Here is a 144,179-nt window from a genome sequence, read left to right on the forward strand (position 1 = left end):
TGTGAAGGTTTCTCAACTAATTACGGAGGTCCTGATAAAATTTTTTGAGAAAAAATTTTATGGTGCTCCGGGCGCTAGATCATGGGCTAATACACATGAAAAATTGAGGAATTAGGGCGATTCTGAAAAAAAGGCTTGTAAATGCGGAAATGACATTAAAAATGGTGTAAGTATACGTGAAAATTCCGCAACTCATTACAGAGGTCCTCATAAATTTTTTTTGAGAAAAATTTTTGAGTGCCCCTAGCGCTAGAACCATGGGCTTATACAGACGAAAGATCGAGGAATTTGGGTGATTCTTAATAAAGGACTTGTAAATGCAAAAATGGACATTAAAAATGGTGTGAGTATATGTGAAGGTTCTCCAGCTCATTATGGAAGTCTTTATAAAGTTTTTGAGTAAATTTTTTTGGGTGCTTCGAGCGTTAGATCTATGGGCATACACACGAAAATTGGGAAATTTGGGTGATTCTTAAAAAAAAGCTTCTAAATGCGGAAATTAGCGTTAAAAATGGTGTGTGTATACATGAAGGTTTACCAACTTATTATAGATGTCCTCATAAAGCTTTTTGAGAATTTTTTTTTGGGTGTTCCGGATGCCAAATCAATGGGCTAATACACATGAAAAATTGGGAATTTTGGGTGATTCTTAAAAAAGGGCTTGTAAATGCGGAAATGGACGTTGAAAAAATGGTATGAGTATACGTGAAGGTTCTCCAACTCATAACGGAGGTCCTCATAAAGTTTTTTGAGAAGTTTTTTTTGGGTGCTTCGGCCGCTTGATCCATGAGGTAAATATCACTTGGCATTACTATAGTATTAGTAATACACTCCTCAATACACAATAAAGTGTATAACATTAAAAAGGCTACCGAATAAGGGTGAACTAATATACATAGTTAATGCATACATTATTTTTGTTAATACACTCTACCAAACGACCCCTAAGTGAGTTCAAAATATGAAAAGTAAAGCACACATGAAGCCAAAGGAATACATAAAAAATATTTTTAGTGTAATTTTCTATGAAAGTGATTTCAAACGAACTCCGTTGATTCAACCTAACTTCGCTCTTGTTATTTAATTGTCAGTTAATGTCAAACTAAAATTTATATTTCTGTGTCGTATGCCTAAAAATATTTCCCACTTAGTAGACCTATTTGTCGCAAAGTAGAAAAGAAGATCTAACAATACGAACAATGCTTCTTATTGGAAAAAGTATTTTCTTTTTTTGTATTGATTTTTTATGTTTTCTTCTTATTGGCTCTAAACTTGCCTATAATTAATTTCATCAACAAAAAAGTATTACTTTAAAATTTTAATAGTTCCTCTTATCCTTTATCCTTTATTTAAAGGGTAATGCTAAATAGCCAGAAAATTTGGCCAGAATTCAGCAGAAATTTAAGAAGTGTATAATATCTTTTTTTATTTTAAAATAAATTGATCTTTTTACCTTTTCTTAGTTAAAAGATACTAAAGTTAAAAGGATTAAAATGTTCAAAAATGTAAAATAACATAGATAAAATACTATTCTGATCAAATTTTGGCTAAATTTTCTGGTCAAAAGGTTTTTTTCTTTTATTTATTTATTAGCCATATATAGAAGCGCATTGGGTCTAAAGAAGGACGGAAAGTTGGCACTAAATTAGCATAATTTTAATTAGGTTACATCATCACCTTTTAAACCTTTTCATGTTAATGAATTATAGTGTGCTTCTAATCATTAAATAGAAATATTTTTAATTGCATAATGGAAGTATGACATTCTAGTATTTTGTCATCTCATGGTTGGTACTATATATGAAAATTTATAATGTTTATTGGGCGCAATATGAGAAAATTAGAAATCAAAAAGGAGAAAGAACAAAAGATTTTGCATTAATTATGTTAATTTTGTTTTGTGTTCTACCTTTAGTTTTCAAGATAATGGATGTCTTTCACCAAACAAATTCACAATGTTGAACTTCAAAGCACACGTTTCGTCTCATTTTTTATTTTATTTTTTCATGTAGTGTTCAAATCAGTTTGTGCAATTTTAATATATCTTTTATTGAAGTTCATATAAAAAATTACAATATTTTCAATTTTGCTCGAATTTAACCTTAAAACCTCGAGATCTTATTCCATTTTTTTAACCACTATAAAAAACATTGTTTTTTTTTTTTCATCTATTGAATTATTTGAACGTTGGCCTATCGACCTTAATTAATTTCTGACAAGTTATCATACTTTAAGGTGATACAATTTTCAAAACTTCTAGTAGTGGTTAGACATGAATTTACCTTCATCATTTGAAAATAATGAATTTTAACATTTGTAAATGTTAGTTTGACCCTGAGTATATGTAAATATTATGCTTTATTTTTGAACTTCAAGAGATAATTAATAATAATTGAAATAATGGCTGTTTTATCGTATTTTAATTTAAAGTACAATATTGATTTTTTCCCTCTTAATCTTTGACTTAACATACAACCTCAATTACTCTATTTTTCATTCTATTTCAGCGCAAGTATGTCCAAACACCCACTATGTAGGGCCGTGGTCTTTGTTGCTCACAAAGGTACGAGGTTTACTTTTTGTAGTTTTATTTGAATAAAAGTTTTTAAATAAAATTATTGAAGCTTGTAGATCTTTTTTTTTTTGGTGAACAAAAATTACAATGTGTTATTCTTATGCGGTAATACAAGTTTTTGCAGAGATTGCCTCTCAAATTCGTGTTGTTTTTTTTTTCTCTCGTTGCTCATTAAATAAAAAAATACAAGACAAAGTACCCTTAGCTATGACCTAATTTTGTTGGCAACACTAATCTTGCAGAAATCTTTTTAGAATGTTTTGCCTTAAAGCATAACTTTTGATTCGTAGGGCGAGACATCAGAGATTTTTTACCTTGGGCATAATTTTTGTCACTGAACTTATACCCTATGCCATAAGTTGTGCCACTGAACCTATGCTCTTTGACTTAACTTGTGTCATTGAACTTGTGTCTTGGGGCATAACTTTTTATGCGTTAGACTTAATTTCTTTGTGTTCAAATATAACTTGTGTCACTACACTTGTCTTCGGACATCACTTGTGTTATGACTTAATTTCTTTTGTGTAAGGATATAATTTGAACCACACAAAAGCAATCATATTATTATTGACATAAGCACAAAAACTATTACATCAAGTACTGATCAATAGAAAAACCTAAAAGACTAAACTCTAAAGTAAATCTCAAGGGAAACTTATGATAGCAAACAATAAGCTCCCTTTCTAAATCTAAAATTACATTATACCGATCGATGTTTCGGATTATTATTCCCATCTCAAATCCATCAATCTATTACTTATATTATAAATCTCATATGTACAAAAACACACAAAACAACCAGGCAATATTAAAATTCACGACGAAGAACAATACCCTAAGTCATTATTTTCAAACACTGATGGAGGATTTCCCTCTAACAAGCAAAAAATAGGCGGTATTGTCAACGTCTCTTGTCCTCCATACGCGTTCCAACAGAAGGGATCCAACACTAATTCGCCTTTAGCAGGCAAAAGTTCTATGTCTGAAAGTGTTATATTCGTGCAGGGGATAGTGTCACTACAAGCAAAATGCATTGGCGGGCTTCTAATATCATACGTTCCTTTAATACTTGAGTATTCAATATCTGAAACAGACACTGCTGAAGTCCGGTTACTGCAGTCTTTCGAAAGACAGTAGAATTGATCGATTATAATAGGGTTACGAACATTGTCCATATGAATGTTGAGAAACGAAACTCCTGATACTGCTCCAAATCCGCCTTGCCATGTCTTGATCCTCACACCGTTGTCTGATTGTTTTTATTACTGAGTCACGAACTGTGATGTTTGATACACATGCTCGCGAATTGTGGTTGCCTAAACTCCCAATGCTGTAAAATTAGAGTTTAAATTTTATGCACTGACAGTATTCAAAAGTTAAACAAATCATTTGTACAACTACCTGATTCCATGTCCTCCGGGCCCACATGTAAGATTCCTAATATCCACATCGTAACATCCTGCTCCTATTGATACACAATCGTCACCTAATATTTTAAATTTTGAGTCATTCCTCGAGAATCATGTCATTTGCATGTTAGATATATTGCAACCAGAGTCATAAATACTCGAAGTTAATTATCGTACCGTTAGAGACGAGGGAGTCATAAATTTCAACATTGCTGGTTTGCTCAATGTGAATGCCATCAGTGTTGGGACTCCATATGGGAGCTGTAATGTGTAGGGATTCAATATGCACATTCTTGCAGTTATCAAATCTGAAATTAAATTGGGGGCTATTCTTCATTTTAATTCCTTGCACCGTTAGGTTTGAGCTCATGAAGAATCTAATGGCCTGCAATTTACGTACCAAATTAGAATTAATGAAATAATATAACCTTAATTCAAAAAATCTACAATTAATTGCTAGAGATGCCTAGTGGTAGAAGTTTATTTTTTCACTTACAATTGGGCTGTCACATGGTCCAGGTAGTGTACTTCCATTAGGTCCCTGTCGTAGTTAAAGTGTACTGAGGATTAGATAATTTATTCATATATATGTGTGCGCAAAGATTATTGAAAATAAATAACGCATGGATTGTGGTAGGATAGCTTGATTTCTCCACCATTAATAAAAAAATTTGGGTTCGAGCTAGGGAAATAGAAAAAATCCTGTTGCAAGAGCTACCTTCAGAAATAAGCACTACAATACACGAATTCAAATTAATCGAATTTCAATACAGATACTGAACACTGAATAAAAAATAGAAAAAAAGATTATTGATATTAACCACTATCCCATAAATAGTAGAGTAAAAAGAAAGAAAAGTATCAACAAGGGTTGTGCTGGACTGATAAGTACTCATTCATCTTTAATAAAAAATCTCAATTCAAATTTCCTTAAATAAAAAATCACATTTATTAGAGAGTGTTTTACTCCAATATAGAACTTTTCAATATACCAAACACTGATCCAGAAGAAAAAAAAACTAAGTGGACACATAGATACTAGTCTAGTCCCCCCAATCCTCATATATACATACCTTATGGGGTTTACAAGGAAGATTCCACCACTCTTCTCCTCTTCCATCTATGACCCCTCCACCTTGTAATGACAACTCATTTACTCTATAGAATACCAGCCACTGCCTCTTACTCTTGTTGCTCCCCCACGACTCTGGTCCATCTGGCGGCATTATTGTTCCTTCCAACTTCCATATTGGCACACAAATTCGGTTATTTACATAATGCAAAATCATTCTATTTGTTTTAATTTAGGTGATATAGTTTAACTAAATATAAAATTTAAGAAAAGACATATCATGCCAAGTTATTTTTTGCGCTAAAAACATGCTATTAAGAGTACATCTAAATTGTTTCCTCCATTTTAATTTATTATGTGGTATAGTTTAACTGAATACAAAATTTAAGAATTTTTTTTTTTCGTAAAAGCATGTTAATTAATAGTAAAATGAGAAATTCACAAGTAAATTATTTTTAAAGATATCATTTTCTTTTAGAATTAGAATATACTATAAATAATCAAACAGCTAACTCCACATAAAAAGGAACAGAAGGAGTAATAGAATAAGACACAATCCATCTATTTCATACAATAATGTGACACTTTTCTCTCATTTTTAATATATTAAAAAAGAATGTCATCTGAAAAGTCTTTAATTTTAAAACTTTATATCCTTAATGACATGCTTATAAAGTTTTAAAGGTCTTTTCGGTATTCATAAAAGAATCTTACTATTTCTTTCTTAATTTTGTGTTTAATTTTGATGTCAAATCAAACACAAAATTTGATGAAGGGAATGGAAAGAATAGTAACAATTTTTCTCTAAAATATCTATATTATACTTAGATGAAATAATTTATAGTGAGACAAATTAATATATGTAACTCATTTGTCAAACTATATCACATACATTGAAAACGAGAAAATATATAGTTATATCTTAACGGGGTACCTGAAACACCAAGCCACTTTGACAAGGACCAGTAAATATAGTAGACTGAATCATAAAAGAGTAACCAACAGGAACATGAATAACAGCTGACTCAACTTGGCAAGCAGCATCCCACGCTGCCTTAAAACCTTCAGTATCATCCGTAACACCATCCCCCACGGCACCAAAAGACCTCACATCATAAACCCCTTCGTCCCCCGCGGAGGGTGAAGGCTCGGGTGAAATTGAAGGGGGATACGATATCTGTGAATTATGCTTATGTTGTTTCTTGTTATTATGGTGACCGCGGTGTCCGTGGTGATGGTACCTAGCAGTAACAACATGACTACATAATAATAATAATAATAATGTAAATGTCAAGTAAAATGTAACAAGTAGGGTACTTGATAGTGATGCCATTTCAATTTGTGTAAGTGAACAAATTGATGAAAATGACTTGTGTTAAAACGTTACTTTCAAATTAGATACTGAGGAATGAGGGAATTTCAAGAATTAAGGAAAAGACTGTGAGTTGTTCAGAAAGTGGAAAGGAACTTAGCATTGGAAGAGTTTTTATTGAGGGAATTTTGTGTCAACTTGCACATAAATATATTACTATATTATATAGTACTAAAAGGAAAAAAGTTAGTGTGAATGTTTGTGTGTTTGAGCACTATAGTGCATGCAGTAGCCAAAAGGCTGAGTACATTTATCTATTTTTTTGCTTTGTACTCATGGTTGACGTGCCCGTATATATAGTCGACTTCTTACATCCCTATAGTGTGGTATGCAAGATTTTGTTTAGTGTCACGACTAATAGTCTGTTAAGTCAAACTTCTAAAATCAACTAATTATTGAAAATGCTTTTTTGAAAAAGTAATTTTGGATCGTATTTGATCAATGAATTTTAAAAATACTTTTGAGCAGTTATTAGTGTTTGATCAAAGATGTGTTTAATATATTAAAATGTCACTTGACAAACTTTAAGAAAATAAAGACAAGTTTTGAATCTTATAATCTTAAACTAAAGATGTGTTTAATATATTAAAATGTCATTTGAATAGTGTAATATTAAGTGTATTAGGTAGGAAGTTGGTGCAAAGAGTTATTCAATGAACTAAAAAAGAAAGTAAGACAAATAAATTAAAACAAAGGGACGATACAGCCTTCGGCCGACGGGTATATTTGTACTCAATGTAATTTCCACGTGGATTATAAACTTATATATAAAAATTCATTGAAATTGCAACAAAATATAGTAAATGTGTATCGATACTTATAAAGATATAAATTTTAAAATCCATCCCAATTAGTAGCATGTACATACATACAACATTTAATTGAAGTTTTCGACAAAGCGGTGTTGGGCAACACCACTTGAAAGGATGTATGTCTTCGGTGTCCGTATCCACATTGGATCTCGATTAAATGTGAATTCGCAACAGGAGGTTTCATATTAGGAGTAAAACACTCCCTAATAAAGGCGAATCTATACCCTAAAGCCTCCAATCTAACAAAGGCGAATCTATACCCTGAAGACTCCAATCTAAAATCTTTGATTAAAGATAAAAGAATACTTATCACCAGAGACAAACTCAGGATTTGAAGATTTTGGATGCACCAAATATGATTTGGTCTTGTGGGTGGTTCCTCTACCTTGTACCAACAACACAAGAATACTCCTATGCTCATAGGTGTACTGTTAATTATATCATAGTTTCTACCGATTTTTCAAAATAGATATATATACACATGATTTTATCGAAGTTACCGATACACGTGCACCCCAACTAATCAAGGTGTGTCTGCCTCTACTTATCACTCCACTACGGCCCTCACGGGTAATGCAAACCTATATACTATATATAACTTTATCACCAAGAGAAGTAACATTTACATTACATTAGTTAGACTGGTTATTCTAGGCCTTATATATAGTTAAACCAAATAGTATACTGTTACAGGAAATAGGGTATTTAGACAGCAGACATTGACCTTTTTTGAGAATGTGGAAGGCCGCGCATGCAGTGACTCTGCCCCCTTAGGAAAAAAAGGTAAAAACGGAATAACCAGAAGCCTTTGAGTGCGTGTGGTGGTGGGTGAATGGCCATTAACTTCAAAAAAGTCATATATATATATATTGTGGCAGAGTCGGGATATTCACCAAGATCGAATTCATATAATATGAAATAAAAAATTAGAAAAAGGTTCAATATTAAATATATATACATTATTAACAATGTATCTATAAGCGGTATAATTCTCCGACTGAAAGAAATTCGAATAAACCCCTCCACGCTACCTGACTCCGCGCTCTTGTCTATATAACCCTCACCTAGATCCTTCGGCTAGCTACCCCATGTTATTCCCCATAACTTTTCACTTTTTTTCTCTGGTCCCAATTTTTTTATTTTTTTATTTTCATTCCACTTTGGTCACAAATTAATACCCCTTCTGCCACACAGTAATTACTTTTTGTAATACCTGTAAAGATAATACTAGTTGCATATACTTTATTATAAACATTCCACAATTAATTGATACGTCTGATAAACGTTGGTACTGCCAGAGAATTTCAGAAAATTAAAGTAAACATAATTTAATTAGTACACTAATAGTGTGGTGACTAAGAAAGTAAGATTCTCCTCAGAGATGATGAGATTCGTCTTATGTTGAATCGCTCGATTCACTAAACCATTTCAATTTCACAAATTCAAAAAAAGGGTGCCAACACGGGCATGGTTGAGTGGTTGGGAGGTGGATTATTTTCCACGTGAGAGATTTGATATTGAATCCGTCTAGTATTCGGTCATGAACTTGTCGCATGAGACTTGTCTTTTGCGATTTAAATTTTTTGTGTGATTTATAAGCTAATGTACAATGACAAGGTTACCAATATTTATATATGCTATCACACTAATCACTACTAATTGACTGATGTAAGATACCAAATTAGTAAAGTAATCATTGAAGACAGAAAACATGAATTTTTGTGGTCCTGAAAATACTTTACTTCCATATCGATCGATATTGCCTTTAACACAACTTCAAGACAAAGTTTGTGTTCAAAGGTGGAGGTAGGCTTTCAACTAGATAGGTGTCAAATGGACGGATTTGATTAGTTGATAAATGAACAGATAATTGATTCACTTAAAAGTTATTTGGATTGAACTAGGCTAAAATGAAAGACAACCTCAAATTACCCTTTTTAAATTAAATTTTAATTATTTTTTAATAATTTATTTTACCTAATAAAATTATATACTATTTTTCTTTTTTTATGATTATACATAACACATCAAATCAGATGGCCAAAATAATCCTTAAAGTATCATTCTTAGCAGAAAACATTCTATGAAAATTGTTAAATTTCAAATATTTAGAGGATGTTTTTTGCCAAAAAAGATATTTTAAGGATGTAATTTAAGTTTGGGGTGTAGTTTAAGAATGTTTTTAAAAAACTCCATCAAATTATGTATTAAATATGAATAAAGTTTAAATTTAAAGCTCATAACTTAAAGTTATAGTCGATAAAATTCAAATCTCGAATCTACCTTTGTACGACCAAACAAAAACCTAAAGCACATTACAAAAACAAAAAGAGAGCATTTTATGAGAAACTTTTTGGTCTGTTTCAACCTTTCGGTTGCACTTGCTAGTGCTGAATTATAAATTTATACATTCTAATCCAAGAGTCGCTATAACATCCATTGGTCCTATGGCGTGCAATTATCATCTCGCTGCAATCTATGGCTAGTCAGCTAGGAGATAGCGGTAAAACTCACTTCACTAGCATCATAAATAAGGAGTAGACTTGTTGCAATCTAGTTATTATACGGAGCAAAAACTACAAGTGTTCATTATGTACAACTAATAGAATGAGTTACATAAACAAAGCCATACGCTAACAACAGCCATAATAAACTAAAAGTCAGTGTAGCTCCCAACTCACCAACGAATGGTATGTAACATACATCCACCCAAATACCAAAGCAAGAAAAAAAGATCTTACTACCAAAACTATAGCTGCTCTTCATTCTGCCCAAATGAGGCATCTGCAAACAGCTTGCACCGCCATCAATGGCTCACTTTGTTGTCTAACCAGCTCTGCAAGCTATACAAGGCTTCTGCAGAGAAGCTGCAGCTCCTTAATCTCCTTTGACGCATTGGTGATAACTTTTGATGATCAGGGGAAGTAAAGCATACAAGTGAGATTGTCAAATGTATTGAGCCGCAGACAAGGTCCTTGGCACACAGTTCAGGATCATCATGCCGTCTTTATCCCTCGACGCACTAAACTAACTGCTTGTTGACTAGACAAGACATCCCAGATTCAAGCTAATAAGGAATTCATCATCCTCTGTCAGAACTATCTGTCGAAATTCTGGCTCTGCAATCAGAGGAGAGGCAGAGCCACGAGGCAGCTTCATGTCCCAGTCCCCCAAGGTGGGCTGATAGTATACATTAAGATAGCCATCATCAATAAATCCACCTTCAACACGCCTCCTCTCTGATGGATAATTTAGTCTGGTCTTGAGACATGTCAATTGACGTTACGGCAAAGTACTGCTCGGCAGTCTCCTGCATTTGCCACCATTAATAGCCTAAAACACAACAGAGTATCAGTTAGATAACAAGAATACAAATATATGCACCTAAGCAATTGTTCCATTGAACAACCAGGTTCGCCCCCATCAGCAACTTCGTTGTAAAATCAATATTTACGGTACAAAAACTTGCTGAAACAAAGTTTAGCAAATTCATAGACACGGACCATTTTCTCTCTCTCATATATCAAGTAGCATCCTTAGGTAAGGCTAAAGTAACTTATCACATGCACTTGGGTAGTTGGATAATTCAATACCATTAGTTGTGCGTCCTCACGTACACCATATTTCTACAGGACAGAAAAGTCGTTACTTGTTTATAGGTATGAATCACGATCTTACCTTCCCTACACAAGAGTTGTCAGAGCAGTGGTTCCAAAAGAACTGCTAACATTCCAGTCACCGTTCCCAGAGGCCCACCCCCCACCTCCCGAACCTCGAGGCGCCGTTCCCAGAGTCCCACCCCCTCATCCCCGGACCTCGAGGCCCTCATCACCGGACCTCGAGGCCCTCATCACCGGACCTCGAGGCCCCTCGCCCCCGAACCTCGAGGCGCCGTGCCCCGAGGCCCCTCGCCCCCGGACCTCGAGGCGCCGTGCCCCGAGGCCCCTCTCCCCCGAACCTCGAGGTGCCGTGCCCCGAGGCCCCTCCCCCCCGGACATCGAGGCATCGCGCCCCGAGGCCCAATTACCCCCGAACCTCGAGGCACCTCGCCTCGAGGCCCAATCACCCCGGACCTAGAGGCACTGCTAACATTCCAGTCACCGTTCCCAGAGGCCCACCCCCCACCTCCTGAACCTCGAGGCGCCGTTCCCAGAGTCCCACCCCCTCATCCCCGGACCTCGAGGCCCTCATCACCGGACCTCGAGGCCCTCATCACCGGACCTCGAGGCCCCTCGCCCCCGAACCTCGAGGCGCCGTGCCCCGAGGCCCCTCGCCCCCGGACCTCGAGGCGCCGTGCCCCGAGGCCCCTCTCCCCCGAACCTCGAGGTGCCGTGCCCCGAGGCCCCTCCCCCCCGGACATCGAGGCATCGCGCCCCGAGGCCCAATTACCCCCGAACCTCGAGGCACCTCGCCTCGAGGCCCAATCACCCCGGACCTAGAGGCACTGCTCCCCGAGGCCCCCCTAGCCTACCCACCAGACCTAGAGGCACTGCGCCCCGAGGCCCCCCTACCCTACCCCCGAACCTCGATGCACCGCACCCCGAGGCCCCCCTACCCTCTTCCCCGGACCTCGAGGCACCGTGCACTGAGGCGAGGCCCCCCTACCCTAACCCCCAGACCTCGAGGCACCGCGCCCCGAGGCCTCCCTACCCTACCCCCGGGACCTCGAGGTACCGCGCCCCGAGGCCTCCCTACCCTATCCCTGAACCTCGAGGCACCGCGCCCTGAGGCCCCCTACCCTACCCACCGTACCTCGAGGCACCGCGCTCCGAGGCACCCCTACCCTACCTACTTGACCTCGAGGCACCGCGCCTTACCCTACCCACCGGACCTCGAGGCATCGCGCCCCAAGGCCCCTCTACTCTACCCCCCGAACCTCGAGGAATTGCACCCCGAGGCCCCTCCACCCTACCCCTCGGACTTCGAGGCACAACGCCCCGAGGCCCCCCTACCCTACCCCTTGAACCTCGAGGCACCGCGCCCCGAGGCCCTCCTATCCTACATCTGGACCTCGAGGCACCGCCTCCCTAGGCCTCTCTACCCTACCCCCCGAACCTCGAGGCACCGCCCCCCTAGATCCTACCCTACCCCCAGACCTCGAGGCACTGAGCCCCAAGGCTTCCCTACCCAACCCCTCAGACCTCGAGGCACCGCGCCCCAAGGCCTTCCTACCCTACCCACCGTACCTCGAGGCACCGCTCCCCGAGGCCCCCTACCCTACCCATCGGACCTCGAGGCACCGCTCCCTGAGGTCCCCTTACCCTACCCACCGGACCTCGAGGCACAGGGCCCCGAGGCCTCTCCACCCTACCCCCTAGACCTCAAGGCACAGCGCCCCGAGGCTCCCTTATCCTAGCCCCCGGACCTCGAGACTCCGCACCCCGAGGTCGCTTACCCTAACCCCTACCCCTTACCTTGTTCCCCCCTACCCTACCCCTTCCCCCCACCCTACCCTCCCAGACCTTGAGGTGCCGCACCCTTCGGCCCCCTTACCCTACCCCCGGACCTCGAGGCGCCGCGCCTCGAGGTCCCCTACCCTCTTCCCCCCCACTCGGACCTCTGTAACCCGAGGCCCCCTCCCCAATGACGTTAAGGATCCTTCATAATAGAGCAATGGAAAGGTAACGCAACTTTTAGAAATTATTTCATACTTTACAATTCTACCAAGTAAAAGAAACACAAAGATGAACAAAAAATTGTCATGTGGTGTTGGACCATCTTATTGCTATAAGGAACCTAACTGATTTATTTTTATTTTATTTATTTGAAAGAGATAGAAGTAACACGGGAATAAGTAATTTGTCCTACAATTCCTACTTATCCTTTTAATGAAAGCTGAAATTCTGACTGCTTTTTCTTTAGCTTGTTTCATTTTGAAAGCTAAAGTTCCCTTCAAGGTAAGAAATCGACATGAATAATCTTTTGTGCCTCAATCACAAATTAGTTAAGGTCGGCTACATGAAGCCTTTGAGTACATTGTGCCTATTCAGTTGAAATGATTCATCAAACCTTAGACTATGTCACACTAGCCATTAACCTACTGCAGCCTTCTACTTGATTTGAATTTGATATCGTTCTGCTTTGTGAAGCTACCACATGCAGAGTCTTCCACCAACATGAAAACTTTTAAAAATTTCTGTGTTTGCTAGTACTTAGAAATCTAAAAGGACTATAGTTGTGACTCATCTTCTTAGGAAAGGTGAAAGACCACTTTTTGTGTTCCACTTCTATTACTGATAGCACTGTTATGGTGCTACTTTTTAATATATATATATTAAAAAAAAGACCAAGTGTAATTAACGTCTATAAAAGGGAATTTAATCGAACATTGAATTCACAAACACACATGTTACCAGCCTAAAAAAAAAAGCTTCTGCATACAGCTTGTCGAGGAGGTTATTCGGCATATCAGGAAGGCTTTTTTTATTCCTTCCATTGTAAATAGGCTACTTACAACCCAGCGATGGGGTTTCAGGAAGAGAAAGTAAGGAAAACTATTACAGCATGTTGCTTAGACATGGTTAGCAAGATATTCAACAACATTCAACGACTAAGTGTAATTAACATCTATAAAAGGGAATTTAATCGAACATTGAGAAAAACCAAGGTTTTTTTATACTTCAGTGGATTTATCAGAAAGGATACCAAGACTAAAGACAATGAACAACACTCAAATAAGAAAACACCAGAAATTTGGATAAGGCCAAAAAGAGAAAAATGCACAATTTGTAACTTGTACGTACACGCACTACATAATTAAGGATTAAGCCAGACCAGACAGCACTACATGCATTTCCCTTTCCCTCCTTTGTTTTGTTGGAGTGAAGGGAGGTGGTTGAGGATAAGTAACAGCGGAACATGCATCTACTATGCAGATAATCAGAAAATATTAAAGGAGAAGCCTATCAAACCTGCTCATAGCAAACATCAATTAGTTCCAGAGCCTGGGTCATCTCTACCATTCCAAGTTCCCCAACTGGAGACGGTGCATTTTTCCCACCTATAATTTTGGGAGCATGTACCTGCAAGTAAGGTTTGGCATATATAACTGCAATACAAAAACAAAAATTTCCCTCCATATGCAAACTATCAGAAATTTCCTTTAGTAGAGCAGACAAAAATTTGTTTAATTACTCAATTTACTAGAAGAGCTGCCAACTAACAGGACTGCTGAATTGTCAATAAGATGAAGAAAACACCATAAAGAGTGATACTGTAAACAAAGGAAGGAAGAAACATGAACTCCTGCGTGTTTGATCTACTATTCTCTGAGCATTGATGAAAATTTTGACAGTACCAGAAGTAATAGAGTGAATCAAAACGAGTATGTGCACTAGACAAGTCAGACTGATGCCCTTATTTAGTTTTAAAACAGAAGAATTAGACAGCTACTGTCATTCAGTGGTGTAATTTGTAAAGAACAAAAATATCTTAATAGGTTTAAATAGAAAATCAAAGTTGGCCTTTCAGTTGTATACTTCCCATTTTAGAAATTTAAGAGAATAAAACATATCTTCCTGACAAGTTAATAACAGGTCAGCAGGAGATTCAAAATAAATAGCAACAAAATATAAAGAGAGAATATTTATATTTGAATATTATAGTGGCTTTAATGACTATTTCATGTGCTGGATATGTTAGTACGTATGTTAAAAATCATATGACTAATTTCTATCTAATTAGAGTAGGGGATATTAGTTGTTATGAGTATCATACTGAAAAACATATTGCTATACTAGAGCCAGCATGCATGCTTGCTTTCACGATGATATCACTGAAGATAGAGATGCTTTTGTGTCCAAGGAAAGATGTGAGACTAGCACCGTTGCATAACAGTTTGACAATGAAATCCTGAACCATGTCCGCCAAACTTTGACTTCTTCCAAGTTTGTTTTAGTGGATTTTCTATTTACCAGGATGTGTAAAAAATAGTAATATGATAAGTAAATCGGAACATAGAGCATAGAGTTAAGCATCATTGAAGAAATGAAAGTTCAGATTTCAAAAGATAAAAGTGTTACTTATCTAATACATATGTGACACATTAAAATTTTGTGGACTCTACAAGATATGTTCAATTTGAATCGGGAAGGCACCGTGCCTCGAGGCCCCACTCCCTGCCTCAAGCCCCCTTCCCTGCCCCGAGGAAACGTGCAACGAGCCCCCCCCTCCCCCTCCCCCGAAGAGGTTGACTCAATAAAATTTATAATTGGGCCTCCGCGGCGACCTTTTTCGAGATGCAAAGAGGGAGGGAGTCCACAAGGGACTCGATGCAGTTTACATGTATCAAAAATATCACAATTAGCTAAATAATGGGACAGAAATTAATACATTTTAAAAGTATGAACAACCATTAAATCACTCAACACATTCAAGTTTGGTCGAACAGAAAACAAGACTTGATCATTTAAAAGTAGTCATTAATTGAGACAAACTGGATGTTCCAATCAACAACTATTTAGGGTATCAAAATAAGACTTAAATCCATTTGGCAAGTAGGGACAATAAAATAAACATGCTTTATACCAAATTAATCATATAAGAAAATTTTACATTCTAAACAATAGCATTTAAACATGAAGGATTCAAATAAGGCCAAATCAGTTTGTCAAGAGTGAACCAACCATTTCGCCATAGAAATTACAGACTATTCAAATGTCATCCAATAAACTCTTTATAAGTTGAACACTATATTATTATTAAGCCAAAGAATGCAAATAAGAAATGATCTTGCACCAGCTGTGACTCATGAATTTATTGTGAAGATTTGCTAATCAATTAAACTAATGACTAATCAAGAAACCTACAACATAAGGATACATGATTGAGAACATCTAAGCAGCTAATCCTAAAGATGCATCAAGTACGAAGTTAAAGAGCTTAAGCAGGAACCAAAAAAAACATTATTCAAGCAAAAATATTAATGGAGGTATCTTAAAACCAGTTAAGAAAACAAGCTAGCTTCTAGATTGAACTTTAAGACAAAGACAATGTTCATTAAGGAAAAAATAATTATTTAATGATCCAACAAGAAAAACCCCAAAAAAGAAATCACAAAACCCACCTACATTTCCATAGCATACACAAATTTATACAAGAAACCCTATACCCAACATACAAAAAAGTGAATCATCGAACCAGTAATAAAAAAAAAATACACAAAAAAAGAAGATAAAACCCAGTAATCAAATTATTTTCCTACAGTAATAAACAGAGACCAAAACAGAGAAACACTCACAAGTTTGGAGGAATGGGAAATCGCGTTATGAGCAGATACAGTTGTACGAATCCGAGATATTATAAATTGCTGGTCGTTTCATGGCCGCTCCAGCATTCAATTTTCCGGCCTGATTATTCTCCAACCCCGATGAATTCGCCACCATTGCTTGTCTCTTCGCCACCGCACTCGAAACTGACGAACGCCTATTCTGGGTCGTCGTCATATCCTCCTTCTAATGTAAAAAATCGAAAAATTAAACCCTTATCAACAATTTTTCATCACCCTCTTCTCAAGAAAACAAGAAGAAGAAGAAGAAAGCCGTTATTGTGAAAAATGTGAATGTGAAGTAATATATACCCGATTCGATTTAGAGGAGCGGTCAAGGTTGGGCCTGTTTGAATTGGACTTCAGAGGACTAATCATATGAAGACACATAAGCTAATTTATTTTCTTGGACAATTTATTTATTTATATTAATAGAAATGAATTTTGGTAATAAGGAATGATATATGTGAGCTTATACTATTTTTAGTACATATGAATCAAGTTGAATTTGAAATCAATGTTTGAATTTAGAGTTAGATAGAGAATTTATTGAAGTTAAAAAAAAAATGTATGCTAGTTTTTTTGGACATGGAGTGTTTGTAAAAGTTGAAAAATTATGAGTACACATTGAAACAACAACACTAACAACATATTTGGTAAAAATCTCACGAGTTAGATTCAAAGAACATGATGTGTGGCCTGTGGGCGTTGTATAAAAAGTTTTTTAAAGTTTCGTGGAAAATTTGGTAATGTTTTATTGTGAAATTTTTAAGAAATAGTTTTTGTTTTTAAAGTGAAAACTTATATTTGGCTATGAAATTTTTTTAATTTAACTTGAAGTTGTATTTCAAATTTGAAAATAGGTTATGACATGTTTTTCAACTCACATTTCAATGTTTGGATTGTATTTAAGTACATTCAATGAATATTATTCCAAACATTTTTTATAAAAAATATAATCAAGTACAAGTATTTTTAACTCCTCCATAAATTCTAATTAAAATAAAAAAAAATATTTGAAATCTAGTCATACGCCTACTAAGACTATTAATTTGAAATGAAGTTCGTTTATTTTATCCATAGGGTTTGTTTCAAATTTTTGAAATTATATTTGGAGAATATTTTGAACTAATTTTTGTTTATTAAACTAGGCAGGTTTGAAAAAAAATCTTCTGCAATCCATTCACAAAAGTTTGAACTGTATTTATGTTCAGTCAAATTACATAGATTATATAAATTGAAATATAAAAAAATCTTCTGCAATTCATTCACAAATTACTTTAATGTCATATTTTATAATGATTAAAAATAAGGTTAACCTCAATGAAATGATTCATAGTCTTTATCTTTGTCTCCCCGTCCTACCGGGATCCTCCTCTTATTTCACATTTCTATACTAATCTAATTTGAATTAAGATTTCAAAATCTCTCAATATATCATGATTACCATCTATCGTCCAGTCCATGGCCCGGTTTTTATTTTGAAAAAGTCTTGGAAGAGACTTTTAAACAGTTCTTTTCGATCTTTCAAAAAAATATCTAAGATTTGTTTTAGACCATAAATTTAAAAACTATTTTTTTAAAAAATAAAATAGTTTTAAATTGATATTTCAAGAAATGGTCAGCAAAGTTTTGTCATTTTTGTTGGTCCTTGCTCTTTTGGTAGTCCAAAAGTAATAATTCAAATATTTATCCATTATAAGATGCTAAAGAAGCTATGAACATTGTTTTGCCAATAAAAAAAATGAAAATCCGTAGATTCTCTCTACTTTGAAAAAGTAAAAATTCAAACAATGTTAATCCAATAGATTGCTAGTAGTAATTTGTTAAGTATAGTAGATATATGTTTCAATGAATAATAATTGTTTTGGAAAGTCATTCAACTTTTTTTTTAGTTCCATTAATTAAGAAAGTGTTTTCTTATAAAAGATGTCACTCTACGAGCAGGGGCGGACCTAGGTGGAAATTATATCGTATATACAAGGTTAAAATTATTATTTATGAGTATAAATATTAAAATGAACTACTCAATACAACTGTGATGCGTAGCCCACTGGTCAAGGAGGTTCAGAATGACTCCAAGGTTCCAAGTTTGATTCTTGCCAGTTGCGCTTATATTTAATTTTAGCTTAAATTTTGTCTTTCCCCACATCCCAAGCTTTTAGCTATAAGTTTTAGTTTTGTCTTGTCCCAAAGCCCAACTCACAAATTAACTTTCAAGAGGTTGTTTTGGACTTTACAAAGGTATCCATACTAAAATCACTAAAGCTTATACGAAATTGTGTTGAAGTTTGATGACATTTTTTGAATTTCAAAATTTAAACAAGTCTATTTTTTACCGTGAATTTTTCGTATATCTTTTAAATATTTTGATTTTTTGAATTATTTTGACTTATAGTACTTTTTACATAGCTTATAAATATATAAATTTCATTTTTAAAAATTTGAAAATTCTATGCGCAAATATTCGGTTAAACTTAAACTATTTGACTCTCAAATAAATGAAAAGTGTTACATAAATTGGGACAGAGGGAGTATTAATTAATATAACATTTGATTTTTTTCATAAATAATATTTATATAAATTTTGTAAAAAATTCTATATCATTTTACGAAGGATATAGAATAAGAATAGGCTCCTAGTAATAAATATATTTAAAACGTTAAGACAACAAAATTAAGTGTAAATTTCATATATAACATATATTATAGTACTATTTTCAAGCTATAGCAGTAGATTTAGACTTTCAAGCTATAGCATTAAAAATTTCAGGTTATAACAAATTCACAAAAAAAAAATGTTTTTATTAATTGGAAAAAACTTTAAAAAATAAATAAAAAGATAAACGAAAATTAAAAAAAATGGAATTAGAAATAATAAAGTAAAAAACTGAAATTGTGGCCTGTAATTTAATTTGAACTTATTGTAGATAATTAATGATTAGCATGAAATAAGGGATCCAAACAAATTAACAATATTTTTTATCCTTAATTCACTCAAAATCAGTTAAAATAAAATAAAAAATCAGATCATATCCTTTTTTTCTTCAACGTTTCTCTTTCTTAATTCTTCGGCCTAAAAAAATAGCAGAATCGAGTAATTGAAGGTTTTTTTCATTGAAAAATATTGATTTTATTGAGATGGACAATTACGTATCAATTCTAATTAAACATGGTGGAAGATGGGATCCTTCAGGTTAGTATTTATTATTGTTTAGTGTTTGTTTTTAAATTATATTGAAATGAAAAAAATATTATTAAACTATAAATCGTCTCTATGTTTAAGATGATATCATTACTTGTTAACTGTTGTGAAATGTATAATATTAGTGATTTTATGTTTTTGTGATTGTTTTGTGTATTTTTTCTTTAAGTATAAAGTAATTGTATATTTATGAATGAATTTAATAGAATTATTGGAAAAAAATTTGTAAGAAAATGTGTTTCGTAAGATGTAAAAAGAGTTATTTGAATTTTTGACGAATTGTATAACAAGTGTTTTAAGTTGGTATTAAATTATAAATTTTAGTGTGCTATATTAGATGTTGTCATTTCTGAAGTAATTAGTGAGTTAGAAATGAATTATTTGGTACAATAAGATATAGATATTTGTAATGTAAGATTATTTGTTGTATGAAATGTGTATTAAGTGAGTTTGAAAGTTGTTATGAAATAAGTTGTCTTAATGATATATGTATGAAATGTATATTAAGAAAGTATGAAATTTGTATGAAAGCGTGTCCAGTAATCTGGAAAAAAAAAAGTTATTTGAAATTTTGACGAATTGTATGATAAGTGTTTTAAGGTTGTATTAATTTTGAAATTTTATTGTTGACATTTTTGTATAAATTTGTGTGACATTAATGAAGTATTTTCGTAAAAAAAAATGTACATATTTGATGTATGAAAGTTATATTAAAATAGTATGAAAGTGTTTGGAATGTACTATTTGAATGATATTTGTATGAAATGTTTTTTGATTGAATATAAAAATTGTTTTGTAATGTTTTGGTTGTCTGAATGATATTTGTATTTCGAATTGTTTGTTTATAATGTGAGACTAATTTGTATTTTTTTTTTAATGAAACAGGGAATTATGCCGATTTTCAAATGGAGGGAGTTATATACGATTCTTCTAGTCTTTATCATTCAGTTATCATACAAAATGCATACTGTTATAAATTTAGTGCTTGGAACAATTTTTAGTAACAACTGTATGAATTTTGTGTACTTAATGAATGAATCGTGTATAAATTAAGATAAATGTGACACAGCTTGCATATCGTTAATGATAAAAAAAATTCCATATTAAAGATATTGTATATATTAGTGACTAATTTAAGTTGTTATCGGACATATATAAATCATATTTAATTCAAACGTAAATAGGACAAAATACAACTATAAATATTATACCATGACTAAATACAAATATCCAACATTTAATATTGAAGTCATAGACATATGCATATAAAATGTATTTCATACACATTTCATCCATTCGTTATACAAATTAAAAATCAGTGCTACTTTAAAAAATAGTGCATCAGAACTGTATGAAGTCTGTATAATGTTTTTGTCCTGAACTTATAATAACCAAACATTATAGGTTAGTGCATGTCAGTCTCCATGTGTATAATTAAAAACACAGTATTACAATTTTTAGAACATTCAAAAGAGAATCAAAAGGTGCAATCAACTATTTTGATAACATATTGTAGTATATATCATCAAATACTTAAACAAAAAAGAATCATCCAAAAGTTAAACAGAAAAAAATTATCCAAAAATTAAAAAAAATAATATGTAATTCTTAAAAAGTAGAAGGTGCAATCAACTATTTCAACTTTCTAGTCGGTGGTATTGGTGTAGGATAATTGGTGGTATCTGGAACATGTTCTTTTACTATCCGAGGTCCACCAAATTTGCTAGCAACCGTACCAGTAACTTCATTTTCGCTGATCGTGCCATCTTTATTCTTTGTTTTTTCATAATGCCACAGGATTGTTGAAATCTCTCTTGCCCAAGAAAAGTCAAAAGATCAGCAAACACATTCATGTTGGTACATGAAAACCAGTGTGTCTCTCTCTTCCTTTCCTATAAAATAAAATTGTGTATACTACATTAAAAGATACTTCATACACATGTTATTCAGTTTCATACAGAAATATCAACACATATTATTCAGTTACAATACACAAAATCATACATAACTTAATAGTTTCACACTTCACACACATAGAATTCAATTTTCATTCCAGCAGTAACCATAGTTCACATTTCACACACACTTCATATACAGTATATATAAAGAAATGACATAAATTATATTCACATTTCACACACACATCATACACTTATTATTCACACACACTGTATACACAATTTTCTTTCTAGCAATAACCATAGTTCACATTTCATACACAATATTTATAAAAAAAATGACATACATTATATTCACATTTCACACACACTTCATACACATATTATTCACACACACTTCATACACTTATTATTCAAAAAATTTCAGGAGTACCTATACAATACAGAGTAGTTAAGTAAGATCATTAAATTTGAAAACAAAATTAATAATTCATATGCATATCAATGTTGTATCATAATTCATACAAAATACATCATTTAAAATTTATAATCAAATGCATAAACATTTTATTCAGATTTGGAACAAATTTCAGAAAAACAAAAATTTGAAAACAACAATAATAATAATGTGATATAAAAAAATAACTATTTTGAGTAATGTGAAAAATAAATTACTTACCTAAACCACTTTTTTGGACTTTTTGGATTTTGGTAATTCCGGTTCATCCTTTTTTGTTTTCTTCTTGTATAAGGTTTTGATGTTTCAGCGACTTCAACCTTTGTTGCTTTTTTTGTTTCACCAATAAAATTCGAATATGAGTCGGAATCAAACTCTGGAGGGGTTTCAACAAGTTTTTTCCCCTTCCTTTTCTTCCCCCTTTGATTTGCCGTAGTCGCACTTTGGTTTGCTTCATTATTTTTATCTTTTTGATTCTTTGAACGAGATGGACAACCGATGGCCGAAATTTGAACAGTTTTAGACGGGATGTTTGAGATAATATATTAAACGATGGAGCATGAGCATCATCAGTTGAAATTCCGTCAAATATGGGTCTCTTTCGTGGAGTTTCAATTTGTTTCTTAGACATGATGATGAATAATCGTGGGTAAGATGGGTAATCGGTTTTGATGTTGGACTAGATGAGAAAGAATGGAGAAAGTTTGATAGTGGGTTGTGGGTTGAGTCGTGTGGGAGTGAAGAAACGTGTGGGATGGTGGTGTGATCGGTGATTGGGGATGGTAACGGTAAACAAGGAAAGGAAATCCCTAAAATTGGGTAACTGAAAATTTTAGTTTTTTTTAAAATGGAAGTAAAATCAAATTAATTATCTATTATTAATTAATAATAAAAAACTATAAATAGATTAATAATTTATTAAATAAATAAAATTTAAGTTTAAAATAAAATAAAATTTAACTGATATGTCATAGCCCGTAAATAATCTGTTATAAGCAAGAAATTTTTAAAAGTATGTTTAAAACCCATAATATTTACTCTTAAATGTGTATATGGGGTGATTTTTCCCAAAATTAATAGGGGATTGGCCAAATTTATATAATTTGTTATTATGAGGAGTACCTTTTATTCAAAACAATTATTTTGTAGATTAACATTTCATGTTTGACTAATAAATTCAAATTTTTTTCTCGTCAATATTAGAGATCAAATTTGTGTTTGGCCAAAATTTTCAAAAGTGCTTTTGGAGAAAGTTATGTTTTCAGCTTTTGAAAAAAAAGTTTTGCCACAACTCAAAAATAACTACTGTATTTGTTTTCCTAAAAGCACAATAGATTTTAAAAAGGCTCGATGAAGCAAGACATAAGTAGGAAGAAATGTTAAATGAAACATGACCAAATGAGTTAAAATTTGGTGAGTTAAAATGATCTTGTCTTTCACCGCTACGCTCCCTTTAATCAACCTTTTCGCAAATTTACTTCTTATATTCGAACCCCCTGAATAAAAATCTTGCGTCTGCCACTGTCTACGAGGGAAGATGTAGTTAAAAGGCCAATAGACTGGACAACATAAGCTTTAGATCTATCAACACGTACACTTTGCACAACAAATCCAGTTTGAAGTTGACTTATTTGCTCAGCCAGTCGTCGAAATGTATATGAGATACCATAAGGGTCCAATATCTCAATAGCATCTTTGTCTAAAGGTTCGAATGAGACTTCATATCCGAAACACATGAACGAACTTTTCAGAGTAAGCTCCTTGATGACAGTAAATTTGACAGACCTTCATCTGCTACCTTAGCCTTGATTTACTCCATTTAATTGTCTATGCATTGAACCGCTAAAATTTGTCCCTGTTTAATGCATTTACCCCGAGGAACCCTGGAATTTTTTAATGCATACAAGTATTTTTATTAGAATGTTGATATACAACTAATGCAATGCTTAGAATATCTCCATCACATGCTAAACAAATGTTGTTAGTATTGGCATAAACGACCCCTCCCTAACGTTACTAGAAATTTGCTATGCAAGTTCCAAGTAGCACCTTTCATTTGTATGGAAAACTGTATCATATGGCGATGAAGATTCCAATATGGTCATGGTGGTTGAATTTTGCATCTTGAAAATTTGTTATGAGTAAGGATCCCACATTTCTCTGTGCAAGCCTTGCCTAAAACCAAAGATCAGCTTATGCTATTTATTGAGAAATGATAGTGCAGTGAGCTAGAAGAGGTAGTTAAAGTTTGTTGTCACTGAATTCCGCTGTCACTAAGTTTGTTAGAAATAATTTTACTTGGAAGTCGTTATGGTAGTTTAACCAGAGTTGGGTGATTCAATCAACATTCATACGGCACCAGTTGAAGTTGGGTAGAAATTTTCTATCCCAAAAACACAATATATAATAAAGGAAGTTGCTGTATTGAGTACTTGTAACATATATAATCAACATTATTACTCAATGGATCTAAAATCATTTCAACATTGTTTAAACATATTCTTATTATTACTTTATGGATCTAAAACGTTCAATATAATTTACATCTGCAGACTGCAGCTTACGAGGTCTACATCGGCAGCTTTCAGGTACTTTATAAACGAACCAAACATTTTTTATTAAGGGTCAAATCCGAAAGTCAAGAACAAAACGGATATACTCTCATTTCAGTAGTGTTTAGGTTATAAGAACCTACCTACACGAAGCCGCAAAAAGGGAAGAGAACACATTGATTGCAATTTCAAACCAATCAAGACAAGAGAAGGATATACAAGTAACTAAAACACTTTCCATGACTAATTAATATCAAAAGAAAGTTTTATTCCACTCATGTGGTCTTGATCATAACTTGAATTGACTTCATCATCAGAGACATGTAAACGTTGTCGTTCTGAATTTACCCTGGAGTCTAATAATTCCACTATAGGTGTAAAATTAACACACCTAGAAGCCCTATCATACTGATTTATAGATGCACCTCTAGAAGTTACATAGTCTATTACGTTTTCCACTACTCCAATTTAAAGTGGTCCAACTGAGTTATCTGCAACTAGGCACTGTCGATAAACCCAGTTCAAACAACATTGGTTCAAAACCTCATGGCTCGACAAATTGGTTGGGTTCTTAATAAGTAATTCGCAGTAAATAGCATAATTTCCTGGAATTAACTAGTGTACTCGACCAAATAGTATAGGCGCAAAATTGCAGCAGCTCTATCAACCGCGTTTTGCAACTCGGCCTCATCAGTTTTGTCTGCATCGATGCTTAATAACACATTTTCTCTTCTTATGAATTTAAACTGAGGGGAGAGTTGTGAAACCCCGTGACCTGGAGTATGTCACTGACACTGTAACGACATATACCAGCATAGGTTGTGATCACGAGCTCGTATTTTTTCCCACTTCCACATTTGCTAGGTCTACGAGACAGGGTGGTGAGTCATGAGGGATAAATTCAAAGTAGCACATAGTGTAAAATACCGATGGCTTGCACATTGGGTTCAAATTGAGTCCAAAGTAACACTCGTTATCGCGTAGGAATCACATCCACAATAAGTAGTATTAGAAATCTGAAGAAATTATAACATGTTATCCCCGTATATAAAGTAATTAAATATTGCTAAGCAAATTTATTTACATACCTATCACAATCACATCCAAGTACTTTGTATTTGGCCAAATTCTAGTAATAATCCCTTCCCAATTCTAGTTTCCACATTCCTTGATAATGAAACTCCGCGAGTTTATGATTTGGTTTGAGTATTTTGGAGATGAAGTCCCTAATTGAAGGATCAGAAACTCTGCGATATCTTTAGCAAGTTGTTGCCAATTGAGTTGAAGAAAATGAATAGCTCGAAGTAGACCACAAAGCATTTGTGTGTACATGCTCTGGAAAGAGTCGACACAGAGAACAACCTCGTTGGGGCTAGTATACACATAGTATACTTGTTCACTATTCCAAAATCGATTAACTAATTTGAAAGATTATATACATGAGATTTTCTTTTCTTAGAAAGGTAATTATTAAATCTAACCTAGTGAGGAACTCAAAGATGGGATGAGATGAAAAAATTAGAGAACTCAAAAGTAGGGCCTCGGGTAAGGCTCGAAATTCCCACCACCCCGCCTGCCCTCGAGGCATCGTGCCCTAAGCCCCCCTCGAGGTGCCGTGCCTTGAGCCCGCCCTCCCCCGCCCTCAAGGCGTCGTGCCCTCAGCCCCCCCCCCCAACTCCCTCTCCCGGCCTCGAGGTGTCATCCTCTCAGGCCCCCCACCCCCGGCCTCGAGGCGTTGTGCCCCAAGGACCCCCCACCCCCTCCCCTTGCCTCAAGGCGCCGTTCCCCGAGGCCCCCCCACCCCTTCCCCGCCTCGTCCCACCCCTCCCCTAGGCACCGTGCCTCGAGGCCCCCCTCCCCCGCCATGCCCCGAGGCACCATGCCTCGAGGACCCCCTCCCCCGCCCCACCCTGAGGCATTGTGCCTCGAGGGCCCGCTTCGCCCCGAGGCACCGTGCCTCGAGCCCCCGCCCCCCGCCCCACCCTTCCACGAGGCATTATGCCTCGAGGCCCTCACCCTCCCCCCCACCTTTCCCTGAAGCACCGTGCCTCGAGGGCCCCAACCCCGCCCCGAGGCACCATGCCTCGAGTCCCCCCACCCCGCCCCGAGGCACCGTGCCTCAAGGCCCCCACTTGCTCTGACCAAGACTCCGCCATTTGCTCCATCCGCGGAGCGTATGAATTTCCTGGAATGTAGGGAGGGTTGTTATGTAGGCGTACAACTCTTCCTAGGTTGTATTCAATCACGAATTATAGTAATATGCATGTGCCAGAAGACCTTCTCAGATGATTTCTAGTCAGGCCCCACAATAGCCAGTCAAATCCTACTCTAATTATTAAAGGTTTCAAAATCTGATTATATATAATATATGTTATATAATTAACTTTTATAATTTGAATATTTTTAAAGTATGGTAGAGGTCATATTGCTTCTCTTTATGCCTTTTTTCATATTTTTGACTATATTACTTTCTAATTTAATTAAATTTATCTGAATTAGCTACTCATTTTATATAATTAATGCTTTGTTAAAAAAAGGTATCACAATTTAACCAAGATTTCCTAAAAAATATCATATTACAGTAGTCCACAGGTACTCATATCACAAAAACTGCTTTAACGATATAGCAATTTCTGGAGCTCTTTTGATCTTCCTCTCCTCCACCTCCTCCATTATTTGTTTTAATTATTATTATTTTAATTCAACATATATATATTTTTTTAAATTTTAGATGCAAAAGTAGTCAAATCAAATGCAAATTTTTCCTCTAGGTAACCCTGTTCTCTATAAGCTAATTTAGTGTAAAGAATCCTATTGCAGGTCATAGTTCAGCTAGATAGAACCTGAAGAAGTACACTGACAAGCATCTCAATCTTACTTGATCACTATATTTTTCGATTTTATTCATTGTCATTTGCTGCCAATGTGTTTCAGGTTTAAAAGAATCTTTATTACAATGATGTGTTCAACTTTAAGGAAAGAAACTCACTCAAACTGATTAGAAAATGAGAAAAATGGACTAGTAGAAGTGCCTCAAGAAAATTAGACGTAGAATGAATGCACAATAAATCTCAGTGTTTCCTAATATCCACAACAATTTGAAAACAGATTTAGAATTGAACATGTAGTAACATCTCTTGGAAAATCTAATGCATCAATGACTAAAATTACACCTGAATCATATAAATATCATACCATTTTCCTATATATCTTATGCAATTAAACATTCAAAAGATTCACCTTTACTATTATAGACAATACGGTCTATAGCAGATCAAAACATAAAAACACCCACTATGTAGTTTGTTCTCATGATAATTTTGTTCTCCTTAATAGATTTTGCATCTCCTCTGTAGTTCAATTAATGATCAAATCTTGTTATTATGTTCTCTCTAATTTAGCGTCATTCAAAGTTTGCTTTATTAACCTCTGCGTGATACTCTGTTATTTCGATCCTAATTTAATGAACTCGGAATCTCAGGCATAAACAAGGTTGAGATATAAAGAGGTCTTGTAGACATAAAGACTTCTACAAATGTTATCGACAATATCAAAGTACAGAGTAGAACTTAATAGACAATTTTTTCCTACAAGGAGGCTTGAATAGAGTTTGAAGGATAAATGATGAGATGTTATAATTATCATTTTCCTTTACATTATTAATGTAATCTCATATGTAAGATAATATAGTGTTTTAGTTTTAATGACTAATAGATTTTAAGTATTATTTTATAAATTTTGTGATATTAAATTCCCGCGTGAGGCGTAAATAATTTTACTAGTATGTAATATAAAACTCGATATACACGTATCGAGAGGCTTGGTTTATTGGTAGATTACAACATTAGCCTAACATTGTTAGGACATAAATGAGAAACATCACTACTAATTATTTTCTGATGTTTGAGGAAGCAAAGATTTTTGACTTGTTGAAGAGTCATCAAAGAGCTCAGATCTCAACTTCATTAGCAATCGTCCAAGATAGTTAAGGCCTTCCCCGTCTCGACCTCCTCCCCAGAATAGATCATGTGGTGAACCCTCTCCACAAGAACAGAGCCCGCCATTGAAAGCAACAAAGAGTTTAAATAAGGGTACGTCGTGAACTTGCATTTTAAGGCCTTGTACATGACGTCAATCTTGACAGATTCCCAGTCCGGTCTTAACTGGAAAACACAGAGGTAAGAGGGAAATGAACATAAGTTAGACGTTTATTGCATTATACATTATGGACCATTAATACAGGGATAAAAAGGTCGAATTACGAGCAGGCAAAAAGGAGTGTAGTGCAGAACCAATATAGCCTAAATTGTAAAGACCAAGTATTCTTGCATGCATCAGAGGGTTAGATTAAGACGGATCATCCATGTCCCAATTTCGTAAAATTGCTGGAATTAACAATGGATTTAGAAACAGAACTCATTAAGAACTAACGAGTGTAGCATCCGAAGGTAGTGTTTGCTACTGAAACTACAACTCTTTGTTGCACACAGGCAATACTTCCAAAGTCTCCTCCGCTTAATACTGCTTCCAACATTTCAACTTAACTACTTCTTTGAAGCATACTTTTTGGAATCTAACTTGCCACGCCCTAAACCCTGGGATTGTGCATAGACTCTCAATTCTCTACAACGTCCAGACCATACAGTATTTTCAGGAACAAACAAATTAAAATACAAACTTCTGCCTGTATTTATTCTGAGTTTGAGGTTGCAAATTGAATTCATAAAAAAAAAACAATTTCTTTTTTTATAACTGTGGTGGCCATGTCTGCGAGCACCTTGACTAATTCATTACATGGTATACTTGTCACCTCCCACCAACAACAAGAATTAGGTAATTCTGTCCACTAAGGCTCATCAAATTCTTTTTATCAACATATCTTTGTTCTCAATATCTTTGATTAGTTTAGTGTTCACTTTAATGAACCAATGAAATCCTAAAGTTTGTGATACATAATAAATTGTCAATTATTATTTAGAAAACCGAATATGTTCGGTAATCAACACCCCTTCAGTATTACTGGGGATCTGCTGGCTACCAGCAATCATTTCAAAACTTCTTTTTCAATTTGTTAAAATTGTGTTGTTTAAATAAACTAGTTTACTTCATAATTACCAAAAAAATAAAAAAAATTGCCTGTTGGGTTTTAATTTATTTATTTTGGCCAACTAAACCTACACGAGGCGGATCTAGAGTGTCGTCTACATGCTCACGTGAACCCATTAGCTTTTGTCCAGACCTATATGTATTAAGAAATCTACTGAAAATATCTATAACATTTGACTGCGAATCAGTTACTAGTCTACTGTATATTAATGTGACATTGTTATAAGGGACTTTGGAGATACCATTTAGTACCGAGTACATAGCTTCTGAATTCACCCATTTATGATCAAGCATTTACAATACAATTGATCATATTCTGCTATCTAGTTAAGTGGCACACTTATGCTTTCTGAAGGACATGAATAAAGCAGCCTTGCAAAGAAGGAACCGCTTGAAAAATCATAGTACATGGAAAAGCAATGGGATAATGTTGTAAGAAGAATGTAAAGAACTACCAGATTAGGTTGCTGCCTCCTCGGGGCTCTTTGCACATTTTAATTCTTCAATACAACTTTTAGCTACAGGATCAGATTCCCCAACAAACTTTTGTGCCTTCAATCAAAGAATTATTGGTCAAATGTCTGAAAGATGCTGCAAATAATGAAGTTTTATCTTTTAAGTTTTTCAAGGAAATAACCTGGTAATAATGCTCTGCACTGGACTAGGTGACAAGTTCTTCATTTGAATTGGATGAAGGGAAAAGTTTGAGAAGGTAAAAGAATATGATGCTTGATTCATAAGGAGGAATGGTAGGATCAATGGCTGAAGTTTCTTGTACTGATGGAATAGTAGGTGTCAGGTCAGGAACTGGTTGCAGAAACCCACTAACAAGCATGTCGGGTCCAATCTGCATATTCATACGACTTCTGAGTTTAAAAATTAAACTCACAGAAAAACTAGCCATGATTAAAAAAGGTAAGTCAGAAGAGGGGGAACAGTCCATAGGGACAACAAGGTTTCAGTTTATCTTGTTTCATTTCTTGAAGGTGGTTAGTAGCTAACCCCTACCTGCCGTTTCACCAAAGAAATGATATCAGAGAATGACGTTGACGAACACTCGTCGCTTTTTTCTGCTTCTCGCTTCCCAAAATCTTCACACTTGAGTCCATATACTTGAAAATCACATATTTTATTGAGATAAAAGAAGAACAAGCTGCTTCTAAATGAAATGATGACTAGGACAAGTCAATAGACACAAAAGAGCAATTTGTAGGAGAAAAGATTAAACCAGCTAACTTCATCATCTTGCAAGAACATCTGTCGGCACAGTTGGGAGTAAATTATGGAAAGGCGGTCATTTAAGTAATGAAAGAAACAATGTGGGTTCTAACACATAACTCTTGGGAGAGAATTCCAAGAGTCGCTATAACATCCATTGGTCCTATGGCGTGCAACTATCATCTCGCTGCAATCTATGGCTAGTCAGCTAGGAGATAGCGGTTAAACTCACTTCACTAGCATCATAAATAAGGAGTAGACTTGTTGCAATCTAGTTGTTATATGGAGCAAAACTACAAGTGTTCATTATGTACAACTAATAGAACAAGTTACACAAACACGGCCATACGCTAACAGCCATAATAAACTAAAAGCCAGTGTAGCTCCCAACTCACCAACGAATGGTATGTACATACGGATACCCAAATACAAAAGCAAGAAAAAAAAGATTTTACTACCAAAACTATAGCTGCTCTTCATTCTGCCCAAAGGAGGCAGCTGCAAACAGCTTGCACTGCCATCAATGGCTCCCTTTGTTGTCTAACCAGCTCTGCAAGCTATACAAGGCTTCTGCAGAGAAGCTGCAGCTCCTTCCTTAATCTCCTTTGATGCATTGATGATAGCTCTTGATGATCAGGGGAAGTAAAGCATACAACAATTACTGTGAGATTGTCAAATGTATTGAGCCGCAAGGCCTCCATGACTTGTCCTTGGCACACTGTTCAGGATCTCATGCCGTCTTAGCCCTCGACGCACTAGACTAACTGCTTGTTGACTAGACAAGACATCCCAGAAGCAATAATAAGGAATTCATCATCCTCTGTCAGAATTATCATGTCGAAATTCTGGCTCTGCAATCAGAGGAGAGGCAGAGCCACGAGGCTTCATCAATAAATCCACCTTACTCTCCAACACGAGGCTCTCTGATGGATAATTTAGTCTAGTCTTGAGACATGTCAATCAATTTGCCTCTCCGTTACAGCAAAGTACTGCTCGGCAATCTCCTGCATTTGCCACCATTAATAAATAGCCTACAACACAGAGTATCATTTAGATAACAAGAATACAAATATATATGCACAAAGCTAAGCAATTGTTCCATTGAACAACCACGTCAACTCTAATGCTCACCCCCCTCGGCAACTTCGTTGTAAAATCAATATTTATGGTAAAGGCTTAAGTAACTTATGACATGTACTTGGGTAGTAGGACAATTCAATACAATTTAGGAGTGTACACACACCATAACAATTTTTCTAAAGGACAGAGAAGTCGTTACTTGTTTATAGGTGCATCACAATGAATCACGATCTTACCTTCTCAACACAAGAGCAATCAGTACAGTGGTTCCGAAAGAACTGCTAACATTGCAGTCACCGTGCCCTGAGGCTCCCCCGGACCTCAAGGCCCGTGGGGGGACCTCGAGGCGCCCTGCCATGAGCCCCCACAGACCTCAAGGCATCGTGCCTCGAGGCCAGTGGCCGCGGAGCCAGAAATTCCATCAAGGTTGTTCAAGAATTTTTTTTTGGAGAAATGCATAAGCACCCCCAATCTATGCTCGAAATGACACACTTATACTATACTAAGGGCATTATCTTCTGAGCCAACGCGTGTTTGACAATTTTGTACTTATGCATTTGTCAATATCAAATATAAACAATCGAGTTTTTTTTTTCTTTTTGATGCATTGATTTTTTATGATAAAAATATATGATTATTATTTTTAAAGTGAAATATTGATAGAACAAATGCAGCTTTAGGAAACATAAACACCAGTGTATGATAAAACACAAATTTTTGAAGTAAAATATATTGGCTTTTTTGTTTTCACCATTCAAAAGTGCTAATTATATCCTAGATAAAAATTAGAAATACATGATATCTAAATATTCAAAATTAAAATAATGTGAATTATATGTTACTCCATATTAATAATTAAGAAACTGAGGAACGTAATAATGGTGTGTGAGGTTGTGTTCTTCTCTCAAAATAAAACCAAAAATATTGTGCGCTTTGTGGGATTCAAACTCGCACAACTGGGGTGGAATTGAACATGCTTAACCACTACACTACTGAAGAGTTTATGATGTAATTTCCAACAAAGGGTGTTTAAGCAAACCACCCTTGGATGGTTGTAGCTTCGCCCCTCCCCGTAAGAGAGACCTCGAGGCGTCGTGCCCCGAGGCCCACTCCACCCCACCCCCCGAACCTCGAGGCGTCGTGCTTCGAGGCCCACCCCACCCCACCCTCAGACCTTGAGGCGTCGTGCCCTGAGGCCCACCCCACTCCCCGAACCTCGAGGCGACGTTCCCCGAGGCCCACCCAACCCCCGGACCTTGAGGCGCCGTGCCCCGAGGCCCCCCCAACCCCACCCCCGAACCTCGAGGCCCCATGCCCCGAGGCCCTCCCACCCCACCCCCGAACCTTGAGACCCCGTGCCTCGAGGCCCTCCCACCCTACCCCCGAACCTTGAGGCATCGTGCCCCGAGGCCCTCCCATCCCACCCCCCGAACCTCGAGGCGTCGTGCCCCGAGGCCCCACCCTACCTCCCGAACCTCGAGGCACCGTTACCCGAGTCCCTCCACCCCACCCCCTGGACCTCGAGGCACCGTACCCCGAGCCCCCCTACCCCAACCCCCGAACCTCGAGGCGTCGTACCCCGAGGCCCCCCTACCCCACCCCCGAACCTCGAGGCCACCCCACTCCACCCCCGAGACCTCGAGGCACCGTGCCCCGAGGCCCCCCCAACCCCACCCCCCGAACCTCGAGGCCCCGTGCCCCGAGGCCCTCCCACCCCACCCCCCGAACCTCGAGGTACCATTCCCCGAGGCCCCACCTACCCCCCGAGCCTCGAGGCACCGTTCCCCGAGGCCCCACCCTACCCCCCGAACCTCGAGGTACCGTGCCCGGCCTCACCCACGGACCTCGAGGCGCCGTGCCCCGAGGGCCCCCACCCCACCCCAGACCTCGAGGCACCATTACCCGAGTCCCCCCACCCCACCCCCTGGACCTCGAGGCCCGTACCCCGAGCCCCCCCTACTCCAATCCCCGAACCTCGAGGCGCCGTGCCCCGAGGCCCCCTCACTCCACCCCTCGGACCTCGAGGCACCGTACCCCAAGCCCCCCCACCCCACCCCCTGAACCTCGAGGCGCCGTCCCCCGAGTCCCCCACACCCATTCCAAACTTGTATTAAAAATTCCTTTAAAGGGTAATCAGCAGGAAATGAAAGAGAGAGCTTGTATTCTGTTCCTTCAAAAACTGTATCTTTCCTACCAGTTATTGTCCCTTTCCAGCAGAAAATGTTGTCTTCTTCAGGAAATGCAGATATTCCAGAGTCACCACTCATCTAAAACATAATAAAAACAACTTTAAAGTTGAAGAAAATTTCTCACAGAAGTAGAAATGAAAAGTATAGAGATTTCTATGATTCCTTAATACAACCAAACAAAAATATATCCAGATGACTATATGACGCTTAAAAACTTACACATAGCAAACAAATGTGTAGATAGATATAATTTGAAACTCTTTTAGAAATGATCTTGCATAGTGCATACCCATATGAGAAAACACCTAAAATTTCATCATTTTGAGAAATCATCAGAACAATCTTGAAAATCAAATCGAATATATACAACCCTAACAAAACCATCTCAAGAAACCCAAAACCCAAGGTTTCAATAAAAGACTTGAATGATCCAATCCACAAACAGATCAAAACCCATATCAAGAAAATGAAATTCAAAACCCCCCAAATCAAATTACAAACACACCCAAGAACCATAAACATCAAAATTCAAAGATTTGAGTAAAAAAGAAGACACCTTTTAAGAACAGACTGAGTATCAACAGTCTTTGCAGTAGTCTGTGTCTGCTTTGGTGGAGCAGCAGTTGCAGGAGTATTGCTGTTGTTTCCACTGTTCATTGTTGCCATCAAGATTTGATTTTTGAAGATCAAAAAAACAAGAAAAGAAAGGAATTTGAAGTAGACCCTTTATTCTTCTTGGGTTTTTACAGAAGAGAAAAGGGTTGAGAGAGATTTTGATAACGAAGATGAAGAGATTGTGACAACACTATATAGAAAATTTTCCCATTTTTTGAACGTTATAAAGGTGTTGCGGCACAAATAGGGTGAAACACATTCTAACGGCTAGTTTGGGAATAAATTATTTTTAGAAAAAAGAAAAAAAAAATTGGCCAGAATGATAGCAGTGGTATTAGCAAGATTTCTGGCTCAATCTGCAGGAAAGGGCTAATCTTAGAAATGAAGCTCAAAGATCGGATGTAAAGCTTGATAACAAGAAGAAGACATGATGTAAATCGAATCTTACATGAGTTGTTCATGTTGGGGAGAAGTGTATTCAATGGGCTAGGTTTCCATGGCATTCGTGAGAATTTGGAGTGTCTCATGTGGAAACAACCCGACCTCAGCTTGTTGCACCCACCGGCAGACCCGTTTTCAGCCCTCACCATTGCAGAGAAGAGCTAAGTCCTGCATTCTGGAATTGGGGATTTAGGAATCTTTATTTCTTTTGTTCTTTTTGTCTTTTAGTTTGTTGTCTTAATAGATGGATTTATTAGCTGGGCTGGGTAATTTTGAGGCCTGCTCCCTTTTTCTCATTTTAATAAAGGGCCCTGGCAGCCCAATTTCGTATTAAAAAAAAAATCTATGTTATTTTACCTTTTTAAATATTTTTATCCTTTTAATTTTAATACATTTTAATTAAAAAATGGAAAATAGATCAGTTTGTTTTTTTTAAAAAAATATTATAGTTTTTTAATTTTCTAGCCAAATTTTCTGGTCATTTAGCACTTCTCTTGAAAAAATAGATTGTTTAGATTTTCAAATTATATAGTGATATACTGATATTGCGAATTGTAATGTTTATTTGGGAAGGGGCATGAATGAATACCCCTATAGTGTACTTTTCCTAACTAAAATGCATAAACATAAAGAGTTATTTATTTTCTCATTTAATCAAAATGGACTAGTCGTTGGACTTTAAGCGACTTGTCCTAATTTATAACGGATGGTCAAATGACAGTTTATTCATTTAAATTATTTTATAAAATAGTTAGTCTTTGAGCGGCGTATTTTAAAATTTATTTATTTATTAAGTTTGTTGCTGGAGCTTGAGCGACTTGCCTTTATTATTTTATTTTCTGTTTAAACAAGTCACTTTGAGGTAGGATTGTTCATGGTTATGGTTAAAAAACCAAACCAAACCGCAATTCGATCCAAACCGATTAAAAAAACCGATATTTGATTGGGTTTGGTTAGGTTTGGTTTTAAATTTTGAAAACCGATATTATTTGGTTTGGTTTTGGTTTTGGTTTTACTAAAAAAACCGCAAAAATAACCAAACCAAACCGATAAATTAGATATATAAATTTTATAATTATTTATATATTATTCATAAATAAAATATAAATATTTTGTTAAATTTTAATTAACTTAAGTCTTTAACTTTACAATTTTCTCATGCCCAACACTTTAGCCTAACTATAACAATCATAAGTCCAAGTCCATCAAAATTCATTTTAGTTTTTACCTACCCTACTTCACATAAAATAGTCACACTTTCTCTTAATTGAAACACTGTGTTCGTGTAATGATTACTCTAGTATTGCTTAATTGCTTAATTGAACCGATAATAATTTTTATGTGGATTGTTCATGTGCTAGGTGTTTGTGTCTATCGACGTAAGTCCTCAAAAAAATTACTATTACTTTCAAACCGAATAAACCATAAAAATTGAACCAAATCGAACCAAACCAACAATAACCTAATTGACGGTTATTTTTTTCGTTTGGTTTGGTTTGGTTTGGTTTTAGAATTTTAAAAAAAACCGACAAGATTGGTTTGATTTTGGTTTTAATCAATAACCGATCCAAACCGAACCACGAATACCCTACTTTGAGGTAAATGACTAGGTAATAAAAAAAAATTATCAAATGTTCTTTACTTTTAGGGTATGGTTGGTAATTGGTATGGAGGAAAACATTTTTTTTCCAATTTTCTCATGTTTGGAAATGTTTTCCAAATTTAAGGAAAATGACTTCCATTCCAAAATTAAGGAAAACATTTTCCAAAACTCTACTTCATTCTTTAATTTTTTTTCTTACCCTACACATACCCCGTAGTCGATCCACCCCATTCAAAAAAAAATTAAAATTTTTAAATTTCAAAATATTTTTTGAAAAATGTTTCAAATTTTTAGATATTTTTTACCTCACCCAACCCCTACTCCCCCCCCCCCCCAAAAAAAAAAAAACAACATTACTTTTGCAAAATATTTCAAATTTATTTTTTTTAATTTTATTTTTTACACCGCTCCCCCCGCCACCCATCACCCTTCAAAAGAAGGCCACCCCACCCATACTTTATGCAATATATCAGTCGAATACATCACTTTACGCGATATATCAGGACGTACACGATGTATCAAGATGTACGCAATGTATCAAAAAGTTGCTTTACGCGATGTATCAATTTGATATGTCACTTTACGCAATGTATCGGTTGGATACATCACTTTATGCGATGTATCGGGATGTTAAGTGATGTATTCGAAATCGAACAATGTATTATGACGTTGAGGATATATCCGAAACTGCGATGTATCAAAATGTTTTGAAATGTATCCAAATTTCACCAAATTTTAAAAAGATTTTTGTAAGTTGAAAAAGACTAAGAATAAGATGTAATTAGCTCTTAACACTATGAAATTTGTATAAATCTACTTTTAAATACTCCCTCCGTCCACAATTGTTTGTCAGGATAAGGTCATGCACATCTCTCAAGGAAAATTTAATACAAGGTGTAATTTGACTAATATAATCTTACAATACCAAAAGTCCACATAACTTTTCAATTGAACTACACTATCATTAAGGGCAAAATTGGAAAAAAATGACTAATTATTTCTTGATTGTTTAAATTGACAATTAATCTTGGACATCTATTTTTAGTATACCTGCCAAACAATTATGGACGGAGGGAGTATCTACTAGTTAATTTTAAAAAGCGTAATTCCCTATGTTATAAAACTTACTCAATTTAATTTTCAAAAAGCAAAATATGAAACTATTTTTATACAGAAAGAGTAAAGAGTTAGAATAACTAGTGATCTCTTGGACTTTGAACCATTTTAATTGTCACTAATAAATACACCAAAGTGACAAATTGCTTTGACCAAGTATGAATAAGTTGAAAAGTCAAACAAAGCCGGTAAACAAATATTCAAACATCCAGCATGCGAAGCTTCCTTTTTTCCGGTGCAGTGAATGAGCATGGTTGGGAATTGAAATTATTCGGTTTCTTCATCTATTTTATTTCTCTATTATATATACATTTTTTAAAGAAAATGGTTAGGGAGTATAAATATTTTATCATAATAGTATCTATGTCAATTGATATATGATTTGAAAAAGTAAGTAATTAGTATAAAGAATAAAATATGAAATAGAAAATTCTCTTAATATGCTAAAGTGACAAATAAAAGTAAAAATTTATTTAATATATAGTTTTAAAGTTTGGAAAATGATTTGAAAAAATACGTAATTAATATAAAGAATAAAACATGAAAAAATATTTTCTTGATATGCTTAAGTGACCAGTAAAAGTGAAAAAACATATATATTTTTAGTATAATGAACATATATTTTTATTATAATAGATAAGTAAAAGTGAAAAATATATATTTTTAGTATAATGAACAAGTAAAAATCAATGAAGTATATTTTTAGAATTTTGGTCTGAATTTTTGGATTTCAAATTTAATCTTTTTTTTATTGGATCTTTTTTTTGAAGTTTTAGATTTTTGGATAATAGGAATTCAAAGAATTTATATACTTTCCGCCCAATTGAAATGATGCATTGACCAGCAATTGAGTTCAAAAAAATCGTACATAGTTCGAATGGTGGATTTTTATGAGTCGATATTATAGAGGCCGGCCCGTTGACAATCCATCAGTGAACATAAACTAGACATTTTTTGGGAGCAAACAGGCAGCGATTTTGTAATGCTTAAAAAGTATTTTATAAATCTCCTGTAAAAATCTGCATGTCCCAAAAATATTCGTATGTTTACACAAATGTTGATGGTGGAAGTGTGGAGATGATGTCTACCTTTGCTTTTTCTATCTCGATCCCTCCGGCTAACATTTTGTGCCCCTACACTTTATAAAGAATATTTAAAATGCGAATATACTTGCTTAAACAATGATTTATACCTCAAATTTTTAAAAACTAGTTAAATTATTCAGCTTAACTAATTTACATGAACTATCAACTAAATATACTCTAAATGGGTAATACATCAAAATAGATAATTACATAATGTCATAGATTAGTTCTCATACACAAGCTATTACATATTACTACAAATATTTTCTCTTTATAATAATTTTTTTATGTTAGAGCTGAAGATGAAATCGTGCATTGATTATAATTTTTGTAAATAATATTAGACTTTTTGTATGTATTTAAAAAAAAGAAAGATTTAAGTATGAAATATAATTTAAATGGACAATTTATTAAAAAAATAAAACGATTAGGATAAAACTTGAAGAAGAAAAATATAGTGAAAGTAATATTAAAAAATTTAGAATAATTTCAGAGATTTCTTCTCGGATTTGATCTCGTAACAATGACTTTCCTTGTGGTTTGTTATACTACATTTACCTCATTTATTTTTATTTTTTTTGCAAAAAGACTTTTAAATTATTTAATATTAATATAAATGATTGTAATTGGACTAATTTTCCCTTCTAATGTATTTTTCATTTAATTCAATTTTATAAATAAAAGATATCAAAATCCAAAGAAAGTTCTCAATTGATAGGCAACCTTTTTAAAAAAGAGAAAAAAATTCTCAATTGATAAATAACGTTTATGAAAATATGTGTATATATTATGAGTATCGCACAAATATTTTTAGGTCTAAACTTTTGCTCCATATCACATCTATCTTGAAGTTCATGTATAACATCATTAAGATATTTTAATCAATTTCAATCATGTCGACTTATTTTTGTTCAATCAAATAACAAAAATGAAAAAAAAAAAAAAAAAAGGAATAAAGAAGAAAAGGAAAGGTTTCAAATCAATTACTAAATTTAAATTATTATTTATTTATTTTTAAAAAAGAAGAGAAATATCTCAAAAAAGATGAAACCTACCCCTTAATTCTAATCGAAGCTTCATTAGGATTTGAAGAAAACCATTTTGGCTTAGACAGTACACGCGTCCACCGTCCCCACGACTTTTTTACAGCTGTTTCTCACACGCAGAATTTTTCTATAAACAGCAGTTGAAATCCAGCTTATCAAGATTTTTGTTTTGTTTCTTTCTGTATTGAATTTCTCAAGAAAGTCCTAGAATCTTGTTCTTTAGACAAAAAGATCGAATCTTTACACACACCCATCAAAGAATAACAAAGTATTTTTCAGTTTTCATCGCTTAATTTCCAGTTTTTTGTTTTGATTTTGCTAAAAATGGGAGCTGAAGCTGAGGTTATGGTTCAACTTCAACATACCATCCCTGTGTTGGATGTCCCCTGTTGTTCTGATTTGGTAAGTCTTTTTTCCCCTGTAGCTTGTAATTTTTATTTTTTTCGTTTATTAGTTGCCTTTCTTTGAAGAAAGGCTTGGGATTGAGATGTAGTTGATTGTTTGATTGAATTGTTTTCTGGGGTTGTGTTTGTTTTTATGGATCTTCATGTTTTGTGTTTTAGTATCTTCAGGTCCCTTCTTGTCTTGGAAGATTAAGGAATTGATGTATTTGTTCAATGGTGTGTTGGATCTTGATTTCATTTCTGAGCTTAAAAGGAGAAAAGGGTGATACCCTTTAAAAACTTTAGTATATTAGCTTACGTTGTATGATGTTATATCTTTTTGCCATAATCTAATCAATCAAACATATGAATTTTAGGGTTTCAACAACTTATATAAGCTTATTTTGCTGCATCACAATGGATGTTATAATGGACTGATGTTCTAAGCATGACCCCTTGAATGTATTTGCTTATGACATGTGTTTGTTTGAAGCTATTGGTGTTATCGAATTTTGAGTCTTGACGATTATGATAAACCGTATGAGTTCATAAGTATTGGACAAGTATCATTACATGCGCGGAAAAGGTTTTAGGTGTCTGAAGAGAGAACTAGTATGAAAAAGGAATTTTTTTGTGAGTGCTTTTTGTTGAGCTTGAGAGTTTTATGGTTATCAGAGTAGGTGCCATGATGAGCATCCATTTAAAGGAAGCGGTTTAAGGTCCTTTTATTTTCCTCGTATTTTTCTTGACATAAACGGGTTCAAGAAAATGAGATAAGCTCGAGGGTTTTATAGTTAACGGCTATTGCTAAGTATAGATTGGTGGTCAGAGAAGATGCATCCACTTTCACATTTACAATGACTCTAGTTGCATATGGTTAGCCAGCCACATCGGAAGTATCTAGTGTGTGTTGGAAAAAGATACCGACCAATGTAAAGTTGGAAATACAGAGCGTAATCGACTTTTAGAAAGTACGGATAAGGGATAATAGCTTTTAGTTGCTGAGGCGAATTGAGAACTAGTTGAACCCTCCCAACTAAATAAACTAACGGTGTTTCTTGTCTGATGCGGGTTGTGCTCAAGTTGTAGCTTGATTTAGCCGGCATGTGTCTTATCTCCTTCCACTACAAATTCCTTTAAACTGTTAAGTTTCTAAGTTAAGGTTGATGGTTTTATAGTTAACGGCTATTGCTAAGTTTAGTCAATAATGTAATCATGATGCGCAGGCAAAAATATTCATGAAAATTCTGGAGGATCCCATTTACACCAACAGTGTAAAGTATCTCTTGGTGGTCAATGAAGATGCATCCAGTTTTATATTTAGAATGAATCTGTAGGTGCATGCGTGTAATTAGCCATGTTGAAATTGTTCACTGATGGAAAATGACCATTGACCAATGTAGACTGGAAATGCAGAGCTTAATTGGCTTTTTCAATATACTATTTATAGCATTTGCTAAGGTAGTCTGAATAGTTGAGAATTAGTCGAGTCCTCCCAACTAAATAAACCAACTCTTCTTCTTGTCTAATGCGAGTTGTGGTAACTTGGTAGCTTGATTTATCTGGCATGTGGCTATGTTTGAATAAAGAGGATGACAGAGGGGATTGGAAGGCGGGACAAGGAGGACGACAGATTCTTCTTTCTCTTTTGGTCAGGGGTGAAGGATTGAGGGAATAGTGAGTTACATTACTTCACTGTTCTCATTCGAAGAACAAATCTAAATAAGCTGTTAATAGTAAGTCTTTAACCAAGTTACTAAGGGGTCGTTTGGTTTGAAAATGAGTTATGATGGGATAAGTTATGTTGGGATAAGTTATGTTGGGATTAGTTATGATGGGATAAGTTGTGTTGGGATTATTTTTTATTGAGTGTTTGGTTTGTTGTATTCAAAATAATAAATTTTAAGAACAATTTATTTGTTTACAAAAATGCCCTTCATTAATGTAAAAAGTGATATAACAAAAGGGTTGAAAGAGACATTTTTGTCATTTACCTATTTTATCCCGGGATAAGTTATCCCGGGATTACTATACCACCCAAGGAGAGGGATAACTTATCCCGGTACTAATTATTAATCCCGGGATAAGTTATCCCGAACTTGCCAACCAAACAACAAAATAAGCGGTACTATAATTTAATCCCGGGACTATTTGTTATTATACCTCACACCAAACGAGCCCTAAGAGAAAATGAGATTCCAATTATGTTTTCTTAGTAATTATACTACTTTAATCCATTAAAATTATCTATATCTTAAGAGAAAACTATTAATGTAATCAAAGATACTTTAAGTATATAGATGAATGAGCTTAATAAGCCTACCTTAGCAAGTGACATAGCATACCAAGCTAAGCAGGGACATCCAAATTTGTTCCGTTTCCACGAACCGAAAAGTTATCCATGATTAAGTCACACCACCTGGATAGTGGCAATTAGAGATGATGGTTGTAAACAAATTAGAAAGCTTAATGAAAAATGAGGTGTTTAAGTAACCAAGTTAACTAAAGAGAAAATGAGGTTCCAATTATGTTTTCTTAGTAATTATACTACTTTAATCCATAAAAAGTATCTATAACTTAAGAAAAACTATTAATTTAATCAAAGGTACTTTAAGTATATAGATGAATGATCTTAATAAGCCTACCTTAGCATACCAAGTTAAGCAGGGACATCCAAATTTGTTCCATTTCCACGAACCGACAAGTTATCCATGATTAAGTCACACCACCTGGATAGTGGCAATTAGAGCTGATGGTTGTAAACAAATCAGAAAACTTCATGAAAAATGAGGTGTTTTCTTAAATTTGTAACCTTTTAAGTTCCTTTTTTGTTAATGCTCATGCTAAGACATTTTAAGCTTCTGTCTAGATTGACAAACTGGTGAACAATTAAGAGTTTGAGAATTCAGTTGTTTGGGATGAAACGTTTTATTGAAATGTTATCATTAGAAGTAGTTAACCTGATAAATCATGCTAGATAATTAATTGCTCAGTCTGCTCTCAGTTTTGAAAAAAGACGTTGACCAGTTGAATGTCTTTTATCTAATTTACTATCTTGAGGCCGCGAAAAAAATTCATCTGCAAACCCCTTCCTTCATTTGGGAGTTTTGTTTTTTCAAAATTGAATATATTCAGCGGATGTGCCTTTTTCTCAATATAACTCTCCCCTGCCAAAATGATTAATTCTAGTTAGTGTCAGTTTTTCTTTTTCTTGGTTGTGTGCAAGATTAGTCTGACAGACTTTTTTTTCAGGATGTCAAATCCCCAGAGTCAACAGTATTGCAATTCATTCCTAACATTCGCTCAGGTAGCTTTGCTGATACTGGCCCGCGTAGGTTCATGGAAGATGAACATATAAGGATAGATGATCTATCTGCGCATCTTGGCTCACTCGTGAAGTTTCCGAAGCCCAGTGCTTTCTACGGGGTAACTGCTAGTTATTTGCATATGCCTTATTTGTCCCTGTGCATTTTCAAAGGCAAAGTTTGTCTAACATTTAGTTTTATAGGTATTTGATGGCCATGGAGGACCAGAAGCTGCAGCTCATGTGAGAGAAAATGTACTCAGATTATTATTTTCAGACACCGATTTTCCCGAGACTTCAGAAGTTGATGATGCATTTCTAGAAGGGGTGGAGAGTTCTCTTAGGAAGGGGTTTCTTCTGGCTGACCTCGCTTTAGCCGATGACTGCAATGTTAGCAGTTCTTCCGGAACCACTGCACTGACAGCTCTTGTGTTGGGAAGGTAAGATCGTGATTCATTGTGATGCACCTACAAGTAACGACTTCTCCGTCCTGTAGAAAAATGGTTATGGTGTACTCACACGCATAGCTATGTTGCTTTTTGTCTCTTCTTCCGAGCCTTTTATGTCCTGGACTTCATCTTTTGACACTCCTTTCACAGCTAATGGTATTGACTTGTCCAACTACCCAAGTACATGTCATAAGTTATTTACGCCTTACCTAAGGATGCTGCTTGATATATGAGAGAGAGAAAATGGTCTGTGTATAGGAATTTGCTGAACTTTGTTTTACCAAGTTTTGTACCATAAATATTGATTTTACAACGAAGTTGCTGAGGGGGGTGAGCATTAGAGTTGACCTGGTTGTTCAATGGAACAATTGCTTAGCTTTGTGCATATATTTGTATTCTTGTTATCTAAATGATACTCTCTTGTGTTTTAGGTTATTAATGGTGGCAAATGCAGGAGACTGCCGAGCAGTCCTTTGCCGTAACGGAGAGGCAATTGACATGTCTCAAGACCATAGACCAAATTATCCATCAGAGAGGAGGCGTGTTGAAGAGTTAGGTGGATTTATTGATGATGGTTATCTGAATGGTATACTATCAGTGACCAGGGCCTTGGGGGACTGGGACATGAAGCTGCCTCGTGGCTCTGCCTCTCCTCTGATTGCAGAGCCAGAATTTCGACAGATAGTTCTGACAGAGGAGGATGAATTCCTTATTATTGCTTGTGATGGAATCTGGGATGTCTTGTCTAGTCAACAAGCAGTTAGTCTAGTGCGTCGTGGGCTAAGACGGCATGATGATCCTGAACAGTGTGCCAAGGACCTTGTCATGGAGGCCTTGCGGCTCAATACATTTGACAATCTCACAGTAATTGTTGTATGCTTTACTTCCCCTGATCATCAAGAGCTATCACCAATGCGTCACAGGAGTTTAAGGAGCTGCAGCTTCTCTGCAGAAGCCTTGTATAGCTTGCAGAGCTGGTTAGACAACAAAGGGAACCATTGATGGCGGTGCAAGCTGTTTGCAGCTGCCTCATTTGGGCAGAATAAAGAGCAGCTATAGTTTTGGTAGTAAGATCTTCTTTTCTTGCTTTTGTATTTGGGTGGATGTTTGTACATACCATTCGTTGGTGAGTTGAGAGCTACACTGACTTTTAGTTTATTATGGCTGTTAGCATATGGCCGTGTTTATGTAACTCATTCTATTAGTTGTACATAATGAACACTTGGTACTTTTTGCTCCGTATAATAACTAGTTTGCAACAAGTCTACCTATTTATGGTGCTAGTGAAGTGAGTTTATCCGCTATCTCCTAGCCATAGATTGCAGCGAGATGATCATTGCACGTCATAGGACCAATGGATGTTATAGCGACTCTTGGAGTTCTCTCTCAACATGAGTGAGCTTCAAATAGCCTTACTACTGCTTTGGCTCTTCAAATACAGTTAATTTCTTAATGGTTTTATATTCTGTACAATATCTAAGAAGTTACAGTTGGTCTTTTGCACCTTTAAAAGTCCGTCCCCCATAACTGTACAATTTTTTTCGCTTCTTCCCCTAACATAAAAAGTGAGGAAGAGTGAGCCATTACTGATTTACTGGCATGGGTTTAGTTTATACATCATTTACGTGTGTCAGCTGAGTAGCTCTTAGCAAATGTTGCAGAGCGTTCAAATCCTTCTGCCAACAGGTTTTCAAGAAATGGTTTCAATGCCTGGACAATAGCTGAAAAAGTGGAGATGTATTATAAAGTGAAAATTGAAAATCATACTCTCTGCTATCATAATAAATCTGCAATCTCATTATTTGAGATGATATTATACCCAAGCAAGGTTGAGATGATTTGCATACTTCTAAAAATTAATGTGAATTACAGTTTCTAATATCGGAGTTAAGAGTGCTTACTGATGCCACTGGAACCAACTAATGTTAGCTGAAAAAAAGGACTTCGCACTAGTCAACTTTGAGTAGTCAAAGACCAAAACGATATAGCAATTTCCGTCAACACATTCTCAATTATGTGGTTGCCTATAAGAAACTAGGAGAAGAAAAGGAGCAAAACAGTTTTTACCCCTTCCTGCATATGGATCTTCCAAGATTATCCCAAAGTATTTGTTGTAAACATTAATGTTTAATAAAGATAAGTTGAAGTCAAAAGGAAAAGGACAAAGTTATGTTTCAAGTAAAATTCTTACTTCAATGATGCAGGATGATGGGCCTTTGGGGAAAAATCGCACAGCTCCCCTGCAATTTGAATAAGGAATTCATCATAAAACTGATGACTTGTTTCAATATACTGAGAATAAATGATCTTTTGTTCATGGAATTCATCAGAAAACATTATATTTCAAGCTATTTTGTTGTTGCCAACTGCCTCACTGAGATACTAGACCAGAAATATTCTGCCAATAGCACCAAAGCAACATGATTTTATCATCTATGGCCTATTGGTCTGATGGAAGAAAAAACTCTTTTATGACTTCCCACAATTATATGTTCTGTTTAGAGTCAACCAAAACGAAACTAGGATGCACACTATCTTCTGGTTTGGCGTAGGCTGTAAAACAGAATAAAAAACTGAGTTTAGGATCAAAGAAACATAATGAGCGAAGTGCTTAACTAAAGGGGTATTTTACCTGCATATTTCGAGCTAGCCCTGAATATTCAATGTTCTGCCCGAAAGCTTTATACTTCAATGACCATCTTGCTAAGTTAGGCTTATCCTCCAAAATCTGGCAAGAGAGTCTAACATCAAGTTCCCTTAGAATAAGATTCAGAAGGTAAGATGACCTGTGTAATGGATGTCTGAAATAATCAAGAACTAGAATGTAGACCCCTAATTGTTAATACATCTGCATTCAACTTCAATTGTTTTTGGTGAGTGGTTTCTTTATATCCAAAGTGCAAATCAAAAATCTGACAATGATACTCATTAAGTGAAGCACGCATTGAGACAGATGAAGAGATAGTCAAGATGACAAAGAGAAGTAATTCAGGATGCAGGACACCAGCATGGCAGCACGACAAAGAGAAGTAATTCAGGATGCAGGACACCAGCATACTTACTACCCAGCAATATGGGAAAAATACTTCATAACATCCTGGGAAGAAATTGTAAAGAGAGAAGGTAATATTTCCTCCGTTCAATTTATATGACACTCTTCCCATTTTAGAAGTTCCTAAAATGTGTAACATCATTCCCCTAATAATATTCAAGAATTTTGATTTGTTTCACTTAATTTAGACTTGTTCTAGCAGGATAATGTCTAACTATATTACTTTTAACACTTCCATTCATTACTGTTAATATTTTCTTTCTCGACTACTAGTTCACTACTGGTACTTAAAATTTGCATCCAATCAAACAAGGTCATATAAAATGAGCAATGGAGTAATACTTGAAATGCATCATTCCGGATAAAACAGCCAATAACACCATACTTAAACCAACAGTCGTGCAGTCTTAATAGTTTAATTGCAAAGAGAAGGTAATATAATTGAGTACATTTGAAATGACTCTTCGGCTAAGCTCAAATGCAGAGATAACATGGCATTGCGTACCTTTACAGTTGAAATAATAGGCATCCATTCAGGAATGGCCTTACTATCAGAATAACACTTATAAGCAACTGAAATGGGCACATCTACTTCCATTTTGATCCTGAGTTCATCATAAATCGAAATTTCTCACAGTTAGATTGCAAATAGTAGACCAGAATAGCACTCAACCACCACATATTTGGCAAGTAAATCACAAAATCGAACAAAAATCTCAGCTCTAAATAAGTATTTGAATACAAAAGAAGATGTCAACTTACGTGCAATCTTGCCATTCCATGACAGGAGAGAGCGGTCTAATCCTGATGGGAGAAGGATAAGAGATCCTCCGGAAGGATCTAGAGATGCTGCAGTTGAATCGGTATGCGCTGATGAAGGAGGAAGAGGATGCGCTAATTGACTTTCTTCTTCTTCCATTAAGTGAAACAATGAGCTGATGATTGTGATTGAGATTTGAGTATGTGGGAGGCGGAAGCAGAAGTTGCAGCGGCGGATATGGTAGTTGAAACAGGTACGACGGCGGTTGCAGACATTTGGCGGAGAGTGGAGGACGAAAAGATAGGCATGCATGCCACATGTCAATTAGGCCACTGGATTTCTGATTTGGACCACCACGGATTCCATGTTTTTTTATTTATTACCAGTAGTATAACGGCCATACGGGAATAATTTTAAAAATAATATTATGGTCGAATATGTATTGTACTTTTGTTTATATGGAGAAAATCATTTAATTTATTGTACTCCTTCGAACCCTATTTACTTGTCTATCTTTTATTTGACAAAAATAATAATTGACATAACGAGTTTATCATTTTATTCTAATTGGTCCCTCCGTTTACTTTTACTTGTCATTTATTCCTAAAATATATTTTAATTTTTACTTGTCACTTTTGACCTATCGAAAAAAGACTATTTTTTCGTGTTTTACCATCAATATTAAATACTTATTTTCCAAATCATTTTTCAAAATATTATTTAATAAATGTTAGTTTGGTAAAATACATATATCATTAATTATTTTTTTAATGGGGTCCCAAATCAAACTATGACAACTGACAAGTAAAAGTGAAGGGAGGGAGTAATTGATAGAATTCCAAATTTAATTTACTCATTAAAGAAGTTTTATCTTTTTCAAAAACATTAACTTTCTAAATAAATTGAGTTTATAATAAGTAAAATTTTTTATCTTTTCTTGATTTGTCAAAAATGACAAGTTAAAGTCAAAATTGGACAATTAAAAAAAGAGATAGTATTAATGAATGAGATGAGTGAGATGTTTCAATTCATGAGTTTTTGTTGCATATTTTTTATGGTGATTAGTAAAACAAGTTTTTCAACACTTTTTAACACATATTGAATACTCGAATAGTACATTTGTAATTTTCATGTTCATATAATAACGAAAGCAAAACTTCCATTGATGAGCATAATGCTATGTAAAGGCAGAAGCACAGTCGAAGTTGCCCAATCAAAGAAAATACTGGCGTCTCTTTATCGATGTGAGGAAAGGCATTTTGAACTACCTATTGAGTTCAGTGCACTGCAATACGATATGAATGGGGAGCAATCAAGACTAGAAGTCTGCAATTATACTAGAGCAATAAACAGTGAATGGCCATGCAGCTATATGATCTGTAAGACCATGATAAGAATTAAAACTGCTTGCTCCTAGCTGACAAGTCATACATTGCAGCTAGATGATTATTGCATGATATAGGACCAATGGATGTTACTGGCATGAATTTAGTTTATACATCATTTAGGTGTGTCAGCTGAGTAACTCTTAGCAAATGTTGCAAACCGTTCCAACCCTTGTGTCAGCAGGTTTTCAGTAAATGGTTTCAATGCCTGGACAATATTTGAAAAGGTGAAAAAATATGTTATAAAGTGAAGCTTGAAAATCACAGTCTCTGCTATTATAATAAATCTGCAATCTCATTGTTTGAAAAAGATTTTATGCCCAAGCAAGGTTGAGATGATTGCATACTTCTTTAAAACAAATGTGAATTCCAGTTTCTAATATAGGAGTTAAGAGTGCTTACTGATGCCACTGGAACCAACAGTTGAGGCACTTCATATGAAAATGTTAGCTGAAAAAAGGAGAAGCACTGGTCAATTTTGAGCAGTCAAAAACCAAAACAATATAGCAATTTCTGTCAACACATTCTCAATTGTATGATTGCCTATAAGAAACTAGGAGAAGAAAGGTGCAAACAATTTTTACCCCTACATGCATAGGATCTTCCAAGATTATCCCAAATGTAACAATTAATGTTGAATAGAGATAAGTTGAAGTCAAAAGGAAAAGGACAAAGTTATGTTTCAAGTAAAATTCTCACTTCTATGATGCAGGATGATGGGCCTTTGGGGAAAAATCGCACAGCTCCCCTGCAATTTGAATAAGGAATTCATCATAAAACTGATGACTTGTTCCAATATACTGAGAATAAATGTATCTTTTGTTCATAGGATTGATCAGAAAACATTACATTTCAAGCTATTTTGTTGTTGCCAACAGTCTCACTGAGATATTAGACCCTCTTTATGACTTACAGTACAATGATACAGTGCACAGTTATATGTTCTGTTTAGTATTAACCAAAAAGAAACTAGGATGTACACTACCTGTTAGGCAGTCCCTCCAGAGATCTCCAGTGGATCTTCTGATTTGGCGTAGGCTGTAAAACAGATTAAAACATTGAGTAGCTGAGGTTTAGGATCAAAGAAACATAATGAGGGAAGTGCTTAACTAAAGGGACATTTTACCTGCATATTTCGAGCAAGCCATGAATATTCAATGTTCTGCCCGAAAGCTTGATACTTCAGCGACCACCTTGATAAGTCAGGCTTATCCTCCAAAATCTGGCAAGAGAATCTAACATCAAGTTCCCTTAGAATAAAATTCAGATGGTGAGATGAGCTGTGTAATGGATGTCTGAAATAATCAAGAACAAGAACGTAGACCCCTAATTGTCAATACATATGCATTCGACTTCAACTGTTTTCTGTGAGTGGTTTCTTTATATCCAAACTGCAAATCAAAAATCTGACAGTGATACTCGTAAAGTGAAGCACGCAATGAGACAGATGGATAGTAGTCGAGATAACAAAGAGAAGTAATCCAGGATGCAAGGCACCAGCATACTACCCAGCAATATAGGCAAAATAGTTAATAACATCCTGGGAAGAAATTGTAAAGAGAGAAGGTAATATTTCCTCCGTTCAATTTATATGACACTCTTCCCATTTTAGAACTTACCAAAATTTGTAACATCATCCCCCCTAATAATAATCAAGAATTTTGATTCATTTCAGACTTCAACCTCTAGAGTCTAACACTTCCATTCCTTACTATTAACATTTTCTTTCCAGACTACTAGTTCACTAGTGGTACTTAAATTTTGCATCCATCAAACAAGGTCATATAAAATGAGCAATGGAGTAATACTGAAATGCATCATTCCAGAAAAACAGCCAATAACACCATACTTAAACCAACAGTCTTGCAGTCTTAATAGACTAAGGGGTCGTTTGGTACAAAGATCGATAATGCAGGGATTGATAATGTATGGATTAGTAATGCATGGATTATTTTTACCAAGTGTTTGGTTCATTGTTTCTTACCTTTTTGTGTGTGGTTTAAAACTCTACGAAAAAAATTCTTTCCAATTATACCCTTGAGTTATTATGGGATTTTCTATTTCATGTAATTGGGTCAAGGTAGATAATTGACGGACAATATTATTTTTTTATAGCATTTTAACTAGCTAGGAGAATAAAAATTTTATTGTCATGTTCACTATTTTCTCACTAAAATTATTTGAGAGTAAATAATTGTCATCTTAATAAATTGGAGTTAATATCTCAAAAGGTCACACAACTATAATAATTTATAGAGAAAATTTATTGAACTTTGTTTTGTATCAATAAATTTTTTAAAAAACTCTTTATCATAAAATAAAATTTAAAAATAAAATAAAATATATATATAGCAAAATAAATTAAACTATTTTTATACTCGAGATGTTTTATATATATATATATATATATATGCGCACTCTTGTTTTAGACTACTTGTGTAATGTTTAATGGACTTCCGTTAAGAGGCAATATTTGACTTATGAATTGTTCTTAAATTCATACATCAACATTAGCATATTAGTCGGATTATAATATTTTATATTAATAATAAATAGATTAAATAACTCATATTTTAGAAACAAAAAATTATATCTAAATAATAAAATTTGTAAGCTAATTTATTTTAATAAATTTATTAGTATAAATATAAAACATAAAATCAAGAAAATAAATAAAATGATTAAAAGGATTTGAGGGGGTATTTTTGTCTTTACCTAGATTAGTCCCATGGTATTAGAACTAATGCCACCAAATGGAAGGTATTAGTTATACACCCTATAATACCATGTAGGGTGTATAACTAATCCATGGATTGATTATACATAGACCGAAAATTCCTACCAAACATAATATTAAATAATACCACACATAATACTTGGACTATTTCTCCTAATACTCCCTACCAAACGACCCCTAATAGTTTAATTGCGAAGAGAAGGTAATAAAATTGAGTACATTTGAAATGACTCTTCGGCTAAGCTCAAATGCAGAGACAACATGGCATTGCATACCTTTACAGTTGAAATGAAAGGCATCCATTCAGGAAAGGCCTCACGATCAGAATAGCAGTTATAAGCAACTGAAATGGGCACATCTACTTCCATTTTGATCCTGAATTCATCATAAATCGAAAACTCTCACAATTAGATTGCAAATAGACCAAAATAGCACCCAACCACCACATATTTGGCAAGTAAATCACAAGTGAAACCAACATCTCAGCTCTAAACAAGTAATTAGATATAAAAGAAGATGTTAACTTACGTGCAATCTTGCCATTCCATGACAGGAGAGAGCGGTCTGATTCTGATGGGAGAAGGATAAGAGATCCTCCGGGAGGATCTAGAGATGCTGCAGTTGAGTCGGTATGAGCCGATGAAAGAGGAGGAGGATGCATTAATTGACTTTCTTCTGCCATTTAGCGAAACAATGAGCTGATGATTGTGATTGAGTATGTGGGAGGCAGAAGCAGAAGTTGCAGCGGCGGACATGGTTACTGAAGAAGGTACGACGGCGGTTGCAGACATTTGGAGGAGAGTGGAGGACGAAAGGATAGGCATGCCATATGGCAATTAGGCCACTGGATTTCTGATTTGGACCACCATGGACTCAACGTTTTTTATATTCTATTCTAGTCCTGTTATATTTTTTTTATCAAAGAACTGAATAAAAAGACAGCTTGTCTTTAATAATTATTGTAGATGCACTTTAAAAATAAATAATATATATTTGAAAAACAATATTATTAATTCCCTTGCTTCCGAAGGGAATCTAACAATAAATAATATGCTATCATGTGGCTTCAAAGTTTGAGTAGCATATGCCCGTGCTTATGTTACTCATTTTATTAAATGTACAAAATGAACATTTGGTACTTTTTGCTCCTTGTAATAACTAGATTGCAATAGGCCTATTCCTTGTTGATGGTGCTAGCAAAATGGATTTTTAACTAGGACGACGCACTGCAGAATACGCTGTCCTTTGCCATTCTCATTAAACAACAAACTGGTATTCCTACTCCATACTTTCCCTTCGCAGTTGTTGAAGAGCTAATTCGGTTCTTTCTCCTAATATGTAATAACAATTTACATTGACAATGTAACCTGCGTCTTTGAGCTCATAAGTTATTATGCCCTACATCTTCGCACATCTCTTGACTATAAGCATGCTAGTAGTTGAATCAGCTGAAATAGGTACACCTACAACGTTTATGTAAAGGCAGAAGCACACAAAGTTACCCAGTCAAAGAAAATATTGGTGTCTCTTTATCCATGAGGAAGGATTTCTTGGACTACCTATTGAGTTCAGTGCACTGCAATATGATATGAATGAGGAGAAGTCTGCAATTTTACTCGAGCAATAAACTGAATAACCATGCAGCTATATGATCTGTAAGACCATGATAAGAATTAAAACCGCTTGCTCCTAGCTGACAAGCCATAATTGCAGCCAGAAGATTATTGCACGCTATACAACCAATGGATGTTAATGGCATGTATTTAGTTTATACATCATTTAGGTGTGTCAGCTGAGTAGCTCCTAGCAAATGTTGCAAAGCGTTCCAACCCTTGTGACAGCAGGTTTTCAAGAAATGGTTTCAATGCCTGGACAATAGATGAAAAAAGTGAAAATGTATTATAAAGTGAAACTTGAAAATTATACTCTTCTATCATAATAAAACTGCAATCTCATTATTTGAGATGATTTTATACCCAAGCAAGGTTGAGAGGATTGCATACTTCTAAAAGTTGATGTGAATTGCAGTTTCTCATATAGGAGTAAGAGTGCTTACTGATGCCACTGGAACCAAAAGTTGAGGCACTTCATATGAAACTGTTAGCTGAAAAAAGGAGAAGCACTAGTCAATTTTGAGCAGTCAAAAATAAAAAAAATATAGCAATTTTTGTCAAAAGGTGCAAAAACATTTTTCTTCCCCTTCCTGTATTTGTTGTAGAAATTAATGCTTAATAAAGATCAGTTGAAGTCTAAAGGAAAAGGACCAAGTTATGCTTTAAGTAAAATTCTCACTTCTATGATACAGGATGATGGGCCTTTGGGAAAAAATCGCACAGCTCCCCTGCAATTTGAATAAGGAATTCATCATAAAACTGATGACTAGTTTCAATATACTGAGAATTAATGATCTTTCGTTCAAAGAAATATAGAATTTATCAGAAAACATTATAATTCAAACAACTCTTTAAGACTTTCAGTATAATGATACAGTTCACAGTTATATGTTCTGTTTAGAATCAACCAAAAAGAAACTAATATGCACACTACCTGTTAGGAAGTCCCTCCAGAGATCTCCAGTGGATCTTCTGGTTTGGCGTAGGCTGTAAAACATTAATAAAAACTGAGTAGCTGATGTTTAGGAACAAAGGAATATAATCAGGGAAGAGCTTACTGAAGGGAGATTTTACCTGCATATTTCGAGCAAGCCATGAATATTCAATATTCTGCCCGAAAGCTTCATACTTCAGCGACCATCTTGATAAGTCAGGCTTATCCTCCAAAATCTGGCAAGAGAGTCTAACATCAAGTTCCCTTAGAATGAGATTCAGAAGGTGAGCTGAGCTGTGTAATGGACGTCTGAAATAATCAAGAACTAGAATGTAGACCCCTAATTGTCAATACATCTGCATTCGACTTCAATTGTTTTTGGTGAGTGGTTTCTTGATATCCAATGTGCAAATCAAAAAACCACCAATGGTACTCATTAAGTTAAGCACACAATGAGACAGATGAAGAGATAGCCAAGAAGTAATTCAGGATGCAGGGCAACTGTACACTACCCAGCAATATGGCAAAATACTTGATAACATCCTGGGAAGAAATTGCAAAGAGAAACGGTAGTACTTCCCCCGTTCAATCTATATGGCACTCTTCCCATTTTAGAAGTCCCCAAAATGTGTAACATCATTCCCCTAATAATAATCAAGAATGTCAATTCATTTGTTTTAGACTTAAAAGAGTATTCTCTAGCAGACTCATTTCTAACTGTATACTTCAAGACTTCCGATCATTAGTTAAACTTTTTCTTCCCCGACAACCAGCTTACTAGTGGTACTTAAATTTTGCATCCAGTCAAACAAGGTCATATAAAATGAGCAATGGAGTAATACTGAGATGCATCATTCCGAAAAGGCAGCCCATCAGACCATTCAAACAGTTGTGCAATCTTAACAGTTTATTTGCAAAGAGAAGGTAATACTTATAATTGAGAACGTTTGAAACCTTATAAGCTCAAACGCGCAGATAACATGCCATTGCGTACCTTTACAGTTGAAATAAAAGGCATCCATTCAGGAATGGCCTCACGATCAGAATAGCACTTATAAGCAACTGAAATGGGCACATCTACTTCCATTTTGACTCTGAATTCATCAAAAATCGAAAATTCTCACAATTAGATTACAAAGAGTACTCAATAACCACATATTTGGCAAGTAAATCACAAAATCGAACAAAAATCTAAGCTGTAAACAAGTAATTGGATATAAAAGAAGATGCTAACGTACGTGACATCTTGCCATTCCATGACAGGAGAGAGTGGTCTAATCCTGATGGAAGAAGGATAGGAGATTCTCCGGGAGGATCTAGAAATGCTGGAGTTGAATCGGTATGTGCTGAAGAAGGAGGAGGATGATGCACTAATTGACTTTCTTCTGCCATGAAGCGAAACAATGAGCTGGTTGTGATTGAGTCTGAGTATGTGAGCGGAGGAGGAGGCGGAAGCAGAAGTTGCAGCGGCGGACATGGTAGTTGAAGCAGGTATGGCGGTGGTTGCAGACATTTGGCGGAGAGCGAAGGACGAATAGATAGGCAACCACGCCACTGGATGTGTGATTTGGACCACCACGGATTCAATTTTTTTATTTAATTAATTATTTTTAGTCAATCAGATATTTGCTTCTGTCGTTTCAAAAATGTGACGCTTCTTTTCATTTGGAAGCATTATGCATCTCTTTTAAGAGTAGATTGCTCAAATTTATGTATATACTACTCCCTCCGTTTCACAAAGAATAACCTGGTTTAACTTGGCACGGAGTTTAAGTAAATAAAGAAGACTTTTGAATCTTGTGGTCCTAAATTAAATTATGTCAAATGTACAAAATTGCCCTTAATCTTGTGGTCTTAAACATGTCACGTGGAAAGCAAAAAGTAAAATGTTACCAAAAAAGGAAAGAGGCAATTCTTTTTGAAACTGACTAAAAAGGAAATGGGATCATTCTTTGTGAAACGGAGGGAGTAATGTTTATCTTCACCACCCAATTTTCTATAGTTAAGTTACATTTGAGCAATCAATTCTACCTTTTAACTTGGGTCACATACCTTTCTATCGATACTTTCAATCAAAAAAAATAATGTTAGAAGAGGAAAAGATGGATTGAACAACTTTCGAAGAGATGATTTGATAAGACATGATTTACTTGCAAATTATCAAAGAGATAACCTTAGGCAATGAGATATAAAGGTTGAAAATTACAATAGAAGGTTTAGTAGATTAAACGTTGTCTAGTTTCATTTTTAGTATTAATGTTATTACTTCTTCCATTTCCAAAAGATGGATCTCATTTTCTTTTTAATCTGTTTAAAAAAGAATGACCTCTTTTTTTTTCTGGTAACATTTTAATTTCAGTTTTTCACGTGGCATGTTTAAGGCTACAAGATTAAAAGGTAACTTTGTACATTTGACATAATTTTAATTTAGGATCACAAGATTCAAAAGTCTTCTTTACTTTTTTAAACTCCGTGTCAAGTCAAACTATGTCACTCTTTTAAAAACGGAGGGAATATTACTTTCTTATTATTTTAATCTTCAATTTTAGAATTATTTGATGTTTCATTTGCATCAATTAACGTACTTTTTTCTTGACATTATCATTTGTTCTCTTTTTCATTATTTGTTGCTACTGTATTTGCTTTGCATATTTATTTTTACATTTTGAGCGGAAATAACCTATCTACTACCTATATGGTAGCGTAAGTGAACTTCCTTTATTTTGGAGCTTCAAATGATATACCTATATAGTAGTAATTTCGTTCAACTCTTCTTTCTCTTTTTTTAAAAAAAATCAATAACTAGTTAAATTAGATATTGTCATTTAAGAAAAAAATAGTATCTGACAATATTATTTTGAAAGGCACCTTTAAAAAGATACACTTAATTATATTAGAATCACTAATTTTTAAAAGATGGACCAAATACTAATTAGTGTTCATCACAAATATCTAAAAAGAAATATATGCATTGGGTTTTTATTTCTTAGAAAAACTAAATCTCAACAAATCAAATTTTCTATGTGTATTAACTTCACATTTTAAAGCAAAATAAAAAATTTGTTTAAGTTGCTAAATTTCCGTGCACTAATTATAGATTTTTTACGCAGTTGAAATTAAGTTGACATGATCTAAGTTCCAACTTCCAACCATGAATAACTTTTCAACTTTCATAAACAACTTTGAAATATAGAGGGATATAACATTCTCTATAGCATATTACAAGTGACGTAACTTTTCATATTAACTAACTTGAAATATAAAGTGACAAAACTGCTACGTCTAGTTAACTTGCATTAATATCGTAAAACTTTCTTACACTATCAATATATACATAAAAAAAATTACTACTAAATTAAATTTGAGAGTATCGCCCAAGTAATCAAATTTTGAGAACGTCCCGAAATTGCCCCTCTGAAACAGCTATAAGTAGCCAGAGTTGATAGCTGTTTATGCTCACTCGATCAGTCACACTCTTCTCCACTACTCCCTCTGTACATTTTTTCTTGCAGAGCAAGCTTTTCTCAAAAATGGTTCTGCAAATCTCTCTCGTCGACCTGAAGAAGGAAAACAGGAGAAGAGGAAAGGAACTCAAGTACAACGAATCAAGGTGGATCTACGATCCATACAATGTCTACGTCGATGAACATCGTATCCTCACTGTTGTCACCGGCAACTACAAGACCGTCACCAAATGGATCAAGGAGGTTCAGAATACGGCTCCCAATAGCAAACATGGTTGTATTTTCGTCACAATCTGTGTCGAGCGCGATCCCGAGATGAGTGGGCACCACTGGGAGATTAAAGATGGCGAGGACTATCCCTACGACCTCCTTCAGGTTTGCACAGGCTCTCACTGCTTACTCTACCGCCTTCCTTTCCCTAAGTACGACGATGATCCTATTCCTAAGGCTATGAAAGACTTCTTCGCTGATCCTAGGGTTATGGTTATTGGAATGAAAATGCGTCGTATTATGAACAGGCTTGATGCTGACTTTGATATTAAGTTTGCTAACCCTGTGGACATCAATATTTTAGCTGAGCTAGGTTTGCAGAGGCATGATTTGGATCTACGCCATTATGACCTTAATCGTCTATCCATGACTGTTCTGGGAAAATACTGGGACGTGATCAGGCCTGAAAAGCCGATAGCGTGGTTCCCCCAGGAGGCGCGTTGGTGGAGAGATCCTATGAATCCCGAGAAGATAAAATATGCTACTGTGGATCCCTATCTGTGTTTTATGGTTAGTTCTAAAATTCTGGATGGGATGGATGATACGTGGTACCCTGAAGATTTTGAGGATTTCCTGGATAAGAAAAAGAAGAAGAAAAGCAAGAGCAAGAATAAGCGGAAGAAGAAATTCTGATTGCATTGCAGAGAAGAATATGGCCGTAAATCCAGGAGGTTATAATTACTCAGAACTTGCAACCTACCTAATTCTCCTAGTTACTACTTGTTTCATTCCCTGTCTAGTTTCTGTTGTTCATCTTAAAAATCTGATTAGTAGTTCGTCTCTAGTGCTAAGGCATTCTCATTAATGTAGATGTAGTGTTACTGTTTCTGCAATTCAACTTGTTTTCTGTTTTCTGTTAATGATGAAGATTTAAGTGGAAATACAAAAGTAGCTTTGATTCATGTGCTGGTTTTTCATCAGTATTTTGCTTTGCTTATCATTATTATTATGCTCCTTTAATCGCAATACCTCATTTTGTGCTCCGAATTTGGATGCAATAAAAGTTGAAGCTAAGTCACTGCAGCATTGTTAATGGAGGATGGAAGTGGGAAGAAGAGAGGTTGACGTCCGCCATTAACATTAGCGCGTGGGAGAGTAGGAATGTGTTGCTATAGGAGAGTATGTTTAACGTGAACGTAGTAGCGCGTGGGCGGGAGAAGTTTTTTGGTAGTGGCGCGTACATATACGGTTCAGTTTGTTACGATTCTTGGCTTGCAGGCTATGAGTGATACGGCACGTGTCAGTCGTTATCGTTTACCCTTATTCGCTATTATAGCTTTTGGCCAAAAATGACTTGCGCCTTTTACCACGTACTAATTCAGGTAATTACATTAGCTGGTAAAATAGGGACAGCGTCTTCATTCTAGTCCTCTTTTTTGTCTGGGGGTAGCAAATAATAATCCATTTTCTAGGTCACTGTTTAAATCAATTGGCTGAACTTGTAACCTAAGAGAATTTCTATCCAACCTCCTTTCAGTGTGAAATTTAACTCACTAGATTAACGGAGACAGATTTTAACGAGTTCTTAAGAAAAGTCATATCATGCACACAGGACCTGTTTTCTTGTATAGGCCTTGGGCACTGTGTCTGCGTGACAACACAATAATAGCACGATTGGCCCTTAAATACGACTTTGTATTTCTACATTGGCTTTACCTTTGTATTTCTAAAATGTCTTTGCCATGAAATGAGTTTTGAGATGTGAGCCACACTATATACATATTTGCATTACATTGTTCATCTCTATTTGTCTTTAGCAATTTTATGTTTAATTTGCAAAATCGGTAAACGGTAAAGAGATAAGAAAATTATGTAATTGCTTCTCCTGGTGTCAACATACTTCATAAGAGAAGCCACAGAAACATAAATCACCTATATCTTCTTCGCCACTTCAATTCTACCTGAATCACAAGATTCTAATTGTGTATAAAATATTGCGGTAGTAAAGCAGGAAATTTCATAAATTCTTAATAGAGGCCAGGGGACCTTTTCTCCAATTTGTATGGTGTGACATTATTATTATTCATAAAAATTAGTTTAGGAGAGATCTGGTCAAAAGCGCATGTTTGACGTAAAATTCACTTGACCCTAAATTATTTGAATGGTTGATTAGCCACAATAAATGAGGGGAATCTAAGTAAGCATAAATTCACAAGAAAATTAAAAAGCATTTCGAGTTGCTTAGCCTGCATATTTCTTTTTTAAAACCAACACAATCATTTTGATAATTGATAAAAAGTTCTACCATACACATGCAAATGTGGAAATTGATCCACAAAAAGCATGCCATTGGGGTTTGGAGTCTAGCGTTAATAACGCCATAAAATAATTTTCCATGTCCACCACCACTTATTAATCTACCAACAGGCCTAATAGTCTCCTGATAAAATCTATGCAGGTACTAGTAGATTACGGTAAATATGTGGAAACATATGAAAACGCACAAGGATAGAACAATATTACCATCTACTAGTTTTATGCGGCTTGCTTATTTTTTTTAGTTGGTTCAAACCCATTTCGCTTTGCTAGCACTCCCCAACTAATTCAAGTTGAGACATGATTAACACACAGCCTTTATGATTTTGTCTCTTCGCAACTTTTGTTGGTTGTGTGAGATACAATAAAGTTATTCCTCTAATTCATGCGACACGTTTATTCTGCTTTTGAACCAGTTCTGATCTAGTTTAATTGGTTGGTTGCTAGGTGATTCTCAGATATTGCAAGAAATTGACACAGAACGCTAACCCTGAAACAATGCATATAGTGAGGCGACACAACTTAAACTTTGCAGGCACCAGGGTCAGCTTGGTCGAATCTTCATACAAGTCAAACATAACAAAATGTTGCAAAACCTAACAGGCATCACTCTTCATGTCAAATGAACATAGAATCGTGACAGCAACTGTTTGCAAGCATACAAAAAGTGGTGAGATCAAGACATGATACACCCACAGCAAGACATTAGTCTATAATGTTATGAAATCTGCTCTAGACATCAAAATAAGACAGAATCCACAGCAAATGAGACCAACTCCATTGGAAGTTTAAAAAGAACAAACAGTCTGTGACAATATAGCACTGGAAATTAAAGAGAACTAACAGTTGGCGAAAATCAGCTAATCCCAAACAGTCCAACACAATGGTTCAGATCTTTCTATTTTAAGTGGTTAGAATCAGCTAACACAATGGAATATGAAGAAACTGGTGAACATTGTATCCAGAAATATATGTACTCATCTAACATACATTGGTTACTAAACAAAAATAACAAGAGAATCCTGATGCAGATGGTAAAATAACTTAAATCTTATAGGCAACTGCTGTATTTGCATGGCAATAAGCATATATGCACAAATTGAGAGGTAAGCCTATGCAGATGGCTAAATAAGCACCTGCTGATCTGCTGTATTAGCCTGGCAATAAAAGCATTTATGCAATCTACAATTCTACATTACAGAATTACTAAATGTAGCACAACCTAACAGGCATTTACTTCCCAGTTCCCTCAATTAATGTTTCCCAAATTAATGAAATGCACAGCGGAGTGTTCAAAGTAGGGATCAAACGAGAGCATCCAAGAAGTGCCAAAAGTTTCAGCATGAGGAAGTAAAGAGACTAAAATAAATAACAGTGTAGAAACATGGCACCTAACATTATTGCTTAAATTTACTATTTTTTTACTATATTATACTCAACCCCATGAGCATCAAGACTGTAAAATCTCAAATTCCTGAGAAGCATATTTATCGATCCCACGGACTTGATAGTTCCATAATCCATACGCTGCAGCCAAATTGCTAGTGTGTTGAACATTTAACACGTAGAGAACTAGAAATGATATAAAACTAAGATTGATATCCAAAATAGACGAGAACAATAAGCAAAAACTCTTAGTTTTGAAATAAATCAACAATCCCGAGGGTTGTCACATACATCAAAAACGAAAATCCATATAGCAAAAAAAAATCTAAATTACCGTTCGACAAAAAGAGAAAAACTGATAAGACATTTGCTAAACATAAAAATCAATCGCCTCCAGCCTTGTTGTAAACGTAGGTGAGCCCACACTTACCACAGTAGTGACGGTCGAAATGGTTAGCCATAAAAGTTCCAGCACCGCACTCAGCATTAGGGCACTCCTTACGAAGCCTCTGAACCTTTCCAGTATCATCCACCTTGTAGAACTGCAACACAGCGAGCTTAACCTTCTTCTTCTTGTGCTTGATCTTCTTTGGCTTGGTGTAGGTCTTCTTCTTCCTCTTCTTAGCACCACCACGGAGACGGAGCACGAGATGGAGAGTTGACTCCTTCTGGATGTTGTAGTCGGCAAGAGTACGACCATCCTCAAGCTGCTTTCCGGCGAAAATCAAACGCTGCTGGTCTGGGGGAATCCCTTCCTTGTCCTGGATCTTGGCTTTGACATTGTCGATGGTGTCGGAAGACTCAACCTCTAGGGTGATCGTCTTCCCCGTTAGGGTTTTCACGAAGATCTGCATCTTCGCCTGGAGGAGAGAAATCAGTGGCGCTGCGGCTTTTAGGGTTTCTTTGTTGATGGAATGAGAGTGTAAGCTCTGCCAGTGCCACTTTATTAGGGTTTTACAAGCCCTTTTCTTCGTAATTGGGCCTGACATTTTGTGCCACTTGGGCCTTTAGAGATGAAAATGTATATTGGGCTTAAGTTGACTTGAAGGATAAATTAGTTTAGAATATTACGTTTTTTATGAGAATTGGTGTGTCGGATACATGTATATGATGCATTCAAATATGTGTATTCTAGATACATTTAAGTTTAGATACAATCTAAAATGTGTCTTTAATTACAGAACTGTAATTTAAATACTTAATGTAAGGAGAAAATTACTCCTTTAATAGCTTTTGAGTATATCTAGTCTAACATCTTCTAAAAAAGTCTAATTTCTTTCATTTATTTTTCGAGCAATAGCAAAGTGCATAATTATTTTTTTCTTCTAGAAATTCAGATTTGTTTCTCTAAATTTTGAGATTCTTTTCTCAATTTTGTATGTTTAGAGAACAATGTGTATTTTTCACTCTAGTTGGTTGTTACTTTGTTGAATGTTCTGATAAAAGTATATTGTTATTTTTGAAGTAGATACAAACGTTCATTTGGAAATTATACATAAATCAAAATCGTTAATTATCTTGATCAAGATATATGCCCTTTTTCTAATGTTTTTGATATATGCACCTAATTTCACTAGATGTATCTTTTCTGTTTTTTAAATTATGAATAGTTATTTTTTTCCATATGTGTATTTGATACATACTTCATGACTTTAAAAAGTTAATTATATACCAGATATATGTATTTAAAGTATGTATATAATTATTCGATATTAATCTCTTCAATGAAATTTAAATCGATAAGTATGTGCTTTGGCTTTAGTGGGTCTTCATCATCACTAATTGTGCCAGTGATGAATTTGTCATTGTCGTAATTTCTTAAAAGTGTGATCTACAACGATCTCGTTGAAGTTTGACCAGATACATGACATAACTATCTTAGTTGTACTAAAAGAAATATACTATATGATGACAAAAAGATATCATATATATAAAATAACTTGAATATATAACAGAAAATAACTCATATATATTTAATAGAAAATACTTATGTATATGACACAATTACCATTGTGAACCATCATCACCTTTATCATCACAACCACCAACATTCTTAACCACTTCTATGAGTTGCTACCACACTTATTTTCTCCATCATTATAACTATATCAATTGTCGTCGCCGCCCCTATATTTGTAGACGGCATCACCTTTACCACAAATATCAACTACTACCACCCCTACAATTTATTTCTACAACAAAGTCTGTCATCATAACTAGTGTCGTTGTCAACTATCACCATACATTCTTCGGTCACCATCACTACCTCCACCATTACTATCTGTCATTACCATAATTGTAATCAATCTCTACGATCAACCACATCCATCATCATAACGAGCACCATCGTCAATTACCACCAAACACATCATCAACCACTACACATTCTTCAGTCATCACCACCAACTACTAACATCAACCAACTTCATAATTACAATCACTAACACCACTATCAGTCGCTACTATTCTGACACTCACCGCAACACCATCAGCCTCCACCGTCATAAACTATCACCATCATCATTACTAGTCATTAACAACAACTATTATTATCGGGTGATAACTATTATTATATTTTTTTAAAAGTGCAATATACACACTATTATATACTCCCTCTGTCCTATTTTATATGGCACTTTTCAGATTTCGAGATTCAAACCAATCTATCTTTGACCGTAAATTTTTCATAGATCTTTTAAACATTTTGAATTATCAATTATTGTGACTTATAGTACTTTTTATGTAGTTTACAAATATATAATTTTCATTTCAAAAAGAATTGAAGATTTCATGCGCAAATTCCCGGTCAAATTTAAACTGTTTAACTTTCAAAATATGAAATGTGTCACATAAATTGGGACAGATAAAATACTATTATTTAATGTATGTTTTTTAAACTTATGTGTGTTTTTTACCCTCTTAATTATATTAGACTCAAATTGTTTTAAAAATAAAATAAATAATTTTAATGTGTTTTTGACGATTCACTCCTAATTTTCATTTTATCAAACTAAGAGAGTTAAATTGGGAACTAGAGTTAAAAAAGTTTGCTAATATTCTCCATTGATATAAGTACTTATTTCGGTAAATCTACAATAAATCTAGTGTGGCAACAGGGTTTAAGCCGAGCAGGACGGAAATGGCGGCACGCTGCAACTTCTGGCTTCCCAAGAAGAAGAGATTTTGCTCAAACGTCCTTCTCCGAGATTCACAGTCAGTCCCTTTTTGTTAACTCTCCATAACGCCCTACAGTTTCTACTGCCATCATTTCAATGGAAACTTTTTCTTTTGATTTCAATTCTTCAGGTTCTGTGGAAACCATACTCAAAGATCTGATGGACAATGGGTTCCTTGCCCTATCCACCCTTCTCAGTAATTCCCCTTTCTCCTCATCCTTGTATACATATCATATTTACTATGTTCTTTAATTTAATTTTTATTATTTTCCTATTTATAATAGCTCTGTGCTGGAAGAGAATCTGCAGAGTCATCTTAAGCGATGCCCATTTTTCAAACAAGCTCAATCTTTGTCGATTCAGCCTTTTTACCAGGAGGGTATTAATGCCGGCAAAGAAGAAGAAGAAGAAGGGGGACAGAATTTTAGTTCAGAGATGAAGAGGAATGCAGTTCACGGGATGACCCTTTTTGAATTCTCCAAATTGATTAACAAAATCAAGTCTATTCATGCTTCCATCTGTAGTGACATTGGTGATTCTTTCAAGATTCCTCAAGCTTGTGATATTTGGACTAATCGACAAGTGGACCGGTGTTCTACTATCGTACTCTTTCGTATGTGTTGTTTGCATTTTATGTTCCCCTTAATATTCTTATCTCATTTTCAAACCCCATTGTGTTGTTCTTTTTGCAGGGGTTTGCCATTTCAAGAGAAACATGTAATGCAGCAGGCCTCAATTCTAGGGAATCTAGAAGAATTTGGGGTTCTGAAAAGTTGTGGGGATGATGCTGTATCAGGGCCAGTTAAGTTAGAAGTATCTGGGGATGATGATGATGTTCCTGCAGTTGTTGAATTTGGAGCAGGAAGAGGGTACTTGACGCAAGTGCTGGCCGATTGTTACAGAATTAAGAAGATTTTACTGGTTGAACGTAAATCATACAAGCTCAAGGTCAGGCTACAATTCAAAACGCTAGAGAAGTATCAAGATCCTGCCTTTTCCAGCTTTTATTTATCTCTTTTGTTTTTCCCCACTTTGCTTTGTTATTAGAACATTATAGACACCCCGGTGTTTGTGATTCATGTATTATGTACAGGCTGATCGAAGTTTGCGACAGAAAGAGAGTGTTACGCTGGAGCGATTGAGAATTGACAGTAAGGGCTTTATAAACACTTTAACTAATAAAAAGGTTAACTTTTTCTTTGTTCATGTATTTAATCCCCTCCAATTTTAGTTGTTTTGTTTAAGGTTGGGATGGTTTCCTAGCATACATATGTGAAGAGAATTATCTTTCTTTTAGAAAACGACTTTTATTACGGTTTCATATGATAGCCAACTGAATAACTCTTGCACTACTTGAATGAATTAAATATTTTCCTGCTAATTTATTGACTGTTGAGACTTGATATGCCAGAGGGTGTGTAAAGTTCAACAGATAGATAAATGAGTGATAAAATGGGTAGTCTATGAACCACTTATCACCCCTTGGATTTAGTATACTTGTTTGTTATCCATTTACTCATCTTGCAACCTTCACTTGATCGTTCCTATATGTCTATGCAATAACAGTATATTGGATCCACAATAGTGATAGATTTTGGAGTCCCAAAATGAAAACCATGGAACTGAGAAGATATTGAAATTCTTTTCCATAAATGAAGCATGTTTCCAGCATCATTTAGCCACATGAAAACAAGAATTAGGTCAAAGATGCATTCCCTGGATGCCTACTGGAATAATATCTTAACTTTACCTGATCAAGAAAAAATAAATGAAAACAAGAATTAGGTATTTTAAGAATAAGAAAAACTGCCAACATCATTGTTAAGCACTAGCAAACTGCAAATAGCAATCAGCATACAAGAATGTAAAGAGGCTTAAACGAATCATGCTGCTCGACTCATTTGATGATGGTATGGAGAAGATTAGACCAAGTTACCTGATGTATTGAGCATTATTGTAAGTGGCTATTAATAAATTCAAAGACAATAACTAGTATTCCATCAGACTTGGGTAAAAAATCACTTCTATACAGAACCTTGGAAATAGTTGAATGGCCACACATCAAAAGGAAATAATATACTGGTGACGTTGTTGATGGGGATGAGAAAAATGTAATGATAGAGGTGTGTTGACCATAAAATCACTGAAACATTTCAGGTGATTGTGGCAGTTTTAGCTGTTCTGTAGCTTTGGGTATATACTTTGATGGTCTTCAAGTCTAGGGTTGATTCATTAAGTTAGCCATGTTTGCAGCTGGATCCAGAATTAGAAGAAGTTTTATATTGGATACATTTCTTTTGGACAGGATACAGTTCCAATTTCTTAATATTTGTGTCCAGTCTGATTTTTGACATTGGATGCATTTCTTTTGGATAGGATACAGTTCCAATTTCTTAATATTTGAGTCCAGTCAAATCAGATACCTAGTTTGAGATGGCAATAGTCTTGATCTTTTTCTTTGGAGGGAGGGGGGGACACGATGGAGGAAGTACTAAAAGGTAGGAAGGATGTTAGAAGGCCTTGATGCGAAGCCTTCTTAGTTTCCAGCTTGGTGAATTGTTCATTCTAGCGGTTACTAAACTTATAGTCCAAAGCAAATCTATATTATTCTTTAAACATGTGAGTACATTAATTATCCTTCAGACCAAATATAAAAATATCAAGGAGTATATAAGTTATAAAACACGGGCACAAATAACATACAAAACAACATTTCACCCAAATCATGGGTAGAAAGCCCTTTTCCCAAGTTCTTCATGTCACTATTATGTACTCCGAGTGTGTTTAGACAGAACGACAGTATCACAAGTGTTTCCTGTGAAATAGACTGAAAACTCTTGGAATGTTGCTAGTAATGTGAATTCAAATATTGAGAGACTGACAAAATGATGGAGGAAAAAACTAGAAGGCATTTCATGTTTTTGTTGTGTGTAATGTAGTTCTGTGGAAAATGCTTGACTATTGTTTGATCAAAAGGTGTCTTCTTCCTCTTTCTGCACAACATTTCATGGCTTCTCTACTTCATCACTTTGAATAAGCTGTTTTAACCATTTGCAGTTGAGGACCTAAAGTTGAATGCTGTTGAGAGTTTACAGGGCGTTCCATATCTAGCAATTGGCAAACATCTTTGTGGGCCTGCTACAGGTACTTCTTTACCTTCTGCTTTCAGAAGAACATGGACAGTGTGTTTACCAGTGCATTCAATTCTTCTTCAGGCCACTGTTACTTGACAAGCTAATACAGTAGCAATTTGATGCAGATATGACTCTAAGATGTTGCATCAGCAAACAATGCAATCAACATAATGATGCTCCTTCTGATTCGACGTGCCGCCTGATTGGCCTAGCTATAGCTACTTGCTGCCATCATCTTTGTCAGTGGAAGCATTACATAAGTAATCCACCTTCTTCTCTCATGCTCCTTGCTATTGCACATATCAGTTTTGACCCTGTTTTAGTTTCTGTTCAAAAATGCTCCATCATTAACATTACTATGGACTTGCTGAAATTCATGAATGATGCCTTCCTCAGATAAGCCATATATGTTGGATTTGGGAATCACTAAGGATGATTTCAATGCCATGACATGGCTTACCAGCTGGGCCGTTGATGCAGATCATGGTTCAGATCTTTGTGGCACTGGGTCTTTTGATCTACAAATCAGGTATGATCTTTCTATCTAAATTTTTAAGAGGTATAGTCTTTCTATCTCGGGGTCCGCACCAATGGAGCACATCAAACTAATGAAGACCTCCCCCCCCCCCCCCCCAATTAAAAGAAGAGGTTCTTCACTAGTTCAGTGTGCTCATCGATGCCTAACCTTGATATGTGGATCATCCAAGGGACATTAGCATGGCGTACTCTTGTTCGAATTGCCACATTTTCTTTTCTTGCTCCTAAAATGACCGTCTCTTATGGTTCACAGGGAACACGAGCACGTAGAATCAGATCCAAATACATATGACGTCAAAAACATGGTGAAGAATATGAAGGCTGTGGATAGAGCTGTTGTAGGATTGATGTGCAAGGATATAATAGATGTTGGAAGGTTTATGTGGCTCAAGGAACATGAACTTGAATGTGAGCTTGTCAAGTATGTCCCGTCAAATATCTCTCCAGAAAACCGATTGTTGGTTGCTAGGCAGAAAAGTTGAGTGTTAACGTGCTGCTGAACACCATATTTGTATTCTCATATATTTAGCTTTCTCAGACCTGTACCTTTAATTCACAATTTGACAATGTATACTGGATATTAGCTCTTAGAGGCTCATATTGTTTTGATGTTTTGTCCCAGTTTACGCGAAATATTTTATATTTTTAATGTAACGTTATTCCTTTATTGATCCCGTAGTACTTCAATTGTTTTATTACTATCTGCATATCAAACTGCATACTTCGTAATCTTCAACTTCGAATGTCCTGTTGCTTTTGCCATACCATCTGGTCTACGCTCATGACCCAAATTTGGTTCCAACGCTCATTCAATCTCTCTTGTTTTGTTTTTCACTGGCAAAAGTTATTTTGCTTTTCAATTCAATGGATGTTTACCTCCAATAACGAGCTCGTTTTTTCGTTTCTTTGTTTGCAAAAGAATGTAACTTGAGAGCTAGGGAAATTCAATTGTTTCCTTCAACTTATACAACCTTTGTATTCTTTATTCTTCTCAATGGAGGTTTACAAGATTGCCATTTTACTATAACCTTGTCACTCAACAATCACAACATCAAGTCTGAAATCCAATGGATTTAAAATTAGAATTTCCTTCATGAATTCAGTTGACAAATATACATATCTCTGTGCAAGAATTTACAGGATAAACAACCATGCAAATACAGATACCATATACATATTTCAGTTTACAATGTACACTTTCTAAGAGTGACCACCAAAGGTTTTCTCACTGCTGTAGCACATGTAGAGGAACCCATCTTTATCCTTGGAAGATTCATACACGGTCTCAATCAAGCTTGCTGCAACAACAAAAAATCCATATGAGATCAGTGATCGAGAAAATTATTCTTGTAATGTCATTATAACAGGCGCATCTTATGAACAAATTAGGGATTTACTTGTTTGAGGCAAGGTGTTATTCACAAACACGAAGAGAGCTTTTCCAGGAGACAGATGCAGCCTGCCACTCAGAATGTGGATAAATTGTCCAACAGACATATCACGAGGTACCAGGTATCTGTAGCCAAGAAAGGATAGAAGAATTAAAAAAGAAAATAAAAGAGTAACATTATGGACTACGTGAACCACAAGAGTTCTTTTTTTAGGGGGTTGGAGTTGGGAGTGGGGGGACCAGTGGGTTTTCCAATCTCTGTTTGCTCATACATACAACATTGAATCAAACTATAACCTCTCCAAGAAACCAAAATCAAATTCCAAAACAGGACCTACGGAGAAGAAGTGAATACAAGGCAAAAGCTTTCATTGCAATCTGATGCCCTAAAATACTATTTAAAGTAGGGGATGGTAGAAGAATCATTTTTATGCAGGATGCCTGGATAATACATTCTCCACTAGAAGAGAAGTTCCTAGACTTTTCCGGTGTGTTACACATAGTTGTTACCAGAGGCCATAGCTCAAGGTAGATGGCAGAGTGTGCGTGAAGCAAGCTTCCTCATTTCAAGTTGTAAAGTTCCCTCATTTCAAGATATAAACCAACTCTTGACCAAAAAATAAAGATAAGATTTCGCTATATCTTCAAATTTTCCAAAAATAAAAAGTTGACTACATTTTAGTGATGGAATAACAAGGTACTAAAAGAATATCTTCGAACTAAAAGCGAGAAGTTGTAAAGGAAAAACAAAATACTGAAAGGAAATGAACCTAACCAGAACTTGAACTAAATACTCATCAAGAGACAAATCAGAGTTCCGTTAAAGTAAAGCAGCATATTTAGTTTAAACAAGACAGAAAGAAAAGCCTCAACGAGAATGTGACTGATATAAAATAAAGAGAAGAGATTATTTTTTTGGATCAAGAAAACCGGTATCCCATCAGAAGAAATATTTTAAAATCCAACTTTAGTTAAACGACCAAAGAGAGAACTACTGCATTTTTTATTCTGTGTCCATTAACCAGTCCAATTTTCATAACAAAAAGAAAAAGAATTCAATCCAGATATGATTTGACTAACCACAAAAAGCTAGGACAATTAGAGGAACATAGTTATATTAACTAATGTGAGACATTCAGGATCTTTGCCTAAAGAATCTATGTGAAAACACAACTGTGCACGTGTCAAACTAGCAGTTCAACCAGATCGAAACTTAAGCTCAGTTAGGAGAATTATTCCTCAAGAAGAAAGTAGAGAATAAATGTGAGAATTAAGATCTACTCCTTGAGAGAGATTTATCATTCTGAAACAGAAACCAAAAAAAGCAAAAGAGAAATGTGAGAATTAAGTAAATGTGAGAATTAAGATCTACTCCTTAAGAGAGATTTATCATTCTGAAACAGAAACCAAAAAAAGCAAAAGAGAAAACAAAGAAGAGAGAGTCTAAGCATCATATTATATTATAAGTGGGAAGTCACAGACTCGAATGTTGACAGACTTAAGTGCCCTTAAAATGTTGATGGACGTTAATACCCCTTTATTACTCCTTCAACCGCAACATACAAAACATATATTGCATGCACATCATAACGAATTATTAATGTTTGATAATGTTGGTATGTCTTTTCTACTATTAATTTAATTTGAGTAATGTATTTGGATTCATGGAAAGGTAATACTCTTTGTATTCCCACACAATCCATTGAATGTTTGCTTTGGTAACATTACAGATGGCAAGTTGACTGGTTATGTTAGAATATAAACATATTGTTTTATAAATAGATGGAGATTGAATTCAATTATCCACCAACCCTCCCCTTGTTTGTTGAAGAAGACAAAAATCGTCAGTACCTAAAGATTACTTGCCAATTCAGAACATATCTAGCAAGCTCTCGGAGATGTGGTGCCTTTGGACACTCAGTCGTCATGTATCAAATTAAAAGAACCTGTGCCAGTGAGGGGTTAATAGTCTGATACAACTATCGATCAGAGGAGCCTATACATCTATTTTTGGTTTGTGTTCAGACAAATAATTTTCTGGTACGAAGAGTTCATTTATTTCCAGTCTTCCACGACAATGCATCAATTGATTATTTATAGATGTGCAACTAATGCAAATATTGTCTTCCATACTTCCGATCATTGTTTGTAAAATCGAATTAGTTGGATTTACTTCCATCTATCCTATTCAGATTCCCAAGGTAATCGCATAATAAGTTTCCATGGAAAATATTTATGTACTAAAATTCGTATATCATATGGAGTGAGCTGGAAAAAAATGGGTGTGGGGAGGATTTAAGTTTCCAGTTTACTAAAAGTGGTATGGAGGCAAGTAAGGTGTAAGCACAACTCAACCTATCCTGCCAGTTGTGTTTTTGATCTTGATAGAATAGTGGCATGATTGTAATGTTTCTATCTTAATTGTTTATCTAATATTCTCCTTCTTTTCTTATGTCTTGCAATATAGTTTTAAGTTTTTCCAGTGCTATAAATAATGTCGCCATCTAGCAAGTAGCTCGTGACTCATTCATCAGCACTAAGCCTTTTGATTCATTCCTACAATTATTAGGCTGAAGAGTTGTAGTAATTAAAGCAATCAGAACTTATTCAACGAAAGATTTTATCCGTGAATAGAATACAATTTGAGTTGAAGACAAAATTTGTGTATGTAGTCCAAGGTGTATTTTAGGTTTTATCTACTTAATACTATTGTATATTCAACAAGGTAACTTAAATGTCATTCTATACTGGAATTAATTTAGCTGTTCTTTAAACAAACTTGAATTAACAACCTACAAGACTGAAAAGCTCATGTCTCACTTTATGTATTTTGTCTCAAGTAGCTGATTTACTTGGTCGTATGTCTCTATATATTGTGTCTCAAGTTGCTGATTTCCTTGATCTTCTCTCTCTTAATTAGGCACTTTAAAAGTATTACAACTAAGAAATATTACAGCCGTCTATCAGAAGAAGGTATGACTATTACACTTTTAAAGTAAAATTTCTTTCTAAGATATTTATGTACAAATATGTAAATTATAAATTGTCTTGAAATTTTTTTAAAAAATTAAAAAAATCCATTCAAAAAAAAGCATGGGGCATGCATCTAAAATCTTCACATTTTTTAACATCAATCTTTTAAGATTGCCATAAACATGTATTTCACTACAAAGATAGTGGTTCATAACAACTATAATTAAGTTTCCATTTTTTATCTCTCTTCAAAAACAAATCACCAACTCTTCACAACCATCTCACATAATGCATTTTGTAAGTTGTGAAACAGTAAAAGAGAAAATATTGTTCCACTTTCTTAGAACTATACAGGCTTGCAACATAAGGGCAGTTGCGAATGACGTGAATACAAGTCAATATGTTACACTATTCTATCTAAAGCAAAGACGTAACCCGTATATCCAAATCATGATAGGCATTCGAGAATTTTTCTAGGACAGTTTCTTTCTTCACTGAGTTAGCTAAATAGTATATACAAGAACCCTTAGTTCTTTACTTCAATTTTTATTTTACAACTCAAACACAATTTTTAACAATAGTATTTATGTAATTTTTAAAATTTGTACTCATACGGGGTACACACGCCGTGAGGCGCATGCCTAAGGACTAGTTCTTTTAAGATCCTCTCCTTGTAAAAAAGATATTTCCCTCTTCTAAATTTACAGTTCAATTAAAGTTTGATATGAAATAATAAGCGCATCCAGAACTAAGGAGCTGAGAGAGATTCACATTTGCAGAATCTGCCATCTGTAAGCATTAGATATTTCTTTGGGTACGAATTCAAGAGGACTTTCATTAACATCACATTTATGAGTAACACAAGAAAGCACATCACTTTAGATTTTTTGGCAGGAAACGTGACACCAAGATGATAGTTGCTTACTTCTTCTTTTCCATCTCAGGGAGGTCAGTTTTTGAATATCTTTCAGCTACCACCTGCAAAAACATAAATAACTGCATGAGATGATGACAAATATGCACTATGCATGGAGGACCATCCAATAACAACCAACGGGTGAAACATGATGGTAAGTCGGAACTATTTGTTGTTAGTATGTTTCTTTCTGAAAAACAAACATCCAAATACTGAAGGATAGGAAAAGAAATAGCAAAGTGTATATAACATTCTCAAAAGGTTAATTTTTAAGCAAACGATTGCAACCGAACTCCAGAGTGTTCATTACTCAACACAAGTTGTGACCAACAGGTAGTTATGTTTGATAAGATAGGATTTTGACCTTTGGTTCGGGATGTTAACATGGACTACATATAAAAAGATTTAAATTTTGGGACAAGTCAAACTTTTAAAGAAAGCATCCGAGGGGGATGTTACTTACAAAGGAGTAACTATACCAGGATCCAAAACCTATATGCTAAGTCCACAATCCATCATAATCACACACACCCCCATCTTACATAGGATTACTGATAAACGAAGTATTGTGCACTTCCATATATGGTAATATTTCATTTCCATGTCAATATCTTAATCATCTTCTCCTATAGTTCTCTCACAGGTCTTCCTTTAAGTTCCAATTGATGTGATCAAGTCCGTCCTTCATCATCCGAACTTTCACTCGTAGAAATTCTAGAAAAGCCTTAAATTTCTGACATTATGTATCCAGCATCCAACCTCTCTGTGTTCTATCTTCAATCACTCTACAATTTTATTTGGCATTAAATCTCTTTAACCTTCCTCATTCCTTTGAACTTAATGGAATTATCTATCCAATATTTGTCCAATTTTGTGAAAGAGAAAGAAGAAGTAAGAACCACAAGATCAAGCATCAATGTTGTCCTCAAAATTCAAGTAGACATAATCTCCTCTTAATGGTTGGAATAAATCAGTCACAGTTTGCTTTGGAAAAACCGTAGAAGCTGATCAACAAAATCATAGTCTACTTGTTAAGGACGAATACTAGGTAAGAGCCCCCTAACAAGCGTCAACCACTAATCAGAACTGTTCCAAATAATACGATGAGTAAGCTTTCTGACTAAGAATTTGCCACAATGATAGCAAAATTATAAAAGTTATGAAACCACAGAGATACTAAAGCAAAGCATTGTTTCAGACTGAGAAATGCACTGGAATACCGATGTCTATCATGCACCCGAATTCAGTCGGAACTATCAAGGTGACTCAACAATAATGCATTTGATATCAAAAATCATATTATGAGTAAAATTTAAAACTTTGGGGAAACTTAAGGGCTAAAAGTTGGACATAGTGTGGATTAGGCAAGGGAGCTGTTTGAATCAATTGAGATAGGAAAGTTATTCGTTACAAAAAAAGCTAAGTTTAGGTCTTCATGTGCCTTAAATAGAGTTTCAACTTTAAAGTTTAAACCCATTGATCATCTATTAAACCATGACAAATCCATCCAACTAACCAGTGCTTAACTTAATAATTGCAATGATCATCTAATAAATTACAAAAAATACAGAACATACCGGCACTCGATCAGGATATTTGGCGATTATATCCCGTGATTCTGCGAGTCTTTCCTCTGCAGTTTAATCAACGAAAACGAAACAAATTGTAAGGTTCATGAGAAGCAAAATAAAGAAAAGGGAGATTTTGATACAGCATCGGACATCATTACCATATGAAAATTCATCTTTGAAGGTCTTCCCCATCTCTTTGCTTCACGATCGTGGCTGCCGACCATGGATGATTTCCGTTTTTAAAGATAAGGAACCGGAGACGTAGAAACCACGGTTATCAATAATTATTAGAGTACTATATATTTTTAAGATGTACTCCATAAGTAAACAAACAAGCGGGGATAGCTCAGTTGGGAGAGCGTCAGACTGAAGATCTGAAGGTCACGTGTTCGATCCACGTTCACCGCAATTTTGCTTGCTTAAAACTATTTTATTTCTCTCCTTAACACTATTTAATCCTTTTATCTCCTTTTTTGCAAACGAATTAATTCTAATTATTTCTTTTTTCAAAACATAACTTTGTATTATTATATTAGTAGATCATATAGTTTGAATGTATTTTTAGCTACAATTCAAATTAGAAAAAATATTCATATTATTATATTAGTAGATCATATAGTTTGAATGTATTTTTAGCTACAATTCAAATTAGAAAAAATATTTATTCTCCTTCGATAAAAAAAAATAGAAAATCTAGCTAAACTATGAGTTATTTTGTTCAAATAACTAGAAATATATAAAATCGATATGATCCAACATGTTTGAGAGTTTCCAAATGTCTTCAACTATTTTTGCAAATGAATTAATTCTAATTATTATTATTTTCGAAACATTTCTCTCCTTTACCCTTAACACTATTTACTCCTTTTATCTCTTTTTTGCAAACAAATTATTCTAATTATTTCTTTTTTCGAAACATAACTTTGTATTATTATATTAGTAAATTATATAGTTTGAATGTATTTTTAGCTACAATTCAAATTAGAAAAAATATTTATCAAGAGATCTCCTTCAATAAAAAATTATAGAAAATCTAGCTAAACTATGAGTTATTTTGTTCAAATAATTAGAAATATATAAAATCGATATGATCCAACATGCTTCAGAGTTTCCAAATGTCTTCATACGTCACTTCTATGTCTTATGAGGTAGTCACTTGTTTTAAAATCAAATCAACAATATTTTCAATGTCAAATAAATCTTCACACTCTTTCATCCCTTACTAATAGCACATTTAAGAATTTTTACTAATGGTTAATGAGTCATTTTATTTTGGTCCTCTAGCATAAATGTTATGTAATGGTTCCTCTAATATTCGCTTTGTCTTTATTTTCTATGTATATATATATATATTTTTTTTTTTTTATATCTATAGAGAATCAACTAGCATTTACCGATAATGAACAATAAAATTACGCGATCCGCTTATTTTTAGAAATATTATTAAGTTTTTTCACATAATATTAATATTTAAATAAAAATAACAAAAAGAGTACTATAAGGTAAAATTGAACTCTAAATTAATTATATGAAGTTTGTTAAGAATTTTTACTTGACTTACAAAAAACAAGAACTCTTTTATCACTTATTTTCATCGCCATTATTTGTTACACTCGTCTTCAATATCATTGATGCAATTTGAGACAATCACTAACACACACAAAAATATGATAACTTTTTCTCATTATCTTTTTTCTTTCTTTCAGAATTTAGACTATTTAAATAAAGGTTGATAGATTTTATTATTATCACACTCATCTTCAATATCATTGAAACAATTTAAGACAAACACTAGCACACAAAAATATGATAACTTTTTTCTCATTATCTTTTTTCTTTCTTTCAGTATTTAGACTACTTAAATAAAAATAGATAGATTTTATTATTATTTAACTAATACTAAGTAAACATCCATATATTTTAGACAAAGTTGCATGCCCCTCATCACCTCCTCTTAAGTGCAACGGCAAGTTGAAACAAAAAGTAATGAAACTAATTTAACTATCATTTATGTGATCTTTACTTAATTTTTGTCATTCGATTTATATGGCTCTTTAAGATGATTGCACGGGAAAAAAAAAGTCTTATGACCGATTGTTGACGCAAGAGATATATAAAAAAAGTTTAATGTAAATTTAAATTTAATCGAGCTTTGAAGCAGATATAAAATATACAAAAAAATACAAGCGATATAAATATTTAAAATTTCTATATATCTAAAGTTCAAATAAAAATTATTTAAATTTACATGTACAAATAATATATTAAATTTCAAAAGTTCAAACATAATTTTGTAATTTGAATTATGTATGTTCTGACCGAAAAAGAAATAAAAAATAAATTACCAGGTCCATAATTGAGTTTAAAATGGAGAAAATTATGCAAAATGACAAGCATTTAGAGTATATTATGTAATATAACTATAGTTTTGATTAATTTAATTTGTGGCTACAGTTTCGCGAAATATTGCTATTCCTTTTTCTAATTGTATAAATCCAGAATTTGTATACATTGATCCTGATTGTATAAATCCAGAATTTGTATAATTCGGTTCCTGATTGTACAAATTTAGAATTTCTATATGCTTACTCTAACTATTTGTATATGATTTATGAAAAAATCATAATAAATTACTTTGTTTTTATATTGGCAAGCGAAATATACAAACAAAATTTTGAAAAATTCCTATATGTATAAATACAAAAATTGTATATACTTACCTTATTTGTATATTCGCAAGCGATTTATACAAACATGCAAGTGAAATATACAAACCACAACTTTCATTTTATATACTTACCCAGTTTGTATATTTGCAAATAAAATTTACAAATCGAAGCCTTCATAACACATAAAACCACAGATATAAAACGTAATTACTGATACTATATCTATAAAGTCTTATTATATCTATTATCTTTGCTATTTCTGAGAGGCGGAATGACCTGGGAGATCCCTGTACTTGGCTCCGTTTGTCAGTTGGACCCTCATATATACTCATCACTTTGCCAACCAAACCCTTAAACTCACCAGAACACAATATTTTAAACCCTTCTGACTATTGACCGAGCTTATGTGACATTAATATTGGTGAGTTGGAAATATGCGTGATTACACACGCTTGAAAGCGAGTTAAAACAATATTTTACTTTTAAAAAATTCAATTTAACAAAATTAAAAAATAAGATCCATCTTCTTCAACCCTCCTTCACCCACACCCACCCTTTTTTCTTCTCCACCAGCCCTCTCTCCTCTACCTCTCACCACAACCCTCAACTTTCTTCTTTCTCCATCCCCACATTCACTCTTCTCCGCCTCTTTTTTTTTTTTTTTATACAAATCAGTAGCCTCAACTTCTTCTAAAATTTTCATTTTTTAGGTTTGAAAAATATTAGTATCATTCTTTTATTAGATGGTTTCAACGAGGAGATGTGGATAATGTGAAGGATGATTGTGACTATTGAAAATTTTAAAACTCCATTGATAAGCTTGAAAAAGCTTAAAAAATAATAAATGGGTCTTGTGAATTTGTAAAATTAATTAAAAAATTTGATTGGGGTTCATTGAGTTTGTGTTGGTGAACTTGTAGTTGAATTTACAAGTTAAATCAAGAAGAATTTGATCTAATGGGTATGAATCTAGTGCTCAATTTGTGACCAAATATGAAGAAGATGACTATTTGAAAAGTTTAAGAAATTAAATTAAAAAATTGATCTATTTGATTTTTGGGAAAAGGGACAAATATACCCCCGGACTTTCGAAAATGTTATGCTAATATCCTCCGTTATACTTTTCGTCCACTAGAGCCCTTGCCGTCCAATAATCAGTACACATTTACCCCTCCCACTAACGGAACACTCATTGTGTACACGTGTCGCAATCCTACGCCACAACCTGAATTGACCAATTTTTTAACCCAAATTTCAAAATCCACCCATAACCCATTTAACCCACCCGATTTACCCACGAATAAACTCTTTGAAATCCTAAAGAAAAATCCTAAAGTTTATTTATTTATGTTAAACTTTACACGCATTTAAAAAAATATGATTGTAATAAGAATTTTTTTGTAATATTCCTATTAATTAATGGACTGTTTTGGTAAAACTTAATTTTTGAAATTATTTTTTCAACAACTTAACTTCCTAAACACTTTCCCTTAACAACACGGGTCCCACATTTTCCATCATTCTTCTTCCCTAATTCTTCGGTTGATTTCTTCAAAACTCTTCTACTACTGTTCCTCTAGTTCCTGCAAGGAAGAAAAAATGAAAATTTCATGGAGTAAAAGGCATCAAAATCATCACCTCCACCACTCTCTTCCTTTGCTGCTGTCGCCGTCGTCTTCTTCTATTGCTCCGCCCTTTCCATCCCTTCCCCCACCACCACCCCACCCAACCTACTCTTTACCTGCAACTTCTACAACACCTCCCCCTTCTCGAAATTCTTATCCTTTACTAACTCCTCCTTCCCGAAATCCTTATCCTTAGCCTCCGCCGCCACCTCCACCGCCATGGTTGGCGGTGCCGTATGTGGATTACCAAAATGCGAAGAAGATTAAAAATGATGTTAATGTTGATAAGGATACTATCAAGGTTCATGTTGATGAATTCAATAAGGATTTCCATTTTTCTTTAGGATTTTAGAGAGTTTATTTGTGGGTAAATCGGGTGGGTTAAATGGGTTATGGGTGGGTTTTGAAATTTGGCTTAAAAATTGGTCAATTCGGGTTGTGGCTTAAGATTGCGCCACGTGTACACAATAAGTGTTCCGTTAGTGGGAGGGGTAAATATGTACTAATTATTGGACTGCAAGAGCTTTGATGGACGAAAAGTATGACGAAGGGTATTGACATACCATTTTTGAAAGTTCAGGGGTATATTTGTCCCTTTTCCCTTGATTTTTTAAATTTTTTTTAGCACTTAATTTTGCATGTGGCACTAAAAAATGATGTGGAATTCCACGTGTAATCGCGTCCATTACACGCACTGACCGGAGGAGAAAATCGCGTCCATTTGCCACGTGTATTGGCAAAGTGATGAGTATGAGGGTTCAACTGACAAACAAAATCAAGTACAAGAGTGTTTCAGGTCATTCCGCCTTTAAACTTCAATTTTTTATTTATTGGTTATTACCTAAATAGGACTCCCAAAGTGGCTAGACGCGACACTTTTCAAAAATACTACTAGCCCATTGACCATTAGCATTTGAACACTGCCGCAGGGAAGTATTGGCGACTGCTCGACTAGTTGTGCGACGCAGCAGCGACCATGGCGGAGCAAAGCCGTTGTAGCCTCCAGAGAGGGCAGTACCTTGGCGAAATCTCTGCCCTCTGCTTTCTACACCTTCCGCCGGACTTCTCTTCACTTCCTTTTCTACTAGCTGGTTCGTTCTCTTTACTTCCCGCACTTGGTTTATTTCCTTGTTCTGAAATCAAAGACATGTGCTTTTGTGATTGCCATTGCAAAATGTAGAACTTTGTTATTCTTTGATACTATATTTCTACTGAATTGGTTGTAAGTAAACAATTAATGTCTCCACAGGAACTGGTTCACAAATTCTCGTCTATGATTTGACGATTGGGAAATTGATAAGATCATTTGATGTATTCGATGGAATTCGTGTGCATGGAGTTTCATTGGAGGCATTTAATGAACACTTATCGGATACACATATTACTTTTAAGATTGCAGTCTATGGTGAGAGGAGAGTTAAACTTTTTAGCTTGCAAATTCAAAGGGTTTCTAATTCTCAAACTGAGCAACAAGCATGTTTTAAGTTAACGTTAAGTCTCGTGGTCCTGCTGCCTAAGTTTACTCACTGGGTTTTGGATGTTAGCTTTTTGAAGGTAACTTTTTCCTTAATTATGAAATAGGTGCCTCCTGTGATGTTTTCTTAATTTTTTTGTGGGATTTATGCTTATTATGATACTTAACATGTGGTGGTAGTGGGATGGCGCTACTTCTTCAAACAATGGTAGTGATTGTCTTGCTATAGGATGCAGTGACAATTCTGTACATATCTGGGATATGTTGAGGTGTTCTCTGCTTTCCACAGTAAGATGCTCAGGTTTGTTTGTCAACTCGTCTTTCCAGTTTCAATTTTTGTTTATTTTTTGAGCACTAAATGGTTGTTGCAGATAAAGCAATGTATACCAGAGATAGTGCTAGCTTTTCTATTGTTAATTAGGAGACTTAATTCAACCATAGATGCCAGGGTTCATGCTTTTAACTTTTCCTCTTCATCTCATTTTTAGAGAAGTGTTTGTTGTACTCCATGAGGATTTGGGGCGACGATGTTGGATCTCTCCGTGTGGCATCTGGTACAATCTTTAATGAGGTACCAGTATTTAGTTATATCTTTTCCTCACTCTCCATCTTATCATATTGTCCTTGTTCCAGTATTTTGTTCAAACTTAGGAGTATCTTGATACATTGCATATACGTTCATTTGTGTCAAAGAAATTTTTCCATCACCTTTGATAATTTTTAACCCTAATTTTATCTATGAATAAATTAAATAATCAATCAAAATAGTGTCAAATGCTAAAGTAGTTGGGATAGGCAAGATGAATTATTTGTCCATTTAGGCCTAATTTGTTCCAACTTCAAATTATTTGTCTTGAAAGGCAAGTAAGGGATTCTCTAAAACTAGAGTTTCTCTAAATCAAGCTTTTCCCACACAAACATACAGGAATAAAAGAACTCTCAACAAATACCCGACATAATGTTAGCATAACAACTACTACAAATTCTTATTTTGAACTAGTTGATGTCTATAGATCCTTTACTTCTATTGTATTATATATATATATTTTAAATATGAAAATTTAGGAGATTATAGGTCTTTTGAGATAATTTCCTTGATTTGATGTTTACCTACTTGCACCTAATATTTCCTTCTGCAAACCTGGAGACTGATTGAAATTCAGTAGAGACAAACAACATTCCTTGATTATTTTTCAATTTTCCTAACTTTGCTGGATAAAGTTACTTGATATCCGTGTTGGTGGGAGGTTGCAAGTACTTGGTAGTATAGTCAAGGTGCATGCCTTGTCTGGATACTGCCATTATTAAAAAATTGAAAAAGTGATTTGAGGTTTATCTCATCTCCCTTTGTCACTCATCTGTCAATTGCACCTATAGACCAATGCATATGAAGGCCCTACGTGGGGTATTTCTAAATAATTTCAGGCGACCAGCTCTCATTTAGTCCTTATGCATGCTATTGCACCCCCTTCTGTTTTTATCACCTACAATAATCTTAATATCATACTTATGGGTCGATCGGTGCATATGGAAATTTACTTAGAAATGGCCATAACACTATTTGCACCCTCAATTTGTTGTGATCATTTGCTAATCTTGACCAATCTTGTATGACCATGCTTCCATCTTTACATTTTTAATTCCATGACATTCATCTCGTGGATATATTGGGCCTTACCAATCAAACATTCTCTCTTATAACATCTATACTATGAAATTGCATTTTACTTGCTTAGGTATCATTTTATGCCATATCACTGCCATAACCCTCCTCTAATTCAACAATTTTGTCCTAATTCTATTTAGCACATTTTCATATATCATGCCATCCGCCTAGAAGAATAAGCCTGGATATTTGAATTGTTTTCATTTAGGCACCACAGTTCTGTCTTATCTCATTTGTTATGTCTCCACTTGTTCACTTCACTTGAATGTATATTTTGTGTCTACATGTTATTATCCTAAAATCTTTTCTTAGTACATTTCCACGTTTCCTGTTCTTTTGACTTATTCCCTCACTCATAAGACAAATGGTCAAAATTGTTCTGCTCTCAGAAAAGTTGAACACACTGTTTAGATTTTTTATTTTTTCAATGATCAAGAAATCTATCTTGGGCTAACTTTAGGAACAACTGCTACCTTTGAGACTCGGTGATAATGGGTCGTCCCTCTACTCTTCTCCACTTAAATACTAGGCTTAGTTTGCTGGTGCAGGCTCGAGCCTTTGACTCAAGTCACAAGTCCCTCAACCTTTGCCTCTTGAACAAAGCCGTGGGGGCCGCACTCAAGAAGTTTCTGTTGCACTTCTTAGACAGTTTGGCTGAAAAACTTTCCTTTCGGATATTTTTGCACATATAAACAGATTTTATGATTTCTTTTTACAGTTTTGGCTGAACTTAGTTTAATTACTGAAGATATGCTCTATTTTAACTTCTGGTTCTGTGAACAAACAATCATTCAGTCCTCCTTTTCGTACAGCACATACAAAGAGACCATTTCTTGTATGAGTCTCTCTTTTGACTACAGTTTCTGTCTGAGCAACTTTTTTTTTAATAACCGTGGTGTCCGGACCAACTTTCGCACAACTCGACCAATTCCACGGGATTTCTGCCACCTCCCACCAACATCAGGTACCAGGCAATTCTATCCACCAAGGCTAGGGCAGATACTGTGATTTGAACCCGAGACCTCATGGTTCTCAACCCACGTCATTGACCACTAGACCACACCCTTGGGTGCTCTATTAGGACAAAATGATCACCTAATCATTTTGTAAATTGGCTCTGTTTAATATGGTAACACTTTTTGTGCTCATTGATATCTGCATATGTCTTCCAACAGGCGCTTATTTTTCTTGATCTGGGTTTGGCAGGTTCTTGTTTGGAAAGTGGGTCGTAAAGCTGGTCCTGATGTTATTGGAAATCCTACCAAAGACCCTTTGAATTTGACCAGTTACGAGGGTCTCCAGCTTCCTTATCAGCAATATGAAGCCATAAATATATGTAAACTAACTGGACATGAAGGTTCAATTTTCCGCCTTGCATGGTCAGCTGATGGATTTAAACTAGTATCTGTATCTGATGATCGCAGGTTCATATTTTTGTTATTGACACCTATGTATATATTGAGCCATAGAACCATTTAGTCAGCGATTTAGGTGGTTTATTCTTCTTTTTTGTTAGTGCAGTGCTCGTATCTGGACGCTTGGTGCTGATGGTCCCAACCACGTGGTTGACGACTCAGTTTTATTTGGTCACAGTGCTAGAATTTGGGATTGCTGTATATTTGACTCTGTAAGTTCATGTTCATTAAAGTACTTTGTAACTCACTCACACAGCATAGGGGAATATGCTTTTGAGCATGCTAAAGTACTGCAGTTGCAGATGTTAAAAGTAACTTTGCAATCTTATAACAAAAGCTGTATAAAATATCCTAAAGCATTGTTATGACTGGGGTTGACAGGACTCAGGAGAATATAGCTAGTCAGCTCAAAAACTTGTCCGGTGTCCCAGTTCCTTTAGAACTGATGGACTTTTCTTCTCAAAATGGGGAATTTATGATGTGGATAGATGGATAAGCTTGTAAAAGAGAAGAGGAGAAGATTGCTCGTGTTTTGATTAAACTTCTTCTCCACAATGAAATCACATTTTATGTAGCTTGACAAGTCCACAATGCTGTGATTGTTTAGAGCTGCTGCAATTTCTGATCTCACAAGAATATCTGTATGAATAAAATACTTCTATATTTCCAATATTTGAATTTATTTTAATACTTGGGGAATAATCTAATAAACATGAATTAAACCAAAAGCCTACCTGTAATCACGTGTAAAGCCCTGCCATTTCAAGCCAAAATCTTCTATTTTCACATCGATAATGAAGACAATGTAACTCATAGGGTATTTTAGGAAGTCGAGAGCGCAACCACTGATGTTTTTTTTAAAATTTTTTTAATGCTAGAAGTAGTTTTCCTTTGCCAGACAGTTCTGGGATCTTCATGAGGTGGATCTTTTATGTTTTGATGATTCTATGTGGTAACTTTTTCTTGGTAGAACTGTAACTTGTGCTAATTCATTATGAATTTGTGCATTCCTTTCCTTCCAATGTGGGACATGCAAGGATTGCTTCTAAGTATTTGGCTTTGTCTGTCTATATGTGGGACTCTGCTTAGTTAATCATAACTGCTGGCGAGGATTGCACATGTCGTGTATGGGGAATGGATGGCACACAGCTTACAAGAATCAAAGAGCATGTGTAAGTGTAAGGAAAGGTTCAGAATGGAAGTGACTTTTTAATTATATTATAGTACCAATTAAATCATTATTTCTCATTTTTTATTTCATTAAAGTGACTTTATGCTCTATTGTGTTAATGATTTTCTTGCACTGTACCGCTTATAATACACTGGTTTTATGATATAATTCCTATTATCACATTTTATTGGTACAGCGGGAGAGGGATCTGGCGCTGTCTCTATGATCCTGATGCTGCCCTCCTTGTGACTGCGGGGTTTGATTCTTCAATAAAAGTACACCGGCTGCAAGCATCGTTTTCTAATGGATCAGCAGGAGGTATTGTGGAAGTACAAGACTCAACTGTCCAAAAGGAGGAATTTGCTCTTTATATTCCAAATTTTAGCGAGCATGTTGGCCTCATGAACAGGTATATAGCAACTAGAAACTGAAATGCATCTTGTTTATCCCTAGAGTTGTGTACCTTGTGTGGGAGGGGCAAAAGTTAAGGATTATGTTAAATGAGTAAACCTTGAGTTTGCGAAGTTCAAATCCCGTTAGAGACCAAAAATTTAGGTGATTTCTTCCAATTTGCTTAAAACATGGTGGGCAGGGTATCTGATTCTTGTTCTGGTGGAAGGAGGCAAGTATCCATTGAAATAGTTGAGGTGCGTGCAAGTTGATCGGAAACCATTGTTCTAAAAAAAGCTTTTGGCCTGATGTATTATATTTTTTTCAGGGGTACTTATTAAAAAGCAAGTTGTATTTTCAATTTTCAGGAAAATTCTCTTATATTGCTCATGCAAGGCATCCTATCTTAGTTCTGGACAACTTACTTGTTCACACTTATGCACATGGTGCTTATTCACAGATTTGTCTATATCAAATTTCATGCAGCAAAAGCGAATATGTAAGATGCTTGCATTTTTCTCGGGAAGATTCTCTTTATGTTGCCACAAACAATGGATATGTGTACCATGCTAAACTATATGATGCCAAGGAGGTGAAATGGACTGAACTTCTTCATATTGGGGAGGAAGGACCAATAGTTTGCATGGACTTGTTGTCACACTGTTCTAATGTTACAAAAGATATTGAAAATTGGGTTGCTGTTGGCAATGGTAAAGGCACTATGATGATCGCCAAAGTTGTTGGTGATGTCTTCAATCCTAGAGTTGAACTCACTTCTACATGGTCAGCTGAACCAGAGAGGCAACTACTTGGAACTTATTGGTGCAAATCTTTGGGACCAATGTAAGTTATGATGATGCTAGAAGTCATAATGATTCGAGGAATGTTCGTGATATTTAAATAGAAAATTGATGAACGTTTTATAACTCTATGTTGTCTTCTGCATGTTGACTTTTGGCATATAAGATTGTTCCTTCAAGTACCATTATTATGCTATTGGCAACTCACACACACACATGCACACACACCTACAAACACATATTTTAAAATAAAATCTGCATCTATTGGTTGAATAAATCAGGGATAATTTATCCTTTACATATCTGATCTGGTGAAAGCCATATATTCTGATGAACTTATCCTGTAGGTTCCTCTTCACTTCTGATCCTAGAGGCACATTGAAATTATGGAGACTGTTCAACCCTTTGCCCTCTGTTTCTCACGATGTCATGGGAAGGTGTTGTGTATCCCTAATAGCAGAATTCCGCTCATGCTTTGGGATGCGAATAATGTGCTTGGATGCATCAGTAGAGAATGAGGTCAATACCCTTTATAGTTTATGCATTATGAAATTTAGCCATTTGTTCCTTCTCTCTTTCTCTCTCTATGACTTCATATTTGTTTTCTCTCTCTATGGCTTCAAACTTGTTTTCCTCTCTATGGCTTCTAACGTTTTTTGGGTATTACTCCCTCTTTCGCGAATGCCCATCTTACTTCCCTTTTGGATTTTTCCAAAATATTGTTCATTTTCCTTAAATGAAATATGAAAAGCTTTAATGCATTTTAAATAGTCTTACAGGACTTCTTCTATTCTTAATACAAAATTATCCTTTATTTTATATTCTATGACACGAAGGTCAATGTTTGACCCACAGGTTTCCCAATAAATATTAAACAAATCATATCATCAACTCTTATCTTAATATTCCTGCAAAGTAAAAAAAAGACTAGCAAATTGGGACAGAGTAAGCTAGGAACTGTGCATATGGCTTCTTTACTGCATTGTGCAAGTCTTCTACAGTATATTTGTATTCATAAAGTAGTATATGTATTATACTGAACAAATTATATTGTCCCAAATAATTCTTGAATTACTCTGCTATGTGATTCTTAAGATGACGTCCCTTCATACATATTGAGAGTCCCAGGGTTCCCATATGTTCCTACATAAGAGGGAGTTGCTTCCAATATGTTATATCTCCTTTTTTAGCTTTGCAAGACAATAATATATCTCGACTTTGTCTGTTTCAAGTTTGAACAACCGATCACTATGAAATATCTATTACTTAAGTAAGTTCCAAAATTCTTAATCTATTTTCTTTTTGTAGGTTCTAGTGTGCGGTGACATTCGTGGTAATCTTTTGTTATTTCCATTGCAAAGAGACATTCTATTTAGCATGTCTACAGCTTCAGAAATAAATATAACTCCCCTCAACAACTTCAGAGGAGCTCATGGAATATCAACTGTGTGTAGCATCTCCATTGCTAGTTTTACTCCTACACAACTTGAAATTCATTCGGTAAGACCTTAATGGATGCTTATTCAGTTTTACTAGTAATGACATTAATCGAATTAATGCTTGGGTTTGAGGTGATCTTTTTGTTCTCTCTTTCTGATTTGTTGAGTTAAGGATCTGTTGATATTTCATTTTCAGGCCATTTTTGCTGTTTTATATGATAAAGCTTTCAAAAACTAAATCAGAACTTAGTTAAGACTTAAAAGTAATAACAAAAATCTGTACTAAGTCAAAAGTATGCAAATGGAGGTTGACCTTTACTAACATCAAAAGATATCTTTCAGTCAATACTTTTAAGTGTTACAGAGAGAATTCCTGCGTTATAACATTGGCCAGAAGTACACAGTACACTTGAAAGTCTTTAATTACATATCAGAGAGTATATTTTCCTGATTAATTTCATACATGTTAGATTAAGAGATTGAAAAGTTAGCCTTAAGTGAGCTTTCTCCTTGTGCTTTTCAAAGACTCTTCACATTGCATTTCTATTAAAATCTAACCTTCTCCTATTCCATGCAAAGATAGATCAGAGAAAAGGTCATGATAAGAAATAATACTATAAAAAAGTAAAAACTATTGTCCTCGTGGCTTTTATCTAGTGATAAGAGCAATGTGTGGTTAGGCGCACGTCACAGGTTCAACCCTGCCACAGACAAAAACCTTGAATTTAAGTGGAGAAGGGCCGTCGGGCTGGGAAAGGCCTATCATGTATGGAGTTTAGAACTGTGAGTCACTGGCCTCATGGATTTCCTTGTTGTCAAGAAAAAAAAAGCATAAATGATCTTTTCAGACAGAAACTACAATATGCAGATGTATTGCATTTGTTAGTTTACTGCGTAAAAAGATAACAACAATAATTAATTGAAAAAGTTAATTTTGGTTAGTCACTTAATCTTCAAAACAGTATATAATAATTCCTGATTTAAAGAATTAATGATAATGGAATAGTCAAAGTGTGACTAATTATTGAAGAGAACTGCCAAAATGTCTAGGACAAATACCAATAAGGTGTCCATAGAGTAGCAAAGGCATTAGGAAGACACCTAATAATGAACACCATGATATTTTTCAAAATTTTATCGCATATTTGGAAGAAAAATATAATTTTTATTGCATCTATGTACCTTTTGTTCTTTATTTTAGTTGAACGTGGAAAGCCAAAGCCAAAATGTAGGCAATAAATATGATTTAAATTAACATTTAATTCTTGTTTTGTGATATTTTTATTCAGAGTACATTCAAAGAAGAGATACCGGCTAGAAATGTAGAGAAAATCAGAAGTTGAAAATTATTCTGTATTAGGTGTCCATATCATTAACCCTAATAAAGAATGAAATAAATAGAGAGGAACTTAAAGAAGAAGAAAACAAAAAAGATGTTGATAGTTTCCCAAGAAATTTAAGAGTTTTCCATGTCTAATAGAGTTTTAAAAGGTAATTTTTCACATGTGCTGAGAAATATTGTCAAATTCATTTTTTATGGAGTCAAAACATTTATAGGAGTAGAGAAGCCTAAGTTTAATTTAAAGATGATAAACAAATAAATGTTGAAAATAAATTTTACAAGTTGTACTCAGATGTGCTTTCCATTGGAGTTTGTTTATGTATCCCTTAGAAACTTATTAACATGGTGGTGCGCAAAAATGATGAAAAGAACATATCTAGTTATTCCCTTTCTCCAATAAAAGGGAGGAAAAAGAAAAATAATCAAGTTATTCCTTGTAATTAATTACCTTATCATCTTTTTATCCCTTATAAATGTTCAGAATTGCCATCATAGAAGTCTATATTAGAGCATAAAAATCTACTTCAACATAAAATAAGGTAGAAAGTTAAGTTGAATGGGGATAGGCTCAAACAAAAATAAATAAACTCAGTATGTGAAGAAAAGGACACATTCTGTTTCTTGTAATATTTCTGTAATATTATAATCAATATTTTTCTATGACTTATCTTTGTCTACCAAAAGAGGAGGAAGAAAGAAAGAAAACTTTTTTTTCAGTTTCTATTATGTAAGAGAACACGCATTCAAATTCTTACATAAAAATATGCCATTATTATTAGGAATTTCTTGGATTCATGGCCTGGAAGTACTTGAGGCAAGAACATGTGGTTGTGTTGTCCAATGCAGTGACTTTTTCTTTTGTTCTCTTATTTCTTCAGACTGGAGGAGATGGGTGCATATGCTACTTTGAACATGATAGAAGTTGTCATAACTTGGAATTCATTGGAATCAAGCAAGTGAAAGAGCTAAGTACAATACGATCTGTTTTCACTAATGCTGACCAACAAGATGATTTACCTAGTGGCAGCTGTGCGATAGGATTTTCTTCATCAGACTTTATCATATGGAATTTAATTTCTGAGACAAAGGTGTTGTCTCTCTTTCCTACTCGGTCAATATCTTGCTCCTTCTTTTCTCCCTTTCTTCCACATCATGAAGATCTTACATATGCTGGAATAGGTTTTGCAAGTAACTTGTGGTGGATGGAGGCGCCCTCATTCTTATTTTCTTGGTGATGTACCAGAGATGAAAAATTGCCTTGCATATGTCAAGGTATAATCTTTTCCAAATCTATCAGTTTCCTGTTCCACGATGGATTTTTAGAGTATATGGAGTGATCATACTGGCAAAAGCAGGTTTAGTCCAGAATGCTTAGGGAAGTAGAAATGCACGACTTGTATAAGTAGTTATAGCTGTCCTCAAAATAATAACTCTTCTAATCACTGGATTGATATCCTGACCACTCTATAGCTCTTTCTTTGCAGGATGGAATCATTTATGTTCATAGACACTGGGTGACCACAATTGAGAGGGTGATGTATCCAAAAAATTTTCATCTGCAATTCCATGGCAGGGAGATACATACCTTATGTTTTATCTCTCGAGATTCATTGTGCAGTCTAAATGAAAAGCAGGATACTTTTTCTGAGATGATTTGGGTTGCAACAGGTTGTGAAGATGGAACTGTGAGATTGACAAGGTATGATGCCATTTCTGATTTTGATACATCTATTTAATCCTGGGCAACAATTTTTTTTAATTTTTTTTTGTTTAAACTATTCCCCAACCTAATTGGGCTTCCTTCTATTGATCTTGATATCTGCACATTTCTTTGCTTTTGACTGTTAGAAGTTCTATGGCAAATTAGTTATTTTTGCTGATGTCTCAGGTATGCTTCAGAAACTGAAAATTGGTCAGCTTCCAAGCTGCTTGGTGAACATGTTGGTGGATCAGCTGTGAGATCTATATTCTTTGTCTCAAGGCTACATAGAATGGTGCTGGATGCAAATGACGTGCATGAAAGTGTTAAGAGTGAAAAATGGTTCTTAGAGGACCCAGAGGATTGTTCTTTACTAATATCAGTAGGTGCAAAAAGGGTAGTAACTGCTTGGAAACAAAAAAGTAAGATGAGAATAAGGGAAGATGGAACCCTTGACACAGAGTGCAATATTAAAAATGATTTACATTTTCATGGTTCATCATCATCTGCATCTTTCCAGTGGCTTTCTACTGATATGCCAACCAGAGAAAGAAATAATGGAAAACAACAAAACAAAAAAGTTAGTGGAACAGTCGAAAATGGCGGATCATTTTCCTCAGAAGACAAGAGAAGCTATTCAGAATCATGCCTTCCAGATATATTTGAAAATGATTGGAGATATCTCGCAGTTACTGCTTTTCTTGTTCAGGTTACAGGCATCAGGTCAGTAAATCAACAATGATCACTATCATTTTCTGTAAAATTAGGTGAATATGATCAAATTGCCTCCTGTTTATATCATCTGCAGGTGTTCAGTCTGTTTCGTAGTTGTTGCATGTTCAGACGCCACAGTTACACTACGAGCTCTTTTATTACCCTATCGACTCTGGTATTTGCATGCATTATCTCATCATGTCCTAATTACAATGCCTTGTATTCCCGCTATGCAGAGAACATGCTTGTTCTCTTGTTTCTGACCCGGTTGCTTGTTTTCCAATAACTATTTCAGGTTTGATGTTGCTTTGTTGACTCCTTTGTCATCTCCGGTGCTTGCTTTGCGACATATAGTTGTTCCTACATGTCCCCCAGTTCAAGGTTGTTTCATTATTTAGGTTTAGTTGATTAACAACTCTTTTCAAACTTTGTCTCTGTATGATCTATAGGTTAAGATTGCTTTTTGAGCATAGTAATGTTCCCAAAGGCATTTCAACAAAGATCGTAGTCACATTCGAATTCTCCATTAATTAATTCAAACCAGGAAGTTAAATAAAACTTAAAGCTGCTTATATAATCAAAGCTAGACGTGAGCACAATGCCATCACCGGTTCTTGATCTTCTTTTCAGTGTCTTCTTTTATTATTATTTATGATGTGGTATTAATAGAGGCATCAAGAAGATGCAAAAATTACAAGATGTGGTATTGTAGCTTACAAAAATTCACTAGTTGACAGTACAAACTATCTAAGCTAGAACCAGTGAGCTAATAAAGTCCTGAAATTGCTCTGCATTAGAAGCAGGGTACAGACTGGGCCAACAATGCCAACTAAACAGATTGACAAAACACCTTGCCTTCAAAATACCTAATGAAGTTGGCTTCCCATCAAAACATCTTCTATTCCTTTCTAACCAGATACACCAAAATATACGATCAGGGATCATGATCCAGATCATCTTGATGGCTTTGTCAGCTCCCATAGACTCCAACTCTCATAAGCATCCTTAACTGAGAGGGGTGTGGTTCATTTATTGACCAAATAGAAAAAAAAAACATGTTCCGAATTTTAGATTAGCTTGGCCTTCACCACCACAGGCTGGGAGAGTGGCAAACACCCTTGCTCATGATCTATTGAAGTAACTGAATTGGCTAATACTGATTAAGTAAGCACGGTCCTCACTGCCAGCAGCCTTTTCCTTCACCTTATGATGGATGAGAGATCAGGGTTGTCTATATTTTTGTTTTGGAGCTTGTAGAAGCACTGTATACCTACCTTTCTGAAGTAACCCGAATGCACTTGTCAAAGAGGATGCTTTTATGGTCTCCCTCCCTTTAATTCTTTGTGAAGGTGACATTACCATTCTCAAAATAAAAAAATAAAATAAAATCTATGTGAAGGTGTTTGACTAAGCAAGTTCAAGAAAGAAAGGTCTTAAACATGCCAAGACATTTTAGTGGTGATAAAATCATGTCATTAAGTGTAAAATGGGAAGTCTAAAGTTAAATTGTTGCGAGATATAGGAAATTGTCATTTTCGAACAGACTAGAAAGACGTGTCACATAAAATGGCACAGAGGGAGTAAGATATAAGATGGGCTGGTATAATTGATGTAGCTACTTTTCATATCATGCTTCACAAACTATTCATACCTTCTATATTTTTATTTGTTTATTTTTGTCTTTGTGATGTTTTATTTTAGTTTATCTTCAAACCTTCAACTCTTAGATCAGCGCTCTCTCTATATTTGATCTTTGATTCATCACACACTAAAGATCCGAGGGAGGTAATGAAGCAACTTATATGTAGTACCTGAGAGAAAAGTTGGGGGGGGGGGTCTTTATCTGGTGTAAACAAGAGAATAGCTACTACTTTGTGAGTGGGGTCCATCATATGCATTTGGTCATGGTGGACAAGATAATAGAGCTAAAAAAGATTAGAGAAATAAGGTGTATCACATAATTAGTGTAGATGGGAGTAAAGACATGTATGGACATGGATCCACGTGTGAGACCAAGGCACATGCCATGGGTACCAAGTAAGAAAGAGAGACGCCCTCTGTATGAAATGGCTATTTAGAAGACATGCTTAAGTTTTGTGGCTTTTTCTGCTTGAGCACTAAATATAGTGATGAGCTTTTCTACCTTTTCATAAAATAAAATAGAGAGAGATGCGAGCAGACGGCCTAGCAGGTAGGGCCACAGAGGTTAAAGGCACCAGGAAAAGCAATTTCAGCTTCCTTTAGAGCGATCATGATCACAGCTTCTGCGGAAACATGGCAACTTATTACACTGTGCATTTTAGTATCTATACAGGTTATATTCTCGATATGTTCTACCAAAAGGAGAGGAGAGGAAATTTCTCATCTAGAAGTAGTATTTGAAAAATAAAAAACATTGGTGCTGTGTGATTTCTGTCTGAGAAAAATATGCAATTCAATGTATTCAAAAAACAAAGATATTTTCCTGAAATACTAACGCGAATAAACTTATGAAAAAAAATGTGCTAGGAATTACACTTGCAAAATTAAATTAAACATTCTGGTCAAGCAAAAAAGCTGAACTGTTTTTTGTCTTTTCAATTCTGGTGTAGAGAACTATATAGATGATGCAGATCAATGGTAGATTTTTTTGACTCCTTGTAAAAAACAAGGCTCCCTGTAATTACATGTTTTAGTTTTTGATTACAAGTACCAATTTAGTGCTGATGAGTGGAATACACTTACCTTCATTGAAAAAACAAAGAAAAGCAAAAAAGTTCTTTCAATATGGAGTCTTCCCAAAGGAATTGAATTTACAAATTAGCAACATGAGGAAATTTCACTAGAGATCAGTAAGTTTTTATGTCGATTCTGTGTTCTTTGGACATAGTGGTATTGACACTTCAAAGTTGTCAGCCTTCTGGGATTTTGATGAGACCTCTACTGGTATTTTCGGCACAACTGCAACTAATTTAACCTTTATGTTGTCAAAAGGAACTGTTCGAATGATTCTTCTTTCTTTATAGGAACAAATTACTTCTTTCTTTATGGGTGACAAAAAAAGCCTCTAGTTAGTTTTCTCAGGTTGTGGTCTTTATGTTGCTACTTCCTCTGTCCCAATTAAAGTGTCTTACTTTCCTTTTTGGTCTGTCCCCAAAAGGGTACCTCTTTCTATATTCAGTTAATTTTTCAATTCCAATATTCTACCTGCCCCCAAGGCCTAGCTCAAGTGGCAAAAGGTGGAGGATTTGTGGCTTAGGTCGCAGGTTCAAGCCCCACACCATGCAAAGCGAAACCCGGTACTTAAGTGGAGAGGGGTAGAGGGGTGGACCCATTATCCACCGAGTTTAGAAGGCTGTGATTGGTCCAAAGGACGGGTCACAGACGGATTTCTTGGTTATCAAAAAAAAAATAAAAAAATTCTACCTGGCAAGTTTAAGACCACAAGATTTAAAGTACTACATACATCTTTAATTCAAGACCATAAGATTCAAAAGTCTTCCTTTATTTCTTAAACTCCGTATCCAGTCAAGCCGAGACACTTAAATTGGGACAGAGGGAGTACTACTGAAGGAGTGACAGGTGTTTACTTGGTACTACTTAAGAAGTTACAGATGTTTACTTGCATTAATATTCTTGTAGAGAACTCATACAGTTTTTGTTCCTTTTTGTGTGATTAGAGGCTGGTGAAAATTCCTCTGTTTCATATATCTTTCTTTCGTGCCTTTAATCTGATTGAAATCTTGATTTTGCAGGCAATATTCAGTTTGGAAGTCGGTATATTATTATTAGCGGATCTACTGATGGAAGTATTGCCTTTTGGGATCTTACTGATCATGTTGATAAGTTTATGCGGCAATTATCAGCACTTCAAATCGAAAAAGGTCTAGACAGTCAGAAAAGGCCACGTACGGGTAGAGGAAGCCAAGGTGGACGACAATGGAGATTCTTGGGCAGTCAAGTTTCTAATAAAACAACAAGTGATGAACAATTGTCGGAAGTTCCTTTCTCAAAGGGAAAGCCAGATAATGGTTTTTGTGCAACAACTGTTGCAGGAACCGGCAAAAATGTGCAACATCATGCTTTGCAAGGGATTTCCCATTCGGTAGAAAACACACATGTATTTTCTCCAGACACCTCCACTAGCATTAAGGAAGTATTACAGAAAGCATGTCCCTTGCATGTCTTCAAAGATGTTCATCAATCAGGGGTTAACTGTCTTCATGTTTCGGACATAGATGGTCCTGAAGTTTCTGATCGGAGGTTTACATTTTATGTTCTGAGTGGGGGTGATGACCAGTCACTTAGCTGTCTTAGATTAGATTTCTCTCCAACATCGATGAGGCAGAGTTCTGAAAATTCGACTTTGGAGCAAAATAGCACCAGCACATCACAGAATGTAGGTGGTGATGTTCATAATTATCAAGTGGGAAATCATGATATTAAATTTATGTTGCATGATAAAATCACCTCAGCTCACAGCTCTGCCGTCAAAGGTATACGTTCAGATTATTTTTTCATTGAATCTGCATACTTGTCTTTCATTTTCGTTTTGTTTTGGGTCGTGAATTTTCATTGTCATTTATCTGCAACAGAAAGCGCTAGCTGTTTATCTTGCACGGTCTAAGTTGCGTGGACTCTTCACTTTTGATGCCACACCCGTGTCAAATTATACACTACTTTTTAAGAATCCAACATGCACCCGCTGACATTGTTGAAGAGTCCGAGCAACATAGTTCACGGTAGATAGGTGCTATGGTCCAGAAAAAATTAAATAACTATAGAAGAGGGATAGTGTAAACCCAAATTTGGCCTTTATCCTGAAGGTTCGCTAAAAGAATCATCTCCTTAATTCTTGCTTCTATGATTGGGTGTCCAACTTGTACACAATGCCCGAGTATATTTTTCTATCATATCTTTACATAGTAGAGTCTGCACCCTGTGTGTCAAATCTGATCTTTTGGTGTAGTTCAGTTTTTTCTCATTTCACATCTTGCTGCCTTTGGTGTCAAGTTTTTACCAGCCGTTTCCTTTTAATTGATTCCTGTGTCATGTTGTTTTAAAACCATTCAAATGTGATCCAACAATTTGGCTTCATTCACCCATTTTGAATTAGTTAATTTGTATGTATTTATTGAATTTTTTTAAAGAAAAAAAAAAATAGTTTGTAAGCTCATTTGGCTCTATAAAGCCATTAGAAATCTGTATTTATGCTTATACCTATTTAAATGAGTACTGACAAAATTATGTCAATATTTTTCTTAACAAAATGAGTACTCTTATAAAGCTTTATTTTCTGGATTCTCTAAACTCCTGTATTTCATTTTTTACCAACATCAATTCTATGAAACAAGAAAGCAGAGATAATGATTTGGAAAAGAGATGTAATTTCCTATGTTACCTTTCTCAAAAAAAAGAGATGTAATTTCCTAATTGGGGAAAATACTTGAAGGCAAGCTCTTTCTGGCTCTATCCAACCTTACGTACATTTTTCACTTGCTGCTTCCCTTAGGATCATTTGCCGTATCCATCCAAATGTTCGAGCTACTTTGCTTCTTTTTTTTTAAAATTATTTAATCAACCTCATTTTTGAACTATTGTAATGCACAACTTATTCTTTCCGACCCATCGAAGGCGTACTTTTTTTTGGCTTACTGAAATTCCACCAGCACTTTTTGCTCTCCCATCCATTAAAGAATTAAACCCAGGGTAAAGAGATCCTGCTAAAAAGAAAAACAGAGCAAAGAGGCTGTTGTACCGAGGCTCCTGATAACTATGGCTAAAGATGTGATTGGTGCTAGTAATGAAGACTCTGCACTCTGATTTCGAGCTGGTTGTACATGATTTGACTTGAGATTGCAGAGAGCTAAAACTTATGAAGTTGGCGCTTTGCCTTATTTCTGGACATGGAAGATGGTTAGTGATAGTACTGAACTTATAGTAGTTATGGAAATGATGATAGAAATAGCTGCCGAAACGGGGTGAAGGTATTTCAGTGAATTCATCCTTACTACTGTTTGACAAGCAAAAAAGGGTTCCCTTGACTATGAAGGATAACACTGAGAAAGATCAATTGCAGAAAAATCTGTCATGCAAAAACAGCCCCTCCTTACCTTTTCCATGCCTTACCTCATCCTTTATAAATTCTGATGCAACTTATCCTTTTGGACCTAATGTAACAAACTACTGGAGTCTCCAAATAAAGACAACACAAATCTGAACCGAATAAAAAAACTTGAAAAATAAGCTTTGTTTGTGGTATTTAACAGAATCTTGTGTAAAATGAGAAAGTACTTGTATTTCTAAACCCTGTTTATAGTTATTCTCTCTCCTGTTCGTTATGCATTGCCCACACTCACAAGACACCAATTGTTACAAGGAGTTGCCCTCCTATCATTTTCTCCATCTATATGCTCATTACCCATTGATAACTATCAGATTTTATTTTTTTTGGTCAAATGACAAAGATACAATCATCAATTGCATGTAATGGACCTGGAGCTGATGTTGGTCTTGTTCTCTGCAGGTGTTTGGACAGATGGTCGTTGGGTATTTTCTACTGGTCTTGATCAGCGCATCAGGTGTTGGCATCTTGAACAGCAAGGCAAGTTAACTGAGCACAAACATATGGTTGTTAGTGTACCGGAGCCCGAGGCATTGGATGCTAGGGCCTGTGCAAGGTGGGTAATCCTTTCTTTCATGCTTGACTGTTGGGTCTTATTTAATCTTCCATTTTTCACTTTCTGAAAACCAACCTCCACCTATCTTTCCCCTTACTTTAAAATAAGATCGCCTGCATGTCTTATTCAGGAACCATTATCAGATTGCAGTTGCTGGGAGGGGAATGCAAATGTTTGATTTTTTCGCACCTGATGACTTGAAGGATGGAAACTAAGGTTTTTCCCTGTTGTATCACACATTTTGAGGAATACAAAGTGGATGAGTTTTCTCCGTTTTGAGTAAGAAGTATGAAATACTGTAGCATATGTTATTATACATACAAGAAATTCTTATTTCTTGTAGACTGTATCATTAATATTTGGTACTTAGGCATTCAGAAGGTAAATTATATGAGGTACCAACGTTTACTGCAATACTTGTCGCAAGAAAATAATCTTGTATGTTTTAGTTATTAGGTAGCTTTTGCAGGCCAAGAAAACACTAGTGGTTAGATACCCGAGAATTTGTATAATATCCTGAGGCATCTTAGAAGGTGAAACTTTTGATGTACCTTTCACCATAAGCATTGTAATGGTCGTATTGCTGCTGATGTTCATTGTATCTGTCAATTTTCTTCTGCTTGTCATATAATGCTTTTCTTGTCTATGCAGTTAGTTTGATGCTATCATTGTTAAACTTTTCTGTTCTTGTTATATGCTATCATGTTGTGTGGGATATTCTTAGAACTTTTATTTCGTTCTATTTTTTTTTTTTCCATCACTGATATGATATGTGGGATTTATCGTGTAGTTTTTCAGCTGAATGTAGTACTCGTGTAATGTTGTTGAAAAGTAAATCTGCACTTCCAAGTTTTTATTGTTTGATTAAGCTCGAGGAGCATATGCAGTTAACTGAAGTGAAAACTTCCTGAAACTATTATGACTGAATTTGAAAGAAGTAATTATGCATTTTTTTTAATAACGAACTCGATTGCTTGTTTATCCCAAGATAGTAACATCTTTAAACATTTCTTTGATTATGCTCTTGTATTTTCTGAATCAAAGTTTAGTTTCGGCGTTAGAGTGACTACTAATTAGTGACAAACATTTGCAAGTCACTGAAACAAAACTTGGGAAGTTCCAGAGATAAAAAAGAAGAAAAAAACTTGGACTTGCTCAATACTGCATTGAAACCCAATCCAAAAGAGCTGGAGAAGATTGAAGACATAGTTTGTTTAAATTAACATGCTGAAAATGAATATAAACACATTATCCTCTTTATGCTTCAGTACACAACGAGATTGTTGATTCTTTCAAAGAGGTTGAAGGAAAACAAAAAAAGTAAGAGATTGATCCCTCGATAACAAAACCAAGAAAATAGAGATAGTGAATGATGGAAAATCCCTCAATTTGGTAGATGGATTGAATGTCATGTAGTATGCAATGCAGCCAAAATCCATAAAGACAAAGATAGGTAGTAGATGAGATAGCTTGATAGAAGAATCCACCTCAATGGTCCTATTCCAAAACCAAAAAAAGAACAAAACCTCAGTTAAGATTAATCAAGTGTAAGTATAAGGTCTAAGTGGAGTGTGGAGACTAACCTGTACAAGCTACAAAAGAAAGCAAGAATAGAAAAGCCACAGGAAGAACAGCTATTGTAATAGATTTTCTTACTCTGGTACCACTTTTCATTTCCAAAAAAGTATTGAGACACAAGGAACTTGAATGTTGTATAAGTGGATAACTGTAGTGTGAGTACCTCACAGTGAGTTTGGTAGATGCCTAATGGTGAACAAGGTTTTTCATTGCATTTATGTACACATGCAAAGAGAGAGAGAGAGAGTGAAAAAAAAAGAAAAGGCCTAGCACTCTTTACAAAAAGGTTGTTGGGCGTGTGTCAAATCCTATATGTTTTGTAGGATCCAACACATGTGTCAGTATTTTTGGAGAGTCTGAAAGACAAGTATAATATACTGAGGTTATTTTATGACCATTTTTTAGCTTTTGATGGTCAACTTACCACAACCTTCCTTATTTATCTGAATTATCTTATTGGTTTCTTGATGTGCGTGAATGCCTTTATGTCTTTATTTTAAGTAGTTTTCCACAATTCCCATTACTTAGATTAAGACAAAGGCAGCAGAAACAGTGATGTGGCCAGGACTATTATTAATGGAATCAATGGTGAGACTGGATACGGAAGGTAATAGAGAATCCAAGAGTGTATGCCCATATAAAATTTATATAACAAGTAGTTATTTAATGGTGGAAAAGGATAGGCTATTCTTTGTTTTTTTGTGGGGTGGCAGGCCAAGGATAATGGTATGGCCACATCAACAATTGCCACTAAATCTGCACTAAACAACAAAATTGGGCTTATTCTAGATTTAAGTATGATATATTCAGCCTTTTTGAGGTTCTTACTATTTAGCTAATGGTGAATTGAAGAGTTTCACGAAAGAGCGTTTAAGATTTAATATATACATATAAGAAGTAACATTTGATCTAATAGACAATATAACTTGTCGTGTTCAGTTGATCACGCTTCAACATGTATAGTTTGAGTAAATTATACTTAGTATCCTTCAAAGTGTTTGGTCTTGAATTTTTATTTTCGCTTAATAATAATTCTTTAAAGATGATCTTAACTTGAAAAAAATCACTTGGAGATTAAAATAACAACTTACGCCTCGTGGGCAACATTTTACACTGTATCGTTAAATCTTACTTATAACACGTCTTAGTTGCAAATCTTAGCTCAGGGATTTTAACAAAAACTAACTTATGCCCCATGGGCAACAATTTACATTATATCACTAAGTCTAATTTATGGGTATTCTATAACTTTTGTCTTAGAGGAATAACATAGCTTAGGGGCTTCTAAAAAAATTATGCTTCATGACAATAGTTTACACTATTTCACTAGGTCTAATTTAGGAGGTACTCAATAACTTACACCTTATAGGCAAAAGTTAAAACTTATGTCTAATGGACAATATACTTGAGTTCTAATTTTTGCCTATAAGACAAAACTTCTGATCAATTGTATAGGTTCACTGTCTTGAAATGTCCTAAACGTCTGCCTTATGGGCAAAAATTTGTGATAAGCGGGGCAAAATGGTAACAACACATTTCACTTAGAAGCATCATCCTCACAAAGTCACATTTTTATATAAACCATTTTGTTGAAATCTTGAGATATAATTTCTCAACTTCACCCTCTTAAATAAACTAATCTCGAATTTTTTCTTTCCATACAGGATAAAGGAAATATTATTGACTCTATGTTGTAAAGGAGTGGAAAACTTGAAAAATTTATTTCAACCCTTTAAGAGGGTCATTTATAGGAAGTGACAACTTAGATATATCAGCTCATAGGAATCCTTTTTCTTGGAAACTCTGAATGCAATCATCAAACATTTCATTGAGACTCTTTAGAGGAGGCAGCCCCAATTGAGTTATCTTGCTGGTGTCCATGCTATGTGGGATATCTTCCCCTTGTTGGTTGCCACACCTAGGGGAAAAAATGAAAGAGTTAAATTTCTAAGCACTGATGTTTAACGTGTAAAATATATGTACAAAATCAGTATACTTATTAGATTATCACAAAATTTATATCGAGTAAAAATGGTAACGATATGTTATCACACGTTAGGATTCACTAGTAATGTAAAAGATCTTTACGCGATCAATGTATAACTTAAGTTAAAGCACTCAAGGGTGTGACTTAGTGGTCAATGAATTGTGAGTAGAGAACCATGAGGTCTGGAGTTCAAATCCCACCAGAGGCAACAACACTAGGTGATTTCTCCCCATATGTCGTGGAAGGTGACACTTATTCCGTGAAATTAGTCGAGATGTGCTCAAACTGGTCCGACCACCACACTTTTAGAAGAAGAAAAACTTAAATTTACATAAAAATTGTTCCACTTACTTGTTCTCATGAGGATAAGATGGATACTTGGTCCTTAACAAGTCATTGATCTGTGACATGTGTCTCACTGAGTTTGAACATATGTATCTACCTGAAGCTTTTTGTTCTTCCATCACTAAAATATGAGCTCCCACAACATCCTCAATGTGAACAAACCCCAACCTTCTGTTGGCATACTCTCCAATCATACCTAGTCAACAAGAAAAAAAGGAAAAGAAGAAAAGTGTTATGCCTTTCATAAAGCGAGACGAGGTAGAACTAAAATAAGTTGTCTCGAAAAACCAACGATCTCTTGAAATTCATGTTAGAGATTTATATGTCAGTAGAAAACATAGTGATCTTTCAGTACATCTATATTCTTATTTTTAATTTGCATAATATGCAATAGTATGTTACAAGAAGCATCACGCAGGGTTTAGGAAAGGGCAGCACCCCAAAAGGTTGGTGCTTGGAATGCAGCCCTTTCTCGAACCTTGCGTGAAGCAACCAGTTCTAGTATCAGCAAAAGGTACAACCTTTAACCGTGCCCAATATGATTTGCAATGTACTGGTAGGCTGAGGAGCAAGCAAAGGACCCACAACAAAGGATGGGTTTACCACCACCAAATCAATACCACATTCCTCAGCTACTGTCCAAGCTTCTTTTTCAGCTTTAGTCTTAGCATAAGCATACCATAGCTGCACTTAGCAAGAAAAGAGGTCACAACAACCGTCCTCTATTATAACATTTCATTATAACGGTCAAGTTTTGTTTGGAACGGATTTTCATGTTACGTTATATTATATGTTTTGTATAACAACATTTCGCTATAGCAACTAAAAATTATGCAGACAAACATACATACATTGTATTTTTGGCAATACTGAAGGTCGCTCCAGTGGGATTCATTGAGAGGGGAATTCTGTTGTGCATCTTCTCTGTATCTAATCGAAGAGCAAGAAGAGGTCAACACAAGCCTCTTCAATGTGGATGATTTTTTGCAAGAGTTGAGGACATTCAAGGTACCATTTACACATGGATCAATCAGTGTTTTCTGCAATAACATTGTAAGGTTCAGCAAGGTAAAGTTGATTAATTAATGTTTGAGAAGTAGTCTCACTAATCAAAAAATTAAAATTAGAAATGAAGAATTAAAGAAGTGAGACAATCTAACAACTCCATAGCCCACTCTAGTAGTCATTCATTTCTCATGACTCGTAGTCGAAAAAGTTGGTTGGCAGTTCAAATCTTAGAGGGAGTTGAAAAGAGGCCTTTCAATTTGTTCAAAGTAACTACGGACAAATCATTACAGATGGTCAGATGCTTCTAGGGGTCGCTCATATTGAATTGTCAGCTCTAATAACATGACAAAAGAAAATGAATATTAGGCCTACCAACGAAAAATTAGTTCATGAGCTGAGAATTGTCTAACAAGTCAATCACTCAACTAATGTGGGACAATCTAACATCCTACATGCCATGTCAATGCCCAACATTGAGTATAAATAACAAACGAACATCGTGTCTAACTCAACTGAAAAACTAGCTCATGATCGAATTAGAATTATCGAAGATCATATAAGGAGTCAACAGCTCGTTTAATTTCCTCGACTGATGCAGGACAATCTAAACAAAAATGAAGTAAAAAGGGTTAAGGAAGGTAAAACTGGCCTGAATATTGTCATCATAAGGGACCAAAACAGGTGAAGCAGTATGAAAGACTCCATCAACTCCCTGAATGGCATCATCAAAGCTACCTTCCACTAATAGATCAGCTTTCATAATCTTGAGCCTCTCTTTAGCACCCTCTAGCTCCCACAAGAACCCCACTTTCTCTGCATTATCTGTAAAACTTGAAAATTTGAGTTTTTGAAGTTGTAACTTTTGGAATTGAAATTGTGTTCGAGCCAATCTAAAGTTTTGTGAGTGGACGTCCAAAAACTTAGAAACAACAACAACAACATACTCAGTGAAATCATACATACAAGTGGGGTCTGAGAGGATAAAATGTACGCAGACCTTACCACCTCCATAAGATAGAGAGACTGTTTTCGAAAGACCTTCAGCTCAAATGCGGCAAATCAAGATACAAAGAAGAAAATATAACAAGTCACAAGGAAACAGTGCAAAGTCTACCATAAGAGAGCAACAACAATAACAAAATAGTGTAATAATCGAAACACAATAAACAACCTACTAGTATAGATTATTAAAAACAAAAATAACCAACCATCATATGCAAGACAACACTACACTTTGGAAACTTGAAAATATTTGAAAATCATGACGAAACAGATATTTAAAACTAAATTTTCAAAATTTACTCGTAAACTCTATGGTCAAACGCTGGCTTACTTACCAGGATCACGAACAGTGGTTCTTACAATATGACCCTTTAGGAGGAGGGCTTTAATAAGGTAAGCTGCAATGAACCCTGTACCCCCTGTTACACAGTATTCTGGCATTTTCTTGGTTTCTTTTTCTTCTCCACTTTCACAGGCTTAAGTCATGTTATTTAAAGAGAGATAGATGGAAAATATAGGTAACTTTTTGGTACACCTTCAAACTTTTGTGGGAAAGAAGAAATAAAAAAAAGGGTATTTGGGTGGACCAAGTAGGTTACTAGTCATTTTCATGCCTGCTGTCAACTTAAGTGTTTTTAGAAGGCAGGACATTTTACCTAGCATGGGGTAAGACTTGAGAGAAAGCATAGGAGAAATTAAAATGAGAGTGGAGATGAAACAAGTCTAGGAATGTCAAAGTAAACCTTATCACTACCTTTTCGAGGTAGATAAGCTATTTTTGGAAGATAGTTGGGTCAAGTAAATTAAAGCAATAATTAAACGGGAAAAAAATGATAATACAAAGAAATATGACAACTAATTGCTCTATACTACAACCAAACCAAATACTTACATGAATAGGCTAGTAATAGGACAATTTTTAACTGCCAACTAAATTTGTACCCTTATTTGCATCTTTTATGCCCTCTTATCTATTAATAAAAAAAATCAATTAAATAGATTGAATGGCTTTATAGGTAGAATATTTATAATTAACTGACTTTGAGAAAATAAAGAAAAGTTATGTGACTTTCTAAGAGAAGAAGTCATAGTTAATAAGTTTAGTGAAGTTATATGACTTTCTATTATCTCTTTTATAAAATTAGCGGCAAAGTGAAGAATTTGTTAATAATTTTCCAAATTTAATATATAATTAATATTTGATCTAGATGTATAATATTTGTACGTCCCAAAATAAGTGTGACTTTAGAAAAGAAAATTTATCCCAAAATAATTATCGCTTTAAAAATTCCAGACAAAAAATAATGATTTTTATCAATTCAATTATATCCTCAAATCTCAAAAAAAGGTCTAATAAAAAAATAACTTAATAAATTATATTTTATATTTATTATTATATTTCTTAATGAATATGAAATGAATTAAAACACTACTTACAAAAGAAATATAATTTTCCGTTGAACGAGCTTTTCACCACCCATTGATCTCTGGCTGGGGACCATTTGCCCTAATCAAATTTGTTTGGTGGCTTAGGGGCTTTTTAAAAAATATTATGCTTCACGGGCAATATTTTACACTATTTCGCTGGGGAGAAAATGGCCAAATGCTCCCCTAATCTATATTTGGATTTTCAACTACACACTTCAATTTCACGGAGGTCCTATCACCCCTTGAACTTTTTAAAATTGAAATTTCTATCTCCCTAAACGCTTAGTTGGCAAAGTGAGTGTATTTCACTCTCTTTGAGAGAGTGAAGGCCAAAAATAAATATTAAAATATTATTTCTAATATTTTTTTCATAAATATATATATATTTTTATTTATTCTTCCTTTTTTTCCTAATTGGTTTTGTCTCTTTTAATTTGTTTTCTTCTTTATAGCAACTTGATACAACATATATGGCAAGCATCAAATTTCATCACCATTTTGAAATCATCGCCAACACTACGTCAATCATACACCACAAATCGTATTAGCAATTTCACCCACCAGTTTCCACAATCAAGAATTATGTACCAAAAATATTTTAAATCAAAGCAAAATTAAGCTTGAATACGGATACCCAATTATTTTTCTTTGATAAACTTTGAATATTAAGAAAATTTTTCATCCTATATTCAATACTCAACAGACCTATAGAAATTTTCGTCAACTGATTTAATAACCGGTCATTTTTCTACAAATCTAAAAAAATGTAACACCCATTCTTCATCTTCTTCGGCCCATTGCTCTGAAAATTTGATGTAAAATCACCTAAATTCTTCTCAAAATCGCCCATAAATTCTGAATATAAGCTTTTCTTGACATTTCGATTCCTTTGATATATTACCCACTCAAAATGGAGCTCGTTTGTGGCAAATCAAATTTCAAACTCAAGCTTTTGAACTATCTTTAATGGAGGTTTCAAGTTGGTGCTTCACATTTTAAACTACGAGCTTCAGTTTTCAGCCATACAGAACTCTTCCAACCATCAATGAAAGTTGCTCCCAAATGACAAATATAGATCCAATAATTTCATATGGAAGCTCATCGATTTCCATGAAGTTTTGGCTATTCTTCAAATTTAAAAATCTTAGCCATGAACTCAGTCAAACTCATCATGTTTAGCTTCAAATAATTACCAACCATCTATGTTATCAACAAGTTCCAAATTTGAAGATCCAAAATACATCCATAAATTTTGGCATTGTGACCTTTAACTAGACAATAAATCAGAAAGTAAAAAGAATAAAAAAAAAAGTTTTAAATAAAATTTCCACTGTTGCGTGGTTTTCACCGGCCAGCATAAATGTGGTTGTGACGTTTTAAGGGTGTAATAATCAAACATAAATAGTTCAAGGGGGTGATAGGATCCCCATAAAATTAAAGTGTGTAGTTGGAAATCCGAATATAGATTAAGGGGGCATTTGACCATTTTCTCTTTCGCTAGGTCTAATTTATGAGGTATTCAATAACTTACACCTTATAGGCAAAAGTTAAAACTTATGTCTAATGGACAATATACCTAAGTTTTAATTTTTGCCTGTAAAACAAAACTTTTGATCAATTGTATAGATTCACTGTCTTGAAATGTCCTGAACGTCTGGCTTGTGGGCAAAAATAAGAACATTTGCCCTCTTAAATAAACTAATCTCAAAGTTTTTCTTTCTATACATGATTAAGGAATATTATTTGACTCTATGTTGTAAATGAGTGGAAAACTTGAAAAATTTATTTCAACCCTCTTGTCCAAGCACAATGAAATGGAGGGTCATATATAGGAAGTCACAACTTGGATATATCAGCTCATAGGAATCCTTTTTCTTGGAAACTTTGAATGCAATCATCAAACATTTCATTGAGACTCTTTAGAGGAGGCAGCCCCAATTGAGTTATCTTGCTTGTGTCCAAGCTATGTGGGATATCTGCCCCTTGTTGGTTGCCACACCTAAGGAAAAAATAAAGAGTTCAATTTCTAAGCACTAACGTTTAACGTGTAAAAGATATGTACACAATCAGTATACTTATTAGATTATCACAAAATTGATATCGAGTAAAAAAGATAACGAATATTCACACGTTAAGATTCACTAGCAATGTAAAAGATCTTTACACAATCAACGTATCACTTAAATTAAAACACTCAAGGGTGTGACTTAGTGGTCAATGAATTGTGAGTAGAGAACCATGAGGTCTGGAGTTCAAATCCCACCAGCTGAGGCAAAAACACTAGGTGATTTCTCCCCATATGTCGTGGAAGGTGACACTTATTCCGTGAAATTAGTCGAGGTGTGCTCAAACTGGTCCGACCACCACACTTTTAGAAGAAGAAAAACTTAAATTTACATAAAAATTGTTCCACTTACTTGTTCTCATGAGGATAAGATGGATACTTGGTCGTTAACAAGTCATTGATTTGTGACATGTGTCTCACTGAGTTTGAACATACATATCTACCTGAAGCTTTTTGTTCTTCCATCACTAAAATATGAGCTCCCACAACATCCTCAATGTGAACAAACCCCAACCTACTGTTGGCATACTCTCCAATCATACCTAGTCAACAAGAAAAAATAATGGAAAAGAAGACAGATAAATACGAGAAAAGTGTTATGCCTTTCATAAAGCGAGACGAAGTAGAGCTAGAATAAGTTGTCTCAAAAAACCAACAATCTCATGAAATTCATGCAGATCTAATGAAAAACAAGACACAAGGGTGTGACACATGCAGATCTAATAAAAATATGGGAGTCGTTCGATTATGTTAGAGATTTATATGTCAGTAAAAAAACATAGTGATCTTTCAATACTTCTATATTTTTTTTATTTTTTTTATTTTGCATTATATGTAATAGCGTGTTATAAGAAGCATCATGCAGGGTTTATGAAAGAGTAGCACCCTAAAAGGTTCGTGCTTGGAGTGCAGCCCTTTCTCGAACCCCACGTGAAGCAGCCAGTTCTAGTATCAGCAAATGGTACAACCTTTAACCTTGCCCAATATGATTTGCAATGTACTGGTAGGCTGAGGAGCAAGCAAAGGACCCACAACAAAGGATGGATTTACCACCACCAAATCAATACCATATTCCTCAGCTACTCTCCAAGCTTCTTTTTCTGCTTTAGTCTTAGCATAAGCATACCATAGCTGCACGTAACCAAAAAAAAGGTTACAACAACTGTCCTCTATAATAACATTTCATTATAACAATCAAGTTATCTTTGGAACGGATTTTCATGTTGTGTTAATATTATATGTTCTCTTTGCTATAGCAGCTAAAAATTATGCAGACAAACATACATACATTGTATTTTTGGCAATATTGAAGGTCGCTCCAGTGGGATTCATTGAGAGGGGAAATCTGTTGTGCATCTTCTCTGAATCTAATTGAAGAGCAAGAAGAGGTCAACACAAGCCTCTTCAAGGTGGATGATTTTTTGCAAGAGTTGAGAACATTCAAGGTACCATTTACACATGGATCAATCAGTGTTTTCTGCAATAACATTGTAAGGTTCAGCAAGGTTAAGTTGATTAATTAATGTTTGAGGAGTAGTCTCACTACTCAAAAAATTAAAATTAGAAATGAAGAATTTAAGAGGTGTGTGGGGCGCGTTGAAAATTGATAAGAAAATAGAGCTTGGACCTAATACTTTGTTGCTTAATTAATGTGGGACAATCTAACAACTCCATAGACCACTCTAGTAGTCATTCATTTCTCATGACTAGTAGTCGAAAGAGTTGATTGGCAGTTCAAATCTTAGAGGGAGTTGAAAAGAGGCCTTTCAATTTGTTCAATGTAACTACGGACAAATCATTACAGACGGTCAGATGCTTCTAGGGGGAGCTCATACTGAATTGTCAGCTCTAATAATATGATAAAGAAAATGAATATTCGGCCTACCAACGAAAAATTAGTTCATGAGCTGAGAATTGTCTATGAAGTCATTCACTCAACTAATGTGGGACAATCTAACATCCTACATGCCATGTCAATGCCCAACATTGAGTATAAATAACAAACGAACATTGTGTTTGGATAAGCATTGTTTTGATAAATGACGAAATGCATGGAACACATTGGCAAAGTCATCTCAGGAGAAACTGTTTCAAGGAGGACTTCTATTTTATAAAGGAGTTTCATTGCAAAAAGAACTCAAAATAAGATAGAATTATGGAACAAAAGAAGAGTCACTGAAGAAGTAGAAGACTTCAAGAAAGCAAAAACATAAATATGAGAAGAGGCGTCCATTATATTTGTGCACTCACAGAGCAAAACAATTGAGAGATTGATTTCCGAAGTGCTGCTGATCAAAGAATACTGAAGAACAGATCTAGGAAGTTTTCTTAGTATTTGTGATTTTTATATTTTCTAGATCAATAATTTATAAACTGATATTAGGATTTTAGTCTTCAAGTTGAGGGCAACTCGAAGACACTGAGAACACATACCTTGGAGGTGTGTGGTAGAATTGAGATTAAGTAGTTGATCTTTAGGTTAGATAAACTATTGTAATCTTGTTCATTGGTTGAGGCTTGTAGTTATTTAGTGAAGTTGGGGTAAATCCTGTTGAGGAACAGGTCGTGGTTTTTACACCTTTTGAGCCGGGTGTTTCTACGTAAAATATTGTGTTCTTACTTTACTGTCTTTACATTGTCTTTAAAACACGTTAGGCAACTTGGTTCATCTAAGTAAAGTCTGGTAAACGTAAAACAATCTAGGTCGTGTGGATTATCACATTGTGTCTAACTCAACTGAAAAACTAGCTCATGATCGAATTGAGAATTATCGAAGATCATATAAGGAGTCAACAACTTGTTTAATTTCCTCGATTGATGCAGGACAATCTAAACAAAAATGAAGTAGCAAGGGTATAGAAAGGGTTAAGGAGGATAAAACTGGCCTGAATGTTGTCATCATAAGGGACCAAAACAGGTGAAGCAGTATGAAAGACTCCATCAACTCCCTGAATGGCATCATCAAAGCTACCTTCTACTAGAAGATCAGCTTTCAGTATCTTGAGCCTCTCTTTAGCACCCTCTAGCTCCCACAAGAACCCCACTTTCTCCGCATTGTCTGCAAAACTCACTACTAAAAAACGAGGACAGAAAAGCGACGGACTACGTCGCTCCAAAAAGCGACGCCATTTGCCACACTGTCCGTCGCTTTTTAATAAAAAAAATTATTTTACAAAAAGTGATGGACGGCATCTCTTAGTCCGTCGCTTTTTTTTGCGGATTTTGCGCTAAATATATATATAATTAATAATTATTTATTTAATATATATAGAGACGCCGTCCGTCGCTTTTTAATAAAAATAATTATTTATAAATTAAAAAATAATTATTTATAAATTAAAAAATAACCACGTTGTCCGTCGTTTTAAACTTATTTTATTTTATTAATTAATTTTTTTAAAAAGCAACGGACGGCATCTCTTAGTCCGTCTCTTTTTGGTCAAAATATCTAGTCAAATATTTTTAAAAAGCGACGGACAGTGTCTCTTAGTCTGTCACTTTTTAGTCAAAATTTTGGTCAAATATTTTTAAAAAAGTGACGGACAAAGAGACGCTGTCCGTCGCTTTTTTTACATTATGTTGAACCAAAAAGCGGGTTTTTCCCCCATTTTTCCATCTCTCTTTCTCTCTCTTCTCTCTTCTCTCCCTTCTCTCTAAAACCAAACTATTGCGCCGCCGCCGCCCCACGCCACCCAACGCCGCCGTCGCCCTTCTCTCCTTGAGCATTAGTCCTGTCACTACCTTGCCCCGTCGGCGCCGCCACCCGTCTTCCCTACTGCCTCTTTTCCTTAGCTTGTTAAGTTTAGGGTTTAATTTTAGTTTTTTTCAATTCTAGTAATATTTGATTTGTTATAAATTAGTATATTGTTTTAGTTTGATGAATTGTGTTATTTAATTGTTAATTTGTATATTTGATTATTATTAGTTAGGTAGAGACTTAAGGATTTTTTATTTTAGGGTTTTCTTCTAAATTGGGTTTTTTAAAAATATGATTGTGAATTGAATATTAGAAGATAGATCTAACAAATAATTAGAAGTTAGAAGTTAGATTAGTTGCATTTTCCAACTTTGAAATTCTTGAATTTAGAATGTTTGACGGTTGAAGTTAGAAAAACATTCAATTGTATATGAAAGTTAGATTACTTTGAAGTAAGAAAAATTGGATAGATTAGTTGAATTTTCCAACTTAGAAGTTCTTGAATTTAGTAAGTTTGAAAGTTGAAGTTAGAAAAATTGGGGATTTTTAAATATGATTGTAAGTATTAGAAGTTAGAACTAACAAATAATTAGAAGCTACAAGTTAGAGATTAGTTGAATTTTTCAATTTGCCATTGTATTTGTGCTTATATGTATTATATTGTTGTTGAAAATTGGGTTACTTGAATTATATTCTTGAACTTAGAAATGCTTGAACTTGGAAATTCTTGAACTTAGAAATTCTAGAAATTAGATATGAACTTGAATTTTTGTAAGATTTTAGAACTTTAATTAGGTTGTGAACTTTAGAAATCTTGAATTATTATAGGATTTTAGAACTTTAGGTTGTGAACTTTAGAAATCTTGAATTATTGTGGGATTTTAGAACTTTAAGTTGTGAACTTTAGAAGTCTTGTAGGATTTTAAACTTTAGGTTGTGAACTTTAGAAATCTTGAATTATTGTAAGATTTTAGAAATTTAGGTTGTGAACTTTAGAAATTTTGAATTATTGCGGGATTTTAGAACTTTAAGTTGTGAACTTTAGAAATCTTGAATTATTGTAGGATTTTAAACTTTAGGTTGTGAACTTTAGAAATCTTGAATTATTGTATTTAGAACTTTAAAAGATTGTAAACATTAACAATCTTGAATTATTGTAGGATTTAGAACTTTAGGTTGTGAACTTTAGAAATTTTGAATTATTGTGGGATTTTAGAACTTTAAGTTGTGAACTTTAGAGAACTTGAATTTTTGTAGGATTTTAGAACTTTATAAGATTGTGAACGTTAGAAATCTTGAATTATTGTAGGATTTTAGAAATTTAAGTTGTGAACTTTACAGAACTTGAAATTTTGTAGGATTTTAGAACTTTAGGTTGTGAAACATTAGAAATCTTGAATTATTGTAGAATTTTAGAACTTTAAGTTATGAATTTTAGAAAACTTGAATTTTTGTAGGATTTTAGAACTTTAAGTTGTGAACTTTAGAGAACTTGAATTATTGTGGGATTATAGAACTTTAGGTTGTGAACTTTAGAGATCTTGATTATTTTAGGATTTTAGAACTTTAGGTTGTGAACTTTAGAAATCTTGAATTATTGTGGGATTTTAGAACTTTAAGTTGTGAACTTTAGAAATCTTGAATTATTGTAGGATTTTAAACTTTAGGTTGTGAACTTTAGAAATCTTGATTTATAGAATTTATGAATTAATTATTAGGTTGAACTTTAGAAATCTTGATAAAATATAGTCTTTATGAACTATTTGTAATTTTGAAACGAATTTTGAAAGACTTTATAAGTCTTTAAATTGTGATTTAGATATTTTTGAATGTTAATTTAAGTTTGTTGTTTTATATTTTGTGTAGCTTCTTTATAATGTTTTGTGTTTGATTGGGGGTGAACTGAACTGAACTAAATTAAATTGAATTGCTTTTGTAGGTGGGCAACAGAAACTGACAATTTTTGCTGTCAAAAAAATTACAGAAAAAGCGACGGACAGGGTGGTTTTGTCTGTCGCTTTTCTGGATTTTATTTTTTTAAAAACCCAGAAAAGCGACGGACAGGGTCCTTTAGTTCGTTGCTTTTTTGGATTTTTCAAATTTTTATTTCCAAAAAAGCAACGGACGACGTCTCATTGTCCATCGCTTTTCAAGATTCTAAAAAAATTAAAAATTAATTAAAGCGACGGACTTCGTCTCTTTTTTTTTTTAAAAAAAAAAAAACGACGAACAGCGTCGCATACTTAAAAAAAAAACAAAAGCGACGCAGTTCGTCGATTTTGGAAAAGCGTCGAGCCAAAAATCGTCGAGATTAACTGCGTCGCTTTTCCATCGATTTTTTTCGTCTCTTTTTGACAGTTTTTTTAATAGTGACTTGAAAATTTGAGTTTTTGAAGTTGTAACTTTTGGAATTTGAAGTTGTGTTCGAGCCAATCTAAAGTTTTGTGAGTGGAAGTCCAGAAACTTGGAAACGACAACAACAACATACTCAGTGAAATGACATAACTGGGGTCTGAAAGGATAAAATGTACGCAGACCTTACCACATCCATAAGATAGAGAGACTGTTTTCGAAAGACCTTCAGCTCAAATGTGGCAATTCAAGATACAAAAGAAGAAAATATAACAAGTCACAAGGAAACAGTGCAAAGTCTACCATAAGAGAGCAACAACAGTAACAAAATAGTGTAATAATCGAAACACAATAAACAACCTACTAGGATAGATTATTAAAAACAAAAATAACCCAACATCGTATGCAAGACAACACTTCACTTTGGGAACTTGAAAATATTTGAAAATCATGACGAAACAGATATTTAAAAATAATTTTTCAAAAATTACTCGTAAACTCTATGGTCAAACGCTAGCTTACTTACCAGGATCACGAACAGTGGTTCTTACAATATGACCCTTTAGGAGGAGGGATTTAATAAGGTAAGCTGCAATGAACCCTGTACCCCCTGTTACACAGTATTCTGGCATTTTCTTGGTTTCTTTTTCTTTTCAGTTTTCACAGGCTTAGGGCCATGTTGTTTAAAGAGAGCTAGATGGATTAAACGGGAAAAAATGATGATAGAAAGAAATATAACAACTAATTGCTCTATACTACAACTAAACCAAATACATGAATAGGCAAGTAATAGGACATGTTTTAACTGCCAACTAAATTTGTTAACTTAGCATCCTTCATACCCTCTTATCTTTTAATAAAAAAATCAATTTGATTGAATGACTTTATAGGTAAAATATTTATAATTAACTGACTTTGAGAAAATAAAGAAAAGTTATGTGACTTTCTAAGAGAATAAGTCATAGTTAATAAATTTAGTGAAGTTATATTGCTTTCTATTATCTCTTTTATAAATTTAGTGGCAAAGTGACGAATTTGTTAATAATTTTCCAAATTTAATATCTAATTAATATTTGATCTAGATGTATAATATTTTGTACGTCCCAAAATGAGTGTAACTTTAGAAAATAAAATTTATCCCAAAATAATTATCGCTTTAAAAATTTCAGATAAAAAATAATGATTTTTTTCAAGTCAGTATATATCCTCAAATCTCAAAAAAGGTCCAATAAAAAAAACAACTTAATAAACTATATTTTATATTTATTGTTATATTTCTTAATGAGTATGAAATGAATTAAAACACCACTTACTGAAAGAAATATAATTTTTCGTTGATGGAGCTTCTCACCACCATTGATCTCTGGCCGGGGACCATTTGCCCTAATCAAATTTGTTTGGTGGCTTTGTTGCTTGTAAAAGGATTTGGTTCTACATGCACTTGGTGGAAAATATGTCGTAACACCATTACTCAAAATATGAATTGTCTAATAAAGCCAAATTTTGAAATTACACTTAGCATAAAACAATATTATGTGGGTTGCCACAACCTTGATTAATTTTTAATTTTAACTTTTCATATGATATATTTATTATTATAAGAGTAAAAGGTATTTTGGAAATTTTTTAGGTTTGAAAGTCTTTTTTATTTTCGTTAACTCTGTGTCAAATTAAAACTAGACAAACAAATTGAAACAAAAAGATATTAAAAAAATAAATTATCATTAATATGACGGTGAATCTCTTTTGTACATGTCCAAACCATCTTTTTGCTACCAGTATGTTTTGATTGTTTTCTAACTGCTTTGATATTGCTATTTATGGTGTGTTGTCATATTATTTTTCAATCTCTGTTTCCATAATGGTTCTTCTAAATCAAAAGTCTATCAAAACAGTCTATTTACATTAAAAGTAAGAGCAGTATAGATGCTCCTCTCTTCAAATCTCACTTATAAAATTACACTAGGTATGTGATTATTGTTGTTTGTATGATAATTGAGAAAGATGGAAAAAGGATCAAATTCGTCTCTAAACTATATAAAATATTTTCGGTTTGCCCTTCATCAATAGTTGTTAATTGGTCTTGGCTCTCAAATCAACCTTTGCAAAGGTTTTTCAGTTCTATTGCTTCTTCTCGAGCTAATAACTTGTAGTGTAACATTTGACTGGAGCTGATTCATATCACAGAGCACCAGAAAGACCTAATTCTTTATTTTTTTAAATTTAAGTACAACAAAATTTGACCAGCTAAATGTTCTGATTTAAATTTTCCCTTACTACGTTAATGATGGATTAATACTTTTAATAGTTGATTAATTAGTCAACAAGACAACTTAGCCCATTTGTGTAATAACAACAAAATATGTGTTTGACCTTAACTATCAACTGTGGACTAATTTAGACCATTTCCATAATAGGTGGAAAGTAAGTAAGAACATGTTTGGTCACACTTGTAGGTCGTAGCTTGATTTATAAGTCAAAAATCATAAATTAAAATTTTTAATTTGCAACTTTTGGTTTATTTTTATATTTTTAACTTAAAAACAAGTGCTTCAAAATATTATGTAATCCTACAAAAATACTTTAAAATTATTTTAACTAAAAAGCACTTGAAAAAGTCCATTCAAACGAGCTCTAAAACCTTTGCTCTTGGAATAAAATTCCCACAATTGAAAAGTAAGTAAGAAACTTTTCTCTTGGAAAAAATAATATTACTCCCACCTTATTCCAAGTTTCAAGAAGTATCAATCCATGAATATTCCTATAAAGTAAAATATGGATTAAGTAAAATCAATCAAAAAGAGTACTTCATTTTTGAAGGGTTTTATTTTAGTAGATTAAGAGATATTAATTATTTGCTTTCAATTTTTCTTATTATTAAATAACTATACAAAATCTTAGTAGTCAATTTTAGGTTTTGAAAATATAATTAATAAAATTAGTTTAGTAAAATAAACCTCTAATAAATATTTCATAAGGAGAATATCAAGTCAACACGAGTCAAGTAAAATAAAATCGAAGAAATATAAGTAAATTGAGGAATGACATGAGAAACTCTCATACTTGTCATGATTCCAACTCATTACGAAGGTCCTCATAATTTTTTTTGAGAAAATATTTTTGGGTACCCCGGGGCGTCAAATCCATGGGCTAATACACAGGAAAAATTAAGAAATTTGCGCGATTCCTAAATAAGGGCCTGTAAATGTGGTAATGAGCGTTAAGAAAATGGTGTTAGTATACGTGATGGTTCCCCAACTCATTACGGAGGTACTCATAAAGTTTTTTGAGAAATTTTTTTGGGGTGCTCCGGGTGCCAGATCCATGGGTTAATACACACGAAAAAGTGGGGAATTTGTGCAATTCTTAAAAAAGGGCTTGTAAATGCGAAAATGGGCGTTAAAAAATGGTGTGAGTATACGTGAAGGTTCCCCAACTCATTACGGAGATCCTCATAAAGTTTTTTGAGAATTTTTTTTTTAGGTGCTCCGGGCGCTAGATCCATGGGCTAATACACATGAAAAATCGAGGAATTTAGGCGATTCCTAAAAAATGGCTTGTAAATGCGGAAATGAACGTTAAAAAAATGGTGTGAGTATATGTGAAGGTTCCCCAACTCATTACGGAGGTCCTCATAAAGTTTTTTAGAATTTTTTTTTTGGTGCCCCGGGCGCCAGATCTATGAGCAAATACACACGAAAATTTGGGAAATTTGGGTGATTCTTTAAAAAGGGCTTGTAAATGTGGAAATGAACGTTAAAAAAATGTTGTGAGTATACGTGAAAGTTCCCGAACTCATTACGGAGGTCCTCATAAAGCTTTTTGAGAAAAAAATTAGGTGTTCTGGCCGCTAGATCCATGGGCTAATACACGAAAAATTGAGAAATTTGGGCAATTTTTAAAAAAGGGCTTGTAAATGCGAAAATGGGCATTAAAAAAATAGTTTAAGTATACGTGCAGGTTCCCCAACACATTATGGTGGTCCTCATAAAGTTTATTGAGGAAACAATTGAGGGTGCTCCAGGCGCCAGATTTATGGACTAATACACATGAAAAATCGGTGAATTTGGGTCATTCTTAAAATAAAGGCTTGTAAATGCGGAAATGAGTGTTAAAAAAATGGTGTGAGAATACGTGAAGGTTCCCGAACTCACTAGAGGGTCCTCATAAAGTTTTTTGAGAAAATTTTTTTGGTTGCTCCGGTCGCCAGATCTATGGGCTAATACACACGAAAAATCGAGAAATTTGGGCGATTCTTAAAAAAAGGGCTTGTAAATACTTAAATGGCCGTTAAAAATGGTGTGAGTATACGTGAAAGTTCCCAACTCATTACGAAGGTCCTCATAAGGTTTTTTGAGAAATTTTTTTTGGGTGCTCCGGGTGCCAGATCCATGGGCTAATACACACGAAAAATTGGGAAATTCTTTAAAAATGGGCTTGTAAATGCAGAAATAAACATTAAAAAATGGTGTGAGTAAACATGAAGGTTCCCCAACTAACATTATGTGAAATTTTTTTTGGGTGCTCCGGGCGCCAGATACATGGGCTAATTCACACTAAAAATTGGGGAATTTGGTTGATTCTTAAAAAAAGGCTTGTAAATGCAGAAATAAGCGTTAAAAAAATGGTGTGAGTATACGTGAAGGTTCCCAACTTATTACGGAGGTCCTCACAAAGTTATATGGGAAAATATTTTTTGGGTGCTTCGGGCGCTAGATCCATGGGCTAATACACATGAAAAATCGGGAAATTTGGGCGATTCTTAAAAAAGGGCTTGTAAATGTATAAATGAGCGTTAAAAATGGAGTGAGTATACGTGAAGGTTCCCTAACTAATTACGAATATGTTCATAAAGTTTTCTGGGAGTTTGTTTTTGGGTGGTCCGGGTGCCAGATCCATGTAACACACATAAAAAAAATGGGAAATTTGGGCGATTATGAAAAAAGGGCTTGTAAATGCGGAAATGGGCGTTAAAAAATGGTATGAGTATACTTGAAGTTTTCTCAACTCATTACGGAGGGCCTCATAAACTTTTTTGAGAAAATAATTTTGGGTGCTTTGGGCGCCAGATCCATAGGCTTATACACACGAAAAACGGGGAATATGAGCGATTCTAAAAAAAAGACTTGTAAATGAGGAAATTGTGTTAAAAAAATAGTGTGAGTATATGTGAAGGTTTCCCATCTCATTACGGGGGTCCTCATAATATTTTTTGAGAAACAAATTTTGGGTGCTCTGGGTGCCAGATCCATGTGATAATACATACAAAAATCGGAAAATTTGGGTGATTCTTAAAAAATGGCTTGTATGTGCGGAAATAGGCGTTAAAAAAAACGGTTTGAGTATATGTGGAAGTTCCCCCAACTCATTACATATTTCCTCATAAAGTTGTTTGAGAAAAGAAATTTTGCGCCAAATCTATGGGCATACACACGAAAAATCAAGGAATTCGGGCGATTCTTAAAAAAAAAGGCTTGTAAATGCGGAAATGGGAGTTAAAAAATGGTGTGAGTATACGTGAAAGTTTCTCAACTCATTACGGAGGTCCTTATAAAGTTTTTGAGAAAAGAAATTTGAGTGCGCCAAACGCCAGATCCATGGGCTAATACACAAAAAAAATCAGGGAATTTGGAAGATTCTTAAAAAAAAGGATTTGTAAATGTGGAAATGAGTTTTAAAAAAATGGTGTGTGCATAAGTAAAGGTTCCCGAATTCATTACGGAGATTCATATTAGCTTTTTTGAGAAAAAATATTTGGGTGCTCTGAGCGCCGGAACCATGGCTAATACACACAAAAAAATTGGGGAATTTGGGCGATTCTTAAAAAAAAGGCTTGTAAATACGGAAATGAGAGTTAAAAAATAGTGTGAGTATACGTGAAAGTTCCTCAACTCATTACGGAGGTCCTCATAAAAATTTTTGTGAAAACAATTATGGGTTCTCCGACCGCCAAATCCATGGGCTAATGCACACAAAAAATTGAGAAATTTGGGCGATTCTTAAAAAGGGCTTGTAAATGCAGAAATGGGCATGTGTGAGAATATGTGAAGGTTCCCCAACTCATTTCGAAGGTCCTCATAAAAGTTTTTGAGAAAATAAATTTAGGGTTCTTCGGGCGCCAGATCAATGGGCTATTACACACGAAAAATTAGAGAATTTGGATGATTCTTAAAAAAGGTTTGTAAATGCGAAAATGAGCGTTAAAAAAATTGAGTGAGTATAACGTGAGTTCCTCAACTCATTACAGATGTCCTCATAAAGATTTTGAGAATTTTTTTGGGTGCTCCTGACGCTTGATCCATGTGTTAAAACACAAGAAAAACTGGGAATTTGGGTGAGTCTTAAAAAAATGTTTGTAAATGCAGAAATGGGCGTTGAAAAAATGTGTGAGTATACATGAAGGATCCCCAACTCATTACGAAGGTTCTCATAAAGTTTTTTGAGCTACGGGCGCCAGATCCATCGTCTAATACACACGAAAAATTGGGGAATTTGGGCGATTCATAAAAAAGGGTTTGTAAATGCGGAAATGGGCGTAAAAAAAATGGTGTGAGTTTACGTGAAGGTTCCCCAACTCATTACAGAGGTCCACATAAAGTTTTTTTGACAAAACAATTTTGGGTGCTCCGGGCGCTAGATCCATGGGCAATTTACACACGAAAAATTGGGCAATTTGGGCGATTCTTAAAAAAAGGTTTTGTAAATGCGAAAATGGGAGTTAAAAAAATGGTGTGAGTATACGTGAAGGTTCTCCAACTCATTACGGAGGTCCTCATAATGGTTTTTGAGAAAAGCTTTTTGGGTGCTCCGGGTGCTAGATCAATGGGCATTACGTATGAAAAATTGGTAAATTTTGGCGATTTTTAAAAAAACGCTTGTAAATGCGGAAATAGAAGTTAAAAAATGGTGTTGGTATACATGAAGGTTCTCCAAATTATTACGGAGGTCCTCATAAAGAGTTTTGAGGAAAAAGGTTTTGGATGCTCTAAGCGCAAGATCCATGGGCTCATACACATGCAAAATCGAGGAATTTGGGCGATTCTTAAAAAATGGCTTGTAGGTGTGGAAATGGGCGTTAAAAATGGTGTGAGCATATGTGAAGGTTCTGCAACTCATTACAGAGGTCCTCATAAAGTTTTTATGAAAACGTTTTGGGTGCTCTAGCGCCAGGTCCATATGTTAATACACATGAAAAATTAGGGAATTTGGACGATTTTTAAAAAAGGGGTTGTAAATGCGGAAATGGACGTTAAAAATTTTGTGAGTACACGTGAAGACTCCCGAACTCATTACGGAGGTCCTCATAAAGGTTTTGCCAAGATCCATGGGATAATTAATACACACAAAAAATTAGAGAATTTGGGCAATTCTTAAATGAGGGCTTGTAAATGAGAAATGAGGGTTTAAAAAATGGTGTGAGTATTACGTTGAAGGTTTCTCCAACTTATTACGGAGGTCCTCATAAAGTTTTTTGAGAAAAGAAATTTTGGGTGCTCTGGGTGCCAGATCAATGGGCTAATACACACGAAAAATCAAGAAATTTGGGGCTATTCTTAAAAAAAATGCTTGTAAATGCAGAAATGGGAGTTAAAACAAATGATGTGCGTATACGTAAAGGTTTCCAATTCATTACGGAGGTCCTCATAAAGTTTTTTAAGAATTTTTTTTTGGTTGCTCCAAGTGCTAGATTCATGGGCTAATACACAGGAAAAATTAGAGAATTTGGACGATTTTTAAAAAAATGGCTTGTAAGTGCGTAAATAGGTGTTAAAAAATGGTGTGAGTATACGTGAAGACTTCCTAACTCATTACATAGGTCCTCATAAAGTTGTTTGAGAAAAGAAATTTTGGGTGCTCCGGGCGCCATATCCATGGCCATATACACGAAAGCAAGGAATTTGGCGATTCTTAAAAAAAAGGGCTTGTAAATGCAGAAATGGAGTTAAAAAAATGGTGTGAGTATACGTGAAAGTTCCCCAACTCATTACGAAGGTTCTCATAAAGTTTATTGAGAAAAAAATTTGAGGGCTCCAATCGCCCGATCCATGGGCTAATACACAGAAAAAATAAGGGAATTTGGACGATTCTTAAAAAAAAGGTATGCAAATGCGGAAATGGGTGTTAAAAAAATGGGTGTGAGTATACATGAAGGTTTCCTAATTCATTACGGAGATCCTTATAAAATATTTTGAGAATAAAAATCTGGGTGCTCATAGCGCTGGATCCATGGGTTAATACACACAAAAAATCGGGGAATTTGGTGATTCTTAAAAAAGGGTTTGTAAATGCGAAAATAGGCGTTAAAATATGGTGTGAGTATACTTGAAGGTTCCCCAACTCATTATGGAGGTCCTTATAAAGTGTTTTGAGAAAACAATTATAGGTGCTCCGGGCGCATTATCCATGGGCTAATACATACGAAAAATGGAGAAATTCGACCGATTCTTTTAAAAAGCTTATAAATGATGAAATGAGCGTTAAAAAACGGTGTGAGTATATGTGAAAGTTTACCAACTCATTATAAAAGTCCTCATAAAGGTTTTTGAGAAAATAAATTTAGGGTTCTTCTGGCACCGGATCAAAAGGCATTAACACACGAAAAGTTAGAGAATTTAGACGATTCTTAAAAAAGGGCTTATAAATGCGGAAATGACCGTTAGAAAAATTGTGATTATACGTGAGTTCCTCAACTTTTACGGAGGTCCTCATAAAGGTTTTTGAGAAAAACAAATTGAGTGCTACTGGCACTTGATCTATGGGCTAATACACACGAAAAATTGAGGAATTTGGGTGATTCTTAAAAGAGGGCATGTAAATGCGAAAATGGGCATTAAAAAATAATGTGAGTATATGTGAAGGTTTCCCAAATCATTACAGATGTTCTCATAAAGTTTTTTGAGAAAATTCTTTTTGGTGCTATGGGCGCTAGATCCATGAGCTAATACACACGAAAAATCAAGAAATTTGGACGATTCTTAAAAAGGGGTATATAAATGTGGAAATGGGCATTAAAAAAACGGTGTGAGTATACTTGAAGGTTCCCCAACTCATTACGGAGGTCTTCATAATGTTTTTTTGAGAAAAAATATTTAGGGTTCTCCGGGCGCCAGATCAATGGGCTAATACACACGAAGAATAGGGGAATTTTGACGATTCTTAAGAAAGGGCTTGTAAATGCGGAAATGGGCCTTCAAAAAATGGTGTAAGTATACGTGAAAGTTACCTAACTCATTGTAGAGATCCTCATAAAATTTTCTGAGAATTTTTTTTTTTGGTGCTCCGGGCGCCTGAACCATGGGCGGATTAATACATACGAAAAATTGAGGAATTTGGGCATTCTTAAACAAAGGGCTTATAAATGAGGAAATGGACGTTAAAAATGTTGTGAGTATACATGAAGGTTCCTTAACACATTATGATGGTCATGATAAAGTTTTTTGAGAAAAATGTTTAGGGTGCTCCAGGCCCCTAATTCATGGGCTAATACACACGAAAAATCGAGAAATTTGGGAGATTTTCAAAAAAGGGATTGTAAATGCGAAAATGAACGTTAAAAAAATTGTGTGTGTATGTATACGTGAAAGTTCGCCAACTCATTACGGTGGTAATCATAATGTTTTTTGAGAAAAACCTTTTGGGTGCTCCGGGCGCTAGATTCATAGGCTTATACACACGAAAAATCGGGGAATTTGGGCGCTTTTTAAAAAAAGACTTGTAAATACGGAAATGAGAGTTAAAAAAATGGTATAGGTATACATGAAGGTTCCCCAACTCATTACGGAGGTCCTCATAAAGAGTTCTTAGAATTTTTTTGGATACTCTGGGCGTAAGATCCAAGGACTAAAGATAATTCAAAATCGGGAAATTTGAGCGATTCTTAAGAAAATGCTTATAAGTGCAGAAATGGTCGTTAAAAATGGTGTGAGTATATACGTGAAGGTTCCCCAACTCATTACGGAAGTCCTCATTAAGTTTTTTAAGAAAAATATTTTGGGTTCTCTGACGCCAGATCCATGTGCTAATACACATGAAAAATCGAAGAATTTGGGCGATTCTGAAAAAGGGCTTGTAAATGCGGAAATTGACGTTAAAAAAAGTTGTGATTATACGTGAAGACTTCCCAACACATTACGGAGGTCCTCTTAAAGGTTTTCGCGAGATGCATGGCCTAATACGTGAAGGTTCCCAAACTCATAATGTTTTTTGAGAAAAAAAAATTTGGGTGCTCCAGGCGCCAGATCCATTGGCTTATACACACGAAAAATAGATGCGGAAATGGGCGTGAAAAAATGGTATAAGTATACGTGGTGGTTCCCCAATTCAATGCGGAAGTCCTCATAAAGTTTTTTTAGAAAATTATTTTGGGTGCAAAGGGCGACGGATCCAGGGGCTAATACATATGTAAAATAGAGGAATTTGCGCGATAACTAAAGAAGGGCTGTAAATGCAGAAATGGGCGTGAAAAAAATGGTGTGAGTATATATTGTGGTTCCCCAACTCAATACGGAGGTCCTTATAAAGTTTTTTGATAAAACTTTGTTGGGTGCTCCGGGCTCCAGATCCATGGGCTAATACATGGAAAATTGAGAAATTTGCACGATTGCTGAAAAAGGGGCTGAAGATGCGGGAATGGATGTAAAAAATGGTGTGAGGATAAGTGATGGTTCTCCAACTCAATACCGAGGTCCTCATAAAGTTTTTTGAGAAATTCTTTTTGAGAGCTTTGGGCGCCAGATCGATTGGCTAATACACACGAAAAATAGAGAAATTTGCGCATTTGCTAAAAAAGGGGCTGTAGATGCGAAAATGTCCATTAAAAAAAGATGTGAGTATATGTGATGATTCCCCAACTCATTACGGAAGTTCTCATAAAGTTTTTTGATAATTTTTTTTGGGTGTTCTGGGCGCCAGATTAATGGGCTAATACACATGAAAAACAGAGGAATTTGCGCAATTGGTAAAAATGGGTTGTAGATGCGTAAATGGGCGTGAAAAAAATGGTGCGAGTATACGTGATGGTCCCCAACTCAATACGAAGGTCCTTATAAAGTTTCTTGAGAAAAAAAAATGGTGGTCCAGGCGCCAAATCCATGAGTTAATACACTAAAAAAATATGGGAATTTACACGATTGCTAAAAAATAGGGGTGTAGATGTGAAAATGGGGGAGAAAAAAATGGTGGGAGTATACGTGGTGGTTTACCAAACTCAGTATGGAAGTCTTCATAACATTTTGGATAAAAATATTTTTGGGGGATCCGGGCGCCATATCAATAGGCTAATACACACGAAAAATTGAGGAATTTACGGTATTGCTAAAAAGGGGCTGTTGATTGCTGATATGGCGTGAAACAATGGTATGAGTATACGTGATGGTTCCCCAAATCAATATGGAGGTCCTCATAAAGTTTTTTGATAAAAACATTTTAGGTGCTCCGGGCACCAGATCTATGGATATACACGAAAAATAGAGGAATTTGTGCGATTGCTAAAAAAAGAGTTGTAGATGCGGAAATGGGAGTGAAAAAAATGGTGTGAGTATATACGTGATGGTTCCCCAACTCAATACGGAAGACGTCATAAAGTTTTTTGAGAATAATTTTTTGGTTCCCCCGGGTGCCAGATCTATTGGCTTTAATAGACGAAAAGTCGAACAATTTATGCGATTGCTAAAAAGGGTTGTAGATGTGGAAATGTAGTGAAAAGTATGGTTCAATATACGTGGTGGTTCCCCAACTCAATATGAAAGTCCTTCTAAAGTATTTTGAGAAATTATTTTGGGTGCTTTGGGCGTTGTATCCATGGACTAATACACATAAAAAATAGAGGAATTTGGCGCGATAGATAAAAAAAGAGCAGTAGTGTGAAAATGGGTGTGAAAAAAATGTGTGAGTATACGTGATGGTTTCCAAACTAAATATGGAAATCCTTATTAAAAAAAATTAGAAAAAAAAATTTGGGTGCTCCGGGCGCTAGATCCATTGGCTAATATACACGAAAAATAGAGAAATTTGCTCGATTGCTAAAAAAGGGGATGTAGATACGATTATGGGGGTGAAAAAATAGTGTGAGTATACGTCGTGGTTTTCTAATTAAATACGGAGGTCCTCATAAAGTTTTTTGGGAAAAAACTTTTGGGTGCTCCGAGCGCCAGATCCATGCGCTAATATACACGGAAAATAGAGGAATTTGCGCGATTGCTAAATAAGGGGTTATAGATGCGGAAATGTGTGTGAAAAAAATTGTGTGAGTATACGTGTTAGTTCCCCAACTCAATACAACATCGTCATAGAGTTTTATGAGAAATTTTATTTGGGTGCTCTGGGCATGCTAGGTCCATGGCCTAATACACACGAAAAATAGAGAAATTTGCGCGATTGCTAAAAAAAGGGTTGCAGATGCGAAAATGGGCGTGAAAAACTGGTGTGAGTATAGGTGATGGTTCTGCAACTCAATACAGAGATCTTCACAAAGTTTTTTTGAGAAAAAAATTTGGGTGCTGTGGGCGTTAGATCAATGGCTAATATACACGAAAAATAGAGGACTTTGCGCGATTGCTAAAAAAGGGATTGTAGATACGAAAATGGGGGTGAAACAAATTGTGTGAGTATACGTCGTGGTTCCTAATTCAATATGGAGGTCCTCATAATGTTTTCTGGGAAAATTTTTTGTGTGCTCCAGGCTCCAGATCTATGGGCTAATAGACACGAAAAATAGAGGAATTTGCGCGATTACTAAATAAGGGGCTATAGATACGAAAATGTACATGAAAAAAATCATGTGAATATACGTGTTGGTTTCCAAACTAAATGCAGATGTGCTTATAAAGTTCTAAGAGAAAATTTTTTTAGGTGCTCTAGGCGACAGGTCCATGGGATAGTACACACGAAAAATAGAGGAATTTGCGCGATTGCTAAAAAATGGGTTGTAGATGTGGAAATCAGCGTAAAGCAATTATGTTAGTATACGTGATAGTTTCCCAACTCAATACGAAGGTCCTCATAAATTATTTTGAGAAAAATTGTTTGGGTGCTCCGGCGCCAGAATTATGGGTATACATACGAAAAATAGAGGAATTTGCGCGATTGTTAAAAAAAGGGTTGTAGATGCGGAAATGAACGTGAAAAAAATGGTGTAAGTATACGTGATGGTTCCCCAACTCAATAATGAGGTCGTCATAAGGGGGTTGTAGATGCGTAAATGGGCGTGAAAAAATGGTGTGAGTAAACGTGATGGTTCCTCAACTCAATACAGAGGTTGTCATAATGCTTTTTGAGAAAAAAAATTGGGTGCTCTAGGCGCCAGATCCATAGGCTAATACACACAAAATATAGAGGAATTTGCGCGATTGCTAAAAAATGGGTTGTAGATGTGGAAATGAGCGTAAAAAAATGGTGTAAGTATACATGATGATTTCCCAACTCAATATGAAGGTCCTCATAAAAATTTTTGAGAATTTTTTTTGGGTGCTCTAGGCGCTATAATTATGGGCTAATACATATGAAAAATAGAGGAATTTGCGCGATTGTTAAAAAATGGGTTGTTGATGCGAAAATGGGCGTGAGTATACGTGATGGTTCCCCCAACTCAAGAAGGAGGTCCTCATAAATTTTTTAAGAAAATACTTATGGGACCTCCAGGTGCCAGATTCATGGGCGAACAAACTCGAAAAAATAGAGAAATTTGCGCAATTGTTAAAAGGGGGTTGTAGATGCGTAAATGGGCCTGGAAAAATGGTGTGAGTAAACGTGGTGGTTCCCCAACTCAATACGGAGATCGACATAATGCTTTTTGAGAAAAAAAAATCCAGATCCATGGGTTAATACACACGAAAAATAGAGGAATTTGCGCGATTGCTAACAAAGGGGCTGTAGATATGGAAATGGTCGTGAAAATAATGTTGAATATACGTGGTGGTTCCCAAACTTAATACAGAGATCCTCATAATGGTTTTTGAGAAAAAAATTTGGGTGCTTCGTGCGCCCGAATTATTGGCTAATACACACGAAAAATAGAAAAATTTGCGGGATTTCTAATATGGGGGGTTGTAGATGCAATAATGGACGTGAAAAAAATGGTCTGAGTATACGTTATTGTTCCCCAACTCAATGTAGAGGTCCTCACATATACGAAAAATAGAGAAATTTACGTGATTGCTAAAAAAAAAGGTTGTAGTGTGGATATGGGCGTGAAAAAAATAGTGTGAGTATATGTGGTGGTTTTCCAACTCAATACGAAGGTTTTCATAAAGTTTTTTGAGAATTTTTTTTGGGTGGTAAGCGCTCCAGATACATGGACTAACACACACGAAATATAGAGGAATTTGCATGATTACTAAAAAAGAAGTTGTAGATGCGGAAATGGGCGTGAAAAAAATGGTGTGAGTATACTTTGTGGTTCCCCAACTAAATACAGAGGTCCTCATAAAATTTTTTGAGAAATAATTTTGGGTACTTCGGGCGCCCGAATTATGGTCTAATACACACGAAAAATAGAAGAATTTGTGGGATTTCTAAAAACGGGGGTTGTAGATGCGAAAATGGACGTAAAAAAAATGGTATGAGTATACGTTATTGTTTCCCAACTCAATACAGAGGTCCTCACAGATCCATAGGCTAATATACATAAAAAATAGACGAATTTGCTTGATTGCTAAAAAAAAGGCTGTAGTGCGGATATGGGCGTGAAAAAACTGGTGTGGGTATACATGGTGGTTTCCCAACTCAATACGGAGGTCCTCATAAAGTTTTATGAGAAAAAAAAATTGGGTGCTCCGGGTACCAGAATTATGGTCAAATACACATGAGAAATAGAGAAATTTGTGTGATTGCTAAAAAGGGGTTTTTGATGCAGAAATGGGGGTGAAAAAAATGGTGTGATTATACATGATGGTTTCCCAAATCAATACGAAGGTCCTCATAAAGTTTTTTTTTTTAAAAAAAATTGGATGCTCCGGGCACCAGATCAATCGGCAAATACACACGAAAATAGAGAAATTTGTGCAATTGCTAATAACGGGGATGTTGATACAGAAATGGGCGTGAAAGAAATGGTTTGAGTATATGTTACGATTCCCCAAGTCAATACAGACGTCCTTATAAAGTTTTTTTACTAAAAAATTTTGGGTGCTCTGGACACCAGATCCATAGGCTATACACGAAAAATAGAGGAATTTGCGCAATTACTAAAGATTGGGCTGTAGATGCGAAAATAGAGTGAAAAGTATGGATAAGTGTAAGTGGTGGTTCCCCAACTCAATATGGAGGTCTCATAAAGTATTTTGAGAAAAAAAAAATTGGGTGCTTCCGGCGCCAGATCCATGGACTAAAACACACAAAAAATAGAGGAATTTGCGCAATTGCTATAAAGGGTGCTATAAATGCGAAAATTGACGTGAAAAAAATAGTGTGAGTATACGTGATGGTGTCCAAATTCAATACGGAGGTCCTCATAAAGGTTTTTGAGAAAAAACTTTTTGGGTGCTCAAGGCGCCAGATCCATGGGCTAATACACATGAAAAATAGTGAAATTTGCGCGATTGCTAAAAAATGGGTTGTAGTACGGAAATGGGAGTGTAAAACATGGTATGAGTATACGTGGTGGTTCCCAACTTAATACGGAGGTCTTCATAATATTTTTTGAGAAAAAAATTGGGTCATTCTGGCAGTAAAATTGTGGGCTAATACACACGAAAAATAGAGGAATCTGCGTGATTGCTAAAAAAGGGGATGTAGATGCAAAAATATGCGTGAAAAAATTGTGTGAGTTTACGTGAGGGTTCCCCAAATCATTATGGAGGTACTCACAAAGTTGTTTGACAAATTTTTTTTTTGGTGCTTTGGGCGCCAAATCCATGGGCTAATACACATGAAAAATAGAAGAATTGCGCGATTGCTAAATAATTGGCTTGTAGTGCATAATAGGCGTGAAAAAAATGGTGTGACTATACGTGGTGATTTCCCAACTCAATACGGAGGTCCTCACAAAGTTTATTGAGAAATTTTTTTTGGTTTCCCCGGGCGCCAAAATTATGGGCGAATACATACGAAAAATAAAGGAATTTGCGTGATTGCTAAAAAAAGGGTTGTTGATGCGGAAATGAGCGTGAAAAAAATGGTGTGAGTATACGTGATGATTACCCAACTCAATACGGAGGTCCTTATAATGTTTTTTGAGAAAAAAATTGGGGTGCTTCGGGCGCCATATCCATGGGCTGGAATTGCAGGATATCTAAAATAGGGGTTGTAGATGCGAAAATGGACGTGAAAAAATAGTGTGAGTATACGTGATGGTTCACAAACTCAATACGGAAGTACTCATAAAGTTGTTTGATAAAAAAAATTTGGGTACTCAAAGTGCCAGTTCCATGGACTAGTACACACGAAAAAGAGAGGAATTTGTGAGATTGCTAAAAAAATGGGGTTGTAGATGCGAAAATGGACGTGAAAAAATGGTGTGAGTATATGTGATGGTTCCCAAACTCAATACGGAAGTCCTCATAAAATTTTTTGAGAAAAAATATTTTTGGGTGCTCACGACACCATATCCATGGGCTAACATACGAAAATAGAGGAATTTGCACGATTGCTAAAATAAGGGTTGTAATGCAAAAAAAAATGTGAAAAAAATGGTGTGAGTATACTGGTGGTACCCCAACTCAAAACGGAGGTTCTTATAAAGTTTTTTGACAAAAAAAATGTTGGTGCTCTGGGTGCCAGATCAATGGGCTTATACACACATAAAATAGAGAAATTTGTGTGATTGTTATAAAAGGGGGTGTAGATGCGAAACTGGGCGTGAAAAAAATGGTGTGAGTATACGTGATGGTTCCCAACACAATAATGGAGGTTCTCATAAAGTTTCTTGAGAAAAAAAAATTTGGGTACTCTGGGCGCTAAATCCATAGGCTTATACATACGAAAAATAGAGAAATTTACGCGATTGCTAAAAAAGGGTTGTAGATGCGGAAATGGCGTTAAAAAAAATGGGTCAGTACACGTGGTGGTTCCCCAGCTAAATACGGAGGTCCTCATAATGTTTTTTGAGAAAAATATATAAGGTGCTTCGGGCGCTTGATCCATGGACTAATATACACGAAAAGTAGAGGAATTTGCGTGATTGTTAAAAATGGGGTTCTAGATGCGAAAATGGACGTGAAAAAAAGGTGTGAGTATGTGTGATGGTTTCCAAACTCAATACGAAGGTCCTCATAAAGTTTTTCAGATTTTTTTTGGATACTCAAGGTGCCAAATCCATTGACTAATACAAACGAATAATAGAGGAATTTGCGTGATTGCTAAAAAAAATGGTTGTAGTGTGAAAATGGGCTTGAAAAAAATGGTGTGAGTAAACATGGTGGTTCTCCGACTTAATACATCGGTCATCAAAAAGTTTTTTGAGAAAAAAATTTGGGTGCTCCGGGCGCCAGATTCGTGGGCTAATACTCACAAAAAATATAGGAACTGCCAGATTACAAAAAAAAATGTTGAAGATGCGGAAATGGGCGTGAAAAAAATGGTGTGAGTATACATGGTGGTTCCCCAACTAGATACGGAGGTACTCATAAAGTGTTTTGAGAATTTTTTTTTGGGTGATTCGGGCGCTATATTCATGGGCTAATACACACGAAAAATAGAGGAATTTGCGCGATTGCTAAAAATAAGGTTGTAGATGCGGAAATGGGTGTGAAACAAATGGTGTGGGTATATGTGGTGGTTCCCCAACTCAATACGGAGGTCCTCTTTAAGTTTTTTGAGAAAAGTATTTAAAGGTAGTCCGGGTGCTAGATATCTACATGGCCTAATATATACGAAAATATATTAATTTGTGCGATTGCTAAAAAAGGGCTGTAGAAGCGAAAATGGGTGTAAAAAAAAGATGTGAGTATTCGTGATGGTTTCCCAACTTAATACGGAAGTCCTCATAAAAAGATTGAGAAATTGTTTTTGTGTGCTCCAGGGCACCAGATCTATGGGCTAATACATACGAAAAATAGAGAAATTTGCGCGATTGCTAAAAAAAGGGTTATAGATGTGGAAATGCGCGTAAAAAAATAGTGTGAGTATACGTGGTAGTTCCCCAACTCAATACAGAGGTGGTCATAAATTTTTTTGAGAACAAAATTTTGGGTGCTCCGAGCGCCAGATCAATGGGCTAATACTCACAAAAAATAAAGAAATTTGCGTGATTACTAAAAAAAGTGTTGTAGATGCAGAAATGGCGTGAATAAAATGGTGTGAGTATACGTGATGGTTCTCAACTCAATACGGAGGTCTTCATAAATTGTTTTGAGACAAAAAAATTTAGGTGCTCCAGGTGCTATATCCATTAGCTAATACACACGAAAAATAAAGAAATTTGCCAAATTACTAAGAAAGTTGTTGTAAATGCGGAAATGGGCATGATTAAAATGGTGTGAGTATACGTGGTGGTTCTCCAACTCAATATGAAGGTCCTCATAAAGTGTTTTGAGAAAAGAAATCTGGGTGATTCGGGAGCCAGATCCGTGGGCTAATACACACGAAAAATATAGAAATTTGTGCGATTACTAAAAAGGGGTTATCGATGCGGAAATAAGCGTGAAAAAAATGGTGTGAGTTTACGTGGTGGGCCCCAACTCACTATGGATGTCCTCATAAAGTTTTTTGAGAAAAAAATGTTGGGTTCTCCGGCGCCAGATCTATGAGCTAATACACACAAAAAATAGAAGAATTTGCGTGATTGATACAAAGGGGTAGTAGATGCGAAAAGGGGCTTGAAACAAATGGTGTGAGTATACGTGATGGTTCCCAAACTAAATACAGAGGTCCTCATAATTTTTTTGAGAAAATAGTTTTAGGTGCTCTGGGTGCCAGATCCATGAGATTATATACACGAAAAATAGAGAAATTTGTGCATTTGCTAAAGAAGGGATAGTAGATGTGGAAATGGGCATGAAAAAAAATGGTGTGAGTATATGTGGTGGTTCCCTAACTAAATACAGAGGTCCTCATAAAGATTTTTGAGAAAAAAAATTGGATGCTCTAAGCGCAAGATCCATAGGCAAATATACACACGAAAAATAGAGGAATTTGTGCGATTGTTAAAAAAGGGGATGTAAATGCGGAAATTGCGTGAAAAAAATAGTGTGAGTATACGTGACGGTTCCCCAACTCAATACAGAGGTGCTCATAAAATTTTTTGAGAAATTTTTTTAGGTGCTTCATGCGCCAGATCCATAAGCTATTACACACGAAAAATAATAGAATTTGCGCAACAACTATAAAAGGGGTTGTAGATGCGGAAATGGGGGTGAAAAAAATGGTGTGCGTATACGTGGTGGTTCCTCAACTCAATACAGAGGTCCTCATAAATTTTTTTGCGTGATCTGGGCGCCAGATCTATGGGCTAATACACACGATAAAAAGATAAATTTACTCGGTTGCTAAAAAAGGGGTGAAAATACGAAAATGAGCGTAAAAAAATTGTGTGAGTATACGTGGTGGTCCCCAACTCATTATGGAGGTCCATAAAAAGTTTTTTGTGAAATTTTTTATAGGTGCTCTGGGCACCAGATCCATGAGCTAATATTAACACACGAAAAATAAAAGAATTTGCGCAATTGCTTAAAAAGAGTTGAAGATGCGGAAATTGGCTTGAAAGAAATGATATGAATATACGTTGTGGTTCCCCAACTCAATACGGTGGTCCTCATAAAGTTTTTTGAGAAAAAATATTTGGGTGCTCCGAGTGCTAGATCAATGGGCTAAACACACGAAAAATTATGGAATTAGCGCGATTGCTAAAAAAGGGGTTGTAGATGCGGAAATGGGCGTGAAAAAAATGGTGTGAGTATACGTGGTGGTTCCCCAACTCAGTAAGGATGTTTTCATAAAGTTTTTTGAGAAAAAAAAATTATGTGCTCTAAGCACCAGATCTAGGGGAAAATCCACACAAAATATAGAAGAATTTGTGTGATTTCTAAAAAAGGGGTTGTAGATGAGGAAATGGATGTGAAAAAAAATAGTTTGAGTAAACGTGCTGGTTCCCAAGTCAATACGGATGTCGTCATTAAGTTTTTTGAGAAAAAAATTTTGGGTGCTTCGGGCGCCAGATCCATTGCTAATACACACGAAAAATTGATCAACCTGCGCGATTGCTAAAAAAAGAGTTGTAGATGCGTAAATTGGAGTGAAAAAAAATTGTGTGAATATATGTGGTGGTTCTCCAACTCAATACAGAGGTCTTCATAAAGTTTTTTGAGAAAAAACATTTCGGTGCTCCGAAAACCAGATCCATGGGCTAATACCCACGAAAAATAGAGGAATTTGTGCGATTGCTAAAAAAAGGGTTGTTGATGCGGAAATGGGTGTGAAAAAAATAATGTGACTATATGTGGTGGTTTCCCAACTCAATAAAGAGGTCCTCATAAAGTTTTTTAAGAAAAAAATTTGGATGCTCCGGGCGCCAAATCTGTGGTATACACACGAAAAATAGAGGAAGTGTGATTGCTAAAAAAGGGGTTGTAGAAGTGGAAATGTGCATGAAAAAAATTGTGTGAGTATACGTGGTGATTCTGTAACTCAATACAGAGTTCCTCATAAATTTTTTTGAGAAAAAACTATGGGTGCTTCGAGCGCCAGATCCATGGTATACACACGAAAAATAGAGGAAGCACGATTGCTAAAAAAAGGGTTGTAGATGCGGAAATGGGCGTGAGATAAATTGTGTGAGTATTCGCGATGGTTCCCCAACTCAATACGGAGGTCGTCATAAAGTTTTTTGAGAATTTTTTTTTGGGTGCTCCGTGCGCTAGATTCATGGATTAACACACGAAAAATAGTGGAATTTGCGCGATTGCTAAAAAAGGGTTGTAGATGTGGTAATGGACGTGAGAAAAATGGTGTGAATATTCATGATGGTCCCTAACTCAATACAGAGGTCCTTATAAATTTTTTTGAATTTTTTTTGGGTGCTCTGAGCATAAATCTATGGGTTAATACACGCGAAAAATTAAGGAATTTGTGTGAATGACTACTACTAACTCAAGCTACCCTTTAAATACATCTTACAATGCTAAGTCAAGCTACCCTTAGGAGAGTATAGATCCTCAATCCTAAGCTACCCTTAGGAGGTATAAGCCTTCAATCCTATGCTACCATGAAACGGTCTTGTCTTACCAAGTCAAGCTATACATGAAGGGATCATATATCACAACTTCAAGCTATTCTAGTTTAACAATGCTTTGATTCATTTTAGGTGATTAGATTTTCAACCTAGAATCATTCTATGTGAGAGAACCTTGGATCTCCTAGCATATTTATGCCTCAGTGTGTAAATGAGTAACAATACACAACAAGATCACATCATATTAGCTTTACCCCTCAAAGCCCTAACATTGATAACTACAAGCCTTATTCTCAAGCTTTACTTCGTACTACCATCATTATACCTAGATTTCAAGGTATTCTAATCACATCCTTCATTAATAGGTAATTCTAGTCATAATTGATCGTAAAGGTTCAAATTCAACTTTAATAGTTATGATCCTTCATATTCAATAAAGTTTAGTTCAACTCATGTCTATATGTTCCTAACTTTGAACAGCTACGACACATGACATTGATTTTAGAAGATCAATTCTAATCCTTCAATTTCACCTTTCATGGCATAAACCCACACAATATCAAATACATCAATCAGACTAGGGTTAACTATAGAAATCACATAAATTTATCATAATATCATAATTCAATTCTAATTCAATCATATTAAGTATTATCCACTAGATTGGAATCATACTTAAACACTACCCACAATGTAGGAAGAAATCCTAGCTAGAATTGGGTTTTGACTTCACAATTGGGGGAAAACCTTGGGGGTCTATGGGTGGAAGAACCCATAGATGAACAAGCTAACATAACTTAATTCAAAGCCCTCACCAAGTTTGAAACAATGGAGGAAAATCTTGCCTACTTCCTTCTCTTCTTCTTCTTCTTCACTTCTAGAGAGAGAATTATTTAAAGAGAATTGGGGGTCTTGAAAGAATGAATTAATTCACTTAGTTTAGGGGTCTATTAGGCTTATATAGGTGGTTTAATAACTAACTAACCGGCCTTACTTAACCCCTAACTAATTATCAATTAACCCTTAAGCCCCTAACTTAAAACAACTTTACTTAAAAATTTCCCCACCCATGAGACCACACCCACGGACTGTACTGGTTACTCGTGGGTGAGGGTCTGGGGCTAAAATTTGCAGGGACATTCAGGCCTTTACATTGGTGGTCCTTGGGGGGTCGTACCTTGACGCCCTAACCCTAACACCCTCACTCTAAGTACGAGAATCATTTGTCTGATTTTTAACCCTCATACCAAACTCCAAAACCCTAACACAAGGCTCTAGAACTCTCTAGTTTAGTTCACTAGTTTCCGGGTATAACAAGATGCAGAAATGGGAATGAAAACAATGGTGTGAGTAAACGTGATGGTTCCCCAACTCAATAGGGACGTCCTCATAATTTTTTTGATAAAATATTTGGGTGCTCTGGGCTTCAGATCCATGTGCTAATACACACGAAAAATAGAGGAATTTCCGCAATTGCTAAAAAGGGGATGTAGATGCAGAAATGGGCGTGAAAAAAATAGTGTGAGTATACATGATGGTTCCCTAAGTCAATACGGAGGTCCTCATAAAGCTTTTTGAGAAAAAAAATTTGGGTGCTCCTGGTGCTAGATCCATGGGCTAATACACATGAAAAATAGAGGAATTTGCACGATTGCTAAAAAAAGGGGTTGTAGATGCAGAAATGGGATTGAAAAAAATGGTGTGGGTATACGTGGTGGTTCCCCAACTCAATACAGTGATCCTCATAAAGTTTTTTGAGAAAAAAATATTGGTGCTCCGGGCGCTAGATCCATGGGCTAACACACACGAAAAATATGGGAGTTTGCGGGATTGCCAAAAAAGGGGCTATAAATGCAAAAATGGGAGTGCAAAACATGATGTGAGTATACGTGGTGGTTCCACAACTCAGTACTGAGGTCCTTATTAAGTTTTTTGAGAAAACATTTTTGGATGCTCCGGGCGCCAGATCCATGGACTGTAGATGTGGAAATGGGCGTTAAAAAAATGGTGTGAGTATACATGATGATTCCCCAACTTAAATACGGAGGTTCTCATTAACTTTATTAAGACAAAAAGTTTGGGTGCTCCAAGTGCAAGATGGGCTAATAAACATAAAAAATAAAGGAATTTCAGCGAATTCTAAAAAAGGGCCAGTAGATGTGGAAATGGGCATGACAAAAATGGTGTGTGTATACGTGGTGGTTCCCCAACTCAATAGAGAGGTCCTCATAAAATTTTTTGAGAAAAAAATTTGGTTGCTTCAGGCGCCAGATCCATGGGCTAATAACACGAAAAATAGAGGAATTTGCACGATTGCTAAAAAAAGGGTTGTAGATGCGGAAATGGGCGTGAAAAAATGGTATCAGTATACATGGTGGTTCCCTAACTCAATACGGAGGTCCTTGTTAGGTTTTTTGAGAAAAAAAAAATTGGTTGCTCCGGGTGCCAGATATATGGGCTAATACACACAAAAATAAAGGAATTTGCATGATTGCTAAAAAAAGGGTTGTAGATGCGGAAATGGGCGTGAAAAAAATTGTGTGAGTATACATGATGGTTTCTAAACTCAATAAAAAGGTTCTAATAAGGTTTTTTGATAAAAAAAAAATGTTGGCTGCTCCGAGTGCTAGATCCATTGGCTAATATATATGAAAAATATAGAAATTTGGGGGATTGCCAAAAAAGGGGTTGAAGATGCAAAATGGGCGTCAAAATCATGGTGTGAGTATACGTGATGGTTCCACAACTCAATACGAAGGTGCTCATAAAGTTTTTCGAGAAAACATATTTGGGTGCTCCGGACGCTAGATCCATGGGCTATATACACAAAAAATAGAGAATTTGTGAAATTGCAAAAAGGGTTGTATAAGTGGAAACGGGCGTTAAAAAAATGGTGTGAGTATACATGATGGTTCCCAAACTCAATACGGAGGTACTCATTAACTTTTGAAAACAAAAAGTTTGGGTGCTCCGAGTGCAAGATCCATAAGCTAATACACATGAAAAATAAAGGAATTTAAAAAAAAAAAGGATGTAGATGCGGAAATGGGCGTGAAACTAATGGTGTGAGTGTACGTGGTGGTTCCCCAACTCAATAGAGAGGTCCTCATAAAGTTATTTGAGCAAAAAAACTGGTTGCTCCGGGCGCCAGATCCATGGGTTAATACACACGAAAAATGGAGAAATTTGCACGATTGCTAAAATGGGGTTGTAGATGCAGAAATGGGAGTGAAAAAAGTGTATCAGTATACGTAGTGGTTTCCTAACTCAATACAAAGGTCCTCATTAGGTTTTTTGAGAGAGAAAAAATTGGGTGCTCTGAGCGCCAGATTCCTCGGCTATTAACACACGAAAAAAGAAGAATTTGCGCTATCCCTAAAATATGGGTTGTATGAGAGGAAATGGGCGTCCAAAAAATGGCGTCAGTATATGTGATGGTTGCCCGACACAATACAGAGGCTCTCATAATGTTTTTTAAGAAAAAATTGTTGGGTGCTCCAGACGCCAGATCCATGGGCTTAACAAACGAAAAATAAAGAAATTTGCGCGATTGCTAAAAAGGGGCACTAGATACGGAAATGGGCATGAAAAAAATGGTGTGAGTATACGTGATGGTTACCCAACTCAACACGGAGATCCTCATAAAGTTTTTTGAGAAAATTGTTTTAGGAGCTCAGGACGCAAGATTTATAGGCTAATACACACGAAAAATAGAGGAATTTGCACGATTGCTAAAGAAGAATGGGCGAAAAAAATGGTGTGAGTATACATGGTTGCTCTCCAACTCAATACGGAGGTCCTCATAAAGTTTTTTGAGAAAAAACTTTTTGGGTGCTTCGGGCGCCAGATTCATATGCTTATACACACGAAAAATAAAAGAATTTGTGTGATTGCTAAAATAGGGGTTTTAGATGTGGAAATGGTATGAAAAAATGTTGTGAGTATATGTGATGGTTCCCCAACACAATACGGAGGTCCTCATAAAGTTTTTTTGTGAAAACAAATTTGGGAGCTCCGAGCGCCAAATCCATGCCACATACGAAAAATAATGGAATTTGAGCGATTTCTAAAAAAGGGGTTGTAGATGCGGAAATAGGCGTGAAAAAAATTACGTGAGTATACGTGGTGGTTCCCCAACTCAATACAGAGGTCCTCATAAAGTTTTTTAGATAAAAATTTTAGGTGCTCCGGACACAAGATCCATGGGCTAAAAAAGGGTCTGTAGATGCTAAAATAATGAAAAAATAGTGTGAGTATACGTGATGAACCATAACTCAATACGGAGGTCCTCATAAAAAAATTTAAAAAAACTTTAGGTGCTCCGGGAGCCAGATCCATGGACATTCACGATAAATAAAGGAATTTGTGCGATTGCTAAAAAAAAATGTAGATGAGAAAATTGGCGTGAAATAAATGGTATGGACACGTTATGGTTCCCCAACTCAATACAGAGGTTCTCATAAAGTTTTTTTGAGAAAAAAAATTTGGGTGCTTAGGCCACCAGATCCATGGGCTAATTACACACAAAAAATCGAGGCAGTTGCGCGATTGCTAAAGAGGTGTGTCGTGCCCAAAGGACCCCCCCCCCATCCTTAAGGCGTCGTGCCCAGAGGGCCCCACCCCACCCCTCCATCCCCGGGGTGCCGTGCCCCGATGACCATGCCCCAAGGACCCCAACCCTACCCCACCACCGAACCCCGGGGCGTCGTACCCCGAGGAACCCCCCATCCCCCGTGCGCTATGCCCCGAGGACCCCCACCTTACCCCACCACTCACCCCGGGGTGTCGTGCCTCGAGGAACCCCCCACCCCCGGGACGTCGTGCCCCGAGGAACCCCACCCCTCCCCTCCCCGGGGTGCCGTGCCCCGATGACCATGCCCCAAGGACCCCAACCCTACCCCACCACCGAACCCCGGGGCGTCGTACCCCGAGGAACCCCCCATCCCCCGTGCGCTATGCCCCGAGGACCCCCACCTTACCCCACCACTCACCCCGGGGTGTCGTGCCTCGAGGAACCCCCCACCCCCGGGACGTTGTGCCCCGAGGAACCCCACCCCTCCCCTCTTCCATCCCCAGGGAGCCATGCCCCGATGACCCCACCACCCATACCCGGGGTGCCATGCCCCGAAGAACACCACCCTCACCTCTGGGGAGCCGTGCCCCAAGGAACCCCACCCCTCCCCTCCCCATCCCCGGGGACCCGTGCCCCGATGACCTTACCCTCAATCATCGGGGTGCCATGCCCCAAAGAACCCCACCCCCATCCCTGGGGGGCCAAGCCCCGAAAACCCCCCTCTCCCATCCCTGAGGGGCCGTTGCTCGAGGAACCACTCCCCACCCCCAAGCCCCGGAGAGCCATTCCCCGAGGACCCCCCATCCTAGGGGCGCGGCACCCCGAGGACCCCTCTCTCATATCCCAAGTGTGACATGCCCCGAGGACCCCTCTCTCATATCCCCAGTGTGACATGCCCAGAGGACCCCCCCCCCGAAGAACCCCACCCCACCCCCCATCCCCGAGGGGTCAAGCCCCGAGAAACCCCACTCTCTCATCCCTGTGGGGCTGTTGCCCAAGGAACCCCTCCCCACCCCCATCCCAGGGAGCCATTCCCCGAGGACCCCCCCCCCCCCATCCCTGGGGCGCGGCACCCCGAGGACCAACCTCCCTTATCCCCGGAGCGACATGCCCAGAGCACCCCTCTATCCCCGAGGACCCTCCCCCAATCCCCAAGGGAGGCATTCCCTGATGACCCCACCCCCCCATCCCCGGGGTGCCATGCCCCCAAGGACCCCCACCCCCTTCCCTGCCCCCTACCCCAAATGTATTTTGTATTCAATTTGTTAAAATAAACTAACTAATGAACTGTTTAACTTAATGTTTATACTCTAATACAAAATGCCTATTAAAAATAACAAAATACAAGCATTCATAGAAATTAAACAAAAGTATTATATCTATTCTACTGTTTCTTCTTGTTTTTAGGTTAAAAAGAATAAAATACAAGTATTCAAAAAATCAAACAAGAGTTAACATATATCTTTAATGTTTCTTCTTGTTCCTCCTATTATAAAGAATAAAATGCAAGTATTCAAAAAATCAACAAGAGTAGCCCTTCTTGTCTTTGTATTTTGTGTAAATCTTCGAAGTATTAGTTTTTTTCATTGTAAAGCTTCACTTGAAAACTATATAGGTTTTTCATAAAGTATATCTAAGTATTCAAAGTTAGAATTAATCAAAACAAAAATAACTAAATACAATCTAATAATCAAGAGGAGAGAAAGAATGTGTTTGGGCCATTCGGGCTTTAACTGCTTCTGCCCAGAAATATTGGGCCAGTTCTATTTCCATTTTCAGTTTCTTTTGAAAAGCTTCTGCTGGTTTGAGCCTCTTTTCAGTTGTAACTGATATGGATCAAGCAAATTATTGAAGAACTAACCAAAATCCTACTCCCCATTGACTTCATTGAGAGTTTAGACGCACGTGAAGATTCAAGTAGCTGCACATGTATATCTGTCATATGAAAATCAGATTATCAACTGCTTCATAAAACAACAAAAAAGATATAGATTGCTCAATTGTAACTTTTTTATCATCATTGTCTAGTCCAACTTCCTTCAGAAAAAAGCCCATGTTGATCACCTTCCTCTGTGCTTTGATGCACTTCTTATGATCATGCAAAAATTGTTCTTCAGCAATAGAAGTTGGAGTATTTGCTGCTGCAGCAGCACTCAATTTCCTATCAAGTCCCTTCCCCCTGCTTTGTTGATGGCTTGCTTGCGTTTGTAAGATCAGTGAGAGCTTTCCTGCCACTCTGTCAGGTACTTCAGCAAAATTGTCTTTTGTCCCAGCACTAAATTTGTTTTTGGTGGCATTAAGATCTTTCCCAATGGAAATAACACTGGTGGAATTTTTCTTTGATGACTGAAGAGAAGAGGGCTTTGCTGAGTTTGGTATGTCATTAAGTGCTTTTCTTCCGCCAAGTCTTCCTCCTTTCTTCAGGGTTTTGGATATATCATTCTTTCCAAACAAAGAAGCACCTGTGAAAAATAAATTTTAGTGAACCAACAGAAGAATATCATATTCTCTCAGGATTATGTAATGAGGTTTCAACCATCAAAATGTATATTGATATTCTGACTGATCCTGAAGCACAGCCATGTCGTGTCCCAACAGAATTTGGATATGATCCTGCACCATGTAAATGAGGTTATAACATGAAATGAGAGCAAAACATGATTGATCACATACAGAAAGTACAAGCCAAAACAACAAAGAATTGAGTGATGTAAGCATCAAAGAATTTTATGTTGCATTTCGACTCAGTGTGTCTATATTCTTTATTCAATCACTTAGAATAACATCTGCAGTGGTAGCAAGAAACAGATTTATCAAAGATCAAAATGGCTTAGTAATAGCTTTCCAAGATGAGCAGTTCAAATTCTGCTGGAAAAAAGAAAAAGATTCTCTATAATGTGACACCAACAATTGACATCTTCAAGAGGACAACTAACTACAAGAGGACAACTAACTACAGATACAACACTATTAAAGACAGTGTTTTTGCTTAAAATACCCAGATCATCTAGTTTTGCAACAAAGAAAAGAACATTATATACAAGAATCAAAGCTTAAATAACATGACTTTATCCATGTACTATGAGTTTGTGAAATATATTTGATAGAATGATTCAATGTATAAACTCTATACCATTTACTTTGCAGTAATAGCCAGAAACATAACTATCAATCCCGAAAAGAGGGTAAGAAGAAGATGGCCAAATATAACGCCAAACAGGGAGTCGTTTGGCCATAACATTTTTATTCACTTTTTTTTCCATTTGACCATGAAAATTCCAAAAATTAAGCGGCATACCTGTTGGAGTGTACTCTAGCAGGAGTTGCATGCAAAATGGCACTGAGAATCCCAACTATGGTTTGTGTTTTTCCAGTCCTTGGTGGACCCTAGAGTAATGAACTTTGTTAAATACTTAACTCTATTAAAGTTCCAACTTTCTGGTTAAGAAGCATCAATGAGACTAGATTAACATGAATATCCACTGCCTTTTTAAATTTTATACACTAATCTCCTTTTGTGGTAATTTTGATACATTAAAGTATTTTTCACGAAATAAATAAAAACAAACAATTGAGCACTGAGCAGCTCCATTCGTCGTGGCTTTTCGAGATACATACGTACATAAATCACAAAATAGTACACGTGAAAGAGCATTAAGAAAAGGCATATTTTATTTATACAACCTAGAAAATAAATGGTTAAGTCAAACATGTATCAACACAGAAATTTTCCGTGAAAGCCCTGCCTGCAAAGAAAAATGTTGAATGAGACAAATGCATGCTAAGTTTTACATGACTGAGAACTACTAATAGATCATCAAGGGGGACAGAAGCACTGAATGGTAAAGAGTTCTTAGAGGTTTACTGATGACTGCATTCCCTTGGGTAACCCCTAATGTAAGGCTGGTTAAGCAAATTTAAGTATACCAACATTTCTCCAAGATACATGTTCTTTGTATTGCTAGCTGTCCAGAAGAGATTGACAAATGTTGATAGACTGATTAAATTTGGGGTCCAAGTCCCTCCTGATTGTGCATAATGTGGATTGACATTAGAAACATTCTGCCATTTGTTCTTTGAATGCCAGGTGACAAAGGAATTGTGGAGTAGATTATGTAAATGGCTGGGGTTCTCAAGATCTATTCAGGAATGGCAAGATGAAGTGAAATGGG

The 144,179-nt window shown here is 35.5% G+C and overlaps 9 protein-coding genes, 1 non-coding gene and 7 pseudogenes across 12 annotated transcripts; 4 read left to right on the forward strand and 13 right to left on the reverse strand.

Moving 5' to 3' along the window:
• Positions 1-3,377: 3,377 nt before the first annotated feature.
• On the reverse strand, positions 3,378-6,410 carry LOC125810562 (polygalacturonase At1g48100-like; annotated as a pseudogene).
• A 3,579-nt stretch (positions 6,411-9,989) lies between these two features.
• On the reverse strand, positions 9,990-16,683 carry LOC125810440 (probable protein phosphatase 2C 47; annotated as a pseudogene).
• Positions 16,684-24,860: 8,177 nt separating this feature from the next.
• Positions 24,861-26,773, reverse strand: LOC125810442 (probable indole-3-acetic acid-amido synthetase GH3.1; annotated as a pseudogene).
• A 4,641-nt stretch (positions 26,774-31,414) lies between these two features.
• On the reverse strand, positions 31,415-32,379 carry LOC125810443 (probable protein phosphatase 2C 47; annotated as a pseudogene).
• Positions 32,380-33,919: 1,540 nt separating this feature from the next.
• Positions 33,920-34,876, reverse strand: LOC125810444 (ubiquitin-conjugating enzyme E2 19-like; annotated as a pseudogene).
• Positions 34,877-40,158: 5,282 nt separating this feature from the next.
• Positions 40,159-45,446, forward strand: LOC125810584 (probable protein phosphatase 2C 2). The gene is made up of 4 exons (XM_049490059.1): positions 40,159-40,518; positions 43,752-43,925; positions 44,008-44,243; positions 44,684-45,446. Exons 1-4 carry the CDS (start codon positions 40,441-40,443, stop codon positions 45,252-45,254), a joined length of 1,059 nt encoding a protein of 352 aa, XP_049346016.1. The 5' UTR covers positions 40,159-40,440; the 3' UTR covers positions 45,255-45,446.
• Positions 45,447-45,869: 423 nt separating this feature from the next.
• On the reverse strand, positions 45,870-48,372 carry LOC125810445 (uncharacterized; annotated as a pseudogene).
• An 800-nt stretch (positions 48,373-49,172) lies between these two features.
• On the reverse strand, positions 49,173-53,101 carry LOC125810548 (uncharacterized). The gene is made up of 7 exons (XM_049490022.1): positions 52,715-53,101; positions 52,462-52,561; positions 50,576-50,671; positions 50,435-50,487; positions 50,149-50,197; positions 49,852-49,899; positions 49,173-49,657 (listed from the first exon to the last, which is right to left on the reverse strand). The coding sequence occupies exons 1-7, from the start codon at positions 53,008-53,010 to the stop codon at positions 49,565-49,567; spliced, it is 735 nt and encodes a 244-aa protein (XP_049345979.1). The 5' UTR covers positions 53,011-53,101; the 3' UTR covers positions 49,173-49,564.
• Positions 53,102-53,873: 772 nt separating this feature from the next.
• On the reverse strand, positions 53,874-56,382 carry LOC125810549 (uncharacterized). The gene is made up of 7 exons (XM_049490023.1): positions 55,972-56,382; positions 55,728-55,827; positions 54,874-54,969; positions 54,734-54,786; positions 54,479-54,527; positions 54,243-54,290; positions 53,874-54,054 (listed from the first exon to the last, which is right to left on the reverse strand). Exons 1-7 carry the CDS (start codon positions 56,244-56,246, stop codon positions 53,962-53,964), a joined length of 714 nt encoding a protein of 237 aa, XP_049345980.1. The 5' UTR covers positions 56,247-56,382; the 3' UTR covers positions 53,874-53,961.
• Positions 56,383-62,344: 5,962 nt separating this feature from the next.
• Positions 62,345-63,034, reverse strand: LOC125810480 (ubiquitin-40S ribosomal protein S27a). The gene has a single exon (XM_049489950.1). The coding sequence runs from the start codon at positions 62,961-62,963 to the stop codon at positions 62,493-62,495; it is 471 nt and encodes a 156-aa protein (XP_049345907.1). The 5' UTR covers positions 62,964-63,034; the 3' UTR covers positions 62,345-62,492.
• Positions 63,035-65,182: 2,148 nt separating this feature from the next.
• On the forward strand, positions 65,183-69,624 carry LOC125810615 (uncharacterized). The gene is made up of 9 exons (XM_049490086.1): positions 65,183-65,322; positions 65,416-65,481; positions 65,570-65,875; positions 65,978-66,233; positions 66,379-66,436; positions 68,343-68,429; positions 68,545-68,679; positions 68,816-68,948; positions 69,210-69,624. Exons 1-9 carry the CDS (start codon positions 65,249-65,251, stop codon positions 69,436-69,438), a joined length of 1,344 nt encoding a protein of 447 aa, XP_049346043.1. The 5' UTR covers positions 65,183-65,248; the 3' UTR covers positions 69,439-69,624.
• Positions 69,625-69,923: 299 nt separating this feature from the next.
• On the reverse strand, positions 69,924-76,076 carry LOC125810595 (autophagy-related protein 8i). The gene is made up of 5 exons (XM_049490068.1): positions 75,965-76,076; positions 75,813-75,868; positions 74,245-74,297; positions 70,354-70,472; positions 69,924-70,254 (listed from the first exon to the last, which is right to left on the reverse strand). Exons 1-5 carry the CDS (start codon positions 75,996-75,998, stop codon positions 70,157-70,159), a joined length of 360 nt encoding a protein of 119 aa, XP_049346025.1. The 5' UTR covers positions 75,999-76,076; the 3' UTR covers positions 69,924-70,156.
• A 65-nt stretch (positions 76,077-76,141) lies between these two features.
• On the forward strand, positions 76,142-76,214 carry TRNAF-GAA (transfer RNA phenylalanine (anticodon GAA)). The gene has a single exon. It is a non-coding gene; the product is annotated as a tRNA-Phe (tRNA).
• A 4,821-nt stretch (positions 76,215-81,035) lies between these two features.
• Positions 81,036-99,465, forward strand: LOC125810515 (uncharacterized). Its single transcript, XM_049489987.1, has 20 exons — positions 81,036-81,191; positions 81,350-81,654; positions 81,755-81,875; positions 82,063-82,145; positions 84,447-84,664; positions 84,762-84,867; positions 85,745-85,827; positions 86,023-86,235; positions 86,703-87,059; positions 87,364-87,535; positions 88,325-88,516; positions 90,676-90,885; positions 90,977-91,069; positions 91,282-91,496; positions 91,686-92,219; positions 92,305-92,385; positions 92,506-92,591; positions 95,945-96,685; positions 98,716-98,869; positions 99,000-99,465. Exons 1-20 carry the CDS (start codon positions 81,077-81,079, stop codon positions 99,082-99,084), a joined length of 4,164 nt encoding a protein of 1,387 aa, XP_049345944.1. The 5' UTR covers positions 81,036-81,076; the 3' UTR covers positions 99,085-99,465.
• Positions 99,466-102,141: 2,676 nt separating this feature from the next.
• On the reverse strand, positions 102,142-115,033 carry LOC125810536 (tetraketide alpha-pyrone reductase 2-like). Of its 3 annotated transcripts, XM_049490012.1 has the most exons (7): positions 115,004-115,033; positions 105,125-105,270; positions 104,437-104,609; positions 103,631-103,819; positions 103,301-103,463; positions 102,786-102,975; positions 102,142-102,365 (listed from the first exon to the last, which is right to left on the reverse strand). In XM_049490012.1, exons 2-7 carry the CDS (start codon positions 105,228-105,230, stop codon positions 102,224-102,226), a joined length of 963 nt encoding a protein of 320 aa, XP_049345969.1. In that variant the 5' UTR covers positions 105,231-105,270; positions 115,004-115,033; the 3' UTR covers positions 102,142-102,223. The 3 variants fall into 3 exon arrangements, with proteins under 3 accessions (XP_049345969.1, XP_049345968.1, XP_049345970.1); XM_049490011.1 differs by lacking the exon at positions 115,004-115,033 and having other exon boundaries at positions 105,125-105,360; XM_049490013.1 differs by lacking the exons at positions 103,631-103,819; positions 115,004-115,033 and having other exon boundaries at positions 105,125-105,354.
• On the reverse strand, positions 107,970-115,002 carry LOC125810541 (tetraketide alpha-pyrone reductase 2-like). The gene is made up of 6 exons (XM_049490018.1): positions 114,858-115,002; positions 111,168-111,340; positions 109,571-109,759; positions 109,251-109,413; positions 108,635-108,824; positions 107,970-108,216 (listed from the first exon to the last, which is right to left on the reverse strand). The coding sequence occupies exons 1-6, from the start codon at positions 114,961-114,963 to the stop codon at positions 108,075-108,077; spliced, it is 963 nt and encodes a 320-aa protein (XP_049345975.1). The 5' UTR covers positions 114,964-115,002; the 3' UTR covers positions 107,970-108,074.
• Positions 115,034-141,690: 26,657 nt separating the features above from the next.
• On the reverse strand, positions 141,691-143,248 carry LOC125810446 (uncharacterized; annotated as a pseudogene).
• Positions 143,249-144,179: the final 931 nt, after the last annotated feature.

The sequence above is a fragment of the Solanum verrucosum genome, unplaced genomic scaffold, assembly GCF_900185275.1.
Source record: "Solanum verrucosum unplaced genomic scaffold, falcon-dt-bn FXZP01000118.1, whole genome shotgun sequence".
In the NCBI taxonomy this organism is placed as follows: Eukaryota; Viridiplantae; Streptophyta; class Magnoliopsida; order Solanales; family Solanaceae; genus Solanum; species Solanum verrucosum.

What these genes read in the sequence shown, in the direction of transcription:
- LOC125810584 (XM_049490059.1), top strand. Translation starts at nt 40,441, where the DNA reads ATGGGAGCTGAAGCTGAGGTTATGGTTCAACTTCAACATACCATCCCT. An exon ending in AGCCCAGTGCTTTCTACGGG is followed by an intron (nt 43,926 to 44,007) that starts GTAACTGCTAGT and finishes TTAGTTTTATAG; the next exon opens with GTATTTGATGGCCATGGAGG. An exon ending in ACAGCTCTTGTGTTGGGAAG is followed by an intron (nt 44,244 to 44,683) that starts GTAAGATCGTGA and finishes CTTGTGTTTTAG; the next exon opens with GTTATTAATGGTGGCAAATG.
- LOC125810548 (XM_049490022.1), bottom strand. Translation starts at nt 53,010, where the DNA reads ATGCCTATCCTTTCGTCCTCCACTCTCCTCCAAATGTCTGCAACCGCC. An exon ending in CTGGAGGGACTGCCTAACAG is followed by an intron (nt 50,198 to 50,434) that starts GTAGTGTACATC and finishes TTCAAATTGCAG; the next exon opens with GGGAGCTGTGCGATTTTTCC. An exon ending in CATCATCCTGCATCATAGAA is followed by an intron (nt 49,900 to 50,148) that starts GTGAGAATTTTA and finishes TCCTTTTTTCAG; the next exon opens with CTAACATTTTCATATGAAGT.
- LOC125810549 (XM_049490023.1), bottom strand. Translation starts at nt 56,246, where the DNA reads ATGTCTGCAACCACCGCCATACCTGCTTCAACTACCATGTCCGCCGCT. An exon ending in ATGGAATGGCAAGATGTCAC is followed by an intron (nt 55,828 to 55,971) that starts GTACGTTAGCAT and finishes TGATGAATTCAG; the next exon opens with AGTCAAAATGGAAGTAGATG. An exon ending in TTTTGGTTCCAGTGGCATCA is followed by an intron (nt 54,055 to 54,242) that starts GTAAGCACTCTT and finishes TCTATTGTCCAG; the next exon opens with GCATTGAAACCATTTCTTGA.
- LOC125810480 (XM_049489950.1), bottom strand. Translation starts at nt 62,963, where the DNA reads ATGCAGATCTTCGTGAAAACCCTAACGGGGAAGACGATCACCCTAGAG.
- LOC125810615 (XM_049490086.1), top strand. Translation starts at nt 65,249, where the DNA reads ATGGCGGCACGCTGCAACTTCTGGCTTCCCAAGAAGAAGAGATTTTGC. An exon ending in GTAAATCATACAAGCTCAAG is followed by an intron (nt 66,234 to 66,378) that starts GTCAGGCTACAA and finishes TATTATGTACAG; the next exon opens with GCTGATCGAAGTTTGCGACA. An exon ending in TCAGTGGAAGCATTACATAA is followed by an intron (nt 68,680 to 68,815) that starts GTAATCCACCTT and finishes TGCCTTCCTCAG; the next exon opens with ATAAGCCATATATGTTGGAT.
- LOC125810595 (XM_049490068.1), bottom strand. Translation starts at nt 75,998, where the DNA reads ATGGGGAAGACCTTCAAAGATGAATTTTCATATG. An exon ending in CAAAGATGAATTTTCATATG is followed by an intron (nt 75,869 to 75,964) that starts GTAATGATGTCC and finishes ATTAAACTGCAG; the next exon opens with AGGAAAGACTCGCAGAATCA. An exon ending in TAACACCTTGCCTCAAACAA is followed by an intron (nt 70,255 to 70,353) that starts GTAAATCCCTAA and finishes TTGTTGTTGCAG; the next exon opens with CAAGCTTGATTGAGACCGTG.
- LOC125810515 (XM_049489987.1), top strand. Translation starts at nt 81,077, where the DNA reads ATGGCGGAGCAAAGCCGTTGTAGCCTCCAGAGAGGGCAGTACCTTGGC. An exon ending in ATTGCCTTGCATATGTCAAG is followed by an intron (nt 91,070 to 91,281) that starts GTATAATCTTTT and finishes CTTTCTTTGCAG; the next exon opens with GATGGAATCATTTATGTTCA. An exon ending in TCACAGCTCTGCCGTCAAAG is followed by an intron (nt 96,686 to 98,715) that starts GTATACGTTCAG and finishes TGTTCTCTGCAG; the next exon opens with GTGTTTGGACAGATGGTCGT.
- LOC125810536 (XM_049490012.1), bottom strand. Translation starts at nt 105,230, where the DNA reads ATGCCAGAATACTGTGTAACAGGGGGTACAGGGTTCATTGCAGCTTAC. An exon ending in CTTATGATGACAATATTCAG is followed by an intron (nt 103,820 to 104,436) that starts GCCAGTTTTACC and finishes ATGTTATTGCAG; the next exon opens with AAAACACTGATTGATCCATG. An exon ending in CATATTGGGCACGGTTAAAG is followed by an intron (nt 102,976 to 103,300) that starts GTTGTACCTTTT and finishes CTTGTTGACTAG; the next exon opens with GTATGATTGGAGAGTATGCC.
- LOC125810541 (XM_049490018.1), bottom strand. Translation starts at nt 114,963, where the DNA reads ATGCCAGAATACTGTGTAACAGGGGGTACAGGGTTCATTGCAGCTTAC. An exon ending in AACCACTGTTCGTGATCCTG is followed by an intron (nt 111,341 to 114,857) that starts GTAAGTAAGCTA and finishes TGAGTTTTGCAG; the next exon opens with ACAATGCGGAGAAAGTGGGG. An exon ending in CTTATGATGACAACATTCAG is followed by an intron (nt 109,760 to 111,167) that starts GCCAGTTTTATC and finishes ATGTTATTGCAG; the next exon opens with AAAACACTGATTGATCCATG.